The sequence below is a fragment of the Crocodylus siamensis genome, chromosome 4 (assembly GCF_052110815.1).
Source record: "Crocodylus siamensis isolate JL-2025a chromosome 4, ASM5211081v1, whole genome shotgun sequence".
Taxonomy (NCBI): Eukaryota; Metazoa; Chordata; order Crocodylia; family Crocodylidae; genus Crocodylus; species Crocodylus siamensis.
In genome coordinates, this window is record NC_143398.1 from 34063596 (window position 1) to 34207774 (window position 144179).

The 144179-nt window shown below is 43.3% G+C and overlaps 1 pseudogene; it reads left to right on the forward strand.

Annotated features, from left to right (window-relative positions):
• The first annotated feature begins 3661 nt into the window (after positions 1-3661).
• Positions 3662-113883, forward strand: LOC149865616 (carnosine synthase 1-like; annotated as a pseudogene).
• Positions 113884-144179: the final 30296 nt, after the last annotated feature.

Sequence of the window (144179 nt, forward strand, 5' to 3'; positions counted from 1 at the left end):
TACATATTTGTGAAGGGGGAAGAGCCAGCCTGCTACAGACTCCCTTGTTGCCTACCTTAGGGCAGGCAGTGCATTCTGGCAGCAAATGGGATCCAGTGTGCCACTTCAAGAGCAGTGTAGCCCTGAAGACTGGTGGGGAGAAAGGGCAGGGCCTGCTGGCAGAGCAGCACCAGGAAGAGTGGCGCTGCAGCAAGGCATGGGGCAGAGAAGCTGGAGAGTCTAAAGTGTGTGCAGCAGCAGAGCCACATAGAGCAGTTGTGCATAGTGAAGGAGCCCTAGAGATGGGGTGGAAAGGAGCAGCAGAGCCGCATGGTGGAGGAATGAGTGGCACAGAGACCCCAGGGACAGGGCAGAAAGACTTGGCAGAGGTACAGGGCAAAAAAGTCCCATAGTCAGGTTGGAGGGCTGCTGCTGAGTGTTGTAGCAGGACAGCATGTGGCGCAGAGGCTCTGGAGACAGGGCGGAGAGCTGCAGCAGAGGCACACTGGGGAGAGGCTTCAGAGATAGAGGAGAGGGCTGCTACTGAGCTGTGCAACAAAGCAGCACACAGCATGGAGATTTCAGAGATAGGGCAGAGAGTGGTGTGGTATGGCCAAACATTAAGAAGGGCAAGGCTGATTCTTCCTGAAGAGGCCACAAAAATGCCTCCCACCAAAATGGTCTGTTTACATGTCAAGCATCAGTCTATCCAAGACAGTTCAGGTAACAGTCCAAGGGGTTGCCAGGGAAATGCTAGTTGGGATAGCAACAAATTTACCATATCCTATGGTCCTAGGGTAAGATTGGCCCAAAATCTACTAGATTGGTAAAGGAGGAAAATGAAATACTAGAAAGGAATTGGGATGTTTATATGAGGGTCTAGGCACCCAGGATGAGTTTGCAGGTGATGATGGGGATCTCTGGGATATGGAGATATTAGCCTATGGGACCTAGTTTAGAGAAACACAGTGTAAGGAACTTATGTTGCAGGCCATTTGGAAACAGAGGTCACCAGATGGGAGCAACAGGTGTTTTGACCAGAGCTATATGACCAACTGCCTTGGTGCAAGGGGAGAATGGGTTTGTTATTCCCGCAACACTGGGATCTTTTGATTCCCCCATTATTGCTCGCAGTCAGGGAAGCACCCAGGGCCTCATTAGGCTATGCACCTTTTGAGTTAGTCTACACCCATAAAACCTGAGGGGTTTATTTGACGTCATATGGGAAATCTGGGAGAGGGTGGAAGATGAGGGGCTATCCCTTCCCAATACACCACTGCACTTAAAGAACAATTGCAGAAGGCTAAGAGTGTGGTCGTGGATAATTTGAGAGAGGCACAGTTAAAACAGAAGCAGCGGTATAATAAGAATGCAAGAGAATGAGAGTTTCAGGTGGGGCAAAGGGTACTGGTTTTATTACCTATCTCCACAAGTAAATTTTTGACATGTTGGCAGGGATCTTTCCACATAGTACACTGGGCAGTGCTGCAGCCTGGACATAGATAAGAAAAACAAATTTTTCTTGTCAATTTGGCCAGAGGGGCTCCTGGCTACTCTTCTGCTGGAGAATGAAGAGTTTGGTAGGGAGATGAGCAAGGAAATCGGTGTGTAGTGATGAGTGGGGAGGTCCCTATACAACTAAATCTGGCAAAAGATCAGCAAAAGCAACTAACTCAGATAGTCCAGGATTTTGTAGATGTGTTCAGTGAAGTTCCTGGGAGATCCAAAAGTGCAGTGTGTAAAATTGTGACACCAGAGGTGGGTATTATGAAGGAAAGGTGGTGATGGATACCATATCACTGTTGCCAATTGGTAAAGGAGGAAATAGAGATGATGCTGAGGCAGGGCATAATTAAAGAGTCTAGCGGTCTTTGGCAGAGCCCTAATCTGATGATCCTGAAATCAGATGGCACTTTTCAGCTCTGTATTGATTTTTCATAAGCTTAATGCCATCACACAATTTGATGCATTCCCCATACCACAGGTGGGGGAATTGTTGGAGAGAGTAGGACAGGCTCAGTTTATTTTAATTTTTGATTTGGCCAAAGGATATTGTCAGATCCCATTGTTCCCAGAAGATAGTGTCAAGATGGTGTTTAGGACCCCGTGGGGGCTTAACAAATTTTGTAGCATACTATTTGGCCTCAATGGGGCTGCAGTGACATTTCAGAGGTCGATAGACTGGATATTAGCCACAGCCTACATCAATGATATCATAATATACAATAAGACATGGGATCAACATCTGATAGCATTAAGAACTGTGCTACAAGAATTGAGGCAGGTGGGTTTGATAGCCAACCCAAAGAAATGCACATTGAGGCAGTTTGAGACCAAATATCTAGGATTCTTAGTGAGCCAGGGTCAGATTAAACCCTTAGCTGACAAAGTAGAGGTAATAAGGAATTATGATATCCCTCAGACTGAGAGACAGATTGCACTCAAAGGCAAGGGAAATGAGGTCCTTAAGTTGGATAATGAGCAGTGAATGGCCTTTGACAAGCTCAAAAGATCCTATGCCAAGATATGGTATTGCCTATGCTGGATTTTTCACTGTCATTTGTCCTTCAGGTGGATGCATCAGGACAACCAGTAGAGATGGTACTTTCACAAAAGGTCAAGTGAAATACATGATGGGTGGAGGATGCTAGCCAAAAACTTAATGAGCAGGAAAAAAGGTATGTTACAATTGAGAGGGAATTTTTGGCTCTGAAGTGGGGGATAGAATATTTTTGATACTATATTACTGTATCTTGGGCCAGGAGTTCATGCTCCCTTGAAATGGCCAAGTTGACTAAAACAGATAACAAGCGTATAATGTGATTTGCCCTTGTCCTTACAGCCATTTTAGTTTTCAAAATAATACAAACCAGGGAAAAATAATGAATGTTGTAACTAACTTTCTGTCTCATTGTCATCAAGGGAGCCCCAAGATTTATGCCAGGTGTCCCCAGGAGGGACATCAGCACCAGAGCTGACCATACCAGGTAATATGAGAAGACTACCTAGAAACATCTTGGGGGGGGGTATGTGAAGGGGAAAGAGGCAGCCTGCCATAATCACCCCTATTGTTTACCTTATGGCAGGCAGTGAATGTTGGTGAATGGGCTTTGGTGTGCTGCTTCAGGAGGAGCATGGCTCTGAAGATTGGTGGGGAGAAAAGGCAGGGCCCACCAGCAGAGTGGTGCTGAGAAGAGCAGTGCTGCAGCATGGTATGGGGTGGGGAAGCTGGAGAATTTGGGGAGTGTTCAGCAGAACCACGTGGTGCACCAACACATGTTTAAGGAGCCTCAGAGAAATGGAGTGGAGAGGAGCAGTGGAGCCATGCAGTGAAGAAGTGAGCAGCATGGAAACCCCAGGGACGGGGCAGAGAGCTGAGGCACAGGTACAAGGCAAAAAAAGCCTAGAGTCAGGGTGGAGGGCCACAGCTGATCCACATGGCAGGGAAGCACGTAGCTCAGAGACTACAGAGATGAGGCAGAGAGCTGCAGTGGGGGCACACTGTGGAAAATCCCCAGAGTTTGTGTAGAGGGCCACAGCTAAGCCACATGACAGGTTGGCATGTGGTGCAGAAGCTCCAGAGACAGGGCAGAGAGCCACAGTGGGGGCATGTTGGGGAAAGGCTCCAGAGGCTGATGCTGAGCTGTATGACAAAGCAGAATGCAATGTGGAGACCTCAGAGATGGCGCAGAGAGCCACGGCAGAGGCACAAGGCAGAGAGGACTCAGAAGAGGAATCAGCAAAGAGCCTGAATGGGGCTGCCAATGCAGTGGTGTACCCTGGGAGAAGCAGGCCAAAGGGCTCCAGGGAAGGCTACTTAAATGCCAGTGGGAGCCACTATAAAGGTCACGGACACAGGTCAGAAAGGCCCCAGGTGGGAAGGGGCAGCAGCTTGCTGAAAAGTGCCCCAATAGTACTGTAGGGAAACAGTGAAGAGCCATAGTGCTTGTTGACCCCAAATAACTGAGAAAAAGGGAAAATTTGTAAAAGGATACAATATACTCCAAGCCAGGAGCAACCGAACCTGAGGAGATGTCTCAAAGTGTACATCAATGGATGTGATTTTTTTTCATTATAGTTCTTATTTATGCACATTCATGAAAAAATTAGGATCTCAAGACTGAAACAGTTTAGTTCTACTGGTGTGAATTTATGTCAACAAGGGATGGCCTCCACTACAGGCTCATACCAAAGCCAGTTTGACAGGCAGATGAAAAAGGTGTCATCTGTGGCCTAGACACTGAGACGCTGATGTCAGTTTGGGCCCTGGATGTGGTAAGGGTGCATTAAAGAGGAGGTTGGAACCCCATGGAGAAGCCAGGGAATGAAAATCCAGACAGTTACCTGCTGGGAACTGTCTCCCAAAAAATAAGATCAAGGTGTAGCAGGCAAGAAGGAAGGGTGACCCAAATAACCGGGTGACACCCACAAGGACCTACTGTGTCATTCCCAGAGAGTAGGGCATCAGCCAAAAGGGTATTGTGGCAGGGATGCAGCCATGAGCCAGGACTTACCTTGTGGCTGGGAGCAGAGAGAGACACGGAGCCAACGGGACAGCGCTAAGGATTAAAGGTGTGGCAGGAGAGGGGCCGCCATGGGAGGATGGGCCACACCAACACCAGAGGGATAAAGGCCAAAGTGGTCACAGAGGGCCAAGGGAGAGCTGGCATGTGCAGTTGCACCAGCATGGGCATGCTATATGGTGGAGTGCCAATGCCAGTTTGCCAGCCGGCCCTTGGAGGGGGCAATAAAAAATGTACTGGCCAGCATTCAGGGAGGACTGGAAGTGAGTTCTCTGGAAGGCCCAGAGTGGCCAGAATCATACAATGGCCCTAACAGGCCAAGTGGTGGCAAACAAAGCTGGTTTGGCAGAGCCTGCGCTCTTACCTGAGATGAGACCATGGATGCCGGATGCAGCCAGTGTAGATTGGAACAGTAGAGAGCCTGGGGAGAGAGAGGAGAAAACAGTTGGACTCTGTGAGTCAATGTTGGGAGCAAAGGATGCACAGCTGGGAGTACGGCATCCAGGGGCAAATAAGAATCCAAACCAGGCTGATGTGAGGCCTGAACCAGGATGGTACACAGTCCAAACTGAACAGTGACTATAGAAGGGCTAAAGCCCTTATCATGAGCGAACTGTGTCTCAGCCGGGGCCAAGGAACAACAAATCTGGTTGGCACAAGGCAGGGTGTAGGGAATGCGGAGCCCCAAAATGGGAGTCCAGGCAAGAGTGCTGAAGGAGGGAACCAGGGGAGGCAGGATTTAAAAACATTCTCCCAACAATAACCAGTACCACCGAGACATGACAGGCGAGAATCCCTGGAGACCTTTTGAGGTACCTGACTGGGAGACAGCTGTGCCCAAATGACCAGAAAAAGTGAAGTGTGCTAGTGAGCATCATGGGAAGTTACAGGAACCCAAGCCATACAACACACACCAGCAACAAGGTTATACACTAAAAATTTGATACAAATTCTATAATCTTCAAAATAAAATAGTCCTACATAGGTTTATTTATATCAGTATGCAAAATACTTTTATAGTCAATAAAGATAACCTTTTTATGTTTCTGACCTACCTTAATTGAATATAATAAAGAATAAACTGTAAAATTCTAGGGGCAGGGTTCTGGCTGATGGTCCCCCCACCATTCCTTTCCTCACTGCAGCAGTGGAAGGGATGAATTTAAGATAACTCCCCATAATTAGATTGTATACATGGAAATTATAAATTCATTATAATTTTTCATATATATAATCTAATTATGCGGGGGGTTGTCTTAAATTCAAAGTCATCTTAGATTCAGGTAAGTATGGTACCATGACACAAGGGGTAACACGGAAGTTCACAGACAGTTTTGGAGAAGCTAGATAGGCTAAGCATTAAATGCAGTATTTAATTCAATCTCAATAAATAAGGTCAGCTCTCAGATGATAAGCACAGTTAGTGGGAAATAATTCAGGCAAATAATTAGCCTAGAGTAGAAGAAGAACAGGTGACAGATATTTTGGAGAAACTGGATATTTTCAGTTCATCAGGGCCCGGGGAATTGTATCCTAAAGTACCCAAGAGATTGGCTAAAGTAATAACAGAGCTAGTGATTATTCTGTCTTAAAAATCATGTAGATCAAGTGAGGCCCCATATGGGAAAATATAGTGCCCATCTTTAAGAAAGAGAACAAGGAGTATCCAGGGAATCACAGATCACCCAGTCTGATCTTGATACCTGGGAAGAATATGGAGTACTTTACTAAAAAATCTATTTCAACGCATTGACAGGAACAGTCAAGGTGGATTTGTCAAGAGCAAGTCATGTTTGATCAACCTGATTTCCTTTTGCAAGGTGACACACTTTGTAGATAGGGGAAAGACAGTGGATGTCATACTCCTTGGCTTTAGCAAAGGTTTCAATGCTGTGTCCCAAAATATCCACATTAATAAGCAAAGGACATATAATATAGACAAAATATTGAAAGGTGGAGGCAAAAGTAGCTGGTTCAATGTCTGTTTGGGGGGAGGTATTCGATGGAGTTCCCCAGAATATCTCTGCTGGATCCATTCCTGTTTAGAATTGTTATTTATGATATGGAAGATGAGTTTTAATGAACAGTTAGTAAATATGCAGATGACAGCAAGCTGGGAGGAGTGATTGACAATGTGGAAGATAGATTGACCTTGATGAACTGGAAAATGGTCCAAAATTTACACCAAGGAAGTCAATAAGGACAAATGCAAAGTCTTGCACTTCGGACAGAACAATCACATGTATGAATTCAGATTGGGGAAAGACTGACTAGACTGTGACCTGTATTATAGTGGACTATAAGTTCAATATAAGTCAACTGTTTTCTCTTCTTGCTATGCTATGCGATGCTGCGGCTAGTAAAGTGAGCAAAATGCTGGCATGCATGCATAGATGCTTCTCGAGCAAATCCCGGGACGTCATTCTCCCCTTGTACTCGGCCTTGGTGAGGCCGCAGCTGGAGTACTGTGTCCAGTTTTGGGCTCCACAATTCAAAAAGGATGTGGAGAAGCTTGAGAGAGTCCAGAGGAGAGCCACGCGCATGATCAGAGGTCAGGAAAACAGATCTTACGATGACAGGCTGAGAGCCATGGGACTCTTTAGCCTGGAAAAGCGCAGGCTCAGGGGTGATCTGATGGCCACCTATAAGTTTATCGGGGTGACCACCAGAGCGCCCCATGGGATGACGAGGTCAAACGGTCACAAACTCCTGCAAGACCGTTTCAGGCTGGACATAAGGAAGAATTTCTTTACTGTCCGAGCCCCCAAGGTCTGGAACAGTCTGCCAGTGGAGGTGGTTCAAGCGCCTACATTGAACACCTTCAAGAGTAAATTGGATGCTTATCTTGCTGGGATCCTATGACCCCAGCTGACTTCCTGCCCTTTGGGCAGGGGGCTGGACTCGATGATCTCCCAAGGTCCCTTCCATCCCTGATGTCTATGAAAAAAATAAATAAATAAATAAATAAAAAGGCCAATAGAATAAAAATTTGTGTTGATATAACATGCCTTGTAGAGCAAGGGAAGTGATTCTTTTACTGTATTCAGTTTTGGTGAGGCATCACTTTGTGCAATTTGTCCAGTTTTAGGAACCACAATTCAAGAATGATGCAACTAAATAAGAAAGAATTGAGCAGAGAGTAATGAAAATTTTTTGATGTCTCAGAAACGTAACTTACGTGGAAAGTTTGAAAGAACTGGGATTATTTAGTCTGCAGAAGAGAAAACTGAGGGACCTGAAGGATACTATTACGGTTTCTTCAAGCCCTGTTTTGATAAAAGTCTTCAAATACCTGAAGGGTTGTTATAAAGAGGATGGTGATAGACTCTTCTCTTTAGCAGGGACAGGACAAGAAATAATTGTCTGAAATTGCAAAACAGAAATTCAGTTTAGATATTAGGAAAAAATCTCTTACTGTGAGGGTGATTAAACTTTGGAACAGATCGCCTAAAAATTACCTTTTTCTCTGGAAGTCTGAGCCAAATTAGATAAACACTTAACTAGACTGATTTAGACAGAAATCATTCTGCCTTAATCAGGGGGATTGGGTCAGATGACCCCTTAAGGTCCTTTTCATCCCTACTTCTCTCTGTTTCTGATATATGTATATAGATAAATAAAAAAAATATATACACCCACTACCAGACAGTAGCACTATTTGACTTCTATGTATATGTGAGTGGGGTTTTTTGTGGGTTTTTGTTTTGTTTTGCTTTCTCTCCACTGAATTAACTGCACGTAGAATGATGTTTCAGCCAGCATAGAATTATTCCCAAGTTCAGTGCAATTGTACTGAGTCATATTACTATTATCATACTTCCCTGGATGGGTTTCATTCAGTTAATAAGTGTGCAGATGACAGCAAGTTGGGTGGAGTTGCTGACATTTTTTAGGGTAAATTTAGGATTTTAAATGACTTTGGTGAACTGGAAAATGGTCTAAGGATAAAGTTGATGCACTCATTTAAAATATAGAGCTATTATTGGGTTTGCTTTCCCTTTGCTGTGATGATTTTAACTCTTACCTCCAAGAAGGTTGTTCTTACCACCTAGATAGGAGGTATTCAAGTGTGAGTTACTCTTATTCCCTCCTGTAGAAGCTTTCCACTTAACAAAAAATGCTTAATTGCCCCAACTTCATGGTGATCATCTATAGCACTGAGCTTGAAAGTCAGTCTCATTTTCATGTGTTCTCTTTCTCTCTCTCAATGAATAGCTAAATATCTTATACCAAGCTCTGACAGTACCACCAGGATATACTTTCCCTTAGGACTAGAACACTCTCATGAGAGGTTGAAATGCTTAGTTGAAATCTCTGTTCTTAGTCAGGCAGTCATGATCTAAACTGGAGTTTCCAGTCTCCCAGGTGACTACTCAGAGTCATTCTCTCTGACTCAGCAAATATATACATGTTGTGTATGAATCTTTAGACCGTACCTCTCCAGCTTCCTACACCATGATGATTAGGAAATTTTCCTGGGAATGACGGATTCTGATACAAGGTGGGGAAAGAATCCCAATTGCTGTACTGTTGGGCAAAAGGGAAATGCCTATCTCTATCCATTGTTGTGGATGAGGCTAAATTTAGCCCTTCATTGCCATTATTTAGTTTTTGCCACAGATGTATGAAACAGAAATATTTTTTTTTCCTTTAAAGAAAACAGTGCTAACTTTTTTTCCCATGTTGGTGAGAGAAAAGCAATAGAAATTATCCATTTCAACTTACACTAAACCTTTTTTTCTTACTTTGTCAGTTAGCCAAAAATAATTAGTCATAATTTTACACTCTCACTCCAACCATATTCTGACCAATGTAGCATCTTCTGTGTGGCTTTGAAGCAGTATAGGTATTAGTGCAAATCCCATCCTGAATCTGGACTTCAGCATTTTTCATTTTCACAGTACTTTACTACTGTTATTGAGTTTGTTTTTTGTTTTTGTTTTAGACTAGTCCTATATTATACTTGCAGATGAAAAGAAATGAAGCAGAGAAGTTACATTCACTTCTGAAATACACTAAGCCATGACTTGATGTAGGATTTCAAAAAAAGGTGGTGAGGGCAATGGGTGTGGCTGCAATATTCCCCCTTGGGCAGATAACATTTCAGCAGCATCTATCAAGAAGTTTTGAGTGCCTGAAACAGCTACAAGTCCTCCATCCCTCCAGCCCCTGCCCAAGTCTGGGCAATCCTTCCCCTCCCATTCCTCAGCTGCAGTCAGTGCTCTGTTGGTGCAACTCCCTGCCCTCTCATTCCTCCACCCGCTCTCCAGGAGGGGGTACTTCGGGGCCTACCATTGTCCTCAGCTGACCACAGTGGAGAAGCCCCTGAGCCACTCCAGCCAGAGCTGCATTGGGTGCCAGACTCAGGTGCTTCCAATGCTTCCCTGCTTGGTTCCCCTAGGTATTCCCCAATAGCACTGGAAGAGGGAACCTCCCATTTATGCTGCTATTGTGGTCATAGCTGCTCCCTGCAGCTGAAGCCCTTAGAACATAGGGAAGCCTAGAAGAGAGGACAGGGTGCAGGGACTCACCCAGTGCCTCTGCCACCGGAGCAGCCTGGAGCTTCCCCTGCCCTGGTCAGCTAGAAACAGCAGCAATGACAGGTGTGTCACCCCTTCCTCACTTGCTCCCTGCTTGGCCCAGCCAGGTATCCCCAGCCATCCCAGGACTCCAGTCATCTCTTAGAGTCTGTAGGGGGAACCCAGGCATTTGCAGGTCTGGGGAACTGGAAACACCAGCAGATGAACCACACTCTTGAATGGAGGTATAACCATGCCACTGCATCTGTCCTTAGCACAAGGCAAATCAGTAGAGTTGATTAAGAGTACATGAAAATGATTTCATAAAAAAACTGGGAATTTTGAAGGTGTTTCTAAATTTGGGGATTTTTTTGTAATGTTTCTAGTTTACCATCATATTCATATGTTATATGTTATATATTTTTTCTTCAAAAAATAGCCTTGTGGGAAAAGTCTCTCCTGCTTAATAAAAAGGGTAGAGAGGAGGAGAAGACAGACATTTTTTCCAGGTAGCTCCCTACTCCTCCATATTACATAGCCTTTGAATCAAAAAGTCTATCTCCATAGTGGAATCAGTCACACCAGAAATCTTTCTTGAACTACAACAGGAAATCAGATCATTCACACATACAGTTAATAACTGTATGGTATCTATTAACTAATGATCAGGGAAGTGGGGTGGAGCAAAGGAACTGTTTTATTTTTGTTGGCTCTGTTTTTTTGTTTTTCTAATGCAGTATCTATTGTGGTTCATTAATCACTTATTTGACCTGTACAATAAATATCTGTGGAAATGGCATTGCTGAAAAATCTACATTTTGTTATTCATACATCTTCTCATAAGAGAAGGCTTTCCAGTACTAACAGTGTCAGGCATTTTGTAGCAATTTTCTCATGACCCATATTGTACTACTTCTATTTATAGTTAATTTGATTTTCAAGCATACACAGTGTGGGGTGTACAGGAAGGTTTTACAGTGCAGGCAATTGGACATACAGAAGAGACTCAGATGGGTTTTAAAAAAATTAACTGTACTGAAATAAATGTAAAAATTGTCCTTATTGTTTTTGTTTGTTTTTCTTCCCTGGCTGTGACTCCTGATTCCCTTGGGTTTTGACTGATCTATGAGATAATTGTCTGACGCTGTCAATCTCCAAACACGTATCGTAGAAACACATTTCAGAGAGTAATCAGAACATTTGACTATGCTGCTATATTATGAGGGATAATTATTAGAAAATATATTCGTGACCATTTTTGTCCTATGCCTGGGATACTTTTTAGTTGGGTAAGTAAATAAATAATGAGGGTGTTTTGTTTTCTGAAGACATTGTTTTCTATTTTAATTGTTTGATAAAGCTACAGAAATACTTCTATTTTACTCATATTACGTTTTGTTCACCTGTAGTATGGATATGATCATTTTGGAATTCTTCAGAAGGAAAAATAAGTTAGGAGGCACAAGAATAGGGCTTTTCAGAATTGCGAGTTTGGATTTAGATTCTTAAATTCCAGCAAACCCTAAATCCCATTTTGAAGATGTTTGCACAGCATTTCTTCAGCCCTGAATATATATATATTTTTGGGAAGAGAATAACAAGAGAACAACTGTATTACTGAATAATTAGGAAACTTTCCCATACATTTTATTTACTTTTCATGTCTGTACTGATTGGAAAAGCAGGAATGCAATATGAAAAACATCTCTAAGATCGAACTCCCACTTGATGCTAGAAACAGATACGAAATGGGAAGAAAAACATATGGGTTCTTCTGTCCTCTGTCCTCCATGGTCTGATAGGGAAGGAAGTCCAAGAACAGTGGTCATTCTTCAAGGATACAATCCTTAGAGCACAATGGAGGTCCATTCCAGTTCATAAGAAAAGGTAGAAAAAGGACTGGGAGACCCCCCTGACTCAATATGGAGATCATGGATGTCCTGAAAACAAAAAAAAGCCTATAAAAAAATGGAAGCTGAGAATTACCCCCAAGGAGGGGTACACAGAAATGACCTGCACCTGTAGGGATCAGTTTAGAAAAGCTAAGGCAGATACCAAATACAAACTGGCAACAGAAATAAAAGGCAGTAAGAAGGAAATGCAGGAAGAAGGAAAAAAATAAGGGAAATGTAGTACCCCTGAAAAACACAAGGGGACAGCTAACAACTTATACTCAGAAGAAAACCGAACTCCTAAATGAATACTTTGTGTCGGTATTCCACCAGACAGAGAACACTAACTTGCCAGCCAGAAAGCTGGATGAACAACGTGGAGGTGATCGCCCATCTATAATCAACAAATATCTTGTGAGGGAATATCTAGAGAGGCTGGATATCGACACATCAGCAGAACCAGAAGAAAGACACCCTAGAGTGCTGAAAGAACTGGCTGATGTCATCACACAAGCGAAGGCAAAGCTATTGGGCAAAGCTCGGGTGAGGTCCCAAAAGACTGGACAAGGGCCAATGTGGTTCCTATCTTCAAGGAAGGAAGGAAGGATGACCCGGGGAATTATAAGTCAATTAATCTGATCTCAATCCTTGGAAAAATCCCGGAAAATGTAATCGAAGAATCCATAATTGATAGGCTAACAGAAGGCAGTATTCTAAATAACAGCCAACATGGCTTTTTTGAAGGCAGGTAATACCTGACCAACCTCATATCATCTTCTATGATTAGGTGACTAACCACCTGGATAAGGGAGATGAGGTTGACGTCATATACTTGGATTTCAAAAAGGCTTTTGATTTGGTTTCCCACAATGTCCTCATGTTAAGATTGGCAAATTGTGGCCTCAACAACTTAATGATCCAATGGCTAGGAAACTGGCTCCAAGGTTGGACCCAGAGAGTGTTAATAGACAGAAATGAGTTGATGTGGCAAAAGGTGAGCAGTGGTGTCCCTCAAAGCTTAGTACTTGGACCAGTGCTTTTCACCATTTTTATCAACAGTTTGGGCGTGGCTGTGGAAAACATATTGGAAAAGTTCACAGTCAACACCAATTTATGGGGAAGTGCAGTCATACTGGAGGACAGGTTGAGGATACAGGCTGACCTGGACAGGCTTGTAAAATGGGCAAATCTAAACCCGATGATGTTTAACCCTGAGAAATGCAAAGTGTTCCATCTGAGGAGAAATAACCCACAATATACTTCTAGGCATGGTGGTGCTACATTGGCCAGAATCACAGCCAAGACAGACCTGGGGGTCACAATCAACCATAAAATGAACATGAGCCACCAGTGCAATGCTATAGCTGGCAAAGTGAACAATACTCTGGCATGCATTAAGCAATGCATCACAAGCAAGACTAAGGATGTCATCCTCCCTCTCTACTCAGCAGTGGTGAGGTCGCAGCTGGAATACTGTGTCCAGTTCTGGGTGCCACAGTTCAAGAAGTATGTGAAGAAGCTGGAAAGAGTCCAAAGGATGGCCACATGAATGATTAGAGGTCTGGAGAACAGACCATACAAAGAGTGTTGCTGTGCTGGGCAACTTGGCTCCTCAACTTCCCAGGAGTAGGGGGGTATCCCCCCACAACGAACCTGATCAAAAGGGAAACTTAGCCTAGTATGGGCTGAAGAGATACTTGCTTTCACTGCAGCAGCCCAAGCCCAAGATGATGAGACACGCAGTGTCTCCTACACATTTTAAATCTTGTTGTCCCTGTGTGTGGGAGAGCGCAACTCTGGTAACATCATAAAAAGGCATCCAGGGCTTTGGCAAGCCCTGGACACTGGCAGTGGAGGGAAAGCAGGATGGGCTGCAGGGAGTGTCCCTGAAGATCCATCAGAAGCTGAAGAAGATGCTGGGGAAACCTACATGGGAAGGCAAGGGGGACAGCCAGGAGCAGCTCACCATTTGAGCACTGGCAGCCAAGCCTGTGGATCTCATTGGTGGGACCCACCTCAGAAGTGAGCCCGCACAGCACCACGATGGACATGTGAGTCCCAGTTAAATGTCACTATGTCAGACGCCAGGGTAGTGTTGAGTTATTATCATTATTTACTTTGAAGATGTTGATGTACACTGAGATAGGGTCAACCAGGGAGAGAGTACTCTGGCAGGACCCTAAGAAACCTGGTGGGGAGGGTCAGTAACAACAGACTTTCCCTTTTAAAGTGATATGGCTACAGAAGAATAGCTTGGCCAGTGGTGCTGGATACTACTCCGGCAGGGGAAAGGGTCAATTTAACTCCTAAGGGGGTGCGATAGATAGAGTCCATACTGTGTGATGGACAAGCTCACACCAGTGCTGCAACTGTGTTTTGGTTGGTGAGTGGACAGGGTGTAGGGGAGGTGGAGCCCTAAGTCACTTGCTATTGCACCTAGTCAGCCTCAGTCTGGGAAGACAGCCAATCTTCTAAGGAACCTTCCATTCCTCTCTTAAATCCATCAAGTTATGGCAGGCAAGTAAAAGGGAGACCCACCTCAGACACTGAGGCCTCAAGTGCTGGTTACTTTCTCCTGGCACAGAGAGGCTGAGGGGACACGGGATTGTTCAGCCTTGACAAGAGAAGACTTAGAGGCAGCCTTTAAGTATATAAGGAGCAAACAGCAGGGGCTAGGAGAACACCTGTCTACCAAGCAATCTCAAGGGAAGACTGGAAATAATGGCCATAAACTGATTGAGGACCTCTTCAGATTGGACCTGATGATTTCTGAGGTCCCTTCCAGCCCCTAACTTCTATGAATCTATGAACGTGTAAAACTTTTTTCAAGACTATGACACTTCCTAATTGCTGCCCTATTTACGTCATTAGTTCAACTTTTCAGAAGGAAGGCATACAGAGGGGAGAAAATGAGAAGTATATTGACAATGCCCATATCAGGTTTTGACATGAACATGAGTTTACCCTTGATACTGGCTTTAAGATACAGCCAGACAAAAGAATAAATCTCTTTCCACAAGGCTCACAATATAAACGTTTATAGGTTCCTTTATTTAAAAAAGTTCAGATTCAAATTTGAAAAAGTTGTACATGCCTGAAATCACATATAAGAATGTCACATCTACATACTGTAAGAGTTCTAAAAGTATATTTACATCAAAAGATAGATTCATAAGGGGGACTTAGGGCCCTGGCAGATATTAGCCATTGGGATCTGAGGATTTTTGACCAAATCTCCAAAATCATGGCAGCCATGCATGGCAGGCATAACATTCCTTGGAGCACAATCATGTGACTGTTGGCAGTAGAAGCCTAGGGGTGCTTGTACATGCAATGGGGGTTTAGTTTGGTTTAGTTGTCCCTAAATTGAAATGGTGCATTTTGAAAAACACACTCTTCCCCCACTGTTTCAATTTAGGGAGAACTAAACCAAACTAACTCCCCTTTGTATGAACACAAGGGTTAGGGGGCCCAATCCCTAGAGCTTACCTGCCTCGGGGTGGGGGGGGGTGAGCTGCCAGCTGGCTGAGAAGTCCCTGAGCTGCAGGAGACCCTAGTGCTTCCCTCTGTGGTGGCAGTGCCCCCCAGGTGGCACCCACCCCCTGGCACCTGGCCTTGGCAGTCCTGGGGAGCATCACAGCCACAGAGGGAAGCATCACCCCCTATGCAGCTCAGGCAGGGATGCAGGTAGGCTCTGGGAGAAAAGAAAAAAAAAAGAAGACCAGGCTGCTCACCTCTTTTTTTCCTGCCCCCCTTCAGTCAAGCCTGCCTGCACCAGCTGCTGCTGAGTTGCACAGCCCCTGAGCTACGCAGGGTCTGATGCTTCCCTCTGTGGCTGCAGCACCCCCCAGAACCACCTGGGCAGGGTGCCAGTGGGCTGGTGCCACTTGCGGGGCACCACCACCATGGAGGGAAGCACCGGGTTCCCCCACAGCTCACCCCCTCCCTCTGTGCTGTAGGAGAGGCAGGTAAGCTCCAGCACCCCTGCACCATCCCTGCCACCTTCTTGCTGCCTGGGACCACCCAGGAACAGCTGGTTTGCTGGGGCAGGGCAGCAGGTGGGCAGCTGGGTGTGCTGGTGGTGGGGGAAGGTGGCAGGGACAGAGCATGGGGTGCTGGAAATCTGCCAAGCCCAAGCTTTCCCAAGCACATTGGCTTCAAACACCTTGCACTTTGTTAGGTAGCAAACTGAAACACCTTGGAGAGTTTTTATCTTGCTATGTTACCAGGTCATTTAAAGTGGAATACGCCACTGTATGTACAAACAGCAATGCCATTAAAGCAGAATACACCCCTGGACATACAATCAGCAATGCCTTTAAAGTGGAATACACCACCATGCCTGCAAACAGCAAAGCCATTAAAGCAGCGCTGAAGGGCATTTAAGCCACTTTGAAGACCAATTTGTTGCATGTACAAAGGCCCTAGTGCAGAGCTGGGCAATTATTTTGGACGGAGGGCCACTTACTGAGTTTTGGCAAGCCATTGAGGGTAGCATGACAGGCAGCCAGGGACAGATAAATATTCATTTTCTCAATTTTGAGAGGACCCTGTGAGCCAGATAGAATGAACTGGAAGGTCACATCCAACCTGCAGACCGTATTTTGCCCATTCCTGCCCTAGGGCTTCTTCTGCCTTATCCCCATGATCAGCTGATGCTTAGGATAGATAATGAGACTGGTCAACAGTCCAAGATATAGCTTCACTGTGGCCAGTCTCTGTTGCCAAACCAGACACAGGGCTGCTGCGGATCCTGTGGGGCTGCAAGGCAAGGCAGGAAAAGTGCTAATGTGGGGTGGGGGGGCATTGGATGTAGGACTGTCTCCAGGGATCAACCTGGGATCATCTCAGTATATGACTCAGGACCGCCTCCAAGGACTGGACAGGGGTGTTCTTTTCCCCAGATCCCAGGGATGCACTGTGCCCTAGCCTGACAGTCAACTGAGTGTCAGGATGGTGTATAGGACAATGTTGGGCCCCAGCTCAGACCAAGTGCTGTCTTTTGCCTCTTTCCAGGTATGGAGTGTGGGGAGGAGTGCTGCCCAATCTCCAGGATCAACGTAAGAATCATAACATAAATTTAACATCTGCTAGTGCCCCATGGAGACTAGGGTCACAAAGTGGTATGATTATACTAACACCTGCCAGGGACCCGAGTTCCCCTTATGAATCTATCTTTTGATGTAATATACATTTAAAACCCTTACAGTATGTAAATATGATAATCTTACATGCAGTTTCAGGCATGCAGTTGTGCAAGCATCTTTGTATACATACTTGTTTAAACTTGAGCCTGAACTTTATAAAGTTTTATCATTCCTGTCAAACATGCACATAACCACTTATGTCTTTGTAATGCTCAGTGATTCTCTTACATTTAAGCTCCCATAGAGCTTACACAATAAGACTTTTCCCATGTGTGTCACCCTCAGGGATGTAGTAGACTCACTTTAAGCATACATAAACCTAACAACCCCCCACCACATTTAGAAGGATCCTTCAAATCCACCCAGTGATTAGAACACACCTTAGTTCAACCCCATCCTCTGTCTTATTTGGAACACTTGAACTCACTTCAAAAATATGTCTTAATCTTCAAAGTATAGTTTTTGGTTATGGTAACAAGGCTTTTCAGTCTTCTGTTTATACTGTTCCACTGTGTATAATTACCATATTTACTCAATTTAAACATGAGTTTTCCTCCTACCCATTTAAGATGCGGAAAAAAGACCCTTGCCTTACAATCGAGAATGAGGCAGTGTGGGTGCAGCAGGGCAGACAGATGCGGTGGCTCCAGTCCCAACCCAGAGTTGCGGTGGAGCCGGCACCAGAGCCGCAGTTGTCGCCTGCTGCCTTCCTCTGTATGCCCTGTCATTCCTTTTCTGCAGCACCCATTCTCCCTGCCACTGCGACAATTCTCCCTCTCTCTCCCCATGCTGCACTTTTCCCTACCTTTACTCCCCCAGGGACTATCCGAGCCGCCTCGGGGGGAGGCCACAGCTGCCATGGAGGGAAGCACCAGTCACTCCCCTGCAGCCCAGGGATTGCTCCACCCACCAGCAGGTTGCCCTCCTCTCCCTGCTGAAGAGGCAGGTAAGTCGGCAGGGTGTGTGCATGACATGGGGGTTTAAATAGCCCTAAATTGAAGCAGTGTATTTTAAAACCCACTACTTCAATTTAGGGTCCTCATTTCATCTATATATGCCCATAAGCATTAATTAGGCATCAGCTATGTACTGTAGTTAGAAAAGAAAGGATAAAAATGTATGGTTACTACAAGAGAGCAGTACTTTCTTGAACAAAACCTTATAACGCTTGCAAACTATTAAGAGGAGATAATGATAAATTATGGATTTTTGTTTCACTGGTTTGCAATGATAAAATGTTCTGCATAAAACTATAGCATACTTACTGTTTCTCTAACACAAATAGTGCAAGGAGATAAAAGATGATAAAGTAATAAACAGATTTATAATGTACATTAGACCAAACAATATCTAAGGAATTATAGCATACTTCTTTCATCCCTGACATTTGCATCCAGCTCAAAATGATAGAAATAATACAATAAAAGACAACTTGGGTATAGTTTGTGTTATAAAAAAAAAAAAAAAGAAAGAACCCCCCCCAAAAAACATTGCTTGGGAAATTTTATTGAGCTATATCATGGCATGGAGTCACACCTCCCTTAAAAATACCAATTTGTGCTCTGGTTTAAATGATATTTCTATAGCAGAATGTTATTTACCTTCCACTGAAATATACCATTTTGCCATGAATCCTTGATCTGCACACATAACATAAAAAGAGACTTGCATCTCATATCATTTCTCATAATCCTCCACTTTAAGTACTACTAAAAATTGTCAAATGACTTGTATGCCAAGTACCAATGTTTATTTAAGGTAAAGGAAACATCTATCAGTAATTTTAGACACAGAAATATCTTTTTTTTTGGTGAAGCTATTTATTCGGAAACCCCTTTATTTTGATGAACATTGTCCTCTTACATTTTTGTAAATAGAATCATCTGCAAAGTTACTTCTAAATACTGGGGCTTAACTATCCTAAAAGAGATTGATGGGATCTTCTTCTTTGACTTAGTGTTTTAGATCTCAAAGACTGAGAGTGTGTCCTTTACTAAGGTTACCATTCCATCCATACCCCTTCTCTGAAGAAACCTTCTGGTGCCAAACTCATGTGAGCTGGTCTATGGTGCAAAGGCCTATTAAACAATTGCCATTACTCTATTAAATACATAATATTTTGGTAGTTGATGATATATTACTCCATTGGTGATATTTACTAAGCAGCTTTTCATAAAGTAGCAGAACAAGTTTACAGAATAAGTAAGACTTCTCAAGGCAGATCATTGTCTGGTATAAATAAACTTAGCTCTTTTGATCACAGTGAAGCTATAGCAAATGAAGGAAGACCTGGTCCATTTATATTCTTTATGTGTGTACATGTAGAGGGAAAGCCAACTCAAATGTCATGCAGTGCTGTACAACATTGTGAAATGGGTCAGTTAGTGTTAGAAGTTACTATTGTGCATGAATCTTTAACTAGATCTGCAATGAGCTTTTCAACAGATTCAAATTCTGTTAGGCAAGCCCCTTTAGGCTCATTTGGAGAAGCATGTAAATGCACTGCTGACACAAACTGGATTGTGACCTCCTGAATTCAAACTACTACTCAAAACAAATAATGCTATATAGATGCTTACAGGACAAAGAGTCATACTGAGGACATCTTTTGTTATAACTAAGGCTATATGAATACAGGTTCAGAGGCCAAACTGAACATTTCAACACACACAAGAGCATATTTATTTTCTTTCCAAATGAAATACATTTCCTTTGATCTAAAGCAAATTATTATGGTACTGTTTAGAGCGTTTTAATGAAAGGAAACCAATGGAACTGAAGAGGTATACAGCTCCCATTTCTGGGATGCAGAGGCAGCTAGGTTCAAATTCTTATTCGGGATAAGGTTAAAAAAAAAAAACAGAAAAAAAGTATTTGGTTCTTCTACATTTCAGAGGTAGATCTACCCAGAGATACTCTGATGCAAATTGCTTTTGATTTATTTGTGTTATATTTAGTATAATATACTTAAAAATGAATGGCAAAAGTGATAAGAACAGGCCTCCTACAAGGTCATGACTTCTATTGCTAGCTTTTTATCTTGTTATTTCAATATAAATGCACACTGAAACTGTTAATTAGAAAAACTGAGAGCTACTCTCCTAAAACATTTTTACATGATGGTTAATTCGTCCTCTTCAGAGAAGAAACATGAGAATAGCGAGCTCTACCTGAGCTTCTATTAAGCATACTCAAACACCAACTTTCACAGACAAACCCCACATCTGAAAGTACAGGAATGAAGATGCTCTGGAGTAGTGATTCTCAAGGTACTTGGATGCCATGGCATTTTTTTAAGGATGCCATGAAGTGCCGCACAATATTAGCACAGTTAGGTATCCAAACTACTACACATGATATCCCAACGTAAACTCAGAAATTTCAAATAGGAATGCATAGTGTCAAAAACATCTGGACCTCTTGAGGTCTTTCTGAGTTCTTTGCAACAGAAGATTGTCCCATTATTTTTCTGTGGTCAAAAAAATGAGTGACAGTTAAGAGATGGCATTTGCTGAGGGATGCCTTGAAGTCTAAAAAAGGTTAAGAACTACTGCTGTAGGGCATCTCCCTGTGGCTTCTTGCAACCCCTGTCTCTGGCGTGCTTGAAAACAGCTGCTAGGATGACTCCAGAGCATGTTTACTAGCATACTTCTAAATGTGGAGAGCATGAGGGGGTGGAACATGCTCAGGACAACTTGGTCCAGAATATGCTTTTTCTTCAGTACTGACACATCTTTAAAAATAATACAAAGGAGTCTATATTTACAGCATTTAACACAGATCCTAATACAGCATCTTCATCATCACAGTTGGTTTTGCACTATCAAAAAGTTTTGCAAACATGAAGTAATTTATTAGCAAACTTATCTGTAAATGAAATTAACATGCTTCTCACCTTTTCTTCCTGGTCATTGACAAAGAACAGCATTTAATATAACTGGGGTTATCATTGATCCTGGAAGCACCCCAGGAAATACTCTTCTGCTCAATCCATTGTTACTTTAATCATTTTTACAGACCTTTAGCTTGTTTTCAGTCTATCTAACCCTGCTCATACCCTAGACCAGGAGGGGTTCACCTTTTCAGGTAAAATTTTTGAGATATTGTACTAAATGTTTTATTGGAATCCAGATATATTGTGCCTACTTCCTCTACTAGTTTTGTGAATCTAACTGAAAATTGATCAGCTTTGTCTTAGGTCTTACTGAGAAACGTATAAAATGCATTTTATACATTTCTCGGTAGTAACAAAAGAGGATTTTCCTATGACATTTATTACTCATATTTTAAATAGCCTTCACGTCCTTGTAGAACCTTTCCTTTTACTGTGATATTTATCTCAGTACTTTACTAGGGATAGAAGTTGGTTTATTAGACATTATGAAGCTTGAACTTTCTCCACTGTTTCACAGAATGGCAAGACATTTGCATTGTATTTTATGTATTTAGTGTTTTATAAGCTCTCTGAGTGCCCGCTACTTTCCACAAACAATGGCCCAAGGCTTACTGAGTTCATATATTCAATATGTGGCTCTTGTCTTTATAAAGACAACAATCTTTATTAACTAGATTTTCATTACTTCTCTATTATTTTGTCTTTAGTTTGTTTTGTCTTGTTTCCCAACAAATCAAAAAAGATAAGGGGAAAAAGCAAAGAAAAACTACATACAAATGGCTGATCATGAACTGCTCTTTATTCTTTACCCTTATTCCACTCCCACCTCAAGCCTCACTCCTTCATGTCTATAAGCCCTCCTCTAGCCTCTTTTCTTTTATGGGAACTTTTGCATCCATGTCAATAAGCCTTGGAACGGGTCTTAAGCCTTTCCTTAAATTTTCAGAAGTCTTCTAAAAGGTAGGCAAACCCTAGTGCTGTCTCCTTCAATGAGAAGTTAGCAAAATGCCAGGTTCATTAATGATGTATGATATATTTTCAAAAATGGAGCTGGGGGGAACAGGCTGGAGAGCTTGTCCCCCCCTAACTCCCCCCCCCCCCCAAGCTCATGGATCTGGTTGGGGAACAACTTCCCCAGCCCCTGCTCTGCAATTGTAATTGCAGAGAAGGGCCTGGAAGCTCCCTACATGGACAGTTTCCCACCCAGCCTAGAGCTGTCTGGGACCTGCCCCTCACCAGGACAGTTTGCCAGCCCTACCCTGCATGGGGAAGTATGTGCAGCCTGGAGGTAGCTGGGGACTGTTCTGTTTTGGACAATTCCCAGCCAGCTCTAGGCAGGAAATGCAAACCTTCTGTACAGCCTAGGGTTGGCCAGGAGCTGTCACGGTCAGGGGCAGTTCCCAGCCCTATGCCTAATTGGGTGATCAAGGCACAGGGCTTAGAAAGATCTGCAGGGCTGGAGCAGGTCCCATCCCCCTGCCCTGATCCCTTGGTGGGCCAGCTACAAGGAAAATAGCTCTTGCTGCCCCACTGGTGGATCAGGGCAGGGGGCTGGGATCTGCCTATCCCCTGCAGCTCTTTTTAAGCCCCATGCCTGATTGGGAAGCCAGGGCCAGGAGTGCCCTGATGTCAAGGGAAGGGGATATTGTCCCCATTCCAGTAGCAGCCGGCTCCCCCAGGGCCAGGAAACAGCTGCCTCCTAGCTCTGTGGTCCCTACCAGATGCTGGGCTAGCACCCAGGGTGAGCCTGGAGCTCTGCCTGGTGGCTACAGGGCCAAATTGCAGGGCTGAAGGGAACTGAGAGCAAATCTGATTTCTAAGACTTGCAAATGTAGACACCTACCCAAAACCCCTTACCATGCAGTAGCTTACTGCACAGTGAATCTAGGCTAGAGTAAAAGCATGTGTTGATGTGCCCTCAGAGACAAAAGTGATCGTGTTCGCTAACTTTTATGTCTTTGCCTATTTGTTCATGCTTCCATCAAGGACTTTGACTGGTTCCATTTGGAACTGTAGTTTAGTTTTCTGAGGTAGAAAAACCCACCTAGCAGTAACTAAAGTAAGACCATGTGGGTGCATCTACAAAAGACAATAACTGTGCAGTAGCCTAACAGCACTACCCAGTAACATGCTAGGAAAAACCTGTGTTAATACACTACTGTGCAGTAGTATTAGGCTACTGCACAGTTAGCATCTGTAAAAACCCGTGTGCCACTGCTGCCACATAGCATCACTGTGCGGTGATTTAGTATTGGTTATCGAACTACTAAACTTAATGCACTGTAACTACAGCACATTAATGAACACGTAGACGCACCCTGTTTACACAAAACTAACCTTAGTACCAAATTATATTTACCTCATTGAAGATACTTATTTAATTATAATCATTATTCATAATATAAATCATTATTATAATTAATTGCCATGCATTTGTAATTATTTATATAGTTAGAAATAATTATTGGCATCATGAAATACAGTTTGTGCAGCATGGCCTAATTACACAAAGGCATGTACAAAGTGCAAAAAATTCTCATTTATTTGAATTTTTGCACCTCACTATATATGGTGACACACAAGCACCTCACAAAATCAGGAAGTATATATATATGTCCATCTTTCACAGTCTCTCTCTTTTTACTATAATCAGTAGGGGCTGGAATTTGTTTCTATGTTTTGTTTTGGTATTATCATAGAAAGTTTACATGAAAAAGTGGGTTTTAATGTACTTTAAATTATTGGACTGAGTTTCATTATTGTGCATTTCTATTCCATATCAGAGAAAATAAATGAAAGAAAAATCATCCTATAAATGGGAAAGAGTGTTTGAAGTTTGACATCAAAGAAATATTAAGAGTGGATTTTGCTCTTACTAGAAACATATAGCCTTGATTTTTCATAGTTGTGTAATTATAGTTACACTTCCAAAGAAGAGTAGAAATTAAAAATATTCCAGCATGTACCAGTCCTGAAGAGTTTTAATCCTTTCCAATATAATATGTAAATGAAAAATAATTCTGTATTGTTATCTTGAGCCTTAGAACAAAGAAAGGAAAAAAAATCATTTGAGATTTCATAAAGTTATGTTAGAATATCTGCAAAATTTGTAGATGGCAAAATGCAACGAGGTAGCACAGCAGATGAAACTTGGTGTAAGCAAACTGAAGGTACCAGAAGTGAAATGGACAGTTAAACCATGTATTCATATTGATGCCTTCTAAATAAACTACCCACTCAGGAAAAAAAAACAAAACTGAGGCATCATTATGAGTTCCTAATGAAATAATCTGCTCAGTAGAAAGCAATATTAAAAAAGTCAGAAAAGAAACATTACGCCAGTAAAGGGAAAACAAAAAGAGAAAACAATATGTTGCCCAAATTTATAGACAATATATAATGCTAGTGGAAAGATTATAAAACCTTAAAAATTGATAGTACATCTACTCTGTGAAAAAAAACAGTTTTGGTCTTCCCCTATCCTGAAAAGATATAACAGACAAAGGAGCAACAGTGGAAAGAAAGTAGAAATTATTACAGCTACAGAGCCCCAATATCAAAAGAAATAAAAGTAGAAAATATTAATCAGATAAAAATAATGAATGGAACAAAATAAGTTTCCCTGAAACTCCTATCTATACTTGCCCCTAACACAGGAAATAGGGAAAATTCCTTGAAGTTAAAACAAATTATTAACTGATTAAAGAAAATATTCCACACCCCTAGAGAGTCTACTTGTTCCTGTCCTTGACCATCCTCAAAGTCAGAAAATTCCTTCTAATCCCCAACCTAAATTTTTTATGATGTAGTTCAAGACCATTGCTCCTATCCTGTCCACTATAGCCACAGAGAACAGTCTTATCCCCATACTCTCTGAAACTGCTCTCCAGATATGTGAAAACTGTTACCAAATATCCCCCTCAATCTTCTGCTCTCTAGATTAAATAACTCTAGCTCTTTCAGCCTTTCTTCATATGTCTTGCTTCCCATATTTGTAGCTTTCCGGTGGACTCTGAGAATCTCTCCACATCTTTTTGGAAGTGTGGAGCCCAAAACCACACACAGTACTCCAGGTGAGACCTTACCATCACCTCTTACTCTAGTAGTGTAGATAAGTCACTGCCTTTGATTTGTGACACCCATTAAAATGTTGGCTTTTTTTCAACAAGGGTCAGCTGTGGTGAAATAAGAAAGTGGTATCAGCCAGGCTAGCAGCTGCTCCTGGGGAGTGGGAGTGACTATCCATGAAACTAGCAGAGCAGTAGGCTGCACAGGAGCTCTATACCCAAGTAACCCAGGATCAGACCTCCACGCAGCCCAGAAGAAGCAACCACAGGCAGCTGAGCTAAGCTCCAGGGAGAAAGGCAGGTTAGCCAGCAGGCCTAACTGGAAACCCCTGTGGGTGGCAAAAAGCCACCTGATAGAAAGAGATGAAACTTCACTCATTCATAAGGCCAGTGCCTGAGAACAGTCTTGCGGTCCGGTCCTGCACATGAAGAAAGAGGAACTCCTAAGCAGGATGACTGCAGGAGAAGCACTACCCAGCACCCAAGAAATCTCCGAGAGCTGCAAGTAAAGAGGAAAGGGGCTTATGGCTTGCAGGAAAATTAAGACCCAGTGTAGGAAGAGTTTTCTTATACAGCCAGTGGACTTGTGTTTATGTTCTTATTAACCATGGCAAACTGGTTGTGGCTCTAAAATGTAATGAGGAGACCACAGGGGTGCCCAAGAGGCACATATGGTCTTGAGCCATGCCAAGGGCTGGATTCCAAGACACAGGCAGGCAGAAGCCAGGAAAGCTAAAGCCTGAGCCACAGTAGGGTACCTGAGGGACACATCAAGCCTTGATCCCTGATGAGGTCAGGTTTCAGCACCAAATTGAGGCATTTATACACATTCTCTGGGAGTAAGGGTGGAACGCTTTATATTAAAGTGCCCAGAGCATCTCATGCATCAGCATCCCCGCGCTGAAATATGGCAGTGTGGGAGCTTTAACTAAAGCTTGTTAACAAAAGCTTGGTATGCTGATGCATGAGATGGAGTCTGCTGCAGCATGGTAATTATCACCCTCCAGCAGACACAATTAATAAAGTCTGCTCTGAAGTACTGTAATTATGGTACGTCGGAGCAGCCCTGCTGCTCATCTATAGGTTCCCCAAGTGATTAAGGCTGGAAGGGCCAACAGCCTGAACCTAACAGGGGCCAGATAGGTTGGCTTAGGCCAGGAGGGTCAAAGCCCACAGCCAGGGAAGGGCAAAACCAGTGCCAGGGGCTCAGAATCCATAAGGGGTGAGTAGAGATAGGCTCAAACCAGGAGGACCACATCATCATGCAGGGAAAAAAATAGAGGTGGCCTGAAGCCTAGAAGGTCAGTCATAGCCCAGGACACATGACACCCAGACTTGGACCCAGAAGCTGAGGTCTGAAACAATGGGCCTTGAACAGGCTTGGACAGCTTGAACAGCACTGGGTCTAGGACACACCCCTGTGGGAATCTACTTGACACTTCCTGCCATTCTGACATGCATTCATTTATAATTCTCCTTTGCTTGTGGCTATTGAGGCAGTTGTCTATCTACTTTATTATTTTTTATTTAACTCACATTTCTCCAACTGTTTATGAGAAGGTCATGTGAGACTTTGTCAAAAGCCTTTTTGAAGTCCAGCTACACTGCATCAACAGCATTCTCTTCATCTACCCAAGTTGTTACTTTGTCACCGAAGGAGATCACATTTGTTTTACATGATCTGTTTTTTCTTCATCAGTCTTCTTCAGTGACTTGGACAAGGGCACAGAGAGCACCTTGTCCAAGGTCACAGATGACACCAAATTATGGGGCAAAGTTAACACAGCAGAGGGTAGGGAATGGATCCAGGTTGATCTGGACAGGTTGGAAAAACGAGCAGGACAAAATAGGATGCTGTTCAACAAAGACAAGTGCAAAATGCTGCACCTGGGCAAAAATAACCATGGGCACACTTACAGGTTAGGGGATGACCTTCGCAGCAGCACACCAGCAGAAAGGGATCTTGAAGTCATAGCTGACTCCAAGATGAACATGAGTCGTCAATGTGACGAAGTGATCAACAAAGCTAACTGCACTTTATCATGCATTAGCAGATGCGTGACAAACAGGTCCAGGGAAGTGATGCTTGCCCTCTATGTGGCACTGGTCAGGCCACAGTTGGAGTACTGTATCCAGTTTTGGGTGCTGAACTTCAAGCGCGATGGGGAGAATCTTGAGAGGGTTTAGAGGACAGTCATTTGTATGGTCAGAGGCCTGCAAGGAAGGCCCTACGAGGAGACACTGAGGGACCTGGATCTCTTCAGCCTTTTCAAGAAAAGGCTGAGAGGTGATCTTGTGGCTGCCTATAAATTCTTCAGCGGAGTTCAGCAGGGAATAGGAGATGCTCTATTAACTAGGGCACCCCGTGGAGTAACTAGGAACAATGACCACAAATTGATGGAAAGCAGATTTAGGTTGGACATTAGAAAGAACTTCTTCATAATAAGGGATGCCAGAAGCACCTAGCTGGGGTCATGTGACCTCAGTGCTTTTTCCTGCCCAGGGCAGGGCGTCAGACTTGATGACCTACTGAGGTCCCTTCTTACCCTAACAACTATGGATCTATGCATCTATAAATCTATCTTGGATCCTTGTGATCAGCTTTTCCTCCTCCAGATGCTTACAAATGGATTTCCTTAGGATACGGTCCAGTAACTTTCCAGGGTATTGAGGTGAAATGAACTGGTCTGCAGTTCTCTGGGTCCTCCTTTTTGCTTTTTTAAAAGGGGGCACTATGTTGGCCCTTTTCTAGTCCTCTGGTACTTGGCCAGTCTTCCACAATTTCAGGAAGACCATTGTCAAGCATTCTGAGATGTCCTCTGCCAGTTCCTTCAGTACCCTGGGATGAAGTCCATCAGGCTTTGATGACTTCAGTTTATTCAGACCCATTAAAAGATCCCTGATGGTCTCTTTTGCCATTTCATCCTTCAGTTTGCCCCCTTCCTTATCCCCATAATCCTTATTATCTGACTGCAGCTTATTTTTTTGTGCAAACTGTGGCAGAATAGCTGTTGAGTAGCTCTGCCTCCTCTGAATTTTCTGTTAAGAGTTTCCCCAGGCCAGTTAACAGTGGGCCCACAGTTTCCTTGGCCTTTCTTTTCTGGCCCAGATACTTATATAACCTCTTCTTGGTTAACCAAGTGCATCTCAGTCTTTACATTTGCCTTCATGATTTTGTCCATGTATGCTTGTACTATTTCCTGGTAAGCTTCCTTGTGACATCCCCATTTTTCCATCATCCAAAACTAGTTTGCCTTTTGCATTCTGTAAGGGACCTATAGTTTCTCTGGTCCTCCTTCTCATTTTGACATACTTATAAAATCCTTTTTTGTTACCTTCAATGTCCCTTACCAGTTGCATCTCAAATTCCTTTGGCCTTTCTAATTTTCTTCCTGCACACCCGTGTGATATTAATCCCTAGTACTATTACAAAATGTCCCCTGGGATTCCTTTTTGAGTTTCACTTCATTGAAGAGACAGCCAGGCTGGACTCTTGTGGCACTTCCCATTCTTGCTCCTGTGTCCTTAAAAGGCTTCCTTGAAATACTGCCAACTCTCTTGCACTCCTTTCCCTTAGACTTGCCTCACAGGAAATCCTGCCCATTATTTCCCTGAATTTGTTTAAGTCTGCTGTTCTGAAGGCCAGTGTCTTTATTCTGCTGCTCTCCTTTCTTTTTCCTCTCAGGACCTTGAATTCTATCATATTGTGGTCACTGCCACTTGTTCCCTTCCTCCTCCACATTCCCAACCAATTCCCCCCTTGTTTATGAATAAACAGGTTCCCCTGTAGCTGGCCTCTCTACCATCTGTATCAAAAAGTCATCCCCAGCACACAGCAAGAATTTATTAGACTGTCTGTGCACTGCTGTGTTCCCCTCCCAGCAGATGTCTTGATAATTAAAGTTCCCCATAAGAACCAGGTCCTGCAATTTGGAAGCTTCCATCAGTTGTTTAAAGAAGGATTCATCAACTTCTTCCTCTTGCCTACCATGACATCCCATCTGCCACTCTCCCTTCTGACCTTAGTACAGAGGTTTTTAACAGGTCTATCCTCCACTTTGCTCTCCCATGTCAGAAAATGTATATACCTACCCTAAATATAAAAAGGCAACACACTTCCTCCTTTTTTCCCCTGCCTTTTATTCTTGAAAAAATTATACCCATCCATGACAGTACTCTGGTCATGGGAACTATCTGCAACCCCTCCATATTTAGTAAAAGTACAAGTTCTGGGCTGAAGTCTGGAAGGAAGCAGAGTGGCATGGTGCACCAGGCCGGCAGCCGGTCAGGCACCTCTGGTACTATGCAGGAGCAAGGCAGGTGGACTGAAGCAAGTGCCACCCTGCCCACACGTGGCACATTCTTGCTCCCACCCAGCACCAGCATGCCTGCCTAGCTACTAGCCTGGTGCATCATGCTGCTCCACCTCTTCGCCAGACTGTCGTCCAAAACTTTTAACCAACTGGCCAGAACTGGCCCATGAACTGCAGGAGTGTCCCAGCCAAATTAGGACATATGGTCACCTTATATATTCCAGCACTTCTTGTGTTCAAAAAATTGGAATACTTCCAAAGAGAAACCAGAAAGCAGCACCTACCTATAAAGCATCTCTGAAGAAGGTCTTCATCTCTATGGATTATAAAATGTAGACCTACATTGTTGAATTTAAATTATAAAATAAAATTATTGTCAGGAACTGTAAAACAAGTTAAGATTTTTGTAGGTGATATCTTTTATTAGCCAAACTATATGGTGAAAATAGTTTGTGTAAGGTCTTTCCCCACCATGCAGTTGAGACAATACAAGATTTCACCCACAAAAACCCTTACCTCTCACCTATTTCCTGGACCATCACAGATACAACATCACTCCAACACTATTGAAAAAGAGGTTGTTTTAAAGAGGTAAGGAATAGCTTTTCTTAAGAAAGAAAGAAAAAATGATCAGACTCACATTTTCATTAAGCAAGCTTGCAAGATTGCATTTGCTGTGTTTTATGTTAAAGCATAAAACTATTTATTTAACTAAAGCTCTTTAAAAGTGATAGCTGGAAGAAACAGACACACTAAAAAAGAAATAACTGGGTTACAGAGAGTGCCAAAACATATTGTTTTCACAGAAGAGTTGTGAAACTTTATGGGTAATTCTGTGGGAATTGTTCTGACGGCAGCTGGCAGAAAGGCTGGCTTCTTAACAATATCGATATGTGCCAGCTAACAGTTTTCAACTCCATGTGAGAGTTTTGGTTTTCTGAAGTTGAAAACAACAGTCCTGAAAATGTTCATCGCACTTCAGTACAATGCAAACAACAAGGCAAATCTTTCACTGACTTACACCCTATCTTGTTTGGATCACTTCAAATGGACTGACTACATTGGTGCAAGTCACTGCAGAGTTTGGCTCAACACACTGTTTCTGCCACAGGGGGGAATAACATTTTCATGTTGATATTTTTGGCAGGAATCTTACAGAGATCCAGCAGCCCAAACAAAAATGTTATATGTAAAATATGCTCATAGTTCAGATAAGCACCACATCTACAGTTAAACAAACCAACCTGATATCTGAATGAAGACTTTTCTGGCAGAATGCAGGCTTCAGATGCCAAGGGCTTAATATCAGACTAGAACAGGGTGCAGTTACTCCACCCTCCTCTAACCTGGTTCTGCTCACAGAGCTCAAAGTGAACAGGACCAGATGAGGAGGGGCCAGAGCATTTGAGAAACATGCTGATTCAGATGTAGTTTCTGCTGATTGGGTTTCTTTCAAGGACTGCCTGGAGATTAAATCCCCTTCCTGTTTCAGAATGAGTCCCCATATTGACTGGTAATGACCCAGCTGGTTTCTTACATTCCTGTGCTCTCCAAAGGAAAAATCACATCTGTAACTACAATGGAATTACATTTGTTCTCCACCATGAAGAATGTGATCTCCAGGTATAAATTTACAATAAAAGTGAAGCTAAACTAAGAATCGGTTCTATGGTAGTATGTGTCTATCCCATCTGTGTGGTGTTTTCAAAAAGCTTCCAGAAAACAAGTCCTTTCTTCTTACTCCCACTCTGAACATGCTACATGATGGAAAAAAATGCCCAGGAAAGTTGTGGGATCTCCTTCACTGGAGTTTTTTTTAGGATGAGGCTCAAGAAACATTGAACAGGGTTGAGTTAGCAGAATCATTGCTTAATTCATACAGGGAGGTGGACCAAATGACCCTTGAGGTCCCCTCCCATCCCGTAATTCTGTTCTCAGCTTGCAGACTTGAAAACTTCCCCTCACTTTTCTTTAGCTTTTTGAAGAATTCACAACTCTAACCAGATGAGCTCCACTGTAAAGGAATGCCTACTTAATATCCTGAGACAACAAAATCTGTGTTTAGATTTCCAATTTGTTAAAGAACAAAAAGACATCATAGTCTCTACTGATGCCACTCAACTCATATAACAAAGAAGCATATATTGAAAACCACTTGACTATAAATACATCTCACCTAGTTTTACCAAACTACTGAACTACCTGGGAATGAAATATGTGTTTGATAAATCTCTTGAAATTTAGGATCATCTATATTTGTCCAGCATTCTCCTTGTGATATTAAATATCCTTAAAATCCATATATATTTTTTTTGGCTCACCTGTGTAGGAACACTATTTGTTAGTGCAGAGGTTTCCATATTTTTAGACCAATATACAGTCAGTTGTCAGAATGTCTTGCAGGCCACCATGCACCCTTATTAACACACTTTTAAATGAAAAGGTGTGATTTGCAAACCACTTTCTATGGTTTCACAGACAATCCATGACCTATTCATATATGTTTAAACATTTAGGGTAGACTAATGTTTCATTAGCAAGTTACCCCTACAGGCACATTTACACTGGCTCAATCTGGTTCTGGAAGATGTCACCAAAATATATGTCTACTACCCACCTGTACTCACCCTACACATTCCACATTTGGAAAAAAGGTAGTGGAAATGTTTCAAGATGTGCCTCTCTCTCTCTCTCTCTCTCTCTCTCTCTCTCTCTCTCTCAGACACACACACACACACACACACACACACACACACACACACACACACACACACACACACACACACACCTGCCACTGTCAAGATCTTGAAAGAGAGAAGTCAATAGAGCAATAGTGGTGGTAGTGGTGGGTAATGATGGGTATCCTTGGACTGACCTCCCTGTCTTAATTCCAGTGTTGAGGCATGGAGAGCAAGAATTGGTGGGCAGTTTTTGGGAACAGCCTGAAGCAGGGGTGTCAAATTTATTAGGACCCAAAGACTTGAATAGTGTGGGGTTGGTCCATGGGCCAAATAAGAAGCATGAACCCAGTCTGTGGGTTGGATCAGGCCCGCAGACTGGCCCCACATGCCAGATTCAGCATAAGGTGCCAGTCTGACATGGGCATCTAATGCAGCACATACCCTGGGCTTGGCTCACAGTCAAGGGGAAGGGTGCAGGCAGGAGCAGAACCATCCTGCAGATTAATTCATGGCTGCACAAGTGGTGGCACCAGCAGGGATTTAGCTTCCTTGGCCACGGGATGTTGTTCCAGTAAGAAGGATTGCTAGGAAGAGATACAATCCACCTGATGAAGAGAGGGGAAAGCATCTTCACAGCCAGGCTCCCTAACCCAGTGAGTAGGGCTTTAAACTAGGTCCACTGGATGATGGAGACAAAAGCCCTGAGCTAAGTGGGGGAGTGGGTAAACTGGAGAAAGCACAAGCATGAAGGTGTAATAGGGGTGGCCTTCTCATTCTTCCTAAGAAAGTAAGGCAATCAGCTGGTTACCTCAGGTGTCTGTACATGACTGCATGGAGCCTGGGAAACAAGCAGAAAGAAATGGAAGTCCTCACACAGCCATGGAACTATGAGATGACTGGAATAACAGAGGCTTGGTGAGATAGCTTGCATACCTGAAGTACAGTCATGGATATGTAAAAACTGTTCAGGAAGGACAGGCAGGAAAGAAGAGGAGGAGAAGGTGTGCTTTACCAGAGATCCCCAGTATGAAACTGGAGATAAGCCTGTTGAATTAGGGTCAGAGGGGAGAGCAATAAGGGTGATGTCACAGTGGCTATGCTGTATACCACCAGACCAGGAGGGTGAGGTGGATAAAACATTCTTCAACCAGCTAGTGGAAGTTTCCCAGTCACAGGCCCTGGTTCTCATAGGGAATTTCAGTCACCATGACATTTGCTGGGGGGAGGGGGACTATAAAACAGTGCACCGGTAATATAGGACATTTTTGGAGACTGTGTTGGGGACAACTTCCTGATGAAAGTGTTGGAGAGGCCAACTAGGGGTCATGCTCCTCATGATCTGATGCTGACAAATAGGGAAGAATTGGTGGAGATCATGGAAGTGGATGACAATGATTGAGTTAAAGATCAGAGGAAAGAAAGGAAGGAGAGCAGCAGAGTAAGGATCCTGGACTTCAAAAAGGCAAATTTTAACTCACTCAAGGAACTAATGGGAAGGATCCCCTGGGAGGCCAGTCTGAGCTGAAGAGGAGTACAGGACAGCAGGCTGTATTTTAATGAAACCTTACTGAGGGGGCAGGAACAAACCATCCCAATGTGCAGGAAGACTAGCAAGTATAGCAGGGGACCATCTTGGTTTAGCAGGAAACTCTTCAGTGGGATAAACACAAAAAAAGCTTACAAGTAGTGGAAACTGTTAGGGTGACCACATTTGAATCCTGGGGAGCACTGGATTTGCACCTGAATACAAGGCTTTAATCTGTGTCTCAGCAAAAGCTGCTGGTCACAAGGCAGAATGATATATTAAAAATAACCTTGCAAATGCTTATGCAAGCAGTTTTCTAACAAGGTCATAGTGTTAGAGCCCATTGTATAAGAAGAACAAGATGCAGCCCACCAGCTATTGTCAGTAGATAAAGCAGAAAGCAAGACCTTGGAGCTGAAGAAGGAGTCAGCAAGAAAACAGAAAGAACCAGCAACTGACCTGGAGAAGCTGGGGTCAAAGTCTTACGCATGCACTCTTAGCAGAGAGGCATGTAAATAAATGAAATGCATAGGCAATTCCATGCTAATAAAGTAAACCATAAGCAGAGGAGGAGCTTGAGATAGAAGGAGAAATAGGTGGAACAAAAAGAGGGACATAAGTGCAGAAACATAAGCATGAGTCAGGATGTATAAAATGTGAAAAGAACTAATGTTCAGTGCAGGTCCCCGGTTTGTTATGTTTTTCTGGGACCTTTGCCCGAAGCGGTCTTCATTCTAAATAAAGCTGTTGCTAGCGAATGTGTGCTGGTGTTTGTACCCAGCTTGCTCTGGCTAATAAGTAACAGGATCCATGGGCAATTGCCTCCTTTCCCCCAGCCTCCTACAGGGAACTCGAACGCTTCCCCTGGTCTGTCTTCCACAGGGAGCTGCATTGCTTCCTGTGCTCTGCCTCCTACAGGGAGTCAAAGTGTTTCCCTTGCTCTGCCTCCGGCTGGGGGCTCGAAGATTGCCCCTGCTCTGCTCGCCGGTGCTGCTCTGGCTGTGCCGCTCCTCTTCCCCTCAGGAGCCTCAGCACGTCTCATGTGCTACCCACCTAACTCTCTCTCTTCCTCTGGCCTTTCCTCCCTGCAGGGTCTGTCAGGGCTTTTAAACTTTCACACTGCAGTCGTGGTGGCTGCCGCGATTGGTCCAGCTGTTTCCCGCGTGGGGAACAGCTGATTAAACCGCCGGTGTAATGCCAGCTCGCACAGCTGAAGTCGCAGTCCCGGTTCCTGCGCTACTGGACCAGCAGGAGGTAAGTTTTCCCAGTGGGGGGTCTGTTTCAGGGTTTTGGGACCTGCAGAGTTCACTCCCACCTCTTTGAAAGCCTGTGGAGGTGTGTTGCTACCACACAGTCTCCCATAAAATCCTTGCAAGCAAACTAAGGAAGTATCAGCTGGATGAGTGGACTGTAAGGTGGATAAAAAACTGGCTGGGTCATCAGGCTCAAAGGGTCCTAATCAATGATTAGATGGCAGCTCGTATGAAGTAGAGTGCCCCAGGGGTTGGTCCTGGGGCTGGTATTGTTCAATATCTTCATGAATGACCTGGAAGTTTTGATGGAATGCACCCTTAGCAAGTTTGCTAATGACACCAAGCTGGAATAGTAGACATGCTGGAGGGTAGGGCTAGGATTCAGGGTGACCTAGACAAATTAGAGAACTGGACCAAAGAAAATCTCATGAGGTTCAATAAGGACAAGTGCTAAGTCCTGCTCTTAGGACAGAAGAATCCCATTCTCAGCACAGGCTGGGGGTTGGCTGGCTAGGCAGAAAAGGACCTGGGCATTACAGTGGAAAATAAGCTGAATATGAGCCAGCAGTGTGCCCTTGTTGTCAATGGGTTGCATTACCAGGAGCATTGCCAGCAGATCGAGCAAAGTGATGCTTCCCCTGTATTCAGAACTCTCAATGGTGGCAAACGTTAGAACAAGGAGCAGTGAATAGTCTCAAGTTGCAGCAGGGGAAATTTAGGTTGGATATTAGAAAAAAAAAATCTCTCACTAGGAGGGCAGTAAAGCACTGGAATGAGTTACCTAGAGAGGTGGTAGAATCTCTATCCTTGGAGTTTTTTAACCCGGCTCAACAAATCTCTGGTTGGAATGAGTTAGTTGGGGGTGGTCCAGCTTTGAGGAGGGGGTTGTACTAGATGACCTCCTGAGGTCCCTTCCAACCTTAATTTTCTATGATTATGTGATTCTGTACACAGCATGTCCCAGACTGGCTCTGTACTCTGTGGACATGACACATGGGTCCACCCATGAACAGCACTATGGGTTGGATCCATCCCATATGATATATCTTTGACCCCCCTGGCCTAAAGAGAAGCATAGATTTAATTTAGTTAAAAAACCCTGTTTTACTATGTTTCTCCAAAATCATTCCTATGAACTTGATCGCCTTAAACAATCATCCGAAGCAATACATTTCTGTGGATACTAAAGAACTCTGAAGTATATGGTTTGCAAGGGTCAGGAATTATTAGTATGATGATCTGAAGTGTTTTTGTCTGAAGGTCCTGTCATTTAGAAAATATTCAGTAATACTTACATTTAAGTAAATGATGCCTATAACAGTAAGTTGGAGGCTCCTGTTACTAAAAAGGAAGAAACTCCACTGATTAGTGTAACCCAGGCACACCCAACCATGTTCTCCCTCCTCCAAATAGAAGAGAAAGGTAGCTAGGCAGAAGCTGTGCTGTGAGAAGGAACTGTAAAATACCAGTCAGTTCCCTCTCTTCCTTATAGTGTGAGGCCAGGACCAGAAGTAGCTTAACTATATACACATTTATTAATGTTTACAGGTAACCTTAAAAAGATAGCTATTAATATACAACTGATACAGAGATTTACAGATTTATAAGAAAGTATTGGTAAATATAGCTAGGCAGATAAACACTGGTATCAACAGGTAAGTTGAGGCAACAACAACAACAATTAGATACAGAAAAAACCTTAACTTGCTGACATAACCCAGGTCACATTGGAGGATAACAATATATGTATTTATCTATATCTCTCTATATAACTACTTACAAAACAGGAGGCCCAAGTCTTTCCTCCTCTAGGTACCTATGTGGATGAGACTACTGGGCATTCCCCTAGGGTACCACACCCTGGCACCCTCCTAGAGGGAGGAGGGTCCCAGTACCTCCTCAGTCCCAGATGTGCCCACCTGGTCCCTGATCCTTTGGGACCCCCTTTTAGGGCTTCCACCCCTGTGGGGACCCATTCCCTGGGTACTCACAGATCTGGGAAGCAGTCTGGGAGGGGATCCTGGAACCATGGGTGCCTTGTTGGGGCCACCCATGGCCCTGCTTTCTGTCCTCCACTGGGGATCAGGCCACCTGGTGTGTGTCCCAACACCCAGGCTTTGCCTTCTGCCTTCCGTTGGGGCTCAGGCCGCTTTGTATGGGCCCTGGAACCCAGACCGCTGGACCTCTGCCACACCCCGCTGGTGCCTCCTGGGTGTCTGGCCGCACACTGAGGCCTGGTGCCACTCCAAGGGTTTGGGACACCATGCACTATCATGTGCACTGAGTCCTCAGCCTCATGCTGAGGGTAGAAGACCCAGGCCACCACGTGAAGTTCCCAGGGTCTGGTGGCTCTGTACATTGCTGCATGCACCGGGTGTCCAAGAATCTGAGCTGTCTCCTGAAGCTCCCAGGGTCTGCCCCATGTACTGCTCTGTATACTGCCTGGGGCTAGAGTCGAAGTTGCTTGCTGATCCAGTCCCACCAAGGGGGTCTTCCAGGGCTGTTCTGGGCTACCACTTCTGCCTGCTAGGCAGCTCTCCCTAGCTCTTCTTAGCCCTGCCTACTTCTTTGTCCCTCAATGCATCTGCTGTGTGCTGGGCACGCCGCTCCTTTTATTCTTTCCAGAGGCTCTGCATTTGAAGGCTTGCTGGACCTGCAGGATGCAGGCTTCAATCAGGTCCAGAAGGCTCTTTCATAGAATCATAGGATCAATGAGTCGGAAGGGACCTAGACAGATCATCTAGTCTGACCCCCTGCCATCGGCAGGCAGGAGCACTGGGGGGGTGGGAGGGGTCATAAGACCCCAGCCAGGTGCCTATCCAGTCTCTGCTTGAAGATCTCCAGGGAAGGTGAGAGCACCACCTCTCTGGGGAGCCTATTCCAGGCTCTGGCCACCCTTACAGTGAAGTAGTTCTTCCTAATATCTAACCTAAACCTCTCCTCCCTCAGCTTGTGGCCATTGTTCCTGGTGACTCCAAGGGGGGCCCTGGTGAACAGACTTTCCCCGAGTCCCTGCTGGTGGCCTCTGATAAGGTAGCCACAAGATCCCTCCTCAGTCTCCTCTTGCAGAGACTGAAGAGATTCAGGTCCCTCAGCCTCTCCTCATATGGCTGGCCACAGAGGTCCTCAACCATACGAGTGGCCTCCTCTGGACTCCTCCTTTGCCCTCCCTGCCCCCTGGTAAGGGGCAGGGCCAGCCCCATCCAGCCCTTACCTGATTGGTGGACAGGCTCCACCAATCAAAATGAAGATATTCCAAGCCTTTGAGCCCTGCTGGTTTAGTAAGTCTGTCACACTAGCCTGCTGTATGAGCAAATGGGCAGCTAAGATAAGGGCTGCAGAGTCTAAGCTGCAGTGAGGACGATTAAATGGATCATTAGCCCTGAAGGTCAGTTGTGGCTGGGAGCTGAGCTCCCTGGAGAGGAAGAAGCCTTGCAGGAGCTGGAACACCTTGAGCAAAGTGGTAAGAACTCAGGGAAGGAGAGTTGTAGCATTTACCCAGAGTGAGAGTAGGTTTTTGTTTAAAACAGTAGCTTGCCTTTCCTTTATGTTCATGAACCAGAATGGCAATGGGCTTCTTTAAAGAAATAGCTTACCCTCTTTTCCCCCATCATGCTTGCTTACCCAAAGGCAGGGAACATTCTGATTAGGGTAAAAGCCTGCCTTTATGTTACAGTTAAACTGGAAAACTAGGCATGGCTATAAAATAGGAGAAGAAGAGACCAGGGATGAGGCACACCAAACTCTGAGCCCCACTAAGGGCAGGGGTATTAGTGGCAAGAAAGGCACAGGAGTGCGGACAGGACAATAGACAGGCCAGTGGTGGCTTAGAGTACTGGGCCCAGAAGCTGAGGCCCCAGACAGTGGGCCTAAGGCAAGAAAACCCAGGTATGTAAAAGGAACCAAGGCCAGGAGGGCTGAGGCTCCTACACAGACTCTGAGGCCTGAAGGACCAAACAGCAGGTAGGGCAATAGATCCATTGTGGTTATGACTAATAGCACTTGTGAGGCATGGGTGTGGTTGAAGGGGAGGTAGGAGCCAAGGACACAGCCCTTAAGGTACCAGGTGTCCAAGGACATCAACAGAGAGTGACAGTGAACTGGATTCCATCAGAATGGGAAGCCTCCCAAACTTTTTTCTTTCCAAACAACACCAAGGTGCAGGAGGCAAGTAAGAGGGAAGGGTCCAAATGATTGGAGGGAGCAGTAGCTGGCCTTGCAAGAAGGTGCTACACTGCTGCTCAACCCTGGCGCTGCCACAGTGTCCAGAAGGTACTTCCTGTACAAAGGATGTTTGTTTGAGTTTAGCCACTTGGAGGTATTCTGTTTTGAATGCCTCTAGTTTTTGTTTATCAAACCTTTGCTTGTACTGTCTTTCATATATGTCCTCTGGCCAGAGAAGAATGTTAATTTTGGGGAAGAGGTACAGAATAATTTGACAGAGCATTTAGGGAAGACAAGATTTTAAAATAATATAAATATATAGTTTGGGTGAAAAGTTGGTCCTGTTGAGACCAGTGGGCCTTATTATTAATGTCAGTGGTGTCACAATTTCCCTCCTTAGTGTTTATCTACTATTACTGCACTATTTTAGAGCTTAAAATAAGAGCTGACCATTTTCATGCATAGCTTATGTTTTGTTTTTGTCCTTTGTCATATCTTGTCTCAAAGACGGGGCAGCCTAGAAACTATGTATCTTTTAGATTCTCTTGTTTTGGTTTGCTTTGTTGATTTATGAATACTGTTGCTAGATCCTCACAACAAGCTTGGTTAGATATTTTGACACAAAAATGTATGTTCTTTGGGTTGGTAAAAAAACTCCCCAAAAACAAAATAAAAACAGACTTCTGCATAGCAACAAACACTGCCTCCAAATTTCACCAATACTATCAAGCAGCTTATGTCAAATAGCAGACATTAGGCTGTCCCCTTCTCTGAAGTCAGTGAATGGTAATTCTGCCACTGATTTAATGGAAGCAGGATCTAGCTAAACAGTGTCCTACCTTGTTATTCAATTTTTTAGCATTCTGTTTGTCATTCATCCAAAACCCAAGGTTATGGTCAAATCCAATTCTAACCTTTTCTCTCAGTCATCACTATCTAATAGATTAAGTTTTCAATCCCTCAACGTGAGACAGATCTCAGCAAATGTATTTAGTGAGTGTTATCTGGCAATGAATTTTGACAGTAGAAATGCAAGCAAGTGCATCCAGTAGTATTTTTATTACCAATTCACACCAGCCCCAGCTCTCTCCTACCACATGTCTATATGGATAGTGTTTAAGCATTTATCATAAAGGTTGGTGTCTCCAATTTAGAATGGGCGTTTCAGATATTTTTACATCACCTTATGGTAAGTATGATATTTTCAATTGGAGAGTGTTCTTTGACATATGTCAGGCATTTAAAACATTTTATTACAATGTAGAAAATTCAAATACATCAATAAACTGATCTTTACGTTAGAAGTGTTTGTTTGATTGATAGCAAGAACTGTTGAACCAATTTATTTTTGGCTTGCTTTAATAGAGCAACTTATTTTTCAATATGTCTAATACATATATAAATGACAGTGACTTAAAAATTGCATGTGTGTTTTTAGTCCAAATCTTTGCTGTATCTCAGTTGTAACTGACAGCTACAGGGAGGAATATGATTTTATCTCTGCCACTGTTAAATCGTCATAGGCTTCCTACTTTAGACAGTGTCTGAATCAAACTTTTATCTCTTTCAAGCACAAAGGATGTCTGAGGGCATGCAAATAAGCTTGCCATCCACCGATAACTAGAACATATACGACATCCATACTGAAGTACAAATGTATACCACTTGTAACTATTATTACCCCTGAGTTAGAATAATAAAAATCACAGAAAAGTAGACTGAAAAGGACCTCAGGAGGTCACCTATTCCAATCCCCTACTCCAATCGAGACAGGAACATATCTATCCAAACTATCCCGTACAACTCTAACTTATTCCTAAAAATACATTATCAACCCTGTCACACACTATATCCACAACAATCCCTTCATCCATCCAAGTAGTATTTTGTTAATTCATCCTGGCTGCTCATGATCAGCATTTCCTCCTCCGGATGCTTTCAAGTGGCCTTCCTTAGGGTGTGCTCCTGTAACTTCCTGGGAATCGAGGTCTGGCCAACAGGCCTATAAATCCCCAGGTCCTCCTTTTTTCTTCTTTAAAGAGAATCACAAAGTTGGCTCTTTTCCAGTTCTCTGGTTAGGTTCATCTGAATTTTATCAACCAGTTACAGTGTTGGACCGTAAGGTAAAAGCCCTGAATTGCACTTTGGTTCTATGTGAGAAAAGAAAGCTTTACCTGTGTAAATAACATAGAGCAGGATAAGGCCTGAATATACCATATATAGGCACCTTTACATGAGCACAGAGGCTTCTCCGACATGCTGGCAGTTCAGAGCATCGAAGCAATCGCCATGCAGCAGCAGCCTCCTGTGTCTCGTGTATCAGCTCATAAAATAAGCTTTAGCTCAAATGCTCCCATCGCCATTTTTAAGAGCAGGGATGCTGATGCAGGAGATATGGTGGTGCTTTAATTAGCAGGTCTTAGAGCTACTCTGATTAAAACGCTGCTCCCATCCTCACCCCTGGGGCATATGTAAAAGTGCCCTTTTTGTCTAAAGTTTATACTGTTTCCAGTAACATCCCACCTTCAGTATGTATGTCTTAGCTCCTCCAGTGTACCAGAAATCTTAATGCACCTAATTAAATGTGAACATTTAATATTTTTGATTAGAGCTTTTTCAAATATTTTTTCTGGGTTCTTTGTCTATTCCTTTGTGATTCCATTATCATTATTATGATCAGGTTTCATGTTTGACATATGTTATGACAAGCTAATTTACAGTGTAAATGGTAAAAACATGTTGCACATTAACCTTAATGGCACTGGGTCTAGTATTCAAAACTGATGACATTAGGCAGATGCAGTGCCAAGTTAATATCATCACAAAGACAACAGGATAACAGTTTATTTTAATGGCATTTTAATTGATGCTTAATTATATAATGGAATTGCGTGTGGTGTCCAATGGAAGTATAATGCTACCTTTCAACCATGCTATTCAAGTGTGCTATCAAAGGGTGTCTGTTAAAGTGCATTTTCAGCTTCCTGCTGTGGTCATTGGTAGGAATGTGTGATAGTGCAGGGAAATCACAGGTAGAATTGCCTCAAGTGAGCATTTTTCTTTTTTGCTGGATCTCCTAAAAGGCTGAACGAAAGCCAAATTGAGTCTATACCAGACATTCAGGGTGTCTGTACAAAAGCAGGGAGGCTGCTCTGACACGCTGTAATTCCAGTGCATTGGAGCAGACTCAATTAATTGAGTCTGTTGGAGTGTGACAATTACTGCTCTCCAGCAGCCTCCCACATCTCATGTATCAGGATCCCCGCATTTCAAAATGGTGGTGGGGGTGCTTTATCTAAAACTCTTTTTAGGAGTTTTACATAAAGTGCTCCTGCCACCATTTTGAAGCATAAGGATGCTGATACATGAGACATGCCAGGCACTTTCATTAAAGCAGCTCTTGGAGCCACTCTAATTAAAGCACCCCCCCTTCTCCATATGGAGCATATGTATAAACACCTTTAGTGTACAAGTATCTAATCCAGATACTGCTTTTAAATGAATATCTTCTAGTCAATATACAGAGCATGCCACATGAAAACTGATGGGACCTGTGTGTATGTCAACTATTAGTGAATTGAACATTTTTATATTTTTACACTACAAAAAATTAAGGCAACAAAGTACTAGGAAATTTCTCCACAGGAAAGTATGTTTGAAATGTAGAAAAAAGTAAGAAATGTGTGTCTAGTTTGGAGAGAAAGGACACATCTGTAACAAGCAGAAAAATACTAATTTGGGGACAAATTTACTCACAATTGCATGTCTACACATGATGATAACCATACAGTTAGCTATTAGCTGTGTAGTAAACGTCTTGGTGTCTACACACATGCCCTATTAGGCCAGAGTAAACTAATTAACTCTACATTTGGATAGTACTGCATATGGAGTAAAAAACTCCATAGCAGCACATATATAGACATTGATGCAGCTGGCTGGGACATGAGGGTGCTTCAGTGGGGGTTGCCTGCTGGCTAGCCCTGCACTGAAGCACTCTCGTGCCCCAGCCAGCCCATTCACAGCATAGTAAGCTAAGAAGAGTGTAGCCCCAGACTGGCAGGCTTAAGCCCTGGGCTTCCTGCCAGCTGGGGCTGCTCCACCCTGTCTCAACACACTGCACATGATTAAATTGTGGAACTTATTGCTCTGGAGTTTATTGCTCCCAGGTGCATGTTCAAATATTGTGCCTGGGAGCAATAAACTCCACTGTTTATTCATATGCCATAATTCCACATGTAGATGAACCCAGCATGTATGAAAATTAGTACCTTAGCTTCTATAGAAAGAAGGAGAAATGGACAGAAAAGGTCAAAAGTGTAGAGGGTAATAGAGCTAAGGTGTCATTGGACAGTTGGCTTATTATTAGGGTGATCATGTTATTTTTAAGGAAATCTGGGCACTGTGCCCCTCCTCCCCACCAAAATCAGTGGCCCTGCTGCAGGCAGAAAGGCAGGGAGGGAGGTGGAACAACATGGTGCATGCCCAGCCTGGCTCCTCCTGAGCAGTTGCTGTAGGTGGGGGAAGGGTGGGGCAGGCTCCACTGAGCACCGCTCCAGACTGCTTGCTTTCTTCCTGCACAGCAGCAGTGGTGCCTGCTCACCCATCTACCTGGCACACCGTGCTGTTCCACCTCCCCAGTGGACTGCAACCCACTCCCCTGCCCACCTGTCTCTACCTCTACTTCTTGGATTTTTCACCAACTGGCTGGGACCAACCTATGAAATGCAAGGCAGTCCCAGCCAAACTGGGCTGTATGGTCACCCTATCTATTACGAAATGATTAGGATACTCTTGTTTTGCTAAAATTGCCCTACATGATTGCAGAAAATACTGGTAACTATCAGTCAAATCCAACATCTTGTCTCAACCAACTCTTATTGGCATAGCTATTAAGGTTCATAGATATTTACTTCTAGAGGGGATACTGGATCATCTAGTTCAATCTTCTGTACATCATGTGCCATTAAATCTCATTTGGCTATCTTTCTACTGAGCCTAATAATTTGTGTTTGACTAATGAATATCTTCCAGAAAAATATTCAGTCCTGAACAAGAAATGGAGCATCTACCATTCCTTCTGGTATTTTGCTCCTCTTGTTGAGCTCTTTGACTATTATGCTTTGTTTCTATTTATAATTGGATGGCTTCATATTCTAACCATTGGTTCTTGTTATGTTCTTTAGTACCTGGTTTTTTTGTTACTGGAAAGATACTTACACATTGCAATCAAATCTCTTCTCAAATCATTGTTTAATCATCTAAGTAGATTAAGCTCTTTCATTTGTAACTAAATAATTTTTCTTTCAAATTATCATGTGATCTTTTTCTGAATCCACCCCAATTTTTCACAACTCTTTTTAAAAATGTAGACCTCAGAGTGTGCGTATAGTATTATAGTATTTGCCTGACCAATACTATATACAAAAGTAAATTGCACCTATTTGCCACTCCCTTATTTTATAACCAAGAATCAGGTTAGTCCTCTATACAACATTATACTGGGAACTCCCATTCAGAAGGTAGTTTGACTTCTAAATCTTTTGCAGTCACTGTTTTCCAGAACACTGTAATCTATGTTGTAGTTACTCCTTTCATATGTAATTTTCTAGTGGGGGTAAATTAAAGAAAACATTTTTCTTTAACAGGACCCAAATTGCCTAAGCAAACATGTATACTCTTTGGGACTGCCCTGTCACTATCTTTATTTACCACTCTTGAAAATCGGTCAGTTAGCTAATTCTTAAGCCATTTAACATGCTTCATAGAATCAGAGAAAATAGGGATGGACCTCAGGGTTCATCTAGTCCATTCTAAGCCCCCAGGTAAGATCAGTTGCATCTAAATAATTCCTGACAATACCTATTAACTTGTACCTAGAACTCTTTAGTGATAGAGATTCCACAGCCTCCCTAGGCTGTCCATCCCAACGCTCAACTATCCTTGCTGGTACAATGGTTTTCCTAATGTTTAATTAAAATCTTCCTTGTCACATTTTAAGTTCATTACTTCTTGTCCAAGCCCCACTGGCCATTGGGACCTTTTACATATTTGAATATTTTTCCCTTGTCAATGTTCTCTTCTCGATATTAAACAAATCCATTCTTTTCAAATCCAGATACGCTTTGTTTTTTAAACGCTTGTGTTGCTTCTCTCTGACTGACTCCTATAGGCCCCAACCTTTCTTGAACTGGGATGCCGAAAACAGTACTTGAGCTGAGGTCTTACCGGTGCTGAGCTAAGTAGAAGGACCAGAAAGTTTATACATTTTTCTTGTATTTTATTATATACATTTTTACTGCCAATATTGCATTTCTAACAGCAATACCATATTTTCTCACAAGCCACAACTTTAACACGTACAGCCCAATTTTGGAGGCCTATTTTGTTGGTGTAATCAGGGACACTGATTTCTACATCAGAATTAAGCATGGGAGATACTGTAATGGTTATCTTCTGTTATTCTTGCCTCTCTCTGGTTAGGATTCAGCAAGGTTGGAGTCCACTTAGCAGTCAAAAGAGGGTTAAAACTTTAACTTTTGCTTGAAGTTGCTAGTGAGATGAGGGAAAGCCATATACTGCATGTTGTCATCTTTCGGCCAGGACCAGAAAGATATGTTTTTCTTCATTTTGCCATCATTAAACAAGGTATGTTTCTTACTGGGGATGTGTGGCATATAAGAAAAGATGGTATTGTGTGGGACCATGGAATTTAACCTGAGTTCGGACTCTAGGATATAGCCCTGTGACAGGAGTGCCTCTACTGGAGTCCGTCTATCAGTGACTCCACCCTCCTGTTATGGGCCAACCACCTGCCTTCTCTCCTGCCATGCCTTGATCTTGATTAATTAATGGATGTTAATTAGCAGGAGGCTGCACATTTATTTGCCCCGGTGCCAGGGGGTACTATCTGCGTCTCCTTTTCCTCCCCTGCACCGCAGCCCAAGCCTTGCAGATGATACTGACATGGTTTGATCTGGACCTTGTTGTAATTTGGCCCTCCCCTTGTCTTCCCTTGGCTTTCCACAGCCCTGTCTCACTGTCTCATTCCGCGCCTTCTGGCGCTCCACTGCCCCCTCGCTCTGGGACTTCTCACTGCCCTCCTCATTCTGGGACCGGGGTCAGTGCACCCCAAAAATGCTACGCCCTCTCTGGCCCCAGAGTCCCTACACCACCGGGGATCCCCAATGAGGCCTCCTCCAACCCCTAACAGCCTCACCCAAACCACCAGTCATAAACAGTAAACAGAAAACTCAAGCCCCTGGGGTATAATGTAAAATCTAAGCCATCTGGCTAAACATCAGTCAGTCCCTCCAGGGAATTCTCCACCCCGTAACAGCAAACTGGAGGTACTCATGCCGTCAGGCTGCTCCACTCTGCTTGCTCCGCCAGAGCTCCTTCTCCTTTGGCTGCTAACCGAGAACTGCCCTCCTCACCTCAGCCCTGGGGTTTATAGGTGCTAGGCCCTGCCCCTTCCGGTCAGCTGACTCCCCAGTGGTTGCCCTAGCAACCCGCACCTGTGCATCTACTCTGAGAGTAGCAGGCACCTTAGGGTCCTGCTCCAAGCCCCAACTCGTGTTCAGTTTTGACGAGAGTGATGCAGAACAGGCCAATTTAAAAAAATGCAGCAACACAGCTGGAAATTGTTTTGTTCCTTTGTTTAGATGTATTTATACTGAGATGCGATCTTTCCTGAATCCATCTTACTTAAGCTAGTATACATTATCACTAATAATTTATTTTTAAAGATAAAAATACTGTCATGCATATTCCAGTAGCTCTTTGGTGGTTAACTAAGGGTGGATCAGAGCTAAAGTGATTTTGATATTCTTTATCACTGTGTACTCACCAAAGTCCATAATAATAAAAATAATAAACAACAAACATCAAGCCCACAAAATGTGCCAAGCATATATTATACTCCTTTCTGGTGCACTAGCATTCCTTTTGTTATGGAATCTCAACATATTAAGTTAGTTCTTAAATAAAAGCCTGTTACTACACTAAATTCACAGAAAAACAAATCGATATAATACTGCTTATAATGACTGTGCTTTTTTGTAAGTCAACAAATCTCCTATTAATTAACCAGTGATTAAAGTCAGCTTGTGAAAATTAATCACACCCTGGAAAAGTCATTTGTCCTTGTGTGCTTCATTAGGACAGTGTTTGCCCTTCAGGCAAGAAAGCAGCAAGTAAATGCCAGAGAATGAGCTGATTAAACTAGAGCTACAGTGAGCTGTTTGCCAGGGATTCAAGCTCTTGCAAACACTTCCACTGCTAACTTATGAGCTCTCTGAAGTTTGCCTGTTGGGTTTGGGATAAAAAATAAATGAAAATTCCTTGTTGATCTAAAAGAACATTTCAACTTAATCCACAGAACAAGAACCTAGGAGCTGCTTAAACCAAAACCTATAAGCAGATACAAACAAGACCACATTGTGATGACAATGAAACCAGAAAATATTTCTGAACTATGCAGAATTCAGTTCCATCAAAGCTGGTCAAATTTCAAACACTTAACTTTCTTTTAAAAAAAAATGCTCTGTCTATTCAATAATATCTTAAAGGGTAAAAATGAGTTTCATTTAACAAGAAATTCAGTTTATTTCTTAGAAAAAAGAGAAAAGAAAATATCTATTCCCATATTCATTCCTTGGGTAAATCTGTTATCTATTATTAGACCAACTAAAATAGACAATTTCTTCTTTGCAAGCTTTTGGGTACAAACACTCTCCTTCAGGCAGAGTTAAATTACATCAGGAATAAATTTCAGCAATGTGTCTGGAAAAGGAGGAGCTTTGTGGCAGAACAATTATTCGGGATCAGGGAATATGGGACCTGAGCAGCACAGTTACATTACTGCTTGCTAGGAATCAAATGGAATTAAGGAGTTAAAAATAAGAATAACACAAGGTACAATGAAATGTAGCACAAAACAATGGTATGTAACAATTAAACAGCTTTCTCTAGTGGCAATAATGTGTTTTTTTTTTTTACTTGCTATGCAATACAAGTGCTTCGTGACAAAGAATACATACGGTATGAGAATCCCATAAGTAATATCTTTAAATAAATAGTTGCTTTCAGCCTTCTCCTCACACTTCCTAAGAAGAACGCCCTCCTCCCCCCCAGCAAGGGAGAGAGAAAAAAAAAAATCAGGCATTGAGGAATCACCCCTTCCAAAATTTTCTGTTATGAAAACCAGGACAAATTGTTTAGATGCCAAGTAGTTAGCAGGTGTGGAGAGATACAGTATATCAAAGCAAACCTGAAATAGCCCTATCACATAGCACTGTGCTACTTAAAAGCTAATAACCTGGAACCAAGCCTCTGTGTCTGCTCTTAATAACTGTAGGTAATTATCCAAGAACCTGAATAATGTCCCAGCCAAGTACTGAGCAAGATCCCTAAGCAAACAGAGACATAAAGACAAAGTCATTAACATTAAGAAAGTAAGAATCAAATTTCTGAGGTTTTCAAGAAGTCCTAGAATCAATCAGACTTGCATGAGAAGTTGTACATTCCTGGATTTTGCACTATATGTTTATTTAATCTAAAAATCCTATCCCCATATAAACTAGTGGCTAAATACAGAGAAGAATCTATGGACAAAATTCAAAGTGGTTCACTAGGAATCTACATGTAGGTGTTGAAATATCTGTAGTATTAGGCTCCTTGTTTCATAGAGGCATTTAAATTTGACCAGATTAGCTGTCCCTCCAGACTTCCAAGGGCACTATTCAATTTTGGATAGCTAGGTGCTCTAGACCAGCGGTCTCCAATTTTTTTGATCGCGCACCCCTATCAGTAAAAAAATTTTGAGCACGCACCCCCAATATATGTATATTTATATAAATAGAAATAGAAGTTCTAATATTTTCTTCCGGCATCCCAATGGATTGTCTTGTGCACCCCCTGGGGTGCACTCACCCCACTTTGGAGACCACTGCTCTAGACAGAAAATGAGGCTTCAAAAAGCCAGAGCCACCTTGATGTTGCCAATACAAACAATATTAAGTACAATGCCCCTTTTCATAGTTTAGACACCTGACTCAGGTTTTCCATTAAAAAAATTCTATTTGTAACAATTTAGAATGACTTTTAGGATAATTCTCTAGTGGCTGTCTGAAGAAAGGTGTCTGATGGTGGTTTTATACCTTTTTGCTTAATACCCTAATGGTTAAGGCACACCTCAGGAAATGAGAGATGAGTTGCAGGCCTTCCTCAGTCTAAGGTGGTATAAATCTGTATCTCCCACTTACCCAATGGAGTGTGTCCTGACCAACAAGTTACGTAATAGGCTATATGGGTACTTTCCACCCATCTTGTTGAAACTGAGGCAATGGAAAGCCAGGAGTATAAAAGTCATAGGGTCCGGCTAAAGCTGGCCTGTATTGTCTATTAGTTACAAATCTCGAGGGAGAAGGCAATCCTGAATTCTTGTCTGAGGACCAGATTTGTGTTAGCCACAGTTTAAGTGATTCCTAGTAACAATCACCATAGTGGTATTGGGAATTAAATGGAATAAAGCTACTAAAAGCTACATTAAATAGCTACTAAACATGCTCAGAAGCTCAAGCACAATGACCAATGGAATTTTGCAAATGTAACCCTTCTGCCACACACCAGTCTGCAGCAACAGGGGCCATGGTCAATTTGGGAGTCTAAATATACTTTACCTTGGCTCAAGCCCCTACCCAGACCACCTGGGAAACACTAAATAAATTACTGGCGCATCCTGCATAAACAAAGCCCCTTCCTCACAAGCAGTGCAAGCACAGAGGATAAATTTATTACAGAAACAAAGACAAAGTAAACAAAGACAATACTAAATACAATTTAAAACACTCCCAACTACAAAGCATAGCTCATAGATTCCATCCTCTCGGAGAGGCTTCTCCCATACCCAGGCAGCCTGGGACTTGTGGCTCACCCAAAAGGCAGTTCCAGGGGCTTGCACCATTATACCTTCCCTTCAGCAATGGGCTGGAGAAGGGGGCTTTAACTGAAGAGTCCTTGAGCTGCTCCTTGGGTTCACTGGACTGTGGGACGCTGCTAGAGAGCGTGGGTCCTTCTGTATTGCAGGGGTCCCTCTTTGCTCCCTGCAATGCTGTAGGGCATTCCCCCTGTTCATGTGGTAGCCTTGAGGAGTTAACTATGGCTCCAGACAGCATGCTGAGCCCCTAAATTCCTAGTCCCAATCCCAGCTCTGGTGGGCAAAAACTGCAAGAAGAAAACTTCGAAACTATCTCACTGGGCCTGAACTGGGCAGCAAAAGCCAGCCAGGCCTATATTGCACTGAGGCCTGAATGTAAGGTGGGGTACAACCATGCAGCTAGGTGGAAACACCATAGCTGTAGAGAAAGCAACAAAATAGGCCTCAGTCTATGGCTGTGGCCTGGACATTTGGTCACAGCTATACCCCATGCTGAGATGATACAATTACAAAACAGAGTGGGCCAGGCCCCCATAGCTAGCAACTGCCAGTACCCATTCCTGCGCCATTTGCTCAGGGATTAATACCCCCATGTCATTAACCCATTTAGGAAAAAAAAGAAAAAGGAGGAGGAAGAAATAGGAGTTTCAAACTCCAAAACAGACTTTCTTTCTCTCTCTACCTGTGGCTTTCCTGTCAAAGAGTGGTTGCTTGCCTCTCCAGCAAAGAGGGAGGGAGGGAGATATTTTCCCCCGCCACAGAGAGCAGGTTTTCTGGTTCCCAGTGAAACTGCACAGCTCTCAGCAGCATCAGGAGAAAGAACAAGAACCTTAGTTCTTGTATACCTGGTGTACTCTTATATACCTGGTGTAACATCACCTTAGTCTTGTCCAATCCAGGAGGGATGCATTTTAGTCTTTTTCCCAACCAATGTGCCTAAAGCCAATTGCCAATAAAGCCAGAGGGTATTATATATTTTGCCTAGATACGGGTCCCAGCTTGCCATGTAAGAACAACAAGGACCATCTTGCCCATATCAAATGTCACCCCCCGCCCCCGTGTGTGTGGGTGTTACATAAAGATGAATTTGAATTTTGTAGCTGATGATGAAGGGCCCATTTTAAATTCCTCCTTGGAACCTAGGTGGAACTTATAAAGAACTTATTGCTATTGATGATACACCAAGGCGCCTAAGGAACCATTTTGATTTCTGACCCAAAGTCTTTAATGTCTGGATACTATTAATATCCAGGTTTTTTTTTCAATTTGCTCACAAAGTAATATGGATATCTGAGTCCTAATCACTTGAATATGATGGCTTAGCTTTAAGATTAACTGTGTACTTTTTGGAACACAGTATAAGTGGGTCCTTAGTCTATTCATTTTTCTTGTGTGCACTTTAAGACTGATTCAAAGACTACTTCAACATTTCCTGACTACAAAGCTAATAAATTAGTAATAATAAATTCTGAGTATTAAATATGAGTATTAAATAAGAGATGCTGTTAGGTGGTCTGGACTATGTTCCTACTTCAGTCCCTGATTTACTATATGAACTTTTGTAATCATTTCTCTCTGTTCCAGTTCCCCTTCTATATAATGGCGTTCACAACATTTAGTGAAGTGAAGGATGCTGAAAAAGGATTGCCTAATACGGCTCTTACATTTCTGTTGTTTCTATTCACTTAAGTTGTCATCCTCAACTACAGAGAAGCTGGATTATAAACCTTCAGTTAATTAATGATGTCCTATCCCTAAATGTGACTCAACTCCAGGATGTGTACTAGGGACTTTCCTCAGTTTAAGAACAAGTTTGACTTCAAATAACTGTCATGTCAACAAGAAGTTTACTGCAGAGCTACCTGATCAGCATCACAGTAAAGTCTCAATGTCTACATGTGAATTTCTATTAGGCTTCAGGAAACTAATTAACTCCACCACGTTAATATTTGTAATACAAGTACTATCCTGTGGTGGCATTCTTTAGTGCACAGCAATGCACAAGTAGACACTGAGGGGGCTAGCTGGGGCACAAGCCTACTTCAATGAGGAGCTGCCTGTGGGCTAACCCTGTACTGGGGCACCCTCTTGCCCCAGCCAGCCCCTCTGCAACACACTGAATTGGGGCAAAGCAGCCCCAGGCTGGCAGGGTGACCCCTGAATCCTCTGCCTGCCAGAGCTGCTCCAACCTGGCTCAATGGACTGTGATCCTGGACGCATGTGTAAATGTGGCACCTGGGAGCAATAAACTCCAGTGCAATATGCACCAGAATTTATTCATTTGCATTAATTTCACATGTAGACATGCCCACTGGGTCCTGAAATAACTACAAAATGCATTGCAGTGTGATTGATTTCACATAAACCTCCCACACAGAAATGTATATCAAACGTCTGTGCATCCTTGCATATGAAATTGGTGCAATGCATTCAAAGACATGGAAGGAAAAAGAAGCTTAGAAACACATGTAATCTTATTCTTTTAAAGCTGAGGCCTTCTCAGTGCTGAGAATTCTTGTAAGGGCTGAGCAGTCAAAACCCTTGTCAAAGTCCTTGGGAACTGAGGGCATTCAATCCTATAGCAAGTATTGAGCATCCTGCTGGATAGATTCTTCCCCTTCTCTCTCCAGGGGACTGTAAAACTAGAACTGGATTAACTTTTTGAGGCTGACAAAACAAAAACAAACCAACAGTAGGCTATTATTAATTTACTACGCTCACCTGAATGACATAATTTTCCTCACTCTACAGTACATGTTTTGGTATGTTTATATATGAGGAAACAAAGAAAAGCTATTGTTAAATTATATTTTTATTAACTAGCAATCGCATCTACACGAGATGCTGACTGTGCAGTTATGTCATTTAGTACTTGTATAAATGGCTTTTAGGTGATGCTGATTGTGCAGCAGCTCATTACTACTGTGCAGTAGCATTACATCACACTTCCTGCCACGTAATGCTACTGTGCAGTCAGTGTCTCATGTAGACACTTCCATTGTTTATTAATTAGTAATAACTGCTTGACAAGAACTTGTATGGGGGGCTTCCCTCCCCTGCCTCCCGCCTTTTTTTTTAATTCAAATTTCTTGCTCATCATTTCTGGGCCCTTCATTCTATTGAATGGGTTGTCTCATAAAATTCCACTCCTGGATCCAAATACTGTAATAATCCTATTGTTCCTGTACAACCACAAGCAAATACAAAATCAAGAGGATTCTGAAGAAAGCTGGCTGCTAGAAGGGCTGCAGTATGATTTCATTGCAGGATCAGGAACTCGTCACTATTTGAAAAGTCTTACCCCTGATCTCTCAGAATAGCAAATCAATTTACAGAGTGTTTTAAAATAACTGTAATGCAATTTTCTGTTTCAAGTCATTTTGTGAAAAGTTTGCTGCCACTTCCCCTCTCCTGCCTCAAAAATAAAATACTTTGCAAGGATAGAAAAGAAGACTTACCTAAATCGGAAGAGCTCTCTTATCCTCCTCCCCCACCCTAAGTGTTTCCTGACTCTTTTCTGATTGATGAATTCAATCTCTGGAGGGTTCGTAGGGTCCTGAACCATCCTCATAGCTCTCTGTCCCATCTGTCATCCTTTTCCAAATGCAGTACAAGTCTAATAGATTTCTGCACTATGGGACTGCTACAGTTTCAATAAAATAGCCCTTATTTAATAATAGATCATGGATTATGGAAAATTTAATAATGGAGACATCCCCAGGGTGAAGAGAGATACCTGTGGGGCTTGCAGGGCACCAGTAAAGAAAGACAGATACAGGTAAATAGATGGCTGGGGGAAAGGCCAAGAAACCTGTAGTCCACCAGGGACCAGATTAACCAATCAGGTAGGAATTCACGGTAGCAAAATGTCATCTGAATCCAAATTGTCAAAATGTCAGGGCGACCAAAAGGACTTCTGAATGCTAGAAGTTTTAATCTTCATTTTATCTGTTCATAACTCCGGCTATTTTTATTTCTTTATAGGGGAAGAGAGGGTATGCTTTGCATTAGCAAAAACACATAGCAGCTACATGTGCCATCTCTCAATGGTATGAAGCAGGCAACAGAGAACAATCACCATTGCTTCGCCAAGGGTGGCCAATCTGTGGCACAGGTGCCACAAGTGGTATGGACAGATGCTGTGTGAGACCCACAGCAGATCATGGGGGGAGCAGGAAACACAGGGACAGATAAGGGATGAAGAAGAGAGCAGAGCAACAGATCAGCCAGGGAGCACGAGACAGGGAGCAGAAGGAAGAGCAACAGATTAGGCAAATTAAAGGGATAAGAGTGATAGGGAGGCTGCGGAGAATATGTTGCGGCATGCTTGCCAAAAACGTGCTCTGGCTGGCTTAGCTGATCATCTGATGAAGTGAATTTGGTCTCAAAAAAGTTTATACTATATATTCTATATATATAAAGAGCTTAGTCCATCTGTCTGTGTGTCTGTCCATAATGATCTTGGGGGCCATGGCTCCTGGAGGGGCATGGCTCCAGCCAGTGCTGTGTGCAGAACAAATTGCTCATCAAGAATGATAACAGGGATGGAGTCCCACCATAACGGTGGGGAAGGAGGGGACGGAGCAGGCGCAAGGCTGAATGTGGAGTGGGTGGGAAGAAGAATGATGGTGGGGACAGAACACTACCATTACAGTGGAGACAGAGGGGAGAAAATGACAGGGGGAGTGAGGCCAGCAGTGCTGGCCTTGCCTCTGCAAGCCCTGCTCCATGAAGGCAGTGGCAGTGTGGGATGTTAGCGGCCTGGCGCTGGTCTCACTTCCCTCTCCATTCCCTCAGACATGGCAGCAGTCCATCTCCGCCATCATTCTTGATGGGCAATTTACTAGTACAGGTGTGTGTGTTTGCATATATATATATGATTTAGTTATTGTAGAAGGTGCAAATCCACCCTGTCTCAGTTCATCAAACAACTGGCCATCATAGCCAATGGGCAAGTAATAAGTGACTATGCATGCCCTGACCTAGTCATCTATCATTTATGTTGTAAATTGTACCCTATTTGCAATGGTACTGATTTAGTGAATTACTTGCTAAAGGTAAATATAGTGATGCAAGACAGAGACCTGAGTATTAGATGAGTGCAAAATGGTCCATGTTCAATTCAGATGCAGCCCAAATAGGGGACAGTGATTGGATTTGTTGATTTGGATCACTGCCCTGATTCAATTTTGCCAAATCCGAATCTGAAGATTCAATGCTGATTTGGAGGATCTGTGATTTGGCCATAGACACAGTTTTAAGTGTTTTTTCTACATACCTTGAGGTACCATGCATGGCTCATGAATGCTGCAATGGTGGGTTGGATGGAGCATCCCACAGGAGCACAGGGGTCTCCCCCACATGCTTGGTGGCAAACCTGGAAGTGGACAGGAAATACTTCCAGTACACTTCTGGGCCCACCACCAAGCACCCTGGGGGCCCATGCTATTCAGGCTCAGTGATTGGCTGCGGGAGGCCCCCTGGTAACCCCCAAACCCAAGAAGCACCAGTCGTTAAGCCAGCAGGTTGGGGGAGGGGGGGGCTATGCACTCCCTGACAGACCCAGAAGTGGACCAGAAGTGCTTTTGATCCACTTCTGGGTCTGCTGCTAAGCATGCTGGGGATCCACTCCCCAACCCTCCACGCTTCTGTGGGATGCTCCATCTACCCGAGCACCTCAGCATTCACCAGTCGCCTTTTACCTTGAGGTATGTAGAGAAACCATTTAAAGCTGTGTCTATTAGGGGTTCACGAAGCAGGCCCTATTCAATTTGGATTCAGATTTGGCCTGAATTAGGGACAGTGATTCAATTAGTTGATTTGGATCACTGTCCCCAAATCAACTGAGCCAAATCCAAATTTGAAGATTCAATGCTGATTCGGAGAGTCAGCGATTCGGACATAGACACAGCTTTAAAAGTTTTTTCTAAACACCTTGAGATAGCAGGCATGGCTCATGATCGCTGTGATGCTGGGGCACATGGGGCATCCCACAGGAGTGCAGGGGGTCCCTCCACATGCTTGGCTGTCAACCTGGAAGTGGAGTGGAAGTACTTCTGGTCCACTTCTGGGTCTGTTGGGAGCGTGCAGGGCCCCCCTACTCCGCGACCCTCCGACTGTGTGATCGGCCACAGAGGCACCCTGGGTGCCCCCCCCAACCCAGGATACACCAGTTGCTGAGCTGGGAGGTATGGGGGGGGGGGCAGCATGCTCCCCGGCAGACCTGGAAGTGGACCAGAACTGCTTCTGGTCCACTTACAGGTCTGCTGCTGAGCATGCTGGGGAGCCCCCCTGCTTCTGTGGAACACTCCATGTGCCCCAGCATCACAGCATTCATAAGACCCTGCTACTTAGAGGTATGTAGAAAAAATATTTAAAGATGTCTCTATGTCCAAATCTTTCCAAATCAATTCAGAGGGTTCCAATTCAATTCAGAGAGACTAAAGAGTCTCCTGATTCAATTCAGATTTGGAGATTTGGCCTCCAAATTCGCCCTAAATGTACCCACTAGTTTAACCAAGTATAACAACTCCTATGTTCCTTTCCAAACATAACGTTGTTAGGAAGATGTTTTTAAAAGAAAATAATTTATATTGCCTTTACTATAAAGTAATGCCCATATCACATACTAGGGCACTCATTCATTATCTAATGTCATAAAACTAAATTAAACTGCAAAACTGCAGTTTAAATCAGTTTTGCAGTTTAAACCAAATTAAACTGCAAAATCAAGTTATCATCCTAAAACTGAAAGAGAAGGTAATCACAGAAAGAGTCTCATACAAAAGGAATGGAGAAATAAAGGTACAAGTTGTAAGGCCCAATATGGTCTTACCATTAGGAATCAAAATATTTTCATATTTTGAGGGGGCTTGAAACAATATATTGCCAAGAACATCAGTAGGCTTATATTTTAGTAAATAGCATGGTGTACAAAAGAATGTAGTCAGCCCCAAAGAATAAAATTGAAGCTCTTGTATGGATTTTTGAGCTTAAGGCTCTACTGTAACCAGTACACAAATGACCAGTAAGCCAAACATTTTATGATCATAGACATACAGTAGAGCAAGACTTAAGGGATCCTTGTTAGAAATTTCCTTTCCTTCTCTTGAAAGTAATTGAATTAATCTCTTAAAAGTAATGAATCTTCGGTATGGGCATTATTGAAATCCTATTTTCATGGATGTAAAAATGTTCCTTATAGAAAGAAACATTGAAGCATTTGCATTCCTCTGCACAAAGAAGTCTGTATAGCTCCAAATATAATTACCATAATAACCCCCAAGCTTCAATGAGCAAAGCCACTTCAGTGGGAAAAAGATCTTTCCTCACGTTTTATTGATATTTTTAAAAAGCTTTATAACAACATAATGGTCTGTTGGCATGTCTCCATTGGTTAAAATAAAAATGGCGGCCTTTGCCACAGAAGGAGAGAAGAGGAAGGAGAGAGAGAAAGAAAGACGACCCTAGCCAGACCCAGGAGAGGGAGAGACCTCCATTGCAGGTCCCACTGAACCCAGCGGACCACTGGGAGCCGGAGGCTGGAAGATGCCAGGCAGCAGGGACCCCAGACCTGGACAAGGACCCAGGAACAGACCGGAGGCTCAGCAGGATCCCAGGGGTCCTTCCTGCCGGCATGGGTCCCTACTCACCCTGGTCAATCCACCTTTCCCACCTGGGATTACTGTCCGAGCCCCCAAGGTCTGAAATAGTGTGCCACTAGAGGTGGTTCAATCACCTACTTTGAATGCCTTCAAGAGAAATCTGGATGTTTTTCTTGCTGGAATCCTATCACTCCAGCTGACTTCCTGGGGCAGGGGGCTGTATTCAATGATCTTCCGAGGTCCTTTCCAGCCCTAATGTCTATGAAATCTAGGAAAATTACTAACTAAGAAGCCTGATTTCTGGCCAGGCAGGTCTGACAGCAGTAGGATACAACTCTGATCAAATAAATGAGCCAAACAGCTCAGATAGCATGCAGAAGCCTTTTACATGTAATTAGCACAGATGTAAATAAAGCACAGATGTAATGTCTATGAAAAGTAAAAGTCACCTAAGATTCAAGTCCAATGTATCCATAGGATATTTGGGAAGAATTCACCAGCTACAGACAGTGCTAATTGACTTCAGAGGTTTTTCAGAAACAAACAAAACCCCAAATAAAAACAACTATTTTGAAGGGCCCCATCCCCCCACTGATTATCAAATGTGGTAGGAGCAGTTCTGCATTTGAGGATGGAAATGTGTTTTAACAGTGATTATTTTCTCTAAAGCAAACAAGTTCCTATGTGCAGACATTTAGGAGTACATCATAGATGCATTCAATTTACAATAAAACTTCTGCCAATTTCTGTCTCTGTCCAGAGAAAGACACAAATTATCTGATTCTGGATGTTTCTCTCTGATTCTCTGTTCCTGACCCATTCTACTCTGATGGAACTGCAGTGTGATCCCTATATCTGGCCCACCAATACAGGTGGTTTCTCCGCATACAAATGCAGATCAAGTTGCTTCCTCTGAAGTCTTTAATTCTTGTTTTCCATCTCCTTCTCTCTTTGCTTTTCTTTAAGCAACCTCAGACATTTCATTGTCAGGGTGAGCAGCCCACATAAAATTGGCAGCAGAGGAAAAAGTTCTAAATTAATTAAAATTCAAAGGTCAATATGAATTTTTTCCTTAACGAATCAATTTTGTTTAATCATTTTTACTTGATTATTCTCTACTGTTCTGAAACTGCAAGTAATATTCATTTGTTCTAGCAATAGCCAGGGGAGCTAAACATGGTCTTCTTGCTTATATCCCATACAATAATACCTCTGCATTATAAAGAAAAGTGAGATGCAACCCAACTTCCTCTCATATTGTTTTGCATTCCAGATACAGAGAAAGAAATTGTTGCATTAGAGCATATTTGACCCGGATAGAGAGACAGTGAAACACTAAGATAAGGTTATGAAGTACTTCACATTGACGTCCCTATTAAGGATCAAATATCTGAGAAAGCAGCCTTCTACAGGTATAAATCATTACTGGGTTATGTATAAGCATATACAGGGATGAGGGAGTAGGTGAGAGTGTTAAAAGAGCCCAAAGAGAAATGCAGTCTCAAAGGTGTGGAGGCACATTAACTGAATGATTAAAAAACAGTAATGACCCATCGTGCCAGCTGGGAATAATTTCCCTAACTTATGGTGAAGTCTGACTGCAGAAGAGCCATGTGATGGGTATAAGTGATGAAGGCAAGACTAATTTAGGGAAAAGGAAGTTGATTTATTGGCATCTGTTCAGAGGTGTGGTTAAAGGTGAAGATGCAAAGAGTGGCTCCCAAGAGATTCATCCAAAGTTTCCAAAAGGAGTTTTAGACCTTAAAAAGAGCCAACATGAAAAGCTCAATGTTATAAGTAGAAACTACTGTTTGTTCTTTGTGGAGTGTGGTTTCATCTATCTAGATGATGAGCCTTTACAGCCTTAACCTTCTTACCTACCTTAGGCCTGCATTGATTCAGTTATATCAGTGAGAGGCAAAACCCTACATATAAAGTGTGCCTATGTATGAGCCAGGAAGCTGCTCTGATGCACTGTAATTACAGTGCATTGGAGCAGACTTAATTAATATAGCTAGCCCCCATATCTTGTATATCAGTATCCCTGTGTTTCAAAATGCCAGTAGGGGTGCCTGAACTAAAGCTCATTCTATGAGCACCTGTTACCAGATTTGCCCGCTACTTTGGGGTGTGCTCATTTATTAGGGCTAGGGTCTTGGTAATTCTATCAATGTGCTGCTTGTATTACTTGTGTTTCTATACAGAGCTGTATCTCTCCCTTCTGCAAGCCCTCACCCCCAGTGGAGCTATCTTGCAGGACTCAGTTCAGTGGGGCTGGGTTCCTCCAGTCCCCAAATCAGTCATACACACAAGCACGCACAGATTAACGTGACACGCCTGACCTGGCCGGGTTGATCAGCATGGACAGGCTGACACCCTCATATGCCAAGAATCAGTTCATCAGAGCAACAATAAACTACAGTCAGACACAAGCACACAGTTAAACAGAATACCTCTGAATCTGGCTGGGTGTCCAGCTGACACCCTCATGGGCCAGCATTCAGTTCATTAGGGCACATCTGAGCCAAACTGGGTCAATCAGCCTGTACAAGCTGATCCCCTTATGTGTTCCAAACTCAGCACGTCCCAATCTTTTAGCCTCTTGATGAGCAGACCCCACAGTATTTCTGGGCTTCACAGGGATCTTTAGCTTAGGTAAAAGGGGCGTTGCTGCAGAGCAAGTGGGGAAAGAGATGTAAAGCAGGTGAAATATATCCAATTACCACCAGTTTGACTATAAAAGTTATTTATTGCTAAGTAGATGAAATATACATTGACACTAGTAGTAATAGACATGCAAAGGAAAAACAAACACAAACAGTCACAGTATACCCTGGTTTCACTAAGTATTTGGGGAAACTTAGCTCAAGCTTAACTAATACAGTTCAAGTTCAGAAATCTATGCTGAGAGAGAGAGAAGAGAAAAGAGAGAGAGAGAGCTGGGATCTCACCAGTCCAAGGCACTCGGGTTGCAAAGCTGACAGGTCAAAGTTCTCAGCATGATCCTTGAAGGGAGATGATCTTCCTCCTGCAGCCTCTCCAGAAGAAAGCAGGTGGTGTCAGCACACACACTGCTGCTTCTTTTACAGATTTTTATACCGCCAGTTCAGCTTCTTTCAAGCATTCTCAATAGTGTAAATCAAACTGTCTTTTCTATTGACAAGGGGTTATCTGATTGGAAAATCTCAGGAAACTGACTGATTCTCAGGAAACACCTACTTGGGAGCCAGCTTGACATTCCTATGGATAGCAGATATACTGGATGGGATATCTCTTGGTGTCTTCAGAAACAATAGATTGCAGCATCAGGTTTTTGTATTTTTACTTGCTGTGAACAAGCCTCAGCTTAGCATGACTTTTCCAGATCTTACTATAGTCTTTTAACAGACTTCAGGCACTTATTGGAGTGTTCATAACCTGTTGTGGAGAGGACTTCCACCAGTCGTCTCGGGAAAAGTATGACAACACTTGTGGACAGGGCTCCAACAGGCTGGATGCTGTGATGAACCCTTTACCATTGTTCAAATGTTGCCCATACCCCTGACTCAGTGTCTTGCCTCAGCATTCCTTAGCCCAGCAACTGAGTTTTAGCCAATTAAGTTTACATAGGCCTCCCATAGTGGGACCGGGGAATGTATGGCCCGAGGTGCCTAGTAAACTTACTTTTGCTTAAAGGTGTGTGGGGGGGGCAAGGGGAGTCCTTTGTAAAGTCAGATTAGAACTGGTCTGATAAGTGCTGAGCTGGGTGTGAGAGTTGATCAGCATTGGGAACACAGCTTCCCCATCATGCAGTGCTCCCCTGCTTCGCTGATCCCAGAATTCACTGCAGTCTCTGCTTCAGGCTTTCTGTTCTCCATCTCTGATGTAAATGAATGGTTATCTGTTCCCATCTCAGATGCAAATGAGACCTAGGGCAGTTGTTTCACTTTTGTCACCCTGATCTGGAGGGTTTTAGGTGTGTCTCTCACTGCATCTTAATCAGTTTCTGTTTAGGTAGAGGAGGGGGGGTGATTCTTTGTGAGTCAGACAGGCTGTGTCCTGTGTCAGGGTTCCCCAAGAACATGGAGCTGACAGGTAACACACCCCTGGGCGCTGATATACAAGATGCTCCAGACACTTTAATTAGTATGGCCCTGAGATCTGCTCTAATTAAAGCGCCCCCACCCACCTGTACACATGTAAAAATGCCCAAAGTCTAGGTACAGACTTTCAAAAGGCCAAGGTGGAATCAATCAAAACTACACAGGTTTCTGTAAGTAGCATTGATTAGACTGGGAGGGAACAGAACACACGCTCACCCTTTGATTAAGGAGGGAAATGGTCAAAGCCAGCAGGCTGGGATCACTTCTGCTCACCTCCCAGTGGGCCCCGCATCCAGACTGTCACAGAGCCAAGCCAGCAGAGACTCACTTGCCAGCCCCAGTTGTCAGCCTCAGGCAGGCGGGGGGGGAGGGGTGTCCCTGAACAAGCCTCAGTACCAGCGGCAGCCCAGTGTGATGTGACAGGCAGCCTTGGGAGGCTCAGTTCAGACAGCGGGGACAGGGAGGCTCCACCAAGGAAAGGATCAGGCCCCCCAGAGCTACATTCTCTATCTATAATAAGGCTTAGGAAAAATATTTTGAATATGCACTATTTAATGTTTCTTGCACACCAAAACACATTTTTATTTTGCTGAGTTATTCAAAATGAAAATCTCAAACCATTTTCACAGTTGAGATGAAACGTGGCTCTGAATCTCAAGAGCATGTGTCAGTTGGTCAAGGCTGATCATTTTACAAAAGTAAAGAATAATGTTTTGATTTGAAACTAGAATAGCAGGGCAGCTTTAACAATTACTGTAAAGTATTATTGTGTACCTCTAGTTGATTTTATGATCTCTAGAGCTCTGAGCCTGGGTTACGCCCAATAAATTGAATGCAAATTCATCCTGTATCTGAAGTATGAATGTCATGATCATCCATATCTTATCCATGGCACAGTCTTATAAATCATTTTACAGAGGCCCTCTGGGTTTGCAAATATGCCACTGCATAAAAGGTAGGTGAAAAAACAAAATAAGTTACATTTAATATGATGAATTTGTGTATGTCAGTTCCAGCTCACTCCTTGTTTAACATAACTTTTAACAATCTGACAATCCTTTCACATTCTCTTGCCAGTAATTTAAAGGAATAAAGCAGGCATGGAACAAGGTTCTGATCTTTGTTAAACATGAGCAACTCACTTGAAAAACAGCCTTCTCAGTTCTCAAAGCACCTTTGTGTTGTCAACATAAAGGCTAGATGCCACAACAGGCCCTCTACTTAGCAAAGAACCTCTTTCCTTCTCTCAACAGGTGACCACCAGTATCTGGGGGAAGATTTGTTCACCAGAGCGCCCCAAGGGATAACGAGGTTGAACGGTCATAAACTACTGCAAGACCATTTTAGGCTGGACATAAGGAAGAATTTCTTTACTGTTCGAGCCCCCAATGGCTGGAACAGCCTGCCATCAGAGGTGGTTCAAGCACCTACATTGAACACCTTCAAGAGCAAATTGGATGCTTATCGTGCTGGAATCCTGTGACCCCAGCTGACTTCCTGCCCTTCAGGCAGGGGGCTGGACCCAATGATCTTCTGAGGTCCCTTCCAGCCCTAATGTCAATGAAACAAAAGTGTAGCAGCAGGCAGGGTGCCTGTAGCCACCTTCAATGGGTTCCTTAGTGTCTTTGCTAATATAGCAGAATGACAACATGCCCCCAAAATGGTGAATATTGTTTTCAAAATTGAAGAATTATTAATCAATCTTAAAAACATCCTTTTAGGTATACATGCTGTTTTCCTGTTTTCACAAAGAGAAGAAACTCAGGCATAAAGGTAAAGGGATTTCTTCTAAGACCCAAAGTGATTTGATGATGCAAGAAACAAAAGTCAAGACACCCACACCTATGTTCAAAGTTAAACTCTGCCTCTCTCCACATTACAAAAGGCATAGCAGTTGCACAATACATTTCAGTTTGCTACCTCTGTAAATGCCAATGTAAAGTGAACAAATTCTACATTTTAGAAATAAGCACAGATGTCCCAGAAAAGAAGATAGAGCCTGATAATTAGGGTAAAACTTGATGGAGGCTTCATGGAGTTATGCTGTCAACTTGCCTCTAGAGAGAAGGATTACCAACATTGTTCTTGGGAACAGGCATGCCTTGTGAACTCCATTGGGCTGCAGGCTCAAGGTGCTGCATCTCAGTACGAAGAACCCTCAGCACACTTACAAATTCAGGATGCTACGCTCACTAGCATCATGACCAAACAAGACTTAGGGGGTCCTAATTGACCACAAGATGAATATAAGCCATCAATGCAATGTTGTAGCTGGTGAAGTAAAGCAAACTCTGGTGTGCATCTACCGATGCATCTCAAGCAAAACCAGGGATGTCATCCTCCCACTTTATGCAGCCTTGGTGAGGCCACAGCTGAAGTACTGCATCCAGTTTTGGGCCCCCCACTTCAGGAGGGATGTGGACAGGCTCGAGAGAGTCCAGAGGAGAGCCACTCATATGATCCAAGGCCTGGAGGGCAGACCGTATGAGGAGAGGCTGATGGTTTTGGGACTCTTCAGTCTGGAAATGAGAAGGCTCAGGGGGGGCATGTTAGTAGCCTACAAATATGTGAGGGGTACGTCGGGACCTGGGAGAACAGCTATTCACCAGAGGTCCCCAAGGGATAACAAGATCTAATGGCCATAAACTCCAGGAAGGCTGATTTAAACTAGACATAAGAAAAAAGTTCTTTCCAGTACGAGTATCTGGAACAGACTCCCCCAGAGGTGGTGAAAGCACCTACTCTGGACTTTTTCAAAATACATCTGGATATTTTTCTTGCTGGGATCACTTGAGCCCAGCTGACTTCCTATCTCTGGCAGGGGGTCTGGGTGAGATGATCTCACAAGGTCCCTTCCAGCCTCTAATGTCTATGAATCTACATGCATATGTACATACACATGTACTCTTACACACACTCCCCACAGCCAGGTTTCGGATGACACCAAAGCAACAGTAGGAGTGGGAGGATAAGCCTTCCAGGAGCTGGAGCATGCCCTGGCCTGCCCCCTTACCATGCCCAGAGTCAATACCTGCCAGCATCATCAACAGCTGGGAGAGCACAGGAGATGGAGCCTTGCTGTGGGCCTCTGCACTGTCCGGCCCCACCAACTCCTGGCAAGTGCATGTATATACAATCACACCCCACTTACCCAACCCTGCGACCCCCAGGAACCTTGATGGTGGGGCAGAATGGGAGACCACAGAAGCCTGTGGCCAGGCTCCATCCCCCATGGGCTGGTCTCTTCCAGTACCATAAGTGATGATGGACAGAAACAGCCCTGCCAGGACCTCCAGGGTGGGCAGACAGGTCTGCTGATTCTCTGCATCTCCCATGGTGCCTGGGAGATGGAGTCCAACCTTCCATCTCCCAGGCTGCCAAGTGGTACCGGGCAGGTGGGCAGGGCTGCTTCTGCTCAAAATCTCCCATGGTGCCAGCAGAGGCCAGAGTTGCCATCTGTGCTGCCTGCCAACAGGTGCCAGGGCCTGAGCACAGCTGAGATCCTGCCATGTGGTGTCACTACCAGTGCCTCCCACCCCTGGGCCAGATAAAATCAATTGGTGGGTCACATCCAGCCCCTGAGCCATATTTTGCTCACCCCTGCTTTAAAAGAAAGAGCTATATGGGAACCTGCTGTCATTTCTTGCACAGTTAGCACCAAGAACTAAGGAGCCTATGATGTTTGTTACTATGACTGCTTTATACAATCACTTTGGGTGGAAAACGTATAGACTTCTGATCAGATTTGGGCAAAACCCAAATCTTATTCCACAGAAAGTCTGAACTCTACAACAGAAAAGTAAAAGGTCAAAATTATTTTCTTTCAGCACAGAGTTCCTGGGGATCCCCAGTTTCCAGGCTCTGCCACACAAATAGGAGCCTAACAACCGTGACTCAAACTGGAGCTTTCACTGCTTAAAGCCTTCACATTCTGCAGCAAGTAACTTAGCAGTTTCTGAAGTCAGAGACTTGGAACATTTCTGCTAAGGAGCAGGGAACCCAGGAAAACCAAGAGCCCTATTTTAAGCCAAGGCTCACAAGCTTTCCACCATAGGTTTAGAAGCCAAGATCTCTGAGTGACCTGTCTCCAGCTGTTGGTCACTCAGGCAATCATGCAAGAGTCCCTGAGAGCTCTGGCATGAGCAAAGATTTTCAGGCACTTGGCTTTGTGACAGCCTGCCAGGAAGGCAAGCTTTCAGGAAGTCAGTGTCTTCCCCAAGGAAAGCCTACTGGTTTCTCTTAGATCATTCAATGAACCTAACACTTTCCTGTGAAATAGTTATAATTGATCAAATTCACTATGCCCAGCACTGGTCTTCAATCTCTGCTACCTACACAGAGATTAATTTTTTTCCATATGGAATAGATCTTGTCAGAAATCTTTCATTAGGACAATTTCTATTAACAAATATTTTAACTGGATTTCTCTTGTGAAGAATTCCTAAGTTCAAAAATGGAATTGGTCTTCAGAGACCCCCCCTACCAATCCCATAGGCACTTAAGTTTGGGCGAGTAGAGCTTTCTTAGAGTTTGACAATCAGGTTTTAACATGCCCAGATTGTCTCAGCCTTTCTAGGGCCAGACATCTCAGTACTTATCTCATGTTACTCTTAAGCTGCATTGGGATCTTCATAGATTTCATAGACATTAGGGCTGGAAGGGACCTCGGGAGATCATCGAGTCCAGCCCCCTCCCCAAAGGGCAGGAAGTCAGCTGGGGTCATAGGATCCCAGCAAGATAAGCATCCAATTTACTCTTGAAGGTGTTCAATGTAGGTGCTTGAACCACCTCCGCTGGCAGACTGTTCCAGACCTTGGGGGCTTGGACAGTAAAGAAATTCTTCCTTATGTCCAGCCTGAAACGGTCTTGCAGGAGTTTGTGACCGTTTGACCTCGTCATCCCTTGGGGCGCTCTGGTGAACAGACGTTCCCCCAGATCCTGGTGGTCACCCCTGATAAACTTATAGGTGGCCATCAGATCACCCCTGAGCCTGCGCTTTTCCAGGCTAAAGAGTCCCATGGCTCTCAGCCTGTCATCGTAAGATCTGTTTTCCTGACCTCTGATCATGCGCGTGGCTCTCCTCTGGACTCTCTCAAGCTTCTCCACATCCTTTTTGAATTGTGGAGCCCAAAACTGGACGCAGTACTCCAGCTGCGGCCTCACCAAGGCCGAGTACAAGGGGAGAATGACGTCCTGGGATTTGCTCGAGAAGCATCTATGGATGCACGCCAGCATTTTGGTCGCTTTACTAGCCGCAGCATCGCATTGCAGGCTCATGTTCATCTTGTGGTCAATGATGACCCCCAAGTCTTTTTCTTCTGTAGTGCTAACCAACGTAGCACTGCCGAGCCTATAAGGGTGCTGCAGGTTTTTCCTCCCAAGGTGGAGAACCTTGCATTTTTCGGTGTTAAACACCATGAGGTTCTCGTCTGCCCATTTGCTGAGCATGTCCAGGTCAGCCTGGATCACCTGCCTATCTTCTGGCATGGATGCTTTGCCCCAAAGTTTGGTGTCATCGGCGAACTTGGCCAGTCCACTCCTGACTCCAATGTCCACATCATTAATGAATATGTTGAACAGTATGGGTCCCAGGACAGAGCCTTGAGGGACCCCACTGGTCACAGGGCACCATGATGAGTGACTGCCATCAATCACAACCCTCTGGGTCCGACAACGAAGCCAATTTCCCAGCCAGCGGATCGTGGTGGAGCCAAAGCCACAACCGGCCAGTTTGGCCAAGAGATGATCATGGGATACCAGATCAAAAGCTTTTTTGAAGTCAAGATATATGACATCAATCTCTTCTCCCTTGTCCAGGTGATAGGTCACCTGGTCATAGAAGGAAATGAGATTGGTCAAACAAGACCTACCCGCAACAAACCCGTGCTGGCTGTCCCTTAGAATGTTAGCCTGGGCCAGTCCCTCAAGGATGGCCTCCTTAATAAACTTTTCTAAGATCTTCCCCATGATAGAGGTCAGGCTAATGGGCCTGTAGTTAGCCACATCCACTCTCCTCCCTTTCTTGAAGATCGGCACCACATTGGCCTTCTTCCAGTCTTCGGGCACTACACCAGAGCGCCAGGAGTTTTCAAAGATCCGTGCCAGGGGCTGGGATATGACACTCGCCAGCTCCTTGAGTACCCTGGGGTGCAGATTGTCAGGCCTGGCTGACTTGAAGGTATCCAGCTTCTCAAGGTGTTCCTTCACGAGGTCAGCATTTATGGAGGGTAGGAGATCCCCCTCACCCAGATTCCCCTGTCCCATAGCAGGCATGGGCATCCCGTGTGACTGATGAAAGACTGACGCAAAGTACCTATTTAATAGGTTGGCTTTTTCCTGGGCGTCAGTTGTCAGTTGCCCCATCTGGTTTAGCAGGGGTCCAACATTGCCCTTGCTTTTCCTCTGGCTCCCCACATATCTGAAAAAGGACTTTTTGTTGTCCTTGATGCCTGAAGCTAGTTGGAGTTCAGTTGCAGCCTTGGCATTCTCTTACTTATCTCCTTGAGGGATTGTAAGTGGGACATTTTACCCTGCTGGCTTCTCCAATGGAATTTGCTCCCTTTTAAGTAGGGCCTGGTCTAAATTGCAAGATCAGCTCATGATGGGTCCCATCAGCCCCACTGCTCGCCACTCACTCCTGATGGCTAGGAGGCAAAAACTGAAATGTAAAATATGCTGTAGTTTTTGCCTCCCACCACTTTCTACTGACCAGATGGGAGGACTGTGCACCTCTTAGTGGGCCCCACACCCAGGCTCACTGTCTTGCTGCTGATCACCAGGGAACACACAATTTAAACCAGACCCTAGTTATGAAATCCTCAGTCAGTCCTCCAAAGCAAACTTCAATCTTTGAGCATAGAAACAAAATCTTCTGTCCTCTCCCACATACTAGGAAAAGAGCCCCCTTCTCCTTTGGTCCCAGCCCAGCAGTCTGACTTATCCATGCAAACAAGATATTCCTTTCATGGCTTGCTTCCTCCTCTATCTCTTGCTTTCTATTCAGGGATCTTTTAAAGTGGGACACCCCACCATTACCCAAATGTGTCACAGTGGGGTTTCCTTAACAGGGTTTACTGTCCCTTCTTAAAGGGACAGCTCAACTTGTTGAGGCCTCTGGGGCTGAGTGGTGCTGGACTCTGAGTGACTGCTGGAGCCACCCCAGCTCCCAGACAGTGTGATGCATGGGGAGTTGGGGGAGGGCTCTGCCATGTCCCCCCATACCACTGCTGAAAGTGGTGAGTGTGGGGCCCTTTTTTTAACTTTTTTTTTTAATTGCCAGGAGGCTGGGCCCCAGCAGAGTAGCAATTGGGGTTGGGGGTGGGGCCTGGTGGGGGGGTGATTGGGGAGCAGGGGTTTCATGGGGAGCTCTGCTAAGAAATCCCAGAACCCCCACAGCTGCTGCTACTGCCAGTGGATGTGGGGCTTTTTTTCTTTTTTTTTAAAGTGCCAGGAGACTGGGGCCAGGCAGGGCAGCCACTGGGGCTACTCCTGTGGCTCCCCCCCCAGGTGTAAGCAGGGACAGCTGGAGGAGCTGCAGGAGAAACTGCCCAGCTTTGCCTGCCTCTCCCTGGCCAATCTGAATCTCTGAGTCCATGCCGAATTAGCGCCGAATCTCCGATTCAGATTCAGCTGAATTGAATGGGAACAGTGATTTGAATCACCGTATCAAATCACTGCCCTCCAAATCAGCCAAAGCCAAATCCAAATCAAATACATCCCTATTCATACAGGCCTATCATTTAGTCTTCTTTCATTTGCCAGGTCATCTAAGTAGACTTTCTCTGTACTTACTTCAGTTTGAATTCAGCTTTATTCAACATGAATGAACAGAATTGTATATAATATTGCATATAACATCACCTCAGTGCTAAGTGTTAATATTTCCTTATCTCTACTGGAAATATTTAGTGCTAACTTCATAAAAGATTACATATGATAGCTGTGTACAATTATTTGAAAGGCCACCATGGAAAAAGAAGAAAGAGAAGGAGAAGCAGGAGGAGGAGAAGGAAGTAAGAAGAAAAATAATAATAAGTAGGATGACATAAAAGGAAAAAACAACTGTTGTCCCATGTCATACAGGGCAGTATATGTAGCCATGTGTTTGAATGACAGCAGATCAAATTTGGATTAAAAAGCAAGGGAGGTGAAAATAATAATAATAATAATCTCTTCCAATTTTTAAGAACAGTAGAACAATGGTACAAGCTGACTAAGAAACCTTAAGAATATCTTTCACTGGAGGTTTTCAAGAAGCAGCTAGATAAGACTTTGTTTAGGATAGTTTAGGAATGGTACATTCGGGGTAGAGTATGGACTCAATGACCATTTAGGCTCCTCTCAAGCTCATGATTCTATGAAAAGTTCATACTTGCTTTCTTCAAGGACATATCACATTAGTGATTCATAGTCACCATGCAATCACCTAATAAATCCTGGTCTTTCTTTTCCCTGGTTGTTTCCAACTGAAAAGCTCTGTTTATAGCAGCAATTCTTGTTGTTAATCCATAAGTTCATGACCTTGCATTCTGAATTATTAGTTTTTCCTCTCTCTATTACTCCACTAACCAAAGTCATCCAATTCTTTCTGAGTGATGATATGATCCCTCTATGAATTGACAATAATTCAAATGTTGTGCCATTAACAAATTTCAGTGATCCTCTGTCCCCACAACACACACATTTTGTGTCCAGATCATTAATGAAAATATTAAGAGATCCCCGGACTAATCCTTAAGGGCTCAATGAAACTTTTGGCAATTTCCTGATTTTCAAGGTATAGCTTTCTTTCCTGATCATTTCCGGTATATTCTCTGATTATTAATCACTTTACAAGTGAATACATGTCTAGTTATGGATAATGTACTTCAATAAATTCCTCCCATCACTGCCTCTACCTTGATAGAAATTCCAGATAATTTCTGTATCTTTGTCTTGGAAAGATTCCAAGTCTTCTCCAAATTCAAGCCCCTGACCTCTTCCCTCATGTTGACTAGCTTATTGGATTTAACTTTTTTAACACTTATGTTTTTTAAATTAAGGATCTTAGTTTTTCTACCTATTTTTGTGTAACTTTATCTTTTATATAAACTTGTGATCACATAATCTAAAGTTATGGCTACAACCATCTGTTCTATATAGTCCTTACTGGGCATACCTACACATGCAATTAATGTGACTGAATAAACTGTGGCACAATTTAAGTTGGAGTAAACTAATCTGGACGACACCATCTACACGTGCGTCTAAGCTTAGTAATTTACTTCCCCATTGGATAGTGCTCATGTTTGTTGGGACTATCCAATGGCATAATAAATTAGTCTGCACTGGCCTAATTGCCACACACACACGTAGACAGTGACATTTTAGTCTACAACACAATAAAATGCACATGTAGATGTACTCACTTAATCCAAATTTATGTTCCTCAAACCCAATAATTGAGGTAGTTGTTAAAGTTCTTTATCTGGTGAAGTTGAAGACCACATAAGATTACTTCTATTTGAACATCTTCAGATCCAGGAGAAATCATCCTTAACAAGGTTGACTTGTTGCATAAACCTGCCTTTGTTGGTGTTACTATCAAGTTTGGGTCCTCTGTCTACCTTTTTATTTTCTCTCTTACACAAAGACACACAATCATCCTCATTCCTCCTCCTTCAGTCTGATCCCTTTTAATTTCATTTATCTCTTCTGCTATTAAGAAGCCCTTTATTCTTCCTTCCTTCTTCATCTTTTGTTTCTGCCTGGGTATCTTTTAATCCTATTGGATGTGTCCAAATGAGCACCCATGTGCATTTTCCCAGGAACAAATAGCAGTGACACACAGTTGTACTGATGATAATTGTCCCCAGGGAACACCCCTCCACATGCACTAGGGCTCATGGCAAATTGTCAGAGGTTGGGGTAGAGGACAGTGGGGCCAGCACCTGAGCTGGCCCCAGCAGCCTTACCTGGGATCCTGGGGGCCTCCTGGGGCTACAGTGGTAACAATCCAGGAACACAGAGCCTGGCTCTGGCCAGCCAGGTTCTGGTTATGGGCAGTGCACACTGCAGCCATGTGCATCACCCTGCTTTTTTTCCCCACTTTTTTTTAAGATACTGGGATTTTCTGTTACCTAATTTTGCAACTGGATCCATGTGTGCTTCAGGCATTTTGCAGAACCTCAAAAGACTTTGAGGTGCCACAAACTTCATATTCTCACTTATGTGGACACAACTATTCAGTGCAGAAAGACAACTATACTTCCCCCTTTTCTCTCATGGTCATCTGTGTCCATTTTCCTTGCGTAGTGGTCCAGCTTCAAGTTCTCTAGTTCATCAGACATCAATAATTTTTGAGTTTTCCATGTAGTCTCTTCTCTCTTCTTCTCTATCATGTCTTCAAATTCCCATTTGAACTGCATTGTCATCATCATCTCCAGCTCATTGATTTTCTTTTCAGTGAGCTTTATCAGCTGATGCCTCATGCAGAAATAGCTTTCTTCTGATGTTTATTATTATGTCAAATTAATATAATATCAAATAGCATGTAACTTACCTATTAATAACTATTAACACCCATTTATAAAATGAATTTAATTCTATTTTGACTTTTGTATTATCAAGGTGCTCAAGGCTACAGCAGAAAAGAAATCTTATCAAACAGCCTTAGAAACACACTCACCCACCCACCAGCACTCTCAGCTACAGAGAGAACACTGTCCAAAACAAAATAAAACAAAACAAAACAAAGCAAACAACCAAAAGAAGCATTGCTTCAATGGGGTTATTACTGCCTTGCTGCTTTGCAAGTTACAAAGTGGCAGTTTGGAATTCACTTTGGTTCAGTCACTAAGGTGTAATAAGGCAGATGGTGCACAAGGGATGTCAGAGTCATGCTAGAAATGACAGAATCCTTTTGATTTAGCACTAGTTCAATAATGGAAACAAAACTGTAACATTTTTAATAACTTGATCCCCAGCTACAGCTCTTTAAAGATGCTAAAGAGACAGAGATATGTATTCCCACATGATAACAGGCTTGGTATCACAAGTGCAAATTAAATCCTGCTTTATGCACTGTGAACAAACCTAAAAAAATGCAAGAGAAACTAAGTCAAAGATGAAAGAAAAAGAACCACCAAACTACATAATTCCTCATAGCAGATTTGCTGTTGAAAAAGGTAAGTAGGTGTATATTCTTTACTTATTATGACTCTACTGAAACATGAACCTGAAACATGAGCAAGACTCTAGAAAAAACAAAGATTAAATGACTGAAAATGATCTCAGTTTCTCTCTTACAATAAAACCAGTTTAGAGTTGAACTCCTTTCCATTACATCTTTATTTATTGAAAGCTAGTCTCCAGGGCATACTTGTTAAAAATGGTTTTATAAATTAAAGATTTGTAGGCAGAGAAACAGAATTTTATACAGATTATGCTTCAGAACATACTATAGAGAAAGAAATGCACTATTATTATTAATATGTATCTATTTTTTCCTACTCACCATTTTTGTTTACCTCTAATGTCATTAGAGGAGGATAAGCCCTATGAGGAGAGACTTTAGGAACTGGGCCTGAGTAAGAGAAAATTGATAGCCCCCTACAAGTACATCAGGGGCAAGGACCAAGATCTAGGGGAGCAACTCTTCAGGAAGGCCCCTCTTGAGAGGACAAGGACCAATAGGTACAAGCTAACTGAGGGAAAATTAGGCTAGACATAAGGAAAAACTTATTTTTTGTAAGGGTAACTAGAATCTGGAACACACTCCCAGCAAAGGTGGTGCAGTTGCCATCCTTGGAGATGTTCAAGAGGAAGCTGGATTAGCACCTTGTTGAGCTCTTTTGAGCCCAATAACCTCCTGCCCATGGCAGGGGACCAGATTTGATGATCTTGCAGGTTCCTTCTGGTCCTTTGATTCTATTGCCATGTTCAATTTCTTTAGCAGTACTAATGGAACTCTTCCTTGATTTGGAAACTCAAATAGTTGGAAAAATTCTTCTTTGCAAGCTTTTGGATATAGATAACCTTTGTCAGGCTGAGGAAACAACTGAAGTTGGTTTGTGCTCTTCCTGAACGGAATGGTAAAGCATCCAGAGACCAGTACATATATAAGAAAGACAGTCAGGGAATATGTAAATTGAGGTGGTCAATGGGTGAGAGACAGGTAGTGGGGAAAGAGAATTAATGTAACTGTAGTCAATGCCCCCCCCCACCTCCACTTGCCTCTCAACCATTGACTAGCTTGTAGGAAGAGTAGATATGCATTAGAACAATGTTCCAGGGGAACGGCAAGGATTAATTGGTTTCTAAAAGTCTGTTTGTGACAAAGTTTCACATTCTCAGTCTTTGAGGCCAAAGCCAGCAGACAAACAGATTAGGAAATTGAAGACGTGCAAAACAGTGTTCCCTGAAAACCTATAACAAGAGACAAGGCAGCATCCGGTCACGCTGATGAGTTGCAAAGCCCTTGGAATTTCTGGTTTTGGTGAAATGACCCATTTAGGAGGCCAAGGATAACCAAATTCAGATACAAGTAAAAGACTAAATTAAGACGCATACATGTGATGTATTTGAGAAAGAGATATGCCAACAGAGCAGAATGTGGACAATATGATGACCACAGGGAAACCAATCAATGGACCCAGAAACAAAGCATCATCAGGAGAAAAAGAATACTGAAGGAGCAGTTTTCCGAGCAGAAAAGGGGATCCTGAAGCCACCATGGGAAGAGGGCACACCATCAGCCCATCTCACCCACCCCATTGAGGGGGTGGGAGGGGGCTCAACCCTTGACCTCCAAGACTGCTGACATTCAAGCAATAACCAGAAGGCAGCATTTGTGTACTGGACAAATGTACCTTCCCTCTGTAAACCCTGGAACTGGTAAATAAGTAGAATCAGGGGGATTATTTTGTTTGCCTTGTCTTCATTACTTGTATCTGCTATCATGGTATATCAATAAACTGTTCCTTTATGGAATGGAAGAAATCACGGTTGGTCTAAGGGTTTGGGTCCACCCAGAACAGGGTATCAGGACTGGGTCATAAATCCAGTGTCAACAATACCCATCAATTCTCTAGGTTCTGCCTGAAAGGAACAAACTAAACTAAAATAGAGCCATCCACTGCTGATACAGGGGAATTAGTTCTTGCTTTCAGTATTGTTTTCACATTGTGTATTAATGAGTCTTGGGGGGAGGCGGGAGTGGGGGAAGGGAATCATTAAACATCCCTTTGGGGCAAAGAGCAGGTTTCCTCATATAGTGGGTAATTACCTCCTAGTGGGGCTGGACTATATACCTATACCATACTACTTGGAAAGCCTTCTGTCCTCATTACATTATCCAATTTTTTTTTTACAGGAGGGAGTGTGTGCCTGTGTGAAAAGAAAGTAAATTGGATTGTTAATAGCTAGTAACAACCCTCTGACTTTTCTTTAAGAAAAATACAGCCTACATGTATATCTTCAGCATGCCAGAAGGCCATTCTTTCTTATAGGACACCACCTACATCTCTCCATTACCAGCTCTCTTTTGACACCACACTTTTCCTGTGACATCTCTCACCACACATTGAGGCCCATGCACAGGAATAGTGCATTTCACTTTCATTGATGCAACTCCTTTGGGCCAGACATGACCTATATTAGTAATGTGTAATTCAGAATTATATCACTAGGGGTGCATCTACACATAGCCATATGGCATCTTTTTTACTGAACCATTATTTAGTACTTCCTTTTGGAAGTAAAAAAAAATGGTGCAGTAATGGCCCGTACCGTGCCATGCTGGCTGCTCACAGTTATTTTTGGCCACTAAGTCACCATAGCAATGCACTATAATGAGGGAACACTTTGCTATAGCAATGCAGTGGTGTCATCACAATTTTTGACAATAGACACTATGGCACTATAGCACATCAATTCTGTAACATAGTATCTTGTGTAGATGTGCCTAAGTGTGGCTTCAAATTTACATTAGTGGTCAATGGCATATTTGGTATAAATGATTGTGTGAGATGTATAAAGAACCTTAAATTTAGGAATCAGAAACTAGAACTGGTGGCACCCCCAGGGAGGCACTCAGAGCCTGGAAGATGGTCAGGCACAGTGAGGTGGGTGGCTCAACGCAGGAGCACTCCCTACTGATCCACCACATGGAGGCCATGGCTTGTTCCATAGGGCCCACAGCAGTGAAGGGTTTAGCCCACCCTCCCCCCTAGGGGGTAGAAGTATCCTTACCTGTCTTCCAGCTGGAAATTCCGGCCATGGTCGGCTGTAACTGCTGGGCCATGCTTTGCCAGGCCATGAGCTGCCGGGCCACAGAATAAGAACTTTGGGAACTCCTGGTCTATCTAGTTCAATTTTCCATCTCTTGACAGTTATTCCTATCACTCCTTCTCTCAAGGTCTCCAGGCAGAGTGGATTAGCTCCTTGGGCTGTAGATGCTGGCTGGTGTATTCTGCTCACTGGCTCCCTTGGAGCACTCACTGGCCACACCTACATGAGACACTGACTGCACAGTAGCTTGTTACAACTGCTCAGTATCATCGCATGGCATGAAATGTAATGCAATGCTACTACACAGTAGTAATGAACTCCTGTGCAGACAGCATCATCTAAAAGCAATGCTACTGTGCAGTGATGTTAGTGTGCAGTAACTCTGGTTACTGTGCAGTCATTTAGTAACAACCATGCAGTGACTCATGTACATGAGGCCCCTACAACCTTTAATCACATTCCCATCCCAGTTTGATTTGCTACTTTCAATATCTCATTTTAAGCAAAAGATCTGGAATCTAGAGTAAAGAAAAACGTGTAGAAACTGTCACATGATTTGATAAGACTGATATTCTGATACCTTCATATTAGATTCTTCCACAGTTCCAAAAGGGGGTGGAAATTGCTGAGAGTATTTATTAATTTAATAAAAATTAAGGATTTTTATAGAGGAAATAGTTGAGCAACAATTTGAAGAAGCCCAGGAGCACCCCCTTCCCACACACACACCAGATAAAAATTGGAGAGGACCATGGTCAGCAGCATGAGAATGAAGTAAGAGTTCCACAATTGGCTTGATTAGGAAAGGAGATAAAATGGACTGGGATAAGTTTATGGAGTGATGGGATGGCAGAAAGTGGGAATCTGGCTGTGTAGTTAGGGTATGCAATGTAATGTGTATGTGCCGTTCTATGTTGAAATATATAGTAGAATGTGTTTGGTTTTTTCCATGCTTCTGGAATTTGCTGGTTGTCCCACTAGGTTAGGATGAATTTTCCACCCCTCTGTTTCTACAGATGTGAGGGATTTATTTCTTCTTCGGAAGCATTGCGCGTTGGCTGCAGGCAAGGCTGTGAATTTTGACTGGGGTGTTCTGATGTTTCTGCTGGGACAAAGCACCTGGAGGTTCCTGGCTTGAGGGTCTTACTCAGGGTCAGACCAACTGTCATATTTGAGATCAGGAAGGCATTTTATCCCATGTTACCCCCTGGCATGACTGTGGGGGAGGGAGGGGGTGTCTTCCTTTGTAGCAGAGGTCATGTTCCTCTTCCTTGGATATCTTGGGACCCCTCTACACATACAGGCAAAGGTGTCATGGTATCTAATCACACAATTCACACAATCACACAATCGTGCCTCCTGCCATACCTCACGTGTATGGCAGGAGGCATGATTGTGGAACCATGCATTAGATTTTATAATGTCTCATTGCCAGTGCAGAGGGAACAAGAAATAAGCTCCCATAGCTGGGAGCCCCTCAACCAAGGGTCTCCCAACCATGGTGGCATCCAATACACCCCTGGGGCTGGGAGATGCAGTTGCTGCAATTTCCCAACTTGAGAAGTTTCATGCAACCTTAAGGCTGGGAGACTGTGGCAGCTGTGATCTCCCAACCCCAGGGGTTTCATGCACCCATGGAGCTAGGAGATCACAGATGTGCCCTGTGGCTGATAGGACCCAGCTGAGTCCTGGCAATGGGAAGCATGCTGCAGTGACCCAGCATCCGCAGCTGTGGGTCTTTGGGTCCTGGAAGCTGTAGGGTGCTTCTGGGACCCTGAGTTGGCAACTGCTTGGACTGAAAGTCTCCTCATATGTGGGATTCCAAGTCCTAGTTGTGCGTGGTTCACCCAGCACCCGAGAGCCCTGAAAACATACAGGACTTCCAGCTTCAGGGAAGACCCTGTAACAGGGGAAAATTAAAACGTGATTGCAACCAGCTATACAGCTATAGTACACATTTTCAACGTCTAACTTTATAGCTGCTTGGAGATTTTTGTGGTATGATAGGTACTTTGCATACGTATCTGGGCTCAGGTGTAATGTAGTTAATTGTGTATTTAACCAGTTAATTACATGATACCTGTAACATATAGAGGGGCCCTTGGTGTTTAACAATTATTTCCTACCTTTGACATTGACAGTGCCTGTGACATGGCTTTTTACCCATGGAATATTTCACTCCATAAGGTGGCTTGTTCTTATTATATTCTTTGATTCCTACTGAAAGGACAACTTTTGTTCTGCTGTTGTATTATACTTAACTGCATATTTTGGCCTTCTCTGAAGGTAAAGGAGTTAGCTAGGGCTTCCTCCCTCACAATATTCAGGAGGAGAGATGATTTGACTTTATCATTTTTCTCTTCTGCCCCTGTGTCCACTAGGTACTACAACTGGCTTGGTTTGGAAAATAAAAGATTAAATGAACTGGAACCACTGAAAACTTTGTCTGAATGCCTTCCAGTTCTCTGCTATGTTGCCCAGCATCAGAGCGCCAGGTTGCAAAACTTCTACTACAGCCAACAGTCCATTTACCTAGACTACAACTATCTATGCTCTCTGTGCCCATTCTTGAACCCTCAGTCTTCAGTGTGTCTAACAACAGCTGTTGGGGTATCTCTATAAGCCCAGAGTTACTTCACTGATAGATTTAAGATTTTGGGGCACATCCTGGGAGCATGTGAGAGAAACTTAAGCAGGGTGCAGTTGGCTACAGTCTTCATGTGATCAAGTACTGCTATGGTGTACTCACACATTTCCAAAATCTGAGGAGTGCATGTTCAGAATCCCACCTGCCTACCAGACTTCAGCTCCTACAAATATGTGGGGAGCCTGCTCCAATGAGTTGGATTAATCAAGTTGGTCAGAGCATAGAAATTGATGCATTCCAACAGTTCTGTGTGTCATGTGTATTAGCGTTGCCACCTGGCTCTGTGCTGAAAAAATGGCAGTGGTGCACTTTGAAATAAAACATGTCCAATGAGCTTTTGTCAGTACAGGGATGCCAGCAATGCTGATACACATGACATGCAGTGGCTTTTAATTAGTGTGCCTCACGACTTAAAACACCCAGCACCACATCCAGAGTAAAAATGCTCAGAGTCCTCAGAGAGAATTAGTCCTGGTCCTGCGCCGATTGGATTAACCTTGTCCAGGGCCTTAGGACCAGGCATATTTTATGAATTCTAAATGACTTAAACAGCGGTTTGGGGTTACCTAAATATTTAACACAGTCAACATTTTGAAGTTTTGAACACACCAGTAGTCAGTAGTTGAACTTTAGGTACCAAATGCCCAAGTCAGTTTTTTTTCCAGAAAAAGTAGACATGTGGGGTTTAGGCAGCTTGTTTGTCTGTTTGGGTTGGGGAGGGTGGGGGCAGGTTTGGTGGATTGATCACTTGAACATAGTGAATAAATTTCTCCAAACATAAAATTTGGGACCAAGTCCAAATTTGGATGTAGGCATCTATGTTTGATCTGATGGCCCCTCAAATCATCATGTCCTTTCTCTGAAGCTAGATTCTATGTATTACAACTTCAGAGGTATTTGATGAAGATGAGCAGGCTGAGGACCAGTAGGAATCTCCCAGGTCATTACATTGCTGTCAGCTCAACTTTGATATCCAGAAAGATACCTGGAAAGATTATTAAACAATCAATTTAGAGATGTGTGAGGGATAGGAAAGTGATAAAAACTAGGCAACATGGATTTGTCAAGAAAATGATGTCAAACCAATCTAATTTCTTTTTTTGACAGGATGAATGATCTGGTGTATAAAGGGAAAGCAGTAGATGTGATACATCTTGACTTTAGTTAGGCTTTTGACACCATTGCACATGGTATTCTTTAAGAAAAATAGGCAAATCTACCCTAGATAAACACAAATTAAACTGGCAACACAACTGGTTGAATTGAAAACAACTTGTTTATTGTTGGATTTGGAAGGAAGCTCCAGTAAGGACCCACCAAAGTCTTCCTTGGGATTGATTATGTTATTTTCAGTTATTAGGATAAACAGGACATCTAGGCAATCAACTGTTTCTTTGGAACTCCTTTCTCAGGCCAGACCCCTCATTTTTAGGTGTTTCCTGCTACGGCATCTGGTCATTACAAGCACAAATAAGATATGATGCTCTCATAAGGATGGTGCCTAATGAGGCAATCTAGCCCATGGCTACTCAGACTGAGACTTGGGCAGTACCTAGGCTATGTACACATATTCAACTCACCCGGGGGAATTCTTTTGGGTTTGTTCTACTGGTAGAAAAACTTGCCTGGAGATGCATGAAGAGACAGTCGAATCCTGAGCCCCTGAAGAGTATAGCGTTTGCAGTGCTAAATCTGTGTAGTAGGGCTGTGTGAAATTTTGCTGGCAGTTTTGTTTTGAAGCTGTTTTTACTCATTTTGAACTCAAAACAGCAACACTGAAATGAAACAGGGAGTTTTGAAACAGCCTCAAAACAAAACAAGGCAAGTCAAGACACTTTGAAATTTTCAAAATGTTTTGAGTTTGGAAGCTTAAATTGGGCTTGCCTGCAGGGAAATAGAAACTAAAATAAGGAGAGAGGGGGAGAAGAGCGGGGGAAGGAGTGCTGTCATTATTGACTGTGTAGCTGGCCAGTGACTGTCACCCTTCCTTGAGGTCTCCTCCAATCCCAGTGCTCTGGGGGAGGGATGGAAAATCTGCATAAAAGGCAGCATTGTTTGAACTGCCCTGCTTTCTGCCTTGGTGTCAGTTACTGAACTGTGTGTTCCAGTCTTGCTTGTCAGCAACTAGGGCTGCAGGACCCCAGAACCCAGACTCCTCATGCACCTATCTCCTGACAGGTGGCAAGCTTCATGGACACAGCAGGGACTAGCAGGTCTGCAGTTTTCACCCCCCTGTGCCCTAAGTCAGACAGTCAGTTGCACAAGCAACCAGGTCACGAGTTTTGCCTGTCAGCCACTAGGGGTGCAGGGCCTCAGAATCCAGAAGCCCCTGCACCAATCTCCTTGATAGCTGTCAGGCTTTGTGGCCTCAGCAGGGGCTAGCATCCCTGCAGTTTTGACCCCGCTGTGCCTTAACACATACACATCACATAAGTTTTGCCTTCAAGATTTTGAGGTGCAGTTTCCCCAAAACTCCTGCACCTATTCCATTGAAACTTGGCATGCCTCATGCCCTCAGAAGAGGCTACTAGTCCTGCAACTTTCATCTAAATCAGGCTTGAAATGACAAAGTTATAGGCTGTTTTGAGTTTCCCCATGATAACCTATGGGATGAAATGAAATGGAACAGTGGCTTTGAACGAAATTTGAAACGAAACGCTGTTCCATCAAAATGTTGAAATGCAAGTCAAAATGGAGCAGTGCCATTTCACACAGCCCTACTGTGTATCCCCTTCCTGTGTACACATCTTAGCACATTCTGCATGCTCTCTCAGTCTGGTTGGTGACATATGGCAGCAGTGCATAGGACAGCCATGATTAGTTGACCGAGACTGCTTGGAGTCAACTGGTGTCTACCTGCAGCACAATGTGGGATTGTGAAGGGTCATGTTCTGCTCCCTGCTTCACTGAAGTAGCAGAGTTCAGCTCAACCAGCATATTGTCTCCTGGAAAAGGGAAGGGAGGGAGAGGTGAGGTGGGAGAAAAGGAGCAAAGCACCCTGGAATGCTGCAGGACTATGCCATGGCTTCTCTCAGATGGGTAACTTTTACAGACATTTATACTCCTAAAATAAATTAGTTATTTTTCTCCTGGAGCAGCCATTTTTGCTCTCAGAGAAAAAACCTTGAACTTGTGTACACTTATGGTTTCTCATGGGAGAGCAGCAACTCTTCCAGGAGAAACTGAATATCTATATGTGGCTTTAGATGCCATAGTCAATCTTCAATTCCCCTTCATAGCTACAACCTACTTCTAGTGTTTGCAAAAGTCAGTCATCTGAAGTTTAACATTAAAGTTCCCAGGTATCTACAATTCTGCTGAGAAGATGCCTTAAGATATGTTTCACTCTTGACAGTACTAAACAGTTTGGGCCAAAACCTAACCTATCTCCAAATATCACCCATGGACTAGAAAGGGCCAAAATCAACCTTTGGTCTTGTGTTAAAGCTTGCCCATTGAACAGCTGGGAGAGAAAAATGTGCATCACAAGTTATGGGGCCAGATGGAGAGTATGTCTCTGAAGAGTAGTCCCTTCTCAGAATGGAAGGGAGTCCTGGCTTGTGTTCCATAATCCCAGGACTCTTTAGGCACTTTGCATTAGGCAATTAATGGTTAAAACAAAATAACACCAAGAAGCAAGCAAGGAAAGTTATGTTTCTTTATATGATCATAGCACCCCTTCTGGGGCATATCACCCGGTTGTTTCTGCTAAGGTTATAATTACATTTTCAGTGAATGCAGGTACCTTAAATGTATCAAGAACTGGGTGTATCAGGTGCCTGAATAGGAATATGGACACAACCTTGTAACAGGGTATTCAGGTTGTCTCTTTAAGGTGATGGGCATATCTGACTTGTGATCTGACCATATAAGGAGCTATAACAGTTGGATATCTGAAAACAAGAGTGAGTTTCAGTCTGGCCTGTGAAGAAGTCAAACCTACTAGTCAAAGAACATTGTGAAGGCTGCTAGAGGGGAAGTCAAAGTGCTGGCAGAAGCAGAACACCAGAAAGGTTGTAAAGCACAGTGGAGGGCCAGAGTATGCACCAGAGAAGTTGCAAAGCACATGGTGAAGAACCAGAGGTGAGAGCCAGTGGGGAGGTATTTCAATTATGGAAAACATTTGGATACAATGTATGAAATCTGAGACTGTTGAAAGACTGAAGAAGGAGCAAAAAGTAATTCCTTGACTGGTATGGACTAGGCTGGGGAAAAAGACACCAGCCAAAAATAATTCCCCATCATGCTTTATCATTTTCCATTCGCTATATATAGATAGTTCTGGGGTTATTTCATGTACCCTTGGACATAGTTTTGAATAGCTGTTTTAAGCTGCCTGTACCCAGTTAAACTGAATTTTCTCTTAGGCAAGTTGCTCAAATTTTAGGAGTTACAACACCTAGGAAACGTATTTGAAATTGGCTACTAAGCGCCTAAAACCAAGTGAAACAATGATATTTCTGGGCTTGGTCAGTCCACTCCAATGACCATCATTAATGAAGAGGTTGAACAAAACTGGTCCAAGGACAGAGCCTTGAGGGACCCCACTGGTCACAGGGCGCCATGACGATTGACTTCCATCAACTACCACCCTTTAGGCCAACTGCGGCCTTAGGTCCACCGTGATCTGCTGGCTGGGGAATTGGTTCCGTGGTCGGACCCGTTTTGCCAAGACGTGATCATGGGATACCAGATCAAAGGCTTTTTTTAAAGTCAAGATATACAACATCAATTTCTTCCCCCTTGTCCAGGTAATAGGTCACCTGGTCAGAGAAGGAAATGAGATTGGTCAAACAAGACCTATCTGCAACAACCTATCTGTCCTTGGACCCATACTGTTCAACATCTTCATTAATAATGTGGACATTGGAGTCAGGAGTGGATTGGCCAAGTTCGCCAATGACACCAAACTTTGGGGCAAAGCATCCATGCCAGAAGATAGGTGGGTGATCCAGGCTGACCTGGACATGCTCAGCAAATGGGCAGACGAGAACCTGATGTTGTTTAACACCGAAAAATGCAAGATTCTCCACCTTGGGAGGAAAAACCTGCAGCATCCTTATAGGCTCGGCAGTGCTACGTTGGATAGCACTACAGAAGAAAGAGACTTGGGGGTCATGATTGACCACAAGATGAACATGAGCCTGCAATGCGATGCTGCGGCTAATAAAGCAGCCAAAACGCTGGCATGCATCCATAGATGCTTCTCGAGCAAATCCCGAGACGTCATTCTCCCCTTGTACTCGGCCTTGGTGAGGCCGCAGCTGGAGTACTGAATCCAGTTTTGGGCTCCACAATTCAAAAAGAATGTGGAGAAGCTTGAGAGAGTCCAGAGGAGAGCCACGCACATGATCAGAGGTCAGGAAAACAGATCTTACGATGATAGGCTGAGAGACATGGGACTCTTCAGCCTGGAAAAGCGCAGGCTCAGGGGTGATCTGATGGCCACCTATAAATTTATCAAGGGTGACCACCAGGATCTGGGGGAACGTTTGTTCACCAGAGCGCCCCAAGGGATGACGAGGTCGAACGGTCACAAACTCCTGCAAGACCGTTTCAGGCTGGACATAAGGAAGAATTTCTTTACTGTCCGAGCCCCCAAGGTCTGGAACAGTCTGCCAGCGGAGGTGGTTCAAGCACCTACATTGAACACCTTCAAGAGTAAATTGGATGCTTATCTTGCTGGGATCCTATGACCCCAGCTGACTTCCTGCCCTTTGGGTAGGGGGCTGGACTCGGTGATCTCCCGAGGTCCCTTCCAGCCCTGATGTCTATGAAATCTATGAAACAAACCTGTGCCAGGTATCCCTCAGGATATTGCCATCAAGAAATCTATTAAGGATCGCCTCTTTGATAATCTTTTGTAAGACCTTCCCCAGGATAGAGGTCAGGCTGATGGGCCTGTAGTCTGCCGGATCCACTTTCCTCCCTTTCTGGGGGGAGGGGGGGTTCTAGGGTTTCTAGGGTCGGAAGGGACCTGAGCAGATCATCTAGTCCGACCCCCTGCCATGGCAGGAAAGAGTACTGGGGTCATATGACTCCAGGAAGATGTTCATCTAACCTCCTCTTAATCACTCCCAGGGTAGGAGCCTGCACCACTTCTCTTGGAAGCTGGTTCCAGACCCTAGCTGCCCTGACTGTGAAGTAGCGCCTCCTGATACCTAACCTAAACTTACCCTCTGCCAGCTTGTGACCATTATTCCTGGTCACTCCTGCCGGTGCTCGGGGGAACAGTGACTCCCCCAGTGCCTGCTGATCCCCCCTGACTAGTTTATAACCGGCCACAAGATCCCCCCTCAGCCTTCTCTTTTGGAGGATGAACAGGTTCAGGTCCCGTAGCCTCTCCTCATAGGGCCTGCCCTGTTGTCCCATGATCATGCCAGTGGCCCTCCTCTGGACCCTCTCCATGCTGTCGACATCACTCTTGAAGTGTGGTGCCCAGAACTGGACGCAATACTCCAGCTGCAGCCTGACCAGTGCCGCATAGAGGGGGAGGATCACCTTTTGGACCTGCTCGAGATGCATCTGTGGATGCATGCCAAGGTGCGGTTGGCCTTCCTAACTCCCTCCCCACACTGCCGGCCCATGTTCATCTTGGAGTCAATGATGACCACAAGATCCTTTTCCCCCTCCGTGCTGACAAGAGGGGAGTTCCCTAACCTGTAGGTATGGTGCCGGTTGTTCCTCCCAAGGTGCATCACCTTGCACTTGTCTGTGTTGAAACCCATCCTATTCTCGTCTCCCACCCTTGTAACCTGTCTAGGTCTGATTATAGCCTGTTGCATCCTTCCAGTGTGCCCACGTCCCCCCACATCTTAGTGTCATCAGCAAATTTGAACAGGGTGCTTTTTACCCCCTCATCCAAATCACTGATGAAGATGTTGAACAGTGCGGGCCCGAGGACCGAGCCCTGCGGAACCCCACTGCCCACGTCCTTCCAGGTTGAGAAGGCCCAATCCACTACCACCCTCTGGCTGCGGCCCACCAGCCAGTTGGCGACCCATTTGACTGTATGGGTGTCTACACCACAGCCCCCTAGTTTCTTAATGAGAACGGGCTGAGAGACAGTGTCGAAAGCCTTCCGGAAGTGCAGGAAGACTATATCCACTGCTACTCCTGCATCTAATGATCTGGTGATCTGATCGTAAAAGGCCACCAGGTTGGTCTGACAGGACCTGCCATTGATGAATCCATGTTGGTTGCCCCTAAGCATGCAGTCCCCTGCTGGCCCCTCCTGGATGTGTGCCAGCATAATTTTCTCGAACAGCTTGCCTAGGATCAAGGTAAGACTAACCGGCCTATAGTTTCCCGGGTCCTCCTTCCTGCCTTTTTTGAAGATGGGGACCATGTTGGCCCTCTTCCAATCCTCCGGTATCTCACCAGAGCACCATGAGTGCTTGTAAAGCTGTGCCAGGGGACTTGCAATGACCTCGGCCAATTCCTTTAGAACTCTAGGGTGGAGATCATCCCAGCTGGTTGACTTGAATACGTCCAACCCCTCCAGAAGCTCCCTAACTAAATCCTCGCTATCCCGTGGCCCAGGTGTGCCTCCCCCGGGGCCCAAGGGAAGCCCAGCAGGGAGGTGGCTGTTCTGGTCTCTACTTAGGAAGACGGAGGCAAAGAAATCATTAAACATGTTAGCTTTGCCATCTGGTGTGACGACCAAGATTCCCATGGCGTCCTGCAAGGGCCCCACATTACCCGGGACCTTCTTTTCGCCCCCTACGTATTTAAAAAAGGACTTCTTATTGTCCTTTCTTGAAGATAGATTCATAGATTCATAGATTCATAGATGCTAGGGTCGGAAGGGACCTCAATAGATCATTGAGTCCGACCCCCTGCATAAGCAGGAAAGAGTGCTGGGCCTACATTACCCCAGCTAGATACACATCCAACCTTCTCTTGAATACCCCCAGGGTAGGGGAGAGCACCACCTCCCTTGGGAGCCCGTTCCAGACCTTGGCCACTCGAACTGTGAAGAAGTTCCTCCTAATATCCAATCTAAATCTGCTCTCCTCTAGCTTGTGGCCATTATTTCTTGTAACCCCCGGGGGCGCCTTGGTGAATAAATACTCACCAATTCCCTTCTGTGCCCCCCTGACGAACTTATAGGCAGCCACCAGGTCGCCTCTCAACCTTCTCTTGCGGAGGCTGAAAAGGTCCAGTTTCTCTAGTCTCTCCTCGTAGGGCTTGGCCTGCAGGCCCTTAACCATACGAGTGGCCCTTCTCTGGACCCTCTCCAGGTTATCCGCATCCTTCTCGAAGTGCGGCGCCCAGAATTGCACGCAGTACTCCAGCTGCGGTCTGACCAGCGCCCGATAGAGGGGAAGTATCATCTCCTTGGACCTATTTGTCATGCATCTGCTGATGCATGATAAAGTGCCATTGGCTTTTCTGATGGTTTCATCACACTGCCGACTCATGTTCATCTTGGAGTCCACTAGGACTCCAAGATCCTTTTCCACTTCCGTGCCACCCAGCAGGTCATTTCCTAGGCTGTAGGTGTGCTGGACATTTTTCCTCCCTAGATGCAGCACTTTGCATTTCTCCTTGTTGAACTGCATTCTGTTGTTTTCTGCCCACTTGTCTAACCTGTCCAGGTCTGCTTGCAGCTGTTCCCTGCCCTCCGGCGTGTCCACTTCGCCCCATAGCTTAGTGTCATCTGCAAACTTGGACAGAGTACATTTCACCCCCTCGTCCAAGTCGCTGATGAAGACATTAAAGAGTATCGGTCCAAGCACCGAGCCCTGCGGGACCCCACTGCCCACACTCTTCCAGGTCGAAACTGACCCATCCACCACAACTCTCTGGGTGCGACCCTCCAGCCAATTCTCCACCCACCGGACTGTGCAGTAATCCAAGTCACAGCCCCTTAACTTGTTCACCAGTATGGGGTGGGATACCGTATCAAAGGCCTTCCTGAAGTCCAAGTATACGACATCCACCCCTCCTCCTGCGTCGAGGCATTTTGTGACCTGGTCATAAAAAGAGACTAGATTGGTCAGGCACGATCTACCTGCCACAAACCCGTGCTGGTTTCCCCTCAGCATAATTTGTCCTGCCGGGCTCTCACAAATGTGAGCCTTGATGATTTTCTCAAAGATTTTGCCAAGGATGGAGGTGAGACTGACTGGCCTATAGTTGCCCGGGTCCTCCTTCCTCCCCTTCTTGAAAATGGGAACCACATTGGCCCTTTTCCAGTCCTCCGGGACTTGACCTGTGCGCCACGAGCGTTCAAATATTCCCGCCAGTGGATCTGCAATGATGTCGGCCAGTGCCTTCAGTACCCTCGGATGGAGCTCATCCGGGCCTGCCGACTTGAAGGCATCCAGTTCCTCCAAGTGACCCTGCACCACCTCAGGGTCCACGCATGGAAGTCTGGTGCCTTGCTGCTGCCTCCCTACACTCCCAGTGAGAGACTTGTCATGCCTCTCGCTTAGGAACACTGAGGCGAAGAACTCGTTGAGGAGTTCAGCCTTGTCCCCTCTGTCCGTCACCAATTGTTTCTGCCCATTTAGCAGGGGTCCTATTCCTCCCTGGGCCTTCCTTTTACTCCCTATATATCTAAAAAACAATTTCTTATTGTCTTTTACTTGGGTTGCCATCCTCAGCTCCATGGTAGCTTTGGCCTGTCTAACTGCCTCCCTACAAGCACGAGCAGAAGAGGTATATTCCTCTTTGGTGATCTCTCCCTGTTTCCACTTTTTATGTGCTCCCCTTTTGGCCCTTAGTCTGCCCTGGATTTCTCTGGTCAGCCAGGGAAGCCTCCTGGCCCCTTTCCCTCTTTTACCTCGCACGGGGATCGTCTCGCTTTGTGCGAGAAGGATAGCTTCCTTAAGGCACAGCCACCCTTCTTGGGCTCCCATCATTTCAAAACTACTACTCTGCAGTACGTCCTTCACTAATCGCCTGAGTTTGCTGAAATCAGCTGTCCTAAAGTCCAGCACGTTCACCCTACTGGTTACCTTACCCACTCGACGCCTTATGTTGAATTGTACTTTTAGGTGATCACTGTCCCCCAGATGGCTACCGATCTGTAGGTCCCCTACTATGTCATCCCCCGTTGCCAATACCAGATCCAGTAAGGCATTCCCCCTAGTGGGACCATGTACCTCCTGCGTCAGGTGGAGGTCCTGTACACAGGTTAGAAACCTGCGTGAGCAGTGGGACTTTGCTGTCTGTGTCTCCCAGCAGATGTCCGGGTAGTTTAGGTCCCCCATGACCACCGCCTCTTTAGCTTTTATGGTCTCTGAGAGTTGCCTCAGGAGCCCCAAATCTATTTCTTCCCCTTGATGTGGGGGTCTGTAGCAGACCCCTACCACCAAATCCTTTTCTCCTTGCCCCCCATGTAGCCTAACCCACAGTCCTTCTACTTCCTCATCCTTTGATTCTGTCTTGATGAGGGTTGATGTATATTGCTCCTTAACATAGAGCGCAACCCCTCCCCCCTTTTCCCCACTCTGTCCTTTCTGTACAAACTCTGTCCTTTCTGTACAAGGCACCACTTTGGCTTTTTTCCAATCTTCAGGCTCTTCACCAGAGCACCAGGAGTTCTCAAAGATCCATGGCAGAGGCTGAGCTATGATGCTAGCCAGTATGTTTGATATTTAAATGTAGAAATCCTGACTTTGCCAACTACTTACATAAGCAGCAAAGTGCAGATTTCCTATATTTGAAAATACAAACTCAGCAACTAATTCAGACTTCAGTTTCTTTGAATAATCCAACACTATTGGTTAAAAAATTATCAAAATTCCTACTAATAAACTTCCTAGTAGTACTTGAATATTCACAGAAAGATAAAAGAACATTTTAACATGATGAAAACACAGTGACTCTTAAATTTATTTTCAGATAAAATGGTATTTGTGAAAAAATTACACATTTGGTTATCTCTCATGAGTTTTCAAAGATGATGACCAGTGTTTCTGCAATCATATTGGCCAACTCCCTCAGCAGCCTCAGATGCATCCCATCTGGCCCCATGGATGTACATGTCCAGCTTTTCTAAATAGTCCCTAACCTGTATTTTTTTTTGCTACTGTTGGCTGCTAAGCTCCTCCCCAAACTGTGCTGTCCAGTGCAGTAGTCTGGGACCTGACCATGCCTGTCATGACTGAGGTGAAAAGGACATTGAGTGCTTTAGCCTTTTCTGCACCCTCTGCTACTAAGTTGCCTCCCCCATTTAATAAATAACCTAAACTTTCCCTGATCATCCAGTTATTGCTGTAGAAACCCTTCTTATTACCCTTCATGTCCTTTGCTAGCTTCAACTCCAACTGCACTTTAGCCTTCCTGATTTCATCTCTGCATGCCTTAGCAATACTGTTATACTCTTCCCTAGTTGACTGTCGAAGCTTCAACTTCTTATAAGCTTCCTTTTTGTGTTTTAGCTCCCTAAAGAGTCCTCTGCTAAGCCAGGCTGGTCTTCTGCCATACTTGCTAGTCTCCCTGCATTTCAGGATGGTTTGTTTCTGTGCACTCAGTAAAGTTTCTTTAAAATACAGCCAGCTCTCCTGGACTTCTCTCCCCTCAAACTGGCCTCTCAGGTGATCCTGCCCATGAGTTCCCTGAGTGAGTCAAAGTGTGCTTTGTCTAAGGTCCATACTTTGCTGTTCAAGGAGAATTCCTTTTTTTTGCCCCCCATTATTCTGAAGAAGGGAGTAAATTTAAAAAGGAAGGCATACATAGATTTAGCATCGATATACTTTATGATATTGTTCATGACATTTAGAAGTTAAGAACATAGAAACTCTGTAAGAGATGGGATAAGCATGACTTTTCTGGAGGGCTGATCCAAAGCAATGATAAAGTGCTGCCAGACCCAGCTATGATAGGATGCTATGGCTGATTTCACTATCTACCTATATCAGGCATCACCAACCTTGTGCTCCCACAGGCCAGTGCTTGCAACCTTGTCCCCTACCAAGGGTCACAAATCTTTGCTTCTCTTGGCTACAGAAAGGGTTAAAATTGGAGCACTGCAGGAACAGAGTAGGTAGGGCTGGGAAGTCAGCAGGTACTGTGGAGGCTGCAAAGTGCTGCCAATTCCCTGAACTGCCGGGGGTTGGATCCAAATTTTCAGAGGCTGGATCCAGCCCACAGACCAACCCCTGCCCTTTATTGAATAAACATGTACCACTGTCTCACTCTAGCTTGCCATTACTTCTTTTTATATAGCTCTCAGTTGATTTATACTGAAAAAACACCTACCTGCATATCATTTCAATGTAGTGTTATCTTAATTTTAGTAAAGCATCAATTGAAACAGATTCATGAATAAGCGATTATTATGCAGATAAATTATTCTTACTTAATTTTAAACTTCCTCTACTAATACATTTTAAATCCAGTTTTGTATCTAATTTTTGGCTGTGCAAATTAATAAACCTGTAGACCACAATTCTGATTATTCAGCTGGTCACATTTTGCTACACGTTTTATATTCAGCCACCATTCTGTTGTGAAAATCCATAGTATTCATCATTGTTTCACTTAATACAGATTGCTTTATTGTCTAGTCAGTCATTTCAGTGTGTAGTCTACTCTTTTGAAAAGTGTTAGCTTTGTAAACCACAATTTAATTTAAAGGCTTATTCAGCAGAATAATTTAGTATCAACTAACTGGCTGTCATTAGGCAAGTGTACTGAAATCACACTCACTCTTCATCTCAAATTGTAGGCTTGGGAAGGAAAGTGTGTTAGAATAAAACAGTAATAGTGGTAACTCTATATTATGCCCCAAATATCGAGTTGACTAAATCCAGTTTTCACATCTTTAAATTAAGGCTTACAACACTTATAGTAAGGTGACTCTACTGAACTTAGGTAGGTCAAAGGCATAAAGCAAGCAAAGTAAATCAGGTTGAAGAGAAGATACAAAAACAACCTTTTGTAAAAGCCATAAAGAAATGGATCCTATAAAAAAGGATAAATTGCAGAGTAGAACCAAATATTTTGGTTAGGAATGAGCAGGTCTCAAAAATGTATTGTGTTGTTTAGTTAAACACAATAATAGAAGGTTACAATTCAGTGATTGTTCTGCTAATATTAAGGATTACTTTCACACAGACTAGTACAAAGTCATATCACTCCCTAGTATGAAAATACCCCTTGATATCTTGAAACCCACTCAGTATGCAGAATGATTTTAGGATGCTAGGCTGTGTTGTACAAACATAATATAGCTTTCTGTCACCTGAACTGCAGAAAAGACCTTCAGGGCTAGATTTGCAATCCAAATTGGAAAGATGAGCTACTTGAGAGAGCACCATGGCATATAAACATGACATTCTGGAGATTTGGGAGACCCTGAATCAGGGGAGGAAAATTATTTGGGACTGTGGGCCACCTAAGCAGTTCTGGGGTGTTGCTGCAGGCTGGTCAACACCCTCCTCTCTCAACTCCCACAACAACTTGGAGCCCATGGACCCTGTGGCTCCTCCCTGCCACTGCCAACAGCACACAACCCAAGCCCTGAATCCAGCCTACCCCACCTCACCCTGCACCCAGACTCCCCTTGACCAGAGCAGACTAGCCAGACTGTGACCACACAGCCCCATCCCCAGCCCTGGGCACCAGCCATGGCTGAGCAGAAGCTGCTACTCGGTGCAGAAGAAAAGTGGCCCATCCCCCTCACCATTGCTGGGCTCTTCTTACTGCAGCTGCCCTGACCCTGGGCCTGGGCTTCCTTGCAGCTCCTCTTCACCACCATCACTGCTGCCACCAGGCCATTCAGCGGGGCAGCGGTAGCAGTGCAGAGGAGCCGTAGCGCAGCCTGGGCATGGGCTGTGGGTGGCTGCAGCAAGAAGGGCCCAACAGCAGTGAAGGGGAAGGGCTGGTTTTCCTCTGCACCAAGCAGCAGCTTCTACCTGCCTGCCACTGATGCTGCCACTGCTCAGTGTGGGTGGGCGAGTCTGGAACAGAGGCGGGGTGGGCAGAGTCAGGGCTGTGTGCAGTTTCTGGCTGGTTCAGAGCTGGTCCGCTTCACTGGGCTAAGTCCAAAGCAGGTGCAGGGTGGGCCAGGGCCAGAGATCCCATCCGTATCACAGGGCTGAAGCCGGCAGCGGTGGTATCCAGAAAGAGCCACCTCCACCTGGGCTGCCTAGAAAGGCAGTCCAGCTGTGGAACTGCACCTGTCCTGCTGAGTGACCAGAGGGGCAATGGCACATGACTTGAGCCAGAAGCACCTTGGCCAGGTAGGACCAAGGGACTTCCCATGTAGACCACAATTCTGATTATTCAGCTGGTCACATTTTGCTACACGTTTTATATTCAGCCACCATTCTGTTGTGAAAATCCTTAGTATTCATCATTGTTTCACTTAATACAGATTGCTTTATTGTCTAGTCAGTCATTTCAGTGTGTAGTCTACTCTTTTGCCATGGATAGGAAAAACTCCCTCCACAGGCCATATCTGGCCCATGAGCCATATATTGCCAACTCCTGCCCTAAAGCTTTTGTCATTGGGGTACTGAAGAAGCAGTCTGTTTACTCTGCTGCTCTTCATCCTTCCTTTCCTCAGGATCCTGAACTCAATCACCTTGTGCTCACTGCTTCCTAAGTTGCCATCTACTGGTACATTCCCCATCAATTCTTCCCTCTTTGTGAGCAGATAGAGCAGAGCACAGAGCAGCTACTGGCAGAATTCCTGTGCTTCCATCTTGTTTCACATAGGTGAATACTCAACACACTGGAGGGAATGGAGGAAAAGGATGGAAGCTTGGCTTTGAAATCTCATGCTCAGACAACCTTCTGATGGCAGGCTGTACTACCACAAAAGATGAAATAGAGGTGAGTTAGTAGTATAGCAACCTCTGGCTCTATAGCTAAGTATAGACATTCACAGGTGTTAGGGGGAGGTTACATCAATTTAAAATGGCTGGGCAATATCAGGTAAGTAAGAATGGGGGGATAGCTGGGGGTTTGGGGATCCAGCAGGCTAGAAAGGATTGGAGGTCTGCGGGGGGATGGAGGGAGGTGTGACCTATAGTTGGCATAAGGGGGCAGGTGTGACCCGCAAAGGGTTGGGTGGGCAGGCACAACCTTCAGGTGGGATGGAGGGGGAGACATGTCCTGCAGGTGGGTTGGGGTGCAGTCCCCCCCAGCACATATACACCCCATCTCTCTCACCTCTTCCTCCACCAGGACTTACTTGCTCAACTCTCGCAGCAATGAATGCTAATAAATATGGCTGCACCCAGAGTTGCTTGTAGGATGGGGTTGAGAGGGCTGGGTGGTGGGAGGGAGGGAGGGAGCAAGGGGTGATGGTGGGGACAAAAAATAGACCAGTAATGGGCAGGGAGTGAAAAAAGCATCCCTGGGGCTGGGACCAGTGGTTGGGTCTTCCCAGCCCCAGGCCTGTGCAGGGGAAGTGGAGAGAAGTTCCATGCACTGGTGTGACCTAAATTCAACAAGTCTGATACTACATAAATCCAGATTTATCTTAAACTGGGTTCTGCAATTTTCAGACCAGTTTGTGTGCATGGAACATGTGTACAGTTATAGGATTAGCCTGATTGCCGGTCACCAAGACTAGATCTCTAAGTCTAAGGCCAGCACTGGGACAAGCTAAGTTTAAATTGGGAAGCCATTTTGAACCTGATTTAACCTTCCCAAACGTCTGTATTTAGCCTATAAGTAACAGTGAGACATATGCCTAAAACCTGCATAAATGCCACTTAGACATTTCAGAGGTGGAATAAAATCTAGGTTACATTATACAGTATTTTACAAACTGTATTTCACTGTGTATGTGCCAGAAAAATATCAGTAAATTAAAGAGAGAGGCATGAATTATTGCGGGTGATATCTTTTATTGGACCAACTGCATGGTTTGCAAGCTTTCAAATGCAATGCATTCTTCATGAGGTCACAGCATCTCTTCTACAGTACGCAGTAAACTAAAAGTTGTCCACAGTTAATGTAATTATGTAAACATATACTATTTGATTTCAGTGAGTGACTTGTGAAGTGCAAGCAGTGGAAGTAGTCCTCTCTGCTGGTGTAAAAATTCCAATAATATCAGAAAACAGTACTTCAGTTTAGAAGTGTTGTGCATTTCTGATGTGTGAGTCATAAAATAAGCAGATGATTTATGGATTAGCAAAACAAGGCAAAATTTTGTACTGTGGCAAGGGCATTTAATAAATTCTATAGGATGTTTTCCAAAGACTATTTAAAATCCATATAAAACCGATGAAAAATGAAAGGAAAGGGGTAGAGAGGAGGGGATGGGAAACATAATATATCTGTATACAAACTTAAAATATTGTAGAAGATTAGACCAGGAGAAAACAGCAATAGCATAGATCAAAAAAAAAAGATGGGAGGGGGAGAAAATGAAATTATAAAGCTACCACGCATGACATATTATAAAGCTCATATAATTATAAGTATCAAGCTCAGTAAAGTTGGGGTATAGCTTTGACAAAAAATAAAAATTTGGGGGGGCTATATCAACCTCTCCTTTATCAGAAATGGAAGTGAATGATGCAGTGGATTTCTCATGTTTTTGTAAAGGGGTAATCATGGCTATCCAACATAAGTCAGCATTGTCTTAGACCCCACAAACCTATGTCTGCTGGAACTCTGCTTGGATTATCTTTTGTGTTGCTTTGGTATCACGGGCAAGAGTGGACAGAACCCTTCACTCTCTGCATTATCATTCCCTGCTGACTCCCACAGAGAATAGAGCAAATGTTAACTGCTGCTTGCTGCTATTTTTCCCCCAGATTCTTCACAGCTAGTCATAGATGTTTTCAGCCAATGTGGAGAAATATGAGGGCTAGTTGAACCTAATGCAGAGAATGATCAACCATGTGGTAGCTTCTGGATCTGAAGCAACACTGTGGTTTACACAACTGAGAGTCAGCAACTCCTAGTCAACTATCTCTTCAAATCTTGTCTGCCAGAAGGGACTTCTTAATTAATCACCTTTTGAAGTTCCTTACTCCTTCCCAGCTTTTCTTTACAGGAGGGCATAGTCTACTATAACCTTTCACAGAGCAAATGAGAGAAATAAGATGTAGATGACAAATTACAGTACTTCAGCAGGAAGCACAATAGACAATCCCATGTACAAAACTAGTTAATGGTGTTTGTATTCCAACTAAAGTCTAAGTCTAAGGCTCCTATGTTTTGGAAGCAAAATTTAGACCATCAGAAGACTTCTGGAATCTGCTTCATAGCAACTGATCAAAGGAAAAATACATAAGGATTATGTTGCATATATTCATAAGACATTCAGCTCTCTTTCTTTGCTGCTGATTATTATACTTCACACTTCTTTAGTGCCTTCCATCTTTGGATCACAAAGCATTTTATAAGCATTAGGAGGTTTTTCACTGCCATTACTCAATACTCAGAATCCTCTTTGCTTTGTTTGGCACATCTGTCAAAAACGCATTCCCATCCATCTGGCAAAGTACGTACTGTGAAACGTATTACAGAAACTCAGAAATACTTTCAGAGATAACATAAGAATAGATATGCAAAGATATAAGTAGCTACAAAGTTGTTTTTCTTTCATACTGCCATCTGTACCTGATCAAAGTAAGTGTCTTTCCACAATTAATGGTTTTTCAAAAAAGACTTTTCTGTGCTAGTGGATCTAATATGATGTTAACGATTGCCTTAATTTTGTTACTCATACATAAAACTTAGCTGCCTTCAAACCAGGTTAGGATTTTGAGGATCACACTTTTGGACCCACATATAAAATGTCGATTATGTATTATAGTCTGTTTGTGCAGATAGGAGTCAAGTCAAAATAGGGTTGATCTGAACATCATAAGAAGACTTAAATCCAATCTCTCAATTAAAGTGGGGTCCCTAACTTTGAACTGCAGGGAGACATCAATTTCTCCTTAGGATTCACACCCCTGATCTGTCTCCTAGATGAGGGGCCTAGACAAAAATAATTTATTTTTCACAAAGTATAGCAAAAAATAAGGTATTGGTGCTGTGTCCCTCTTACCCAATAGTGTAACAAGTGGCATCTCACCTGCAATATGAGCTACCGAGGTTCAAATATGCCTCAGGACCCTTCACCCCATATGTTGTACCTCACAGGAGGGCCTATATCCTAAAGGCCAAAGAATTGGCTGCTAGGGAGTAATCATATGTTTTCCTACTGAATCTATTCCACTACATATAAATGTGCTTAATTACTAAATATTTCAATATTGTGCACTGAATTCTACACTGGAGCAGAGTTTGGAATCTGAGTATCACACACCCCAAGTGTAAGCAGGAATTGGAGAGGCAGACTTTTCCACCACAACTTACTTTGTTTTCAAGTTAAGTATCTCTTAGCTCATCAACGGCATTAGATCCATAGCCACAAAGGATGCCAAATTTGTGAATCCTGCTGGGGTTTAGGCAAGACAGGTGACAAACTACATAGTGCTATTACGATCTAAGTGTCTCTGCATTTCCTGAAGCAGAACTGTAGGTGTTTGAAGACTTTGGTTATAGAAATTTGGGTGACTTTAGATGTGCCAGGAGGCTGCTCCACCATGCTGTAATTACAGTGTGTCAGAGCAGACTCTATTAATTGATTAATTGAGTCTGCTGGACCATGCTAATTAGTGTGCCCCAACCAGTCCCCATGTCTCATGTATCAGAATCCTTGCACTTCAAAATGGAGGCAGAAGCTAAAGCTAAAGCACTCCCACTGCCATTTTGAAGCATAGAGATGCTGATACAAGAGAGACTTCATGCACTTTAATTAGAGTGGCTCTTGAAGCTGCACTAATTAAACTGCCCTACCCTCACTGTAGAAATGTATGTAAAAACTCCCTTAGAAATTAATTTACAATTTAGGTAGGGTTTCTGAGGATCAAACATTTGTACCACAGCAAATAAAGTGCTCATTAGGCACTAACGTCTGTTTTTGCAGATAGGCATCAACTCAAGAAAGGTTTTATGAGCACATGTCATTTTAAAGTGAAAATCTATACGGTTTCTTTAATGTACAATTCAGCAAAGTCCTGCCTACATGTATTTTTGTGTGGGTGAGTTCTTAGATGCTGCTGCGGAGATTTATGCACTGTAGAATGCAGCCGCAAATGGGTGTAGTTATTTAAAAGCAAATCATCTGCATGCTTGAGATATCTGCCATTTTGAATAAGAGATTTATGTTAACATCTAAACCATACCTAAAACTGCCAAAATGTAGACCTTCCTTCACCATCAGTGCCCATCTTATGTCCCAAGTCATCAACAGGAGGGATGAGGATGTTCTTGGCAATGAACAGCAGTTAGGGTCCTTTGCTGGGAAACAGGTGATGAATATTCACCTCTAGGAAAGTATAGAACTGAAATGCCACAGTCCCTGGGCAAATGCTCTAACCACTGATCTATAAGCTTCCCTGCTCCTTACATGGAGCCACACCCCTTGCTGAGAGAATCAAAAATTAAAATCCATGTAAGTCACCCAACATACCTTATAAACTCTAGATATGCAAATATTACCCATCTAAAGATGGACCTGAATCTGGACCTATACAATTATGAAATGTTGAAAGTAAAGTTTTCAGAAACCTCTTAATCACTTGATTTTCACTGGTAAATCAGTGGAGGTTAGGAAACCTATTCCTTTCGGGTTAGAAAAAAATATGTTAGAAAAATGTTCCATATTTGGATATTTGTGAATACCTTAGTTGCTTCATTAACTTGCACAAGATGTATGTTTTAAGTGTATGCATTTTGGCATGACAATTCTTGAAAATCAGTATTTTGTGCATCAATAATATCAACATACTTCAGTGTTTCAATTATTCAAACACAATTAATAAGTGTAATGAAACACTATGAAAATGGTGAAAAGTCAATTCTTGAGATGCTGAAAGAAGTGTAATGAATAAGTTATTTTACGGGGTTAATAGGAATGTATCCATATCCATATCCAAATATGAATAATAATAGTCACAGATTTTAAATGAATTGCCTGCAGACACTTCATTTGCTAGGACTCATCAAGTAGATTAGATACTTATTTAAATAATTAATAAATCCTCTCTTACAGTTTCCGTAATGCATTTGATTTCATTAAATTTTCTTGTATAAATTTTAACTTACTTAGAAGCTACTGCTTCTTATTATATTTTCAGATAAAATAATTCTGTCTCTCTCTTTGTCCTCCTTTTGCATTGGTGATGTCACATGTAAAACAAATATTTTGCAGGATGCCACTAATGCACATGGTTCTTCGAATGTTTGAATTGTTTTCACATTTGGTAAGAATAAAAGATTGATTAAGATGATTTATATTCAGGAAACCAAATTAAACACCCAGTAATGGAATAACTGAATCTGTTAAGCCTTAAATATATATGGTTAGCTTTTACATGTGTATATGTAAAATTGCTACCAACAACTTGCATTCTTTCCACTGTACCTACTGCTACTTACACACTTGGTTGAAATTTTCAATAACAGAATACAGTGTTAAAATCCCTACTGACTAACAGGACTAAGGTTTAACCCTTTACTTTATTGCCTTAGCCCTGAGACTGCAGTATGACTTCTGTAACAAACACTGTGGTACAAAGCATATTACTGAGAAAACGAGTTAAAGCAAATAATGCATACAGTATATCCAAAAGACATTACCCAAATATTCATTCACCTATAATTTTTAAAATGAAGTAATCTTAAATTCAAATTTATAAATGAAGTGCTACTTTAGCTATGTTTTTTTTTTTGCCATTATTATTCATTATTACTGTCATTGATGGATATAAACTGTTCAGGAAGGGCAGGCAGAAGAGAAGAAGAAGAATTATTTTCTTTTATGTTAAAGAGCTATATGATTGCTCAGAGCTCCAGTATGAAACAGGAGACAGGTCTGTTGAAAGTCTCTGGATTAGGGTCAGAGGGGAGACCAACAAGGGTGATATCATGGGAGGCATCTGCTCCAGAGCACCAGACCAGGAGGATAAAGTGGATGAGGCTTTCTTCAAACAACTAGTGGAGGTTTCCAGATCACAGGCCCTGGTTCTCATGGGGGACTTCAGTCATCCTGACATCTACTGGGAGGGAAAAACAGCAGTACACAGGCAATCCAGAAAATTTTTGGAAAGTGTTGGGGAAAATTTCTTGGTGCAAGTGTTAGAGAGGCCATCTAGGGGCTGTGTTATTTTTTATCTGCTGCTCATAAAAAGGGAAGGATTGCTGGGGAATGTAGAGGTAGATGGCAATTTGGACAGCAAATTGAAATGATTGAATTCAGGACTCAAAAGGAAGGAAGAAAGGAGAGGAGCAGATTAAGGACCTATGATTTCAGAAAAGTGGACTTCAAGTCACTCATGGTACTGATGTGCAGGATCCCCTGGGAGGCCAGCTTGAGGGGGGAAAGGGGTCCAGGAGACTTAGTTTTTCTTTAAGGAAACCTTACTAAAGGCTCAGGAACCAACCTTGAAAATGCACAGGAAGATTAGCAAGATCAGCTTGGCTTAGCAGGGAACTCTTCAGTAAACTAAAACACAAAAAAGAAGCTTACAAGAGGTAGAGACTTGGGCAAATGATTAGGGAGAAGTATAAGAGTATGCTCAGGCATTCAGGGATGAAATCAGGAAAACCAAAACACAGTTGGAGTTGCAGCTAGCAAGTAATATGAAGGATGACAAAAGGCTTTTTACAAGTATGTCAGCAATTAAAGGAAGATCAGGGAAAGCGTGGGTCCCTTATTAAAGGGGAAGGCAACCTCATGAGAGATGATGTAGCAAAGTCTGAAGTACTCAATGCTTTTTTCACCTCAGCCTTCACAGCCTAGGTCAGCTCCCAAACTAGCGCACCTGCCAGCACAGGTTGGGGAGGAGATGAGAAACTAAGAGTGGTGAAAGAACAGGTTAGAGACTATTTAGAAAAGTTGGACATGTATAAGTCCACTCCATGGAGATGGAAGCAATCTACCAAAGCATGCTGAGGGAGTTGGCTGATGTGCTTACAGAGTCACTGGTCATTATAATTGAAAACTCTTGGTGATTAGGAAGGGTTCTTGATGAATGGGAAAGGCAAATATAACAAACATTTTTAAGAAAGGGAAGAAGAAGGATTTGGGGAACTATAGACTAGTCAGCATTATTTCAGTCCCTGGAAAAATCATGGAGCAGGTTCTCAAGAAATCTGTTTCTAAGCAATTGTAGGAGAAGGTGATTAGCAACAGTCATCATGGATTCACCAAGGGCAAGTTATGCCTGACCAACCTGAATGCCTTCTATGAGGAGACGACTGGCTCTGGGGATGCAGGAAGAAGAGTGGATGTGATATAACTTCACTTTTAGCAAGGCTTTTGGTATAATCTCCCACAACAGTCTTGCAAAGCAAGCTAAGGAAATACGGGTTGTTTAGATGAACTGACCATAAGGTCAAAACTGGTTGGGTCATCAGGCTTAATAGTGATCAGTGCCTTCAATCTAGCTGGCAGCTGATATCCCTGGCTTCACCCTGGGTCAAGTTTGGAAGATGGAAGGAATATACCCTTAGCAAGTTTGTAGATAACACCAAGCTTGGAAGAGTAGTACAGACATTGGAGGACAGGACTAGTATTCAGAGAGACAGAGACAAATTGGAGGATTGAATCAAAAGAAATCTTATGGGGTTTGATAAAGACAGGTGTAAAGACCTGTACTTAGTATGGAACAATTCCATGTACCACAATAGGATTGAGGGAAGTGCTTCTTCCCTTCTTCCCTTCTATTCAGCACTGGTGAGGCCATATCTGGAGTACTGTGCCCAGTTTTGTGCTCCCCACTACAGAAAGGATGTGGACAAACAGGAGAGTCCAACAGAGGGCAACAAAAATGGTGTGCAGACTGAGGCACGTGACTTCTGAGAAGAGGCTAAAGGAACTGGGTTTATTTAGTCTGCAGAAGACAAGACTGAGGGAGGACTTAATAGCAGCCTTCAACTACCTGAAGTGTGGTTCCAAAGAGGATGGAGCTGGATTGTTCTCAGTGGTGGCAGATGACAGAACAAGGATCAATTTCTTCAAGTTACAGCAAAGGAAGTTTAGGTTGGATATTAGGAAAACTCTCACACTTGAAGATGTAACAAGCAATCCAAGCCCTGTTACAGAGAAGTGAGGGCCAGGGAAGAAAAGGCAGTGGGGTCCTTTTAAGCCCAACTTCTCTGTATTCCAGAAAAAAGGGGACACTTACCTGCTGTGAATAGGGACCAAAACAGCATGGAGGGGGCGGAGAAGACTCTGGTTAAGAAGGAAGGCAGCTACACATGAGAAGGACAAGCAGCTGGCAGCAGAGAGGGAGAGCAGGGACCCAGAGAAAAGATGAGATCAGGCCCTGGGTCAAGGACTTACACTTGCAGAGCTCAGCCTGAAGTCAACTGGCTGCAGGACCTGATGGTGGAAAGAACCAGAGAGTGAGCACACCTGCACCCAGGAAAGCCAATCAGTTGACCATGTTGGTGGGGCTGAGTCATATATAAACTCTTCCAGGACAGATGAAGTGAGATAGCCATGCCAGTAGAGAGAGACATAACCATGCACGGAGGTCAGGGCAGAAAACGCTCGGGTCGTGAGAAAGCGACATCTGTTGACTCAAAGTGAAGAAGCAAGCACTTGGGAAGTACCGAGAACCTCCTTCCTTCCTTCCGCTTTGGACCAGACTTGCTTGGAGCTGCGTGGGGCGATCCTGAGGGTAAGGCTCCCCGGCTTCCTATCTTTTCTTTTCTAACTCCCACCTGCATAAAGGTCTCTAGCTTCTGTTTATCTCGCATTCTGATTCTTTCCTTGCATTTTTGTAGCATTTTTTTTCCCTTTTCTCTGCTCTTTGTCCCATCACCCCTGTACTTCTGGTCTCTTTGTCTGTGAGTTGCTTCTTTACAGCCTTCTTTCTTACTGTCTGTTTTCCTTTCTTTCTTTCTTTTCTGTTTGCTTGCTGTGGGGAGTTATCTTTTCCATTAGCTTGCCTTCCGAGGCATGCTCTTAATTACCCCTTCTTCCCCCACCCCTTTGTTTTCTTTTTTTTTTTCACTGTTTCCTCCCCAGCCCTGCCATTTTTCTCCTCCACCCCTTTCCCCCTTCCATCTAGAGTTTTACGCCCGTATTCCCAGACACTTATCTTTTCAGTTAGTATAAATGGTTTTTTGTTCTCTTTTGCTCAGTTATAGCTTGAAATTAACCCTGTCCTAGCAGGAATGGCTGCTTCTACACCCAGCAACTGGCATGAGGATGCCTCTCAGAACCTATTCCCAGACGTCTGCTGAGAAGAGCAGTCAGTCAGGTCTGACCACTCATGCAGGTTCCTAGCTGAGATACAGGACCTCCATCTAACCCAGGAGGTGCACAGCCCCACCAGGGGAGACGCCTTGTTGGACCTGGTCTGGCCACAGGTGATAACCTGGTGAGAGGACTGTGGATGCTTGACCACCTGGGTGACAGCAATCATTGCCTGCTGGAATTCACCATCCAGCTCACGGTGGCAAAGGCTTGCAGCAAGGCAGCATCCCTGGACTTCAGGAGGGAAGATTTCAATGAAGTAAGGAGGCACTGAGGTCCCTGAGGGGAGAGGAGTCGGATGTCCAAGAAGACTGGTCATTCCTTAAGGATACGATCCTCCAAGCTCAAGGGGTGGTAATCCCAACGCAAATCAAAGGGGACAAGAGGGCTCAAAAGCCCCCATGGCTCACCAAAAGCATATGGGAATGTCTCCTAACTAAAAAGGAGGCATACACCCAGTGGAAGGGTCGGGCCATCACCAGGGAGGACTGTTGCTCGGGGCTGTAAGGGGGCAATCAGGAAGGCCAAGGCAGAGATGGAACTGGGACTAGGTACCCGGATCAAGGACAACAAGATGTCCTTTTTTAAATATATAGGGGGTAAAAAGAAGGTACCGGGTAACATGGGGCCTCTGCAGGACATGCTAGGTAATCTGGTCATTGCACCAGACAGCAAAGCTAACTTATTTAATAATTTCTTTGCCTCCATTTTTCTAAGCAGGGACCGGGTCACCCCTCCCCCCCCACTGGGACCCCCATAGGACCTAGGGGACTCCACAATTCAAAAAGGATATGAAGAAGCTTGAGAGAGTCCAAAGAAGAGTCACGTGCATGATTAGAGGGCAGGAAAACAGGCCTTATGATGAGAGGCTGAGAGCTATGGTACTCTTCAGCCTGGAAAAGAGCAGGCTCAGGGGTGATCTGGTGGCTGCCTGTAAGTATGTAAGAGGTGTACATCAGGATCTGGGGGGAACATCTGTTCACCAGAGTGCCCCATAGGATGATAAGGTCAAACGGTCACAAACATCTCCAATACCATTTCAGGCTGGACATAAGAAAGAACTTTACAGTCCGAGCCCCAAAAGGCCTGGAACAGACTGCCACCAGAGGTGGTTCAAGCACCTACTCTGGACTCCTTTACGAGTCAATTGGATGTTTATCTTGCTGGGATCCTGTGACCCCAGCTGACTTCCTGCCCCTGGGGCAGGGGGCTGGACTTGATGATCTTCTGAGGTACCTTCCAGCCCCCTAATGTCTATAGAGTAACAAATCTTTTTTTCCCATTTCTTTTAGAGGGAAGTGTTATAAAATAGTAAACCATCTTAGGTGAAATAATTATTTTGAAATAAATATTTTAAAATAAATTGGGAATGAGTGTTGTGTTTGGGTTTGATCCTGCTTCCATTGTAGTGAATAAAAATCCTTCCATTGGTTACATAGTTGCTGCATCAAGATAGGAAGAAATAGTTCTCCATTATAATTGGCTCAACTGACAGATAATTTTTGGGCTTTTCTGGTGGGAAAGTTTATCAGTGTACCTTCCATAGGTCAGCCAGTGCCTGTGGCTGTAGAGGGGTTGTGTGTGTGTGTGTGTGTGTGTGTGTGTGTACACACAAGAATGAAATATTTCTATCCTCATAGTAAACTTGCAGCTGCCAGGCCCTAACCCATTGCATTACATGAATAACCATTTCAATACCCTTGGTTTTTCCAGTTCCTACGTTTAAAATCAATCTTTTCAATTCAATCTTAGTTAATATTCTAAAATGGTTCATAAGAAGATGAACCAGTTTTAAACAGTATGTATGCTTTAGAATGGCTAAATAATTGCAATGAGAAAAAATTATTACAGCATTTTTGATACTCCACCTAATTATCACTTCTGGACTATTTTCATAAAAAATGAATCTCATATTTTATTAACGTTACTCGTCTAATTGCATTCATACATTAGTAATTACAAGTTTTAACTTGTATTCATTAGATTGGAAAGGTTGAGAGAATTGCTGATGATTGAAGCTGTTTCATGGGACTGTGGAAGCAACAATCCAGGTAAAAATCATAGAGAAAAACTACAAAAATACTATTTAATTGCTGTGTTTATTTCTCAAGATACTTTTTGCATAAAATATGCATAGTGTACTGTCATTATGGGAACACCCCTTAGAAAACTCATGACTGAATTACTAGTTCAGTTGGTGCACTTGCTTTTCTAGGGTGACATAATTTTTATATTTTAATATTAAGAATTTTCTTCATACTGATTAATAGAGTGAGATATTAGAAACCATGGCTGCATTCATTAAAAAGCTCTATCACTGCTGATCTGTAAAAGAGAATAATCATCAAGAGTTCAATTTTGTTAGTTTCACTTATGTTGAATAGTATACTATAGATACCTTCACTGAGGTCATTAGGACCTCTTACAGCAGGGCTGCCCAACTTTGTAGCAGCTGGGGCCCATATGCTGGACTGGCTACAAGCCCTGGTCCACATACCATGAGGATAGCATCCATGGAGGCCACATGCCTCAGTGCTCCCTGGGACCCCACCATATGTCCAGATGCCACTACACCATGCATACTGCATGAGCCACTCCCAATCTGCTGTCAGCTGGACATCACAACACCCCCTAGCTTACTGTCCACCACAGCTTGAATAGTGCAAGCCCCCCCTACCAGTGTACAGTACTAGTGCAGAGATGGTGTGAGCCTCCATTTCCCCTGCTATCACATGAGCAGTAGGTTCACCAGGCCTTCTCCCACCATGCTGCCCTACCCTAGAGACCCTGGCCACTGCATCATCAGGAGTAATGGGGGAGTGGCAGCCAGGCAGGAGCCAAGGTGTTCCACATTAACACCACATAAGCTGGATGTGTCCCATGGGTGGCCATTTGGACAGCCCTGACTTATAGTACGGTACTGCTCATAATGAGCAAGTATTATACCAGTGTATCTTTATTATGCATAACATATCCTCTTGAACCAACAGATACATGCTGGGAAAAATACAGTGGAAATGTTATTGCAAATAAAGTCTTTTTTCTCCTCATAATATTAACAACAGCATGACCTTAAACTAGTAAGATTCCACCCCTCCATCAGTAATTTTAGTTATTATCCACACAAATAATGAACTAATTGTCTACCAGCCTTTCAAACTATTGCATGTCACCATCCCAGTGATAAAGGCTTTCCTGTGAATGTTCATACTATACATCATACAGAGTAACAGGCTCATTTGAAACAGTAAATAAAATTACAGATCAGTATACATAGGAAATTCAAAATGAGCTTCTTGTAAAACTGTTTTATTTTAAGGTCAGCAAGTATATTCTACATGTATTTTAAAGTACTAGTCTATTATGTATATTTATACAAATCTGCATGTGCAGATAACTACTTCCAGAGAGAAATAATATTAAATGAGTTCAAAAGGATATCAGGCGTCTCACTACATTCTTCATTATACTAGATATGTGCAACTTTAATAATACGTTTTAAATCTGCCACCTGCTTTTGCATAAGCTGACAAAATATGAAATTTGACTAATATTCATATAGCGATTATTGTTCTTCTTTGCTTGACATGCACTCATCTCAAGACCTAATGTATTCATTGTTAATACATTGCATTTCTGTTGCGTCTAAACTTTAAAAAATGGCTTTAAAACATTAGTGAAATAAGCTTCCTAAAAGCCCTATGAATAAAAGAAATATTATTAAGCCAATCTTACTAATGGAAAAACAAAGCCCCAGAAAGATCTAGTATACTTTTCAAGATCACCTTAGAGTTAGACTCTATGTTGCTTTTGGGCTTTGGTCAAAAGATCAGGCTTTCTCTTGGAATTAAGGACTGGCATTCCAGCTATTCTGGCTTGATTCCTCAGAACTTTTCCTCACTTTATTTTTTATTAATAAACACAAAACTGTAATAACCACAAACACCATATTTCTAGAGCAGAAAAAAAATTACATTTGTGATCCAAATGTTAAAGATATGGTAAGTTTTAAAGTTAGTGTGTATAAAACCCAAATGAGCAAAACAAAAGCAAGGGAAATGTTATCGTCTCTAGCACCTTTAAAATTGGAAGTAAATTGGAATGAATAGGAAGTGTGTTCTCACAATAGTACTCTAACAGTCTTACAAGTACTGTTGAATTATACTACACTGGTATTCAAGTTTTCCAGTTGGCAAACTAAGACATGTAAAAGAAGGTGTTTTAGAGACGTGCATGATTTTATGGCAATAACAATACTAATCCCAGCCTTTAACTTCAAACAATGGAAAAAGTAAAAATTAACACAAGCGTGACTTCAAATGCCAGTCGACAATACAATTATAATTATGTCAAGGAATTCCATTGCAACATAGGGTTCTTAAATAGGTATGCTGGGCAGGAATAGGAAAAGACAGTCTAGGATGATAACTTCATAGACTGTTTCAGAGAGCCTTATACTTTTGTAGAAAACCTACTTCATTAGATACTATGAAACTGGGCAGGAATGAAAAGTGATGATACATTATACCAAATGGCCCACATTCAAATTATTGTTTGTCTTGATGTCTTTTATTGTTAAACCTTATCTACTTTACATTTCTTTAGGCAGATGACAGGGTAGAGTGGTACCTTACAAAATAATTCAGAGGCATAAGCTTTCTTAAACAACAGTTTACTTTTTCAGATGTTATGAATCCTTGCTATGAGTCCTTCTCTTTGCAGGGAGAAGGAGTTCTAATTAACAAATAAAAAATAATAAATTACTGTTTTCTGTTTAGACCCCCGGCTCCCTTCTTGTTCAGTCATAGCATTTGAATAAGCAAGCTGTTGCTTACAAAAGTGTATGCCTCTAAATTAGTCTGTGGTGCCTCTCTGCCCTGCCATATGCCAGAAGATACATAAGGTAGATGAGGAGTAACTGTGAAAGACATCAAGGCAAACATGTCTCAGCACACCTGATTAGGGGAGCCTAAATACAGTGTATATTGTCCCTTTGGAGATCTCCCTGAAAAGCTGATGCAATATACGTCTCTTGCCTGTTAGTGGTCTTTGAGGTGCTATCCTAATGAAAGTCGCAAACGTGCTTCAGAGTCACTTGTCTGTGTGGGTGTACTGCAGAAATGGAAATCCCGGCTGGGAGCTTCAGAATGTGTTTTGTCACAGGTGGAAAATGTCTGCTGGAACGGCTTGGCTCTTGGGCTACAAATTGATACCTCCCTTAAAGAACATGCAGCTTAATAAATAAATGTTAAAAATCACAGTTATTTATATTACTTCATACAGTTGGAAGAGAATATAGAACCCCATGCTTGGCAGCGACATCGTACATAGTTTATGTTGACAATCTAAAACATGCAGTTAGTCATGCAGCCTGTGTTAGCCCAGGTTATAGGGGGTTAAAAAGTTCCAGTGCCATGCTGTGATAAGGAAGAGAGGTAAGACCCTGTGCATGGCAATCACATTGGTACAGAGTTGTAACGTGGCAAGACATTCCTAAGCAATAGTTTTAACATGTGGTGTACAATTGCTGGGGTGGGGAAAAAGTCCAAGACATTAAATGTCATTGTTGGTTAATGGTGTGTGAACTCTGCACAACTAGCAAACTCTGTGGCTGGTTTGGAAAGAGGGCAGGGCCATTGGTTAGTACTGTTAATGGCACTAATAAGGACAAGTAATTTTAGTTTGGAGAACAGGAGGCCAAGACCTATCTGTTTCCTTCAAAGGAAACATTTTAAACTACCCTTATATTTCCATATATATATATATATATATATATATATATATAAGCATTTTCATATATAAGGCTTATTTACATTCTGACTCCACTGTTTAGCCTTAATATGGTAAAATGTTATAAATTGAAAAGTTTGTCTATGTTTATCTGAGGATTTCCTTCAAGTAATGAGGTCCACAAATATGCTACAATGAGTACTTGCAGACTAGGGGCAGCACTGGGCCTCTGTTAGTTATCATTGTGTCCCTTTCCAGGTTTTTTCCCCCAGTTAGAATACCTTCCACAATCAAGTGAATTGAAATCTACTTTTTTGCAAAGGAAAATTCTGTTGTGTACATTTTGAAGGAAAAGTGAAACATTTTCTCTTATTGAACAACACAGTAAATTCTGCCAAATCCTTGGATGTAAATTTTCATCTCTATTCTGGGTAATGCTTTTTTTCTCCTGGGTTGGCTGGATCGATGGACCTTATTATTAATGAAATAAAATTGTCAAATAATATAAATACATTTTCTTCTGCTTCATGCTAAGGCCCACATTCCTGTTAAAATTGGATTTTCACAGCAGTTTGATTGTTGCAGGAAGCAGGTTCTGCCTTTAAATATAGACATCCAAATGAGGTAGACAATAAATACATATGTCCTACACACCTTCCCACAGATACTAAGTCATAGAAAATATTTCTGTAACAACAATATCAATAGCACCAGCTGAGACTGGAAAGTCTTAATGTAGAAATTGGGGAACTAATGGATAGCTAGCGGATTTCCATACAGGAGGCAGGCCTATATTTCCCTGAAATTGTCAGTGTTTCTAAACTATCCTGTAACTGTCGAGGTGGGGGAAAGGAGGGTGGGGGGAGTGATTAGGACAGCAGTCCTGGGTGCTGCCTTTGTTGAGGAGGTATAAGAATAACCACCAGTGATTGTTAATCTGCCATGATGAGCACCATGGAAGCTTAATGCTGCCCCATGTACCTCAACTGCCCAACACAGAGAGCTACCCTGCTACACTCCTGCTTCTAAGGACTGGACTTTGAAGCTGAACTGAGGGATAAATATTTCTTGAATTTTGGGTGGGAATAAGTGCTCTGACACTGGCAAAAACATGTTTCAATTAAAACTGCAATCCAGGATCTCATTAAAAAAAGTTCTGAGTCTTAGCTTAAACAAATGTAACTCATTGAAAGTAGCAGCCTTCAGGAGTTCTGGCCTAATGGACAGGAAATGTAATATCTTATGCAGGGAGTCAAGCTAGGCAGCACTATAAAGTTCAAAATGAGATTTGAAGGTAACAAACTATGACCTTCTGGCCTTGGAATATCTTTTTTATATAAGGCCCCTTCCATTGTTAAGAATTGTGCAAAACTTTCTACTGACCATGTTGAGAAGATTATGTTAAAGGAACTTGACCTTTTTTTTCTTGGACAGCTGTATATGCCCACAATAAAGCCTTCCCAAAGGAACGCAAGGCAATTTTGCATTGATTTGACATGTTAGTTAAACTAACCAGCTTTGCATCAGTCAGTAGAAAAAGTTCCAGTTGTTGAGTTCTCTTTTAGGATCTATTAAAGCACTAATCATGTCATCCATGTAATCATTGTAAAACTATCTGTTCCCAAAGGGAGAATTGGCCTTGCAATAGCATACCTTTTCTGTCTCCTCTGTCTGGAGACCATAACAAATTAAAAAAGAAAAAAGAAACAAAGAAAGAAAGATACAGAAGGTGATTTCCTTGCAGGAAACCTTCTTTCTTATGAGGAGCCTCTGACTTTAATGGGACTGATCATATAAATGAGGATTATTCACATAAGAAGGAATTTAAATAATCTGATTTTGATTATGTGTCAGCTTTATAGTATCAGTCTGAGTGTACAAACACAACTAACATTATTGAGAATGGGACTACTAAAGTGTATAGAGATTCACTAGTGTGAATATGGACTACACTGGAAGGTCATTTATATTCTTTTTCTTTATGAAGCACCCCTTCCCCCTTCACCTTCTCTATTCTCTTTCATATCTTTTCTTTGAAACCTTTTTGCTCCAGTCTTGTGACATGAATCTGATATTTGCTTAAATTCTCACATAAAATTAATGCAATTTTTTTTTAAGGTACAATACCTACTTTAGGGCCAAGTTTTCAAAAAATCTTTGAGTAGAGTGGGAATGGGTATCTTCCTACAAACTGGCCAAAAGGCCTTAGGTAAAAGCTGTTGGATGCTAAATGATTTTGAAAAGCTGATACTCAATTAGGCGTCATCTGCATATGAAAGTTAATTCAGGGTGAGATTACACATTACAATTAGATCATGTTAAGAGCACTTAAAACATTAAGTCTCATTAACTAATTCTAAGTGCCCTATATGCATCTTAAATTTATGCCAGTTTGGGGCAGGATTATTTTTGAGCTGGGGCACCCAGCCTGAGTTAAGTTAACTTCTGGGTATTCACCTGAGATAAAACCACCAATTGTCAGTCCTCCAGCATCCCAGGAGACACTGCTTCCAAGTAGACATGATTCAGGATTCTGTAGCTGTAGACTAAAAGCTGGGAATAGCTGGATGAGAGGATGAGGTGAGTGGGGAGGGAGGGAAAAGGGGTGAAGGGTGATAGGGATCCAAGGGGAGAGGGTCATGGGGAAGGAGTGAGGGGGGCAGGATTGGAGGGGGGAAGAGTGACAGAGTAGAGGGAAAGGTAGGGAGTGAATCAGTGGGAGCTGCCAAGCTGCTGCCCAACAATGTTTCTTTCCTGTTTTCCTTCCTTACTGCCAGGTCACTCCTCTACTATCCCAGTTGACCCCTTATGCCCCTCATCAGTCCTTTCACCACCAGATCACTGTCCTGTAGGCCTGATTAGACTGAGAGTGAATGGGGTGCCAGTGTGGGGGGGGAGGGGGTTCTCCCTCCATGCATGCTCCTGGGGTCCCTGAAAACCATGCCACCCCAGTATGCTCAGATCCAGACTATGCAACTGAAATGATGGCCAGAAGGAAAGTGATGGGGGTGGGGCAGGGTGCTTCCAAGCAACTGCAGGTCCCAGTAGGAGCTGTGTACAGATATGCAGGGCCAGCACAGCCTGGAAACAGAGGTAGTATGGCCCTGATGATTATGGAAAAGAGGCTGAATGGGGGCTGAATGGAGGCAGTGGGGTGATTTGTGGCCCAGAGAGAGTGATCCAAGTAGCATGGAGGGGAGGGGTCCTTCCCCCAACTCATCCCTGGCCTATGCTTTAGCTAGAGAGCCAACAAAAAGGCCAAGCATGGAGCAAACTTGCAGCCCCTAGCACTCCAGCCCTTTAGTGGTATGTCTGAATATTACTCATTACAGGGGGTATTAATCATAAACATTTAATTGATCATTAACAATGTTTAACCTAAACACAGACAACCATTCCTTAGAATTAGCACTTGCTAACACAAATGTGTAATTTCATGCGCAGATTAAAATAGGATGTAAAGTTAGAACAGAATGGGCACATCTACACATGCATTTAAGTGCATCTAAATTTAATGCATATTAAACTAATGCGCATTAAGCATTTTTTGGCAGGTGTCTACATGCGCAGGGACTTGGCACTACAGTTAGTGCCAAGTCCCTGCAGCTCTGCCATGTGCCCCTAGTGGGCAGACCTAGCATTTAAGTTAGTTCCTGGTCATGTCTACACATGTGTTAATGTGCTTTAAATAATCGTGTCTAACAGCTATCAAATTGAGGTGTGATTAGCCTAATTTCCCCATTTTAATGTACATTAAGAGTGTGCACGTGTAGATATGCATCCATAATGTGCATTAAATTAAGCTAATGCTCATTAATGTTTCTTGTGTAGATGTACCCAAACATGCTTAATTCCATGAATAATTGCATATGGGTCTAGGCTGACATATATCCTTTACAGCTCCACACATTTAAGTGCATGTAGCACTTCCTGTTTGAATTTTATTTTCATCTGTGGTGAAATAAGAGTTTTCCTGTAAACATACCTCTGATGGATAAAATGGAGAAAGAATACTCTCTCCTATGCTTGCCCAAAAACCTAGTGTTTGGACAGTTGCTGAGGAAAAAGGAGACCCCTGGGTTCTAGCCTGTCCTTTCATCAAGGTTTCTTCAAGGCAGAGGAGGTTGCTCCATGTGGTTAGTTTGCATGAAACCTGACACCATTTTTTCTCTCTCCCCCTCATTGATTCTCTCCATCTCCTTCCATACCCCACCTCCACCCACTCCTCCATTCCTCTTCTTTTCACTCATTTCTCTTCTGTACCTTCTGTCCCTTCCCTTCTTCCCTTTCCCTCTCTTATCCCATCTCCCTGTTGCTCTCTTCTATTATTGTTCTTAACTTCCCTCTATCTGTCCTCTTACCACCTTCTGCCCCCTTCTCTTTCTATTCTTTGCCCCTCCCAGGCAGCATATCTCCGAGGCCCAACCTGGCAATCTGGATTTGCACTGCCTCTCCTGACTAAGGTGGTGTGCAGCATGGGATGGGCTGATAAGCCCCTGCAGTACCAAGCGACAGTGCCCCAGAGACTGAAGAGCACCCTACAGGAGGGGGGCATAACAGAAGAGGCCCAAATGGCAGTCATCTATGCCCAGATCAAGCAGAAAGTCAAGGCTGCCTTGGGGGCTTACATGGAAACAGAGGCAGAGTTGTCAGCGGAACAAATTTGGGGAGGGGGGGCACAAGGCCCAGACTGATGTGATCGGTGTGGATTTTCTGCTGACCTTAGGTACTGCAGTTGGTGGCCCTGGAGATAAACTGCCAGATGTGCCTGGAGACCTGCACTCTCTTCAAGTCCATGGGCCAGACAGTGGGGGTGCCAAGAGGTGACTTGTCCCAGCCTCTGGTAGAGACAATGCTGTGGTGTACATAGTGCTGCCTAATGGTGGGGCAAGCATATGCTGGTGATTGGGACTGCAGGAGTCACCAAAATTTAATCTGGGAGACAGCCAGGGATTACAGGCTAAAAATCCATCTGGTGGAATTGGACGCCAACCACTTTGCCTCCCAGCTGGTACAGACCTTCATCCACAATGATAGCATGGACCATGAGTGGGACAAATAACATGCTCAGTGTGTGGTGCTGCCTCTTCTACTGGTTTGACTGCATGGTGCTGATGGCTCTAGTGTGCAAGCAGCTAGGGCTGTGCTGCAGCGTCACAAGCTGCCATATGAGTACCCAAGCAAAAGAGCCAGACCCACCAGCATCTACTGTGCCAATGTAAAGACATATGCTAGACTGGCCCTCCACTACCCTCTGTACCATCCCCTGCTGGTATCTGGAGTGGCAGGCCAATGTGGAGTGATCTGTCCACCACCTCTCCTTCCTAGGTGTCATGAAGCTGAAGGATGGGTGGGTGCCATGGGCATCAAGTTGCTGGAGGATAGGCCTGTGTGAAGCAGCTAGTAGTTGATTCGGATTTGGCCAGTTCGGGGGACAGTGATTCAATTCAGTGATTCAAATCACTGACCTGAATCAATTCAGCTGAATCTCTTAATCAGCCGGTCCCATTCCCTGGCCCTCTCCCAGCCCAGCAATGGCTGCCATGCCCTCCCCAGCTCCTGGCACTTGGGGAAAAAAAGCCCCAACTCAGTGGGTGCTGCCAGGTGGGGGGCAATCCCTGTTGCCCCTCACTGTTCCATGCTGCATAGAGGATTCTGCACAAGCCCCCTGCACAGCCCCCCATGGCTGCCCTGCCCAGCCCAGTTCCAGCCCTTTAAGAAAAAAAAAAATGAGAAAAACCTTGAACTCACCATTCCTGATGGTGAGGGGTGAGCCCAGTGCTGCATGGGGGGCTCTTCCATGAGCCCCCTGAAGCCCCAGGACCACTGCAGAAGCCATGAGTCCCAGGGTTTTCCTCATTTTTATTCTTAAAGGGCCAGAGCCAGGGTGGACAGGGCAGTGATGGGGGGGATGGGAAGTGAGGGGGGGGTCAGGGGGCTCATGTCACAGTCCCCCATGCATCATGAGGCAGTGGGAGGCAGCAGGGATTCCCCCCCCACACACACCTGGCAGCACCCAGTAAGTCCGGGAGGGTTTTTAAAGCACCAGGGGCTGGGGCAGATGGGGGCTGGGGGGATCGGGGGGGCTGGGGGAGCAGGCAGGGGATGGGGTCTGGCAGGGGTCCCCCCATGGTCTTCTCCTTCCTTCTGTCCCTCGTCCCCTGCCCCTACTTACCAACTCCTAGTCTGGCTGCAGCTCCCTGATGCAGCCACTGGGGACTGTCTGAATCATCAAAGCCCTCCAAATCTTTTCTGAAGATTCAGAGAGCTTCAAATTGATTTGGCCCTTTAATTGGTCCCCCATTCGATTCAGATTCAGAGATTCAGCCACAGAAAAGGGCCAAATCTCCTCCAAATCAAATCACCACCCAAAGCTTCACACAGCCCTGGTGGAGGATACTAAGAAGTGCCACCTGGACTTTGAGAAGATCTCCCAGGAAGACACTAACCAGTATGGCATTGGGCTGAGCTGAGCTGGGCAATGCCATGGTTCTCATGGAGTATGTCAGGCACAGAGCATGACAGCAACCTGGTCATCTTTGAGGAGCACATGCTGGCTGCCTTTGTATCTGACAGTGGGTCCACATATGTGTCCTACTTCACAGAGAGGGTGACAAGTATGCTCACCTGCCTGCCACCCAACTGTGAAGCCCAGCTGGTGCACACCACCTACTAGTGCAACCTGGTGGTGAGAGGCCAAGCATAGAGTGCCAGAGCAATCCACTAATAAAAGCAAAATGCCAGTCCCAGTGACTTGAGGGACCGGACAACAACAAACCAGTATGTGCAACCCCTCCCTCTCCCCACAGTGTGTCCCTACAAAGAGCAAAAGGGGCAGCAAAATTAAAAGCCAATGTATGCATCCCAAGTGCCCCTACAATAACTAACAGTGCCCCTAAGTGACCCTACAATAACAAACCATAAGCCTGAGTGATCCTATAATAACAAGCCAGTGTGTGCAGCTCCCACATCCTGAGTAACTGTACAGTAGCAAATTTGTCCTCTATTGGGACCTTACAATAAGAAACCAACATGAGCTGTCTTAGTGACTCTACAATAACCAACCCAGGGTTGAAGCCCCTGTACTCCCAGCTGGTTGTCAGATAACAAATGAGTTCCCTCAAATAACACACTTCCCCAGTGACTAGAATAACAGAGGATAGGGTGATGTGGGCACCAAGACGCATAGTTAACAGCCCTAGAGGTTGCAAGTTTGAGGCCATAGCGGAAGCATTCATGATGTGGCCCTGTCCAATGAATCTGCAAATTCTGTCAAGTACCTTGTCACAAGGACACAAAAAGGGAGGAAAGGAAATGAAGGACCAAAAGGTGATATTAACCTGAATCTTCTACTTCTCAAAGAAGCGTTCCAGATTATGGACTAGGTATTCTCCTGAAACTGGCCTGCTGCACCCTGCATTTCCTATCCCTGGACAAAGAGTAAAGGGGAAATATCTGCTCTCCATCAGAAAGGCCCAGGCTAAAACCTGGACCCCTCCTTCCTAGGACAACATCCACCTCACTGAACAAGCTGCCCTCTGGTTTATTTTTTTCCTCCTAACCCTACTTACTTTTCCATCTTAACTGTCCACTGTGCCACCTACAAAAGACTGCTCAAAATAAAGTCATGTTCTATGACTTCGAGGGAATGGAGTAAGTCTAGGAGTCAAAGTTCCATTTTCAAATGCAACTGAGATGCACCCTGTAAAATGTTGGACACTATGATGAAACCAGGCACAGTATCCACAGAAATGCAGGGAAAACCTTGTTTTGACGTTCATGGAATCCAGAGAAGAGTTTACTATAATAAATAGGAGGAATTCACTATAATAAGGATTAGTCGATTTACTGGATCATAATGAAAAACAAAAGTTTCCTGCTGCTGGGTTTGTTATAAAAGAGGAGTTTGTTATAAGCAGGGTTATACAGCAGTACAACATGCACAGTTGGCTTTGTGTTTAGTAATGTTAACAGTTAATTACTGTGCATGACCTTCCTTTTCTTGGTAATCAGATGTGGAAAAAGGCAGAATGCCTTCCCTTTTGAAGTTTCTTCCAAGTGTGTGTTTCATTTCATTTTTATTTTTTCTGCCTTCTCTGGTAAGGCAATGAACTAGGTAACACTGTGGGCTGAGCAAAGGAAGAAAGTTTCTGTTTGCCAAATACTTTGAGAATATAAGAACTGTCATATTGGATCAGATCAATGGTCCATCTAGCCCAGTCTTCTGTCTCCAACAGTGACAGAAATGACTGCTATAGAGAAAGAGCATTGAACTGGATATCCCTAGAGTGATCTATCCCCTATTCAATGTCCTGGTATCCACCATTATTTGTTTAAAGATGCCAGAGGAAACATCCCCCACCATTCTGTTCAATAAGAATATAAGAAGGGCATTTGTAAAAATGGCAGGTCCATAACCCCATTTTGTGTTGAGATCTGACTCCATGACCCAACCACTCTCCAACTTGGCTTTTACATTACATCCTCAGATAGCAACTGTGATATCCAGCAGACCCACTGGCTTGATAATTTAGGATTTTCTTTCAAAAGCCAGACTATAACAGGCTATATTATGAAGAAACAGAGAAGCAACAAAATGAAACAGGGTATCAAAAGTTACACCATACTTGGAGAAATAGATATAAAATAACAGAGACACCAATACACATAACTTTTTACTTATATGGACTCTCTTCAAACTCTTGGGTAGACCTAACTTAGTTTGGTGACCCACATTTTAGAACCATGTTATAGTTGTCTTACTGCAGAACTCTGACTTTTCATTAGCCTATAGATATCTTTTGATCATTTTTATCCCCCTTCTCAGAATAGTTTAAATTTGATTTCCCTTTTCTCAACCTTTGCATAATAGTCTTATCCTCAGGTTTGGGTGCTTGTTGAGATGTTCCTTACCTAAACTGTTTCTGTAGTGATCTTCTTTGATCCAGTTGCATGCACTGAGGCAAATTAATATCACATTGATAGAACATATAACTATTAATATAAAAATACAAATATGTTCCTGTTCTCCATGTGAACAAAAACAATTTTCTGAAGTTTTACAAAAAATACCCCATTTCAGGCTAGGAGTTTGTACTGGAAAATGCCAGCCCTGATGGCATTTTTGTTTTGCTTTTTGGTTATAATGAATTTATCAAGCCTAGGTGGGGAGAAGAGTGGGGAGCAGTTTATGGTGTTATAGAAATGCTGATAGACCTTTAACAATAGCATCTTGAGTTCGACACTATAATTATTGAAAATTGCTAGTGCTACAAAGTTGTTTGTTCCTATGACATGGTAAGCCCTAAAGAAATTTCTGTAATGTTGAAGCTCCTGCATAGTTTTCCATTTTCATTGGAGGCAAAAAAGAAAACAAAAAGAATGACATTGAGAAACAGATTACTTAAAGCTTAACAATGTTTAGGTGACATAACTTTGTTGGAGAATCTTATATAAAACTGCACTGTAACAGTAGTTTTAAAAGGCATTTTTGCACTGGGACACAGATCCCAGTTTTACTTACATACTTACGTATTTCACCTGTCTTTCTGTAGTGTTTGCTAATTACAGGGTTGCCAACTCATGATTTTCTGCATGATTCAGTCAAGTTTGAATAGAACTGGAGCCAATTCCAGAATAACTTAAGAAGCCACAACCTCTGGTGTAATTTCCTGGGGGATGGGAAATCCTTTTTTATTGACTGCCTATGTGACAGCCCCATCTCCTGGAGAACACAAGACAATCAGGATTGCTTCTGGAAGCAGACAGCAATCTCCCCATCTTCACCCCTGCTCCTTAGGAACAATTCTTACAGGGGGAGACAAGAGGGAACTCAGGAAGAATCCAAGTACTCAGGATGGCCTTGCCAACTCCCCTCCTGTGAGCAATGATACTACCCTCTACACCTTTCCCTTCCCTTCCCTTCCTCATCCAGTGCACCTTATCTGTCCATGGTGAGACAGAAGCAACGGTCTGAATGAAGAGCAGACTGATTGGCTAAACTGAGATGAAGGCAGAATTGATGGCACATTGGAGGAATGGGTACATACAAGTGTGAGAACCTTTGCAGTTTGAGTGACAATTAAAGTCAGGGGTATAAATGGCACTCAGCTGTGTCAGTTCTTTCAACTTCTTTATGAAGGGCTGAAGGCAGTGCCCTGGGTTGCAAGAGCAGGGGGAGGGAGCAGCAGCTTACCCGTGTTGGGACTCCTACACAGTCTTAGCTGTTCTGCTGCTGCCACATGTGATCTGCCCACCCTGATCTTAAAGCAGCAGCATCCAGGAACTGTCTTGGAGTTCTCAGCATAGCAGTGTTGCTGGGACGCAGACATTTTTGGTATACCTCCTAACTTGGCTCCTGGGGTGAGCACCCTTCTCACCCACCACTAGTTATGCTACTGCTTTGGTGATATTGCAACAGTACTATGAATTCACATTTAAAGCAAAAATAGGTTTGAAATTACTTCTGAGTTTAGCTGACTCCCTCCCGTCATCTGATCCTGTGGAGAAGTCACAGAACAAAATATATCGTCAGCATAAGCAGGCTAAACTCCCTTAAAATAGTGGTGAATTTGGCACATAGTATTTAATTTGTGAGAGCACAGTTATTGCTATGGGAACAAATTATGCTGTGATTTGTTCTCTGCGGGATCTATCAGAAAGATAAGTTGGTCTACAAAAAAGAAAGGTCTCTTTTAAAGAAAAACTCTCCTATGTGCAAAGCAAATACAAAAACAGTTAGTCCTGAATATGTAGCATCTATTTCCTTGCTATATAAGGGTTCTCTTTCTTTCTATTTTAAGAAGACATGGAGAGCCAGGTGAAAAGTCCGTTGAATCAATGGAAAAACCTCATTGGGCTTGAAATCAGCTTCAAGTGTGAAATTTGAAAGCCTGAGTTAGAAGCCAGTCAGTTAAAATTCCTCTTTGTGAAAAGTTTAAAAACAAATCTGCATTTTTCAAAAAGTCTTCTATGCTTTAGGGGTGTCAACATTTTTAAGGCTAAACGTCTCATATACAAATGAGAATGGGCTGGCTGCCATCACATTTCCAGCTTATGGTTGAGGAAAAGATTTGATTTCTTTTGTAAAAACAGGTGGATATTTAATATTTACAAATGTACAAGGCCTCCTGCTGCCTTAATCTCTATTTCTTCTACTTTCCTTGAATGTTATGCAATCTGTTACTACTTCAGGTTTTCACTAAAGCTGTTTACTAGTATAGTAACACTGATTTCCACATGACACTAGTAGAAAATATTTTTTTGAAGATTGCTGAAGTGGAGTTCCATATCGAATCCTAAAGTGACTTAGTCCTTGCAGTGCCCAAGTGCCCTGCACTTCATGGAAGTCTCAGTCTGAAACAGATTCTTAGGCAATCCACTGAAAATCAACTGACTGGGAAGCCATATATTCTCTCCAGGAATAAAATGGAGAGAGAAAAAGAGTTGATTTTAGGAATCTAACTGTATGATTGGTTAGAATTAGGTGCCTTTGGCCCTGGCACCTAAATAACAAGTTAATCAAGTCATAAGTTGTAACCCAGCCACACATCTATACAATTAAAAGTGAAAGAAAACACAGACAAAATAAAACAAACAGGACATGTGTAATAACTTTATGGCTGGTTCCCATCATGCCTTAAATTCAACATGGCTTTGGGAGCACAAGAACCCTTAAAGATTGGCTTGCTACTTGCCAGTGCAAGGGGCATCTGGCTTGCTACTTGCCAGTGTAGGACTGTGCTAATGAATTTTTATGACACAAAATTAGGACACATCACCAATATGGAATACAACACAAGAAGGATCGGATAACCTTAAAGTTCAATATAATAGAAAGGGAATGAAATTCAGTAATATAAAGAGCAAGACCACGCACAGATAGATTAATAAAACAATTTCAACTATAGACTGAAACCTTATCAGTTGTGAATATCATAGGGAAAAGATCTGGGGACTCTCATCCCATTCTCATTATTAAATTAAGTGACTGTGTCATTGATGCCTACACAGTTGGATGGGTAAAGAATTGGCTGATGGGGCATACCCAGAGCGTAGTGGTGGACGGTGAGATTCTCGGTCTTTGGGGCCGAACAGTTTAATATCTTCATCAGCGACTTGGACGAGGGGGTTGAAAGCACATAGTCTGAGTTTGCTGATGACACTAAGATGTGGGGTGAGATGGGTACACTCAAAGGGAGAGAGAAGCCACAACTAGATTTAGACAGACTACAAAACTGGGCAGATGAGAATAGGATGGGGTTTAAGGTAGATAAATGCAGGGTGCTGCACCTTGGGAGAAGGAATCCACAGCATACATAAAGGCTGGGGAGTTCCTCTCTTGAAAGCACAGAGGCAGAAAGGGATCTTGGAGTCATTATTGACTCCAAGATGAACATGAGCTGCCAATGCCAGACCGCAGCCAGCAAGGCCAGCCATACCTTGTCATGCATCCAAAGATGCATCTCAAGCCGGTCCAGAGAGGTGATCCTCCCCCTCTATGCGACATTGGTCAGGCTGCAGTTGGAGTACTGCATCCAGTACTGGGAGCTGGACTTTAAAAAGGATGTGGCCAGCCTGGAGAGAGTTCAGAGGAGGGCCACCCGCTTGGTGAGAGGGCAGCAGGACAGACCCTAGGAGGAGAGAATGAGGGACCTGAACCTGTTCAGCCTCAGCAAGAGGAGGCTGAGGGGGGACCTGGTGTCTGCCTACAAACTCATCAGGGGAGATCATCAGCAAATGGGAAGAGCCCTATTCTCCCCAGCACCACCTGGGGTGATGAGGAACAATGGTAATAAGCTGATGGAGAATAGGTTTAGGTTACAGATCAGAAGGCAATATTTTCCAGTTAGGGTGGCCAGAAACTGGAACCAACGTCCTAGGGAAGAGGTCCTTGCCCCTACCTTGGGAAAATTCAAGAGGAGGTCAGATAATCACCTGTCTGGGGTCTTGTGACCCCAGCATTCATTCCTGCCTGTAGCAAGGGGTCAGGCTAGATGATCTGTTCAGGTCCCTCCTGACCCTAGCTACTATGAAACTATGGGTGTACTAGGTCATCATAGTGTGACTATAACCCATCAAGGGCTCTGATCAGCCAGGCCAGCCTGGGCCAAGTACCTCAGCAGCAGCACCTGCAATAAGCCTCAGTAAAACCTCAGTAAGCCACTTCACCTTGTGGAGTATCTCTCAGATTACTACTTGACACCTGATCCTCGCACCCTGAACCTGGACTGGGTTGTTGACTCTGTCCCTGGATTTCCCTCTGGTTTTGGTAATATGGATCCCATCATCTGACCCAACCCCAGGCCTGTGTTTTCCCTCAGTAGTCTAACTATTCTACCAAATCTCCTACATCACAGTCCCTTACAATGAAACAATGTATAAAGTCAAATTTGATTTGGGGATGTATCCAGGAGGTACTGAGAAACTTCCTTTTGTGTTTGTGTTGTTTTGTGTTGGTAAAAATCGGCCAATCCATCAATAAACAAATTCAGCATCCCCATGAAAAAGGATGACAGTAGATCTTATGAAAAATGTGTATTTTATATATATATATATTTAAAGATATTTCTCCTTCATACACTTACTTTCATTTTCAAATTCAAAGTTCAGCAGTGTTTTGAATGCCAATGCAGATGGGTGTCATTACTAACAGGATAATCATGTGAAGTGGCACTTGGTGAATGATTGACATTGGATATATACTGAGTTCTTATTCTGTCAGACTTTGGCATGTCATTAGATGTCAAAGTTAATCCCCTGCCAGCTATTTGACAGGTTTGTACTTAGTGCTTGTTGCCAGTTTCCAAAATACTCATGATTAAGGCCGCATACAAATGCTGCTTATTCAATTGAATAAATAGCAGTTATGATCACATAAAAGTGGAATCTCCATACTAACATGTTATTTCCACACCAAAAAATAAATCACAGAGCTAGTGTACAATCCTGTAGGTGGGCTAGCAGGCACAGTGCTAGACAGGTAGGCAAGGGAAGTATTATATTTATATTATCAGGTCTGCAGGAGAACTCAGGGAAATGTGATCAACAGAAGTTACTATAGCTGTTGTGAAAGTATAGTATGTTCTGCCACTGGCAATGGCAGCTTGTGCACAGAGGTGAAGCCTTAGCATCTCCCTTTGTAGGGCTCTCCCCTCTGCACGCAGGGAACTCAAGTGGGTGAAACTAGACAGCAATTGCACACCAGAATGAATTCTCACAGGAAAAAAAAAATGGGAAGGTCAGAGACACAAACATGCCAGTAGTGCACATTGTTTTTCACAGAACAATTCCCTTTCTAACCTTGCTATCCTTACGCTCAAGTGAAACCTATCAAACATCTTGAAAGGAGGAGTTTGGGAACATAAATAAATAAGCTGGTTGGATACTAAGAACCAAGAACTGAATATTGATACTAATGTTTTGGATTGCTCTAATTTAAATTGATTCCTAAAATTCTTCCTTCATACTACAGGTCATAATAACTTCCTTCTCCTTACTGATAGGCCTTGAGTTCCCATTAATCAACTTCTTTTCTTCTGCTAATTGTTTGTCTGCTATCCCTAGGAATTTTTCCTTTTTCCAATTTCACAGCCTTACCCACTGGTTTTAATCATCGTTGTGCCTATGTCTTTCCTCAGACCTGTTGAGGAATGCCTTCCATTCAAAAGCTTGTCTAACTTTATCCCAATCATGCAGTTGTTCCAATAAAAGATATCACCTAAAAGATTCTTTCCTTTATCTAGAAATCTAGGCAGATATGCAAAGGGAGCTGGGAAGAGTGCCACCTCAAGACCCCCTCTACACATTACAGGTATTGAACAATTAATGGTTAATTACACAATTACCTGGAGACCAGCTACACATGCAAAGTAGCTATTACACAAATAGCTCCAACAAGCTATAAAGTTAGATCTTGAAATGTGGACTAACTTTATAGCTGGTTGCTATCAATCTTTAATTTACACACATACTAGGGTCTCCCCTGAAGCTGGGAACCTCATCAGCTAACAGAGCTCCAAAGCACATATCCAACATAAAACTCGAGGGCCCTGGGGATTATGGCTACTGTAATCTCTAGGGTTTATGGGTGTATGAAACCCCTGGGTCCTAGTGATTGTGGCTGCTGCAATCCCTAGGTGTCCAGGGTGAGGAAAAGCCCAAAAGCCGTACACTTACTGCAGGATTGTCCTCCCCGTCTACACTGGCAGGAAGGCACAATGGGATCTAACGTGTGATCCCACAATTGTACCTCCTGCCATGAAGCTTTTGCCATACTCAGTGATAACAAGATTTGGCTCCAGAAACACATGCTCCCAAGTACTCCCCACTGTCTGAAATACATCTATCAATATGTATATCCCTTACTTCTAGAATACAGTTGTAGAAAACATAAAACTGCTATAACCAAAAAGAGCAAAAGCATCATAATCACAACACAGCAGTACCCAAAGCAATGCATGAAGTATGTTCTTCCTCCTTGTCTCCTGTTCACTCCCAGAAACATCTGGACCACATTCCCTTGTTGCTGCTTTATGTGAGAAGTACTGACTTCCTTACAGCAAAAGTTAGGCTATATCCACTTAGCTACAATCCAGTGTCAGAGCATGAAAGCAGAGAAGTATAAATCAGGCAAATAGAGAGTGGTAGACAACAAGGAGAAGGGAAACAACAAAGGATGAAGAAACAGGAGACATGAAGGGAAGGAGAAAACAGAAAGGGGGATAAGAGGAGAAGAGATGGTGACACAAAAGAAATGTTCTTCATTTGTCAGAATTCCCATCCATAAACAACTTCCATATAAACATAGATATGAAGGTTATATAATGCTTTCTTGTGCTCCTGAATTTTAACTTACCTCCTATTTTTTTCATCTGCTTTCATTTACCACTTCTTTCTTGCTGCACGCATAATGTATAAAGATTTCTTTTTCAGCCTTGTATATGTAGAGTGGAGCCCCAGTTCTCAAGTGAGGCTGTCAAAGGCTATCAGAAATACTAATTACAGGTAGTTGGGAATTTCTCATGAAAATATTTCAAAAATGCAATTTTAGACAAATTTAAATTTCCAAGGGAAAACTGAGCTGCTGAATACTTTTGGGGGTTTTTTTCTGTTCGCTTTTATGAAAATCCAAATTAAATACCTTGTTTTAGGTTGTATATCTTGGAGTAAAATGTTGTTCTTGTTGACTAATCCAAAATATTTCCTTTTGTATCATCTTAATCTTAAATTTCATCTGTCATGCTGGTGCACTGACTCTCAGGATTTTTAGTTTCAGTCTCCCTTGCTAAGACTAAACTGCTTGTGATGGAATGTAATCTTTGCCTCTAATCCTCTAATCCAGCTGTGTATAGCGCTTTATGGAAGTCATGTAACTGTGGCTATGATCAATGCCCATAGCAGGGAAAAGGAGGTAAAGGCAGCTGAACTATAACTTACATGAGGTAATGTGGCACCACTGAGAGATATGGTTTATTATTCTAAGTCAGCAATATTTTGCTGAGATTTAAAATTTTGAAATCAAACATTTTGCCATTTCTGATTAAATCTTTATAAACATTTCATTTTACATAATATTTCAATGTTTCAAATTTTTAGATTAACTTGTGGTGAAAACAGTATTGAAATTTAATATTTCTTTTAGGACAGAAATCCCATTTTCACTTGGCTAGTATAATAGGTTTAAAGTGATACTATTTTCTCAGCAGATTTTTCTGACTACCTCCCTGCAAATGACCAAGTCATTTATCTTGTTTTAAGGTCCAGAAGTGTTTCCCCTATGAGGTAAATTAATTCTGCTACCAATTAATGTGTATAAAATTAGGTCCCAGTCCTGGAACTTGTAAAGTGGTGTACTGTTTCTCTCACACAAAGTAGTTTGTCCACATGAAACAAGGAATCAAAAACCCATTTTCTAGAAAAGTGATTAAATTCTATTCATTTGATATTCATCAGCTGCAGTATTTTCTGATCTTAGCACTAGTAAAGTAAGATGGTGAGAGTGAGTATACAGATCTATTTACTGTCGATGGTCCTCAGAGGCAAGTTATGCTTTTACCCTTAATCAAGCAGAACTTGATCCACTTTGTTGTTATACTCTGTAATTCTTAAAGGTCAGAACAACCTGGAAAAGGAAATGCCGCAGTACAATGGCAGCAATTTAAAATGATTCTCTTGAACATGTCTTTTGATTGTTTCCATTTGTTTCTCTGCTAATATTCATTCCTCAGCTGATTAATTTTTACCTAGATAGTATTTGTTAGAAATATGGTATGCTTCTCTCAAGAAAGAGTTTGAGTGTTTAAAGTCAAATTAATGAAATAACTTTCCCAGTACAAAGCAACAAATCATGCATAAATCTGGAAATAAATTGGAAAATATGACATAGTTTCTGGTGGATGCTTTAGAAACTTAGCCCTGAATCTTAAGTTCACACTCTAAGTTAATTTAAATGGTACAGACAATAAAAATAATAGCTCCCTCTGCCATCCTGCAAGAGAAATTCAGCTGGAGGGAGTGTATTTATTTTGCCACTTCAGTCAACATCATGACTTCAACTATGAGAAAGACAGTAAATTGATGAAATCACATTTGCCTTGGCTATATCCTCTCCTGACCAATTTTCAGTGAAGCTCATGGAAATACTTCCTTTGTCTAAAATTTAAGGATGAAAAAACAGCCTTCTGTAGATATTATATTTGCACATCAAACTTCCTTTGTTCCATTATAGGGATGGGGGAGGCAGTTCTCATTTATATTCATGCAGCAATAGCATGTGCTAAAATAGGTACATTCATAGAACTTGTTTCAGTTTGTCACACTCTCACTTTCAATGATTTCTCCTACATTTAAATCAGAACATTGCCAGAGCCAGAAATGTCTTCAGAGATAGGAGAAGAGTGAATGTTTTCAACACAGATATTGTATGAGCCATATAGATGTTTAGAAAGAAGCAATACCTTCCCCAGAGCTTACAAGATAAATGGACAACTGAGTTCCTCTTGAGGGGAGATGGAACATATGGCACAGGTGTGTCAGAGCGGGAAATGTGTGCATCAAATTATGAACTTCATTTGCATTATATGTTGAACATGTCTAAACTTGCCGAAGGGCAAACTATTGTAATGCTTTGTAGACAGCTGTTCTGCCCAGGAAAGGTGGCCAACAGCTCATTTAAGGACTTTTACTGAGAAGGCATCAACACTGCAATCTGGAACCATCAATGTTCAACTTCTGGCCTATCCCTTGAAACAATGATTTTTCCCTACTTGGGGGCCTGTTTGAGACAGAGCTACCAAGACAGGAGGAGATTGAAATTCACCAAGCTGGACACATGGCAGAGAGAAATTCTGCTGAAGAGTTTAACTTTATGCATGGGAGACAACCACTGCTATACAGAAAGAGACTTGAGACACCCTATTTACTTCAATCTGAGACAATTTTGAATTCAAGATAACCTACTGCAATAATTAGATTCTATACCTGTTAAATTATAAATTTGCTATAATTTTTCAGGTATAGAATCTAATTATTGAAGTTTTGTGTTGAATTTATCCTGCCCACCACAGGAAAAAAAGTGATGGAGGGTGAGAGGCAAGAACCCCCACCTTTTCATAGTTTCATAGTTTGTAGGGTGGGAAGGGACCTGAGCAGATCATCAAGTCTGATCCCCTGCCATGGCAGGAAAAAGTACTGGGGTTAAATGACCCTGGCAAGGTGTTCATCTAGTCTTGTCTTAAAGACCTCCAGGGTAGGAGCCAGCACCACTTCACTTGGAAGTTGCCCCTCACCTTCCTGCCTGCCCTCTATGCCTATGCCCATCTCCCCCAGCCTCATTCTTTCTTCCACCCACCATGTCTATGCCTCCCCTCTTGCCAGCTGCTCCCCTGCCACTTGTCCCCTGTTGCCTCTTGTGCTTGTGCCTATGCCTAGCCCCCTGATGCCTGCCTCCATCCCAGCATACCTGCCCCCACTCCTTGCCCCAACCCCCCATTGCTTATGTTTGAGGATTCTTCAGTTGGACCAAATGACTTAAAAACATATATGAGCTAGCGATTAGATCTACTTTTCAACATGTTTGATAAGTATTCAAACATAAAGCTGGATACTTGGTCAGGTACAAACGATTAAAATGATTCTTGACACATCTTGTCTTTGTGATTTTTGTAGGCAATTTTTTTAAAAAACTTTATTATTTCACTCATGTTGCCTCTACCTGCAAAGACAAAAGAGCTCTGATAAAGGACGCACCTGAACCTAAAAATTTGCTGGAAGAGCACACTTATCAAGCTAGACTCCTATAGAACTGATTCTTCAGTGTACCCAGAGTAATGCATGTCCATCCTCATAAAGGATCTGAAAAGGAGGTGCAAAGAGCCTAGTCTAGATTAACCCATAGAATAAAGAAGTTTCCTGAGTAGCCCAGTGTCAGCCCTGCTCCCACATACGAGTGATATGTGGAGAAGAGTATGCTTTGGACTCTTTGGTTACCTAAGAAGGTAGGAAACTGAATTTGATGGCCTGAGAGGCCCCTATATTCCTAACAGAGAAGGGACCTATCAAGAAAAAAAAGAGGATGCTTTATTGGAGCACACTATATTTTTGACTATCCTTGGTAGCCAGTAACTTTGTTGACAAAGACAGAATGCAAATTAAAATAGCTATGAAGCTGTTCTAATTTATTTAAAAAAAACAAGAAGGCTCCCAGACAGCCTGAAACTATGGGGAAGCATAAAGGCAGCTGTAAGTGCCTGGAATGGAGGCGCTAAGCCTGGAAATGGAGTAAGTGAGAATTAGGCCTATCTTGTATACAATTATTTCTGGTGATGTTTAAGCAGGGTATTTAATGCTCAGTCATAAAGATGACCCTACAATACTATTCATAGTAATCCTTGTCTTCCCATTCCAAAAAGGTTTGCAAAATAATTGCTTAAGAAGGCTTAGAAACATCAAACATAACACATTAAAGGGAATATAAAGCACATTGAAATATTTCTGTTTGTTTCCAAAATGACAACTGTTTTCAGGGAGACTCTTCTCCCTTCAGACTTATTCAGATACAGAAAACAAAATCTTTTATACATGAGGGGAAAAAAATCTACAGACTATTTTCTTGGAAGTATTTCTTCTGAGTGTTAGACAAACGATGGTATGTTGAAAATAGTTGGTTAAAGATTAATTCACTCTGTTCTTTAAATAGCATCATGGGATTTGCATCAAGCTACGTCTTCAACAGCTAACATATATTTCTCTATCTATAGTTATAAATTGGTGTCCTTCAACTATGAAGTGAAACTCACTGGAGAACAAAGTGAATTAATATAATCATAAGCTTTAAATATCCTTTTTGTATGTCTTTAGTATTACAGTAAAAGGTAAGTAAATTGAAAACTGACAATTCTTTAACACCAAGGGCTTATTCTTTTCTTTCTTCGATGCTGGTAAAATTCCCAGGCCAAGTTATTTGCATATCTAATAAAAATGGTAAATTTAGGAGGGGGGAAAAAAGGTGATTCTCTAGTAGTGATGCTCTAGTATTGACAGGTGATCATTTTCAAATATCCATTATGTATGTAAAGGCAAATGTCAAGTGCTAATTCAGAAAAATGCCTTACTCCTGAGAATTAAAATGAATTCCAGAAGAAGGAAAATCAAGATAAAACACAGCACATATGCATCAGCAATGAGAAAATTCTCTCTATTTCAACAGATGTGTGTGTATTAAATACCAACTAATCTGCATGTTATTATCAGTTACCTAAGAATGACAGTTAAATTAGTTCAATTGTTTTAAATTGCTCAGTGTTACATATTTTCAGTCATATATAGTCTATAGGTGGTTAATAAATGATCAGTAGATCTTTAGTAAATTTTCAATGAGTTGTTACAGATTTTTTTTTTTTTTAAAATCACAAAAGGAATAGGTTGCTTATTTTCCAAGTTAGACCAAAAAATGATGGAGCAGAGGAGGAAACCTTTTTGTCATTGCAACATGGAATTTTCAGTGAATAAGCTGTCCGTCTGAAAAAGCCAGTATAGCTGTAATTGTCATAGTCTTTAATTTAAAGATCATATAACATTTTCCCACAGAATTCTACTCGCTATTCATTATACGGAGCTGATTTGCCTGGAATGGAATCAGGATAGATTTTTGATCTATCAAAGAAAGAACATTTTTGCCTGTAGAGCCACTGCTTTATTTCTACAGAAAATACTGAAAGATACATGGCCATTGAGGCAGGGGCATAGGCGATATGTAGGCAGGGCATGGGGGAGCACATGTTCCCCCTGAGACTGCTGGTGCCCACCCTGACAGTGAGCGCTTTGGCTGGTAGGGGGGCACGGAAAGCACTAGTGCACCCCGCAAAATTGGCTCTGCCAGCACTTCTGCTGCTGTCGTGCCACCAGCTGGCTGCTGGGGACTTCCCCTCCCGGTTGCCGGCTAGGCACTGGGGGACTTCTCCCCAGTCATGCCCCGTTGGTGCCCCCCCAGACTCACAAGGCACCAGTTGCCTATGGGCAGGGAATCTCATAATTGAGACCATTTGGCACTGCACTAGAGAGTTGGATTTTATCCTCACTTCTGCTACAATATACTTTTGACGTTAATCTCTCCTTGCTTCCATTCATCTGTAAAAAGGCCATAAAAATACTCCTTCATCTTGGGGGGGGGGGTGATTGTGAAAATAAGTTGGTTAATATTTGTAAAGTATTAAGATACTATAGTGACAAGCCACAGAGAAAAGCCAATGAGGAAATCCCTCATTCTTTCTTCAGAGCAGGGTTTGAGAATACAGATTTCCCTTGCCTTATGTGGGTTCTGTCTGTGCTAATTCACTCTTATGCAATTACCCTTTTTATACCAAAAATCCGTTATATACCAGGTAAATTCACTTGTATGCAATTGGCATGGTGGAAGCCCACAGTCAGCTGCTTTCTGCGGTGTATTGTGGGAGTGAAGCGCACCAAAATATAATCTCCTGCGTGGAGCTGTGCTTCTCACTCATTGTCTACAACATGTGTTTCTGTAGTTGTCATCCCCATTATGGCTTCTAAGTGTCTCTCTAGATTATCTCCTACATCTCTCCATGTGTTTACGTGTACTGTTGGTGAATACCAAAGTTGTTTTGTAAAAATGATAGAAATGGGTTTGGAAGTCAGTACAGTTGAGGTCTTGGAATGTATCCCTATTTGTTATATTGTAAAGTGGATTCCCTTTATGCGAATTTGAGTTATGCGCTGTTTTCCAGGAATGAATGCACTGCATAAAGCAAGGGAAACCTGTAACATAATTCATAGCTGTTCATGAAAGGAACATTATTCATCCTGTATCTGTACTAAACAAGAACTAGCTAGTCATATTCTACTATAGAGTCCCCTTAAGTGGTCCAACACAGTACAAATTGGTCTATGTTCTGTTGTTGGGTGCAGTGTCCAAGCTCAAAGGAGACATGCTGACCCCAGGAGTTGAAAGAGGTGGAAGGCATCATCAGAGTAAGCCCCAGCAAATTGGTTCCTATAGCTCTTCAGAACTGCCATTTTGACTGGCCATAAAATTAGCCCAACAAATCACATTCTCTGGTACAGGACAGATAAAATGTATCAATCTCAAAGAAGTTCAGTATTCCAAATAAGACACTGAGGATGACAAAGAGTGCTATAGGCAGAGGACACTCAAAGACAGCAAAGAAGAACATCTCCTCCATGTTACCTTCACAGAAGGAACAGGCCACCAACACTGTCAGATTAAAACCAAAGTTGACAAAGTTGTTAATGGCCACAACCCTGTGCAACAGCCACCACTGGAGGCTGCCAGTCCTCTGGGAAGGTGAGCTTGTATAGGGTAAACCAAGGCAGGTCGATCTGCTGTGACACTTCTGCTAGGTGTTTCCTTCAGGCCCTGTGGCAGTGAAGAGGAAGATGGCAAGGACACAGGCATGGTGCACTGCATGCACAGTACCTTTCTAATCAGGATCTCAAAGCAGATTCCACTGGGTACTGGGCCTGCCATTCTTGTCACAGTCTATAGCCAGGGTGACAAGCAGCCAGAAAAATGGTATGTCCAGAAAACTGCCACTGGAGAGGGCTCATCTTATGCAGAGTGGTCCTTCAGGGCAGCCTTTACTTCAGCCAAGAGGCAAAGCCCCATCCAGGCAGGCAAGGCCTTTGCCAGGAGCCATATGGACTGGGCTAGGCCCAGGAGATAAATTAGCTTGAAGGTGGGTGACTGGACCAAGGAGGTAATGAGACTTCTTGAGGCTCAGCTGAGTACCACACACTGCAAGGCCAGGGAGTAGACCAGGGGCAGTAGCTATGGAATTCTGGGCATCTAGCCTGGGTCTCAGGTGGGAAGAGACCCACCAGACCTGTGTAAGACTGGCTAACTGTGAGTGGTAGAAAGGCAGGAGAGGATCCCAGCAGAATCAGTTAGGAATCAAGAGGAAGAGTTCCTGATCAAAGCTGAGGCCTTCACCTTTCCTCCTGACACAGGAATTCATAGATGAGCTGTCACCAAGAGAAAGGCTCACCACCAAAAAGCAGCCACTGGAAAGCTGTTGGGCCAAAGGCAGCCACCCTGCTCACCAGATCAATCGGGTCCTGACTCCCTTAATGGTGAGCATGAACGGTGCGTGCCCCCAGTGGCTGGGAAGACATGGATGCAATGGCAGCAGTGGGAGCATAATGGTGGGAGTACAGCAGCAATGAGTGGGGAGCTCCCACAGACACAGCAGACATTGTTAGGGGGTGGTGGCAAGCACTGAGCAGAGGTTGGCAACCACCTGCAGGCACTGTCAGCAGTGGCAGCAGTGCACACCAGGGATTGCTAACTGCCCACAGACACCGCCGGCAGTATCAATTATGCCTTTTTGCAGGAAGTGCACTTCCATGCTCAGGAGGTGCATGTACACCTCTGTGCATGACCTACTTATCGCCTCTGGTGGTGAGCAAGCAGGGGACAGCCACCAGGGCCAGTGAACATATCCCAGAAGTCCGTAAGAAACTTCTGGAGTTTCTTGAATAGGGTCATCAGCAGGCTCAAGGTGGCAGACCTGTGCCACAGTCACATTTGCATGGTTGTTGATGATCAGAACCCAACTGTGGCAGGAGAGACTTGGCAGGAAGCAGAGACACAGCTATAGTCATACCTTAGCCTCTTGAGGCCTTCCCAGCCCTGAAATAGAAAGATGAGTAGGCCTAGAAAAACATCCAGGGCTTTGAAGCTATTATGGCTAATTGTGAGGGCATGGGTGGAAGATAACTCAGCTCTCAATTCACCCATTTTTGGGGCTGGTGGAAAACCCCTGTGGGGGCAGGGGTTCTTCCGAAGTTTCAGCCCCAGCTGTAAGAATTAGGATTTGTTCTGAATGAGTGGGGTAGGGTAAATGACAGTCCAATCTGCTAGTGCTAGATGCCCCAGAATGGACAGGTATGCACATAGGTGGAGCTGGGCTTAAGTTGGGTCTGTCCTCATCTAGCATGGATTGGGCTCTCCGTGCAGTAGTCTGCCTTTTTATTGGGCACTGATCAGTCAGGTGAGTGGAACAACTATAGTGAAAGCACTTTATCTTGTCCATGGAGAGATAACCCATGTACCAATGCTTACTTTGCATATACCACAGGACATTTCTCTAGGACTTGGCCTCATCCTGCTGTATCATCAACGCCTGCCTCCTGAAGGACAGGACATACCTGAGCTCAGTAAAGCCAAGGGAAATTCTACCAATGGGACTTGTTCTCTTACTAAAAGAAGCAAGGTCCTCAGCCAGACTGTGATTGTTGTGGAAAGGAGAACAGGGGGGAAGAGATGAACAGCCTTGCTTTTATGGCCAGGGTGTCCACAGTGTTACCAGATTTGCCCATCCCATTGGGGTATGCTCATTTATTAGAGTTATGTTTCTGGGGTCACTGTAATTCTATCAATGTACTGCTTGTGTCACTTGTGTTTCTATATGGAGTTGTATCTTTCCCTTCTGCAAGTCCCCACCTCAGGGTTTATTTTCAATGGGGCTGAGTTCCTCCAGCTACTGAACCAATCAAACAAAGACACACATACAGGTTAACAGAGCACATCTGAGTCGGGTCAGGTTACTCAGCACAGGAATAAAGTATGTCTCAGCTGGCTGGGTCAGTCAGCATTTACAGGCTGACCCCCTCATATGCCGTAGTTCAGCACAGCAGGACAATCAATGAAACATAGACACATGCACACAAGTTAACAGGGTACCTCGGAGTGGGCAGGATTGCTCAGCACTTCCAAGCTGACACCCTCACAGGCCCCAGCTCAGCACACCCCTTATTTTAGCAGGACAATAATAAATGCAGTTAGACACACATACACACAGGCTAACAGAGTATGTCTGAGCACGCTGGATCCAATCAACACTTTCAGCTAATACCCTTGTGCACCTCAAAACTCAGCACGTCCCAATCTCAACCGGCTTGACTATAAAAATTATTTTATTGCCAGGTATTTGAAACTTCATGATACTAGTAGTAATAGCCATACAAGAAAAAACAAACAAAACGGTTACAATATTACACAGTTTCAGTTAGGTATTTGGGCAAGTCTAGCTCAAGTTTGATCAGTAAAAGTCAGGTTTAGAAAGCTGTGCCTGGAGTAAGAGAGAGGAGAGAGAAGGATTGAACCAAGTCTGAGATTTAGAAAGTGGGCTTAAACAAAAGAGAGAGAGAGAGAGTGTTGGGGTCTCACCACTCCAAGGTTCCATGGTGTTTGTTGACAGGCAGAGCCCCAGCATGCCCATTGAAGGGATTCCAGGCAGAAATGGAGTGGAACTGGTGCAACTTTTGGATCCAAGCACCAGGACAGAAACTTGAGCTTAGGTAGGGGTTTTTGTAGGGAACGAATAATGGAACACTAGGTTTATTAATAGATAAACATGACTCATAGGCTGGATAATAGGAACTAATCACTCCTAGCTATGAGTGGCATTGCTCTGACGGAGCTCACAATACAGACAGGCAGATTCAGTGTTTTGGGTACCAATAAAGGAGTCATTACTAGAATTGGTCTGATAAATGCTGAGCTGGGTGTGTGGAGACATGGGTGACTAGTATTTGGAGCAGAGATCCCCCATCATGCAGTCCTCCCATGCTTCTCTGATCCCAGAGTTCAATGCAGTTCCTGTCTTGGAATCTCTGTTGTCCATTGTGGATGCTAACGGAGATGCCTCCCTTTCCCATCTCTGATTCAAATAAGACTAGGGAATTTTCCTTAATCCTGTCACCCTTATCCAGAGGGGTTTAGGTGTGTCTCTCACTGCATCCGCGTTGCCTTTTGTAAGTCCTTCTTCTCATCAGTTCTGGTTCAGGCAAAGGTTGGGATGAGGGAAGAGTACTTTCTGAGTCAGACAGGTTGGGTTCTGTGCTAGGGTTCGCCAGGAACATAGAGGTGACAGGTAGCAAAAGAAATAGTGGTGAAAAAGGCACCCCTAATTGTGACGATCTGTTCTAGTACCTTGTTCACAAAGTTTGGGGAGCTCAGATAAGTCAATGGCACAGCATTGAAATAGTTTATCTCATGTTTTTTTGACTGCCAGCTTCCCAACTGGAAGGGTGTATTCCTCTACTTCGACAGTATCAGGAGTGAGGAGTTGCAGGCCATGGGCCTCTGGAAGATCTGGATTCCTTTTAAAGATTGTGTTGAGCTGTTGAGGGCCACAAGGGTAGCCCTCCCCCTTGGTGGGTGCCCTCTCTTCTGGTCCCCAGTCTCAATGATATAAAAATCACGGTTCGTTTCCTGGAGGCTCACGAATAATAATCCTTCAGGCACACATTGTTAGTAACACAAAGGATATATTTGCAAATAGGGTCAGAGCGAAGACAAAAGACCACACTCTGCCCCTGAGGAAAACTCTCAGCTGGCTTTTATCCCCTCTCTCCTGGGCACATGTGCAGAAACAGGAACTCTTACAACTTATTTCCCGTTCATACAAACATATATGTAAACATGTCGCTTCATACGTCCCATGTGCATTATAATTAACTACTTAAGTATGCGGGGCGGATAGGCTTATATGCATTAGCTAATCATGCATGCTTAGAAAAGCTCTCCAGGTTACCAAAAGTTCAAACCCTCTCTCTGTCTCAAGGACACAATCATTAAAATGGCAATTTCTCTTATCTACATGAGAAAGCACAGGGAGTGTGATTTAGTGTAACAAAGAGATAGTAAATTTGCCAAAGAAGAAAAGGGAGTGATACCTTAATACAAAGAGTTCTTGGTAGTTTCTTCCCCCACCAGGCACGAGATGCCAGCTGTGCAGTTCTAACAACACTCTATTCATAATGCATTTTTAATAATATTTCTAACATCAAGATGGAAGTCCTACCTCTAGTCCTTGATCTTTGTCACCCGAAGTCCCTCCTCTTGCCCTGGAAGTACTCCTTTTGGGAGGGAGAGTTCTGCTATCTTGAAACCATCCCCTCCCCCTATCTTGAAACCAAGCCCCCCAAAATAAACAAACAAAAAACCCAAACAAACAAATCATATACTAAAAAATAAAACATCTACTATAACTTATTTTAATTTTATTTGAAAATATTTTGTCTTGATGTATGTGTGCTTGCATAGTGCATCTAGAGACAATTGCATAGAAGCCCAAATACAGTCCTACTGTTGTATATTGTGTGTGGGAGGGGTAAAGGGGTATGGCTGGGGAGTGTGTGTGTGTGTGGGAGGGTATGTGGGTGGCTGTGAGGTATGTGGGTAAGGGGTATGAAGGAGTGCGAGGGCCTGGGTATATGGTAGAGTGCAAGTGAAAGCGTGCATGGAGGGGGAGGTCCTCAGAGTTCGTGGAGTGTGTGAATCCCTGGAGCTGCCTATGGGGCCAATGAGTGGGGCCAGCCCCGTCTGGCCCCATAATGCACAGCTCTCCATGCTCCCACCCTAGTTTCTGGCTACAGATGGCAGCAGCATGTAAGGCCAGCTCCACTGAGCCCTGCACAATGAAACCAGCAGTTCAGGTCATGGGGCTTGGCCAGGGTGGCAGGGAAAGGGGTGGAGCTGGCCCAGTTTCATAGGGTGGAGCTCCCTGCCATCCCCCATAACCTGCATGGGCTGCCGGCTCCAATGCGCACAGCTCCTGTGGACTGAATGAGAGCCTCACATGATAAAGGGTCCTGATGCCGGTTTTTCCTGGGTTCTGCTGCCACTTTGACAGGCAGGCATGCACAGATAATCATAATTTAAAAAAATTTTTTTTAGGGGGCTGTGAGCCTGGTGGGCTGAATCTGGCCTGCAGGCCATATTTTACCCACCCCTAAGATAGATACATTTACTGAGCATCAGAACATAAACAGCATTAACTTATTTGGATTGTAGGAATGACTTACTGTTTTCAGTCCAGTAGAGATGAGAAAGTAAGAGGACAATCATGTAAAGTTAAAGATATTCAGAACAGATGTTAAGGAACATATTTCATACCTGGCATAACTCCTAGAACTCAGACAGTTTTGGAACTAAATGGTATTGATCCCCACAGAATTGAAAACAGTATTAGTGAAAGCCCCTTATCCCTCAACTCTTTTACCTTGACCTTCCAATGAAGAGTGGCCCTCAAAAAGTACACAGAGAGGTTGGAGATTGTTTTAAATATAAGGTATGCTTGGATAGGCATGCAATTTATTTCGCCTTAGAACAGACTGGCTCTAAGACAATGGAGTGGGGTGGGGGGGAGAACAGTTGTATTGTTTATTGTTTTTGAAAGAGAAACTGGACTCGATAGATTTTTCCATAATTACATTTCCTTACACAATAGCTTATTTTTGTTGCATTGGAATTTATATTTATGATATGAGGTCAAATTTACTCAGACCCTTACAATTAACTGCCTCATTCAGATTATACTATATCAATGTTTGCTATTTTCTTTTATCTCATTTTTCTTGAACAATTATTAAAAATCTCTTTCCCCCTTCTCTTAAGGAAAAATAGAGAATGAAAAGACGGAATGAAACAAAATACAAAGAATGCTCTTTATTAATGTTTAGAACCTTGTTAAATAGAGTGTATTTAAATATCTGTTTAGCATCTGACAAACATATGACAAAGGTTTAACTCCCAAAGTTGACTTTTATGCCCCCTAAACTGAAACAGTGGGGTTTTAATTAAAACCTACCATTTAAATTTTTCTGTCACACATCACATTATGGCAAGGGGCCTGATCTTTTTTTTTTCCTTTGTCAGGGCCAGAGCCTGCCTGCAGCCAAGGGGTGAGCTACCAGTAGGCCAAGTGGCCCCTGAGCTCTCAAGGGCCCAGTCATTCTTTCCAGTGGCAGACCCCTCTGGGGCTGTGAAAGCAGGCTTCCAGCAGGCCATGTGCTGCCACAGACAGTTTGGGGTAAGGGACGAGTTGGATCAGGTAGTACCTGTCCAACTAGCAGCCAGCCCAGGTGGCTCTGGGGGATGCTGCCACTGTGGAGGGAAGGACAGGGGCCCCGCATATCTCAGGGGCTGCTTAGCCCACTGGCAGCTCAGGCCCTGACCATGGGAGAGGCAGGTAGGCTCTGCTGGGAAAAATAAAAAAGGATTGGGCTCTTCACCACTTCTGCCTTCAGCATGCACCTGCTGAAGGCAGAAGTAGGAAGGGGTCCATTCACTTTTTTCCTGTGGAGTCTACCCACCTCTCCCATGGCCATGGGGTGAGCTGAGAGCTGCAATGCATTATTGCAAACTCAGCTACATTGGGACAGTTTAGTTTGCAATGATGCAAAACCATTTAATACCCCCAAAAGTCTTAAATATGTACAGTGCGACACCATTAAACTACAGAAAGTGACATTTTCATCATGTGTGCATGCTAATGACGTCATGTGTACAAGTGCCCTAGCAGAACAAGTGCCAGATGTAGTTTAAAAGTACAACTGCTCCTACATGATGTGTAATCAAAGGCATCTTCAAAAAATAAGTTCAAATTACAATATCAGTATCACTATCAATTTCTGCTTTCACAATGTTATTACAAATATACTTACACACTTTGGATATTCAGAGCCCAATTACTTGAAAAAAAAACACTTAACACTGTTTTTAAAACTTTAACACTGCCATAGCAAAATAAAGTTGTCCCATACTGGAGGTAAATGAGAATCAGATTTGGATGCTTTTACATATGAGTTCTATTGCAATTGCCACTCCACACAAAAGATTTGTTTTAACTTTAGAAATATATTATGTTTCACCTTGTACACTTCATACAGTAGTATCCAATTATGCATATGGTGGATTTAATCCAAGTTATGTTAGTTCAAGTAATGAATAAGTATTTACCTTTCTAAAAATGGTGGGAAATCCTCACATAAAATAAACACTAGGTTTGCAGTGACTAACTTACCACCATTCTTTGGTGTTTGTTACACATTAATTCTAGGTGGCTCCTGGAACTCTTACCCCACATATTAATACATGAAACTAGGTTCAAGCACACTTTAGGCAGCTTGAAGTAAAGCCACTTCAGGGACAGTTTCTCTCTAATCTGCATTACCTAGCTTGTGTTCCATTAATGTGTGGCCACTCCCTACAGATAAGCCACCCAAGTTGCAGTCCTCCAGCATCCCAGGGGGAATTATACCCTCCCCTACTCTCCTATTCTGTGCAGACAAACTTTCCACACCCTGAACGCTACTGCCCAAGGTGGATTCTGGTACCAAGTCAATGACCCGTCCTGCCTCCAGGGGTGCGACCTTCTTACTCCCAGGGGTTCACCCCCATGCAAACAGCCTGCAGAGCAAATGCCAGATAGCCAAGTCACAGAGCATGAATGGGTCTGGGAGTATGGTCTAGGGGAGGTCGGGTGGGAGCAAGGTAGGGGGCCATATCAAATTCCCATAAACTGGGGCTTCCTTCCTAAAGCAAGGGCAGTTGCTCTCTCAAAAGCACCTTCCCTCATTTTTCCCAGCTACCCCAGGAAGCACGACCAGCACCTCCACAGCACAATCCCAGTTTATTAAAACATGAGGTATTCTTTAATATACTTCCCTTTTATTTCTTTTTAAATTCCTGGCATCTGTTCATCAGCAAATGACAGTGAATGTTGCAGCTATTCTACTGACCGGTGGTGCATTTTATCTTGTGGCTGTAGAGACTGATGTTAGATTTGAAGGTCCTGCCATAGTGGTCACAGGTGTACAAGGTGTTAGGGGCTACTGTACTGACAGGCTATCTCCTTAAGTCACATTTCTGTTATAATTTGAGGAACCATTTATTCCCATTATCAACAACATTATTATTGTTATTATTGCTATTAGATAATCCCTTTAAAAATACTATGCTCCATTTTAAATATAGTTAGGTTTCTCACCCCCTCAGTACTAATTGCCAAAATGTCAGTGTTTTACTGGTTAGAAACTTTTTTGTAACTTCCAACCTAAATTTATTCATGGACACTGTATACCCATTTTTTCTCATGTCAGCACTGTCCTTAATCTTAAATATCTCTTCTCCCTCCCTGTTGTTTACCTCCATGTTGTATTTATAGAAAGAAATTATATGCCTTCTCAGCCTCTGTTTCCTAGATTAAACAAGTCAAACTGTGCTAGTCTCCTTTTATCTGATAGGCTTTCCATTCCCCTTGTCATCCTAGTACCCTGTCCCTGCAATACTTTCAGTTCATCTTTCTTGATGCATTCTTACTAACAGTCTGTGCAATGGCCTTCAGATTTCAACTGAAAATACCTTTCCCAGTACATGCTCAGGTACGGGTTTTCCTTTGTTCGATCCCATGCCTATGGCCTTCCATTTTGTACTATTGAATTCATACTGTTTATGTTAAACCAGTCCTCAGGTTCATTCAGTTTTCTGTCTGCTATACTGATCATCTTTTGCATCATAAGCACATTTCATTAGCATAGCCTACTTTTTTTCTGCCAGTCATTAATGAAAATACTAAGATTGGTCAAGGCTGTTCCTTGAGAGTCTTCACTAATAGCTTCTCTCCAACCCAATACTTCAGTTTTCAAAACTATACATTATCATCTCCCCCTATCCAGATCTTTTGCATTTGCCAGAAGGCTTACTCCTTGGTTACGGTTTCAAGTGGTGGTTTGGACATGGCCAATAGGCAAATGTGCAGAAGCCAGGACAGGGTGCCTGAGACATGCCTGGGGGACAAACCCATAGCAAGGTGCCAGGGGTATGCCAGTGTTTAGAGCCCTGTAGGAGCCTTGATTTGAGATTTCAACCTGAGGGGGCAGTTGAAGCCTAGAGAGAGAAAGAAAGGCTGAAGCCCAGCCTGGACAGGAACTGGATGAGGGACAAGGGACTCAGTGCTCAGGAAGGGTAGAGACACAGCCAGGGGGTCCTGAACATGACAGGGAGAGAAACAAGGCCTGGGCAGGGTTCAGGAGCCTAAGCAGGCTCAGCAAGGAAATTTCCAAAGATAAAACAAAGACAAAGCCTAATTAGGCAGTCAAGCGCTAGAACCTCAAACCTAGGTCTGGCATAGTGGGCTTAGGTTAAGGGAACCAGTGGAACAAAAGGGGCTGAGGCACCAACAAGGCTGTAGAGGCCTGAGATGGCCTGGTATTGGATTGGGGCCAAGTGCCCAACAAAGTCATTTATTGATAATACCTGCATGGGCATGGCTGTACGGGAAGTCTCAGGCCGTGATTAGCCTTTATAGCTAACAGGTACCCCAGGGAAGGGCACTGATAGGCCATCAGGGAGGGCAAGGTGGAGACCAGAAGGAGCTCAGAAGAGCTGAAATCTAGAGAAACTGAAGATTCCTCTAGGAGCCATTACACAGTCTCCCTTCCATTCAAACAAATACATCAAATTATAGCAGCTGAGTAAGAAAGGAACGACACCCTAGAGCCGGAGCCGGGTAAGGGTTCCATGGCCACCAGGTGGAGTCTCCCAAGGACCCTGGACCTGGTTACAATAGTATAAAGCACACAACAAAAACAAATACCGTCACCCTTTGCAGTTCAATTTCAACCACTTTATTCCAGTTTCCAAAAGAAGAAGAGTGTTTGGCTTTTTTAATGGTAACTACACAAAAACAGCCGGGAGCAACAAGTCCCACAGCAAATGTAATGTTATGGCCAGTTAGCCCACGTGTGTGTGTGTGTGTGTGTGTGTGTGTGTGTGTGTGTGTGTGTGTGTGTGTATATATATATATAATGGTTATGCATTTGAATTTTCAGTTGTGTGCACTCTCTTAGTCTGGACACTTTTAGGCCAAATAGTTTTATAAAACGTATTTATACAAACCAAAGGAAAGGGTCTTTTGCTTTCTTTGTACCAATATTAATGGACTTACTTTCTGCATCCATAAAATATTATTTTAGAAATTTTTACCTATGAAAATTCAACAACTATTCAATGCTTTTTGGCCAGCAAGAGAGGAGTGGGGACGTGTGGGCAGTAATTTTCTCACTCTGTCTTAAGTATAAGGCCTGACCAGCTGCTTAGTTTTGCAAGCAAGCCCTAGGCTTGTTAATGGAGATTTTAGAGGTCACATTTCATAGTGTTCTACAGAGGCACATTTTGAAGTAGCATGTGAAGATGTAGCAGAAGGAAAGAAGAATGAAAGGAGAATGATCCATGGGCCTAAGTTACAGTGGAATGAAACTACTGTCTAAAATGCATGAAATCAGGGAGAAATGATATGAAGTAATCATGACTGAAACTAAGTTTTGTGGCTAGCAGTGGTAGTCATCAAGTGGCAGTCATTGGTACTATAAACTCTAATGTTCATTTGAGAGAAGACTCCATGAAAGTTTTAGCCCATGCATCTTTTTTTCTGTGTAACACCACCAATTTGCTTGGGTCTTTGAGAAGGGAACTAGAATAAACCTGTTCAAAATACTTTCTGTTTTTAACAGCCATAAAAACTAGTTATGTATTGTTGTCTACTTCTCAGTTATGTTTTGTATTTTACAGTTATCATCTTTAGATCTCAGCGACACTGCTATGTTATATTGTCTAGTCACTTCCTACACAGTCTGCTCCCTCGTATGTGTCGAGGGCCCCAGAGCTGGCGAGCCAAGCTCACGGTCTCAGTCACGGTTGGCTGGTCGAGTGGTGGCAAATTGGACACGGAACACGCGGGATTTTTGGCGTGGAGTTCTGAGGCACGGAAGCATAGCGGTTTCAAAAACAAGCTGGATTTATTTAACTTTTGACGGCGTAGGTACTAATCTTCAGTTACAGTAGACGATAACAATAAACAACAAAGGGGTCTGTTGGCCCACGAGGTTCGCAGTGAGCCCTTGCTTTCTACCCCTACAAGAGGGATAGGTGCGGCTGCCCACTGCTAGTCCCAGGACTGGTCAACAGCTCATGTAAGGGAATAACGTACAAAAGACGACTGTGACATGTCGTGATGCCAGTCCAAGGTAATGGACAACGAGTAGTCGCATACGAAGCCGATGTCGAGAGCCAGAACGTGATGCAGCGGAGATCAGGTAGGAATGAGCCGAATTGTAGCCGATATGGAATGCTGAGGTCAGTTCAAAGCCAGGTAAGCAGAAGCCGGAATCAAAAAGCCGTGAAGGACGGAATCAAAATCGAAGTCGGGATCAAAGCCAAGACAGTCCAGTAACCAGAAGAATCAATACACAGAGATAAATCAAAGAGGTAAGTCGTTGTATGAGGTTGAAAGGAGAACCGGGGAATCAGATCCCAAACACTCTCTGCCTCGCAGTCCCTGCTAAAGCAGCCTCTGCTTCCAGATAGAGCAACTCGCGCTCTCTCAATCCACTCACACCAAACATGCGCCAACAACCCACACCAAAGGTGGGGGTCATAAAACTTTTAAAGCAACCCTTCAGCCAATTGGGGTGCTTGGTTGAAGGAATTTTCTGGACAGTGACATCATGCTCTTAGTGAACTGAGCATGTGTAAGTCTGAGCTCTGTGTGGTGACTGAGCATGTGCAGGACTGGAAGTAGGTCACGGTCGATTGACAAGCCAACGGGTCACCCAGGGGACACATGGTGGGCACGCTGTGGAATTTTCCATGAGCTAGTGTTATCTGCGCATGTCAAACTTTAGCTCCCTGTATTGGTAGCACTTATATAAAAATTTACTTTGACAGTATGGTACTTAATTTTTTCAAAGGCTGAAGGAATAGCCTTTAATGGTGATCTTTTGTCTGGCAGACTAGCACAGTTCAGATGGTTGTTGCTTCTTCACTGCCTCATTGAAGTGTCTCTTTTCCACTGATCCAGCCTATGGTCTAATTTCTGATGTGGTTTCACCAGCTGACTTCAGACAACATTTTATTTCAAAAGCCAGCAGGTCTTGTCCATCAGTACCTGTGAAGGTCCATGTCTCCTCCATGCAGAACATGATCAAGAGTACAAAAATCTCTAGCAGCATGCTTTTTGGAGATTCTCTTGTCTCTCCATATCAGATTCAGGTAGCCGAGAGCTGCTTACTCTCATCACAGTCCCCTTAATGTGAAATTTGTTTTCACCTACTTCCTAGGTAGACAAAGTAGTCTGTGTTGTCTGTCTTACTGCCCCCTACTTAGTTGTTTTCCTTCCTCCTTAGGATATCATGAAGTTTGTCTTATCTATATGCATACATGAATCCCTTGCCAATCCTATGAAGAGCTTTGATGTGGCTCTCCATGTTTTTTATGAGCATGCATATGTATGCAAGTGTGTGTCCAGCAGATGAGCAGATTTCAGATTTTTGATCTTGAAATGTACATTTACCCTGAAGTCTTTGGCATTCATAACTTCAT